General features: G+C 44.0%; 1 protein-coding gene, 1 long non-coding RNA gene and 1 pseudogene across 3 annotated transcripts; all 3 read right to left on the bottom strand.

Annotated features, from left to right (window-relative positions):
- On the bottom strand, positions 34,416-85,568 carry NGF (nerve growth factor). 2 transcript variants are annotated; one of them, XM_021089996.1, is made up of 3 exons: positions 85,470-85,568; positions 41,678-41,801; positions 34,416-35,310 (listed from the first exon to the last, which is right to left on the bottom strand). In XM_021089996.1, the coding sequence occupies exon 3, from the start codon at positions 35,296-35,298 to the stop codon at positions 34,573-34,575; it is 726 nt and encodes a 241-aa protein (XP_020945655.1). In that variant the 5' UTR covers positions 35,299-35,310; positions 41,678-41,801; positions 85,470-85,568; the 3' UTR covers positions 34,416-34,572. The 2 variants fall into 2 exon arrangements, with proteins under 2 accessions (XP_020945655.1, XP_020945656.1); XM_021089997.1 differs by lacking the exon at positions 85,470-85,568 and adding an exon at positions 85,298-85,451.
- LOC110260471 lies at positions 105,351-109,231 on the bottom strand. Its single transcript, XR_002343781.1, has 2 exons — positions 107,021-109,231; positions 105,351-106,408 (listed from the first exon to the last, which is right to left on the bottom strand). It is a non-coding gene; the product is annotated as an uncharacterized LOC110260471 (long non-coding RNA).
- On the bottom strand, positions 120,390-120,836 carry LOC100738843 (annotated as a pseudogene).

The following is a 144,179-nucleotide window of genomic DNA, read 5'->3' as shown; positions in this document are numbered from 1 at the left end:
AGTTTTGATTTGCATTTCTCTTATAATCAGTGATGTTGAGCATTTTTTCATGTGTTTGCTGGCCATCTGTATATCTTCTTTGGAGAAATGTCTATTCAGGTCTTTTGCCCATTTTTCCATTGATTGATTGGCTTTCTCTTATTCATGATTTATTGCTAAGTGCATGTATGGGCCTTGCTATCTAGTATTTGTATCCTTCAGAGTGTACTCAGTTATGTCAAGCAGAAAGTCCTAGATAAGATAGCTTAAACCAGGAGTCAGCAAACTACAGCCCACAGGTCAAATCTGGCTTGTTGCCTGTGTTGTAAATAAAGTTTTATTGGTACACAGCTATCTCATCCATTTATGTATTGTCTGTGGAAATTTCATGCTTCAATAACAGAGTTAAGTGGTTACTACAGAGCTTACAGTGTTTGCAAAGCATAAATACTTGCTTTCTGTCCTTTTACAGATAAAATTTACCAACTCTTGGCTATCTAATAATGTTATTTGTTATCTTATGTACCAAGAATTTCAGAAATAGTGTGGTTCCAGGATTGATTGAGTGGGTGCAATAACATCATTAAGATCCAGATTCCTTTTATCTTTTGTCTCTACCATAATCAGCATGTCGGTTATCTCCCTGGTCACAAAATGGTTCTCACAGTGCCAGACATGAATGTCTGGAGACAAAAAATAAAAGGACTGGCTCTGTCTCATGGCTCTTTTAAGGAATTAACAGATATGTTCCAAAAGTCCCCCAGAAGACTTCCTCTCATGTTTTATTGGTCAAAATTAAGCATAAATCATGCCTAAACTACCTCCTAAACCTAAACTACTTCCTAATCACACCTACACTATTTGGTTTAGGGAGTAGTGGTATATAGAGACGCCCTGATTGGCCTACACCAAGCAGGATAGTTCTGTGAACATTTAAGAAGAGGGAGATGGCTATTGGGCATGTGGAATCAACAGTGTATGCTTTTACATTCAATGAATATTTGCTGAATGAATTAATTACATTTAAAGATCTAATACTTGAATAATTGATGCTTCTGAGGAGACCAGGAAAAAAATATGTGCAGAAGAAATAATCAAAGATGTAATAAAAGAAAACAGAAGAATTTTTCCTGCTGTGAAAAAATGGACTGGTAAGTGCAAATTACAAAGATTTGTTGTGTTCTAGGAAAAAAAAAAGTGAGAAGAGATTCTTGGCTAGATATTTCTGACTAAAATTTTAAAGTATATAATAAAGAATCCCTCAGATAACAGTATGGAAAAATATCATACTACAGATGAACCAAGATCAAGCTGTTTCCAGATTTGTAGTCCTCCATTATTAATTGCCAGAAAACAGTGAAGCAATGGATGCATATATAAACACCAAAAAACTGTGACTTAAGAGATTTTTCCCAGCCAAGTTGCCTTTCATTTGTGAGGATAAAAGAAAACACTTTTCTGATTTTCAAAGGCTCAGAAAATAAGCCTACCTATGCCTTCTTGAAAAATAATTTCCAAAGAAGTACCCTTAATTGATTTAAAAATGAGGAAAAATTAAGTGATCAATAATGATGAAGTCATAGTGTGAAGACTCTGATATTGGCTGTTTGTCAGATGCCAGGTCAGCAACTGTCAACTAAGGAGCATGACATAATACGCTCCTTCATTCCCCAAGGAGGTGTGTCCCTGGCCTTCTCAGCAGTGTGAGAGTCTTTATAATGAGGGGTGGTACTGTGAATCTAGAGCCATCTAAGGCAGTGTTCCTTAGCCCTGGCTGCACTCTGGAATTACCTGCAGAACTTTTAAAAAATATCAACATTTGATCCTGTCTCTAGAGATTCTGGTTTGTTCTAGGGTCAGACCCAGGCATGGGTATATTTTTAAAGCAATCCAAGTGATTAGAATGTGCAGTCAAGGTTGAGGAACACTCTTCTAGGGGAAGAAAACCTGTATTAGTTTGCAAATAATAACTTGGCTACCATAACAAGTACTACAGACTGAGTGACTTAAACAGCAGGAATTTATTATCTCAAGTCTGGAGACTAGAAGTCTAGCATCAAGGAGTCAGTAGAGTTGGTTTCTTCTGTGGCCTCTCTCCTTAGCTTGTAGGTAGATGGCTGCCTTCTTGCTGCATCCTCACATAGTCCTTCTTTTGTGCACATCTTTGTCCTAATCTCCTTTTCTTATAAGGATACTAGTCTTATTGGATTAGGGCCTACTATAATGAATGATCTCATTTTACCGTAATTATCTCTTTAAAGATCTTATTTCCAAATACAGTCACATTCTAAGGTACGGAAGGCTAGGATTTCAACATATGAGTTTTGGGGGGAAAGTTTCAGCCCATAGCAAAACCTTTAGTTCTTCCTTCTCTTAAGAATGAGGAGGGATACTGAAGAGTCACCAAATCATAGGGAATGTGACTAATATATAGAACTAGTGGTATGGTCTACTCCCTCCTGGGAGTCTGAAACTTGTAATTCCATCTTCATAGTAATACATTTTTGGCCTACTTTTGGCTGTTGAAAGGACTAGAACTGACCGTTGCCTCTGTCTAAAATTTCTGTGGCAAGAAGCTCTAGACACTGGGACTCTTTCTCTTTGTCTAACCCACTGCATTCCTGCCACTTGTCCTCATGCCCTGGGTTCTACTCTGGAGTTTGAGATCAAAGCCTCAGAGTAGAAATGAGCATTAATTGATTAACTCATTTATTATTGAGTGCCGACACTGGGCCAGGCACAGGGGTGGGGAGAGAGGAGGAGGGTAAAGTGGACTAGATATTTGTCCTTATGGATCGATAGGGAAGACAAATAATCATATAAATACATATATAATTACAAAGTGTAAGTGCTGTGAAAGAAAAGCAAAAGAAGCAATGGGAGTGTAAGGGGGGCCCTTCACTGAGGCTTCATTTAAACCGCTTAAGCTGACCATCTCTAGCACAGTGCCTGCCACATTGAAAGCACTCAATCTATACTTTTTTTGAATGATTGCTCCCTCTCCCTTCTCCATTCATTCAACAAATGTGTATTGGGAAGGTTCTTTGTGGGAGGTTTTATTACAGGTGCTGGGGATATAGGAATATCACCTTTAAGGACATGGCCTAAAAACTAATCAGGTAAATAAATTATATACTGCATTTGAAGTTGTTGAGGTCTGTTGAGAAAGGTAATGCAGGAAAGGGGAAGTATTGGAAGGGTGTTGGAATTCAAAATAAGGTGTTTGGTGGAGTTCCCATTGTGGCTCAGCAGGTTGAGGATCTGATGTTGTCTCCATGAGGATGTGGGTTCAATCCCTGGTCTCTCTTAGTGGGTTAAGGATCCAGAATTGCCATAAGTTGCAGCATTGGTCACAGATGCAGCTTGGATCCAATGTTGCTGTGGCATAGGCTACAGCTGCAGCTCCAATTCAGCCCCTGGCCTGGAAACTTCCATATGCTACAGGTATATCTTTAAGAAGAAAAAATGAAATAAAATAAAATAAGGTGGTTGGCAAAGGCTTTGTTTCCTTGAGAAAGTGGCATTTGAGTAGGGCTTAAGGGTGGTGTATGAGCAATAAAAATGATTAATTTGCAAAGGTAAGCAAAGATACATTTAAGGGGAAATCAAGGCCCAGTTTAGGTAAGAAAAAGTGGTACTTTCAGTTCAAATTTCCAAGCCCAGAGAACATTCATCCCAGAATGCATATAGAGTCACTCACTCTAAAACAGAGACACATAAATATCTGTCCTTTAAAAATTAGGAAAAGATAGATTCTGGCACTGACCACTGGTTAGAATTCTTTGTGTCCTTGGCAGAATTCTAGAATGCATTAACAAGCAGGTGATTTATGAGCATTTAGACAAGGAAATAGTTATTGGTTCCTAAATATACCCTATTATATAATATGCTCCAATATCCTTTTTTGTTGTGTGTGTGCAGCATAGATTCCATGGGCAACTAATCTGAAATTCTACCTAGAGTAACACTGACTAGAGCTTCACAATGCACATGAATATATTAAGAGCTCAAAAGTAAGTGAAATAGTTTAATTTTTTAAACTCAAGAACCACTCAAAAAAAAAAAAAAATCTGGCAGAAGGAGTATTCCATAAAACACACTTGCAGATATACTATGTGAGAAGAAAGGATCAAAAGTGGGATTAGAATGTCTAGGAATTAGGCTAGGCCGTAGAGGGCTTTGGGAGCAAGACTGAACTGGAACTGGGCTAGAGTAAGTAAGAATAGCCCTCTGGGAGAACCAGGAGCAGCTAGGATAATTGATGTAGGGGGAGCCAGACTGGCATAAAGGGCCAGAGGGAGGGCAAGCAAGCACTAGAGCAGGCATAGATCTTTTAAGAACAAGTCATTCCAAACTAAATCACTTTGTGATGGGTTTATTCAACTTGCAGACGCAAGTGTGCTATAGACACAGTATATTTTGACTTTAGAAAACATTTGACAGAGTTCCTTATAATACTTGTATGAAAAGAAAGGATGGAAAGAGGTTAACTGATAGCAGAAATGTTTGACTTTTAGCTGGTTAACCCAGTTATTCCTAAAGAATATTAATTGTTGGACTAATGATGCCAAAGTGGAGGCAAGTCCCTTGATGTTTTCTAGCAGGGGCAATACAGAGCAGTGGATAAGATGATACGTTCTGAAACCACACTCCCTGGCCTTAAATCCTGTCTTGGCCATTTATTAGCTGAGTGATCTTGGGCAAGTTACTTAACCTCTCTGTGCCTTAGTTTTCTCATCAATAAAGTAGGGATACTAATCATACTTATCAGAATTGATTTGAAGATTATATGTATTAACTCATGAGAAGTGTTTAGAACAGAGCCTGTGTTGGGAGACATGTTTCTACAATCTTTTCTTAGCCTCTCTGCTTCTATTTTCTATGCTAGAAACTCCATCTTGTCCTGCTTTACCTTTAACCTATATTCCTGCTTGAAAAAACAGTTGCAATGCTCGTAAATAACTTAAACTTAAGAACAAAGACCAAAAGACATAAGTTATTTATGTGGTCAGCTGAATGAGGACATAATGCGTTGGTCTAGGCATGCTGGACCTATGCAGATAGGCCTGCAGTTTGCACAGCATGATACGTCCTGTTAAAATAAGAGGAAGAGGAGCCTCATGGCCCCAGGGGGTTTATGAGGGGTCGTTAGCAGGATATGCATCAGCAAGGAGAACGAAGTGCAAACCTAGGCACAGGTTGCCACAGATAGGCAAGCCCGCTGCAGTCTTCGGAAGCGCAATGGCGATTCTCTAGATACTATGCCTAGACAGCTGACGCCGGATTCCTCAATGCTAATGATTGTTAAATGGCTAAAGGTGAGAGTAATATCTTAACCAGCGACCAGCTATGTGACTTTTAAAATAATAAAAGAACTATATCTTGCACCTACAGCCCCCTCCTCACTTGACATAATCCTAAAAAGCACAATAAAGGCTGGTTTCTTGAGGCGGGGAAATGTCTCTGTGTCATGTTTTTATTTTCTTTTATTTTTTAATTTTTTTATTTTCCCACTGTACAGCAAGGGGATCAAGTTATCCTTACATGTATACATTACAATTACATTTTTTCCCCAACCCTTTGTTCTGTTGCAACATGAGTATCTAGACAAAGTTCTCAATGCTACTCAGCAGGATCTCCTTGTAAATCTATTCTAAGCTGTATCTGATAAGCCCAAGATCCTGATCCCTCCCACTCCCTCCCCCTCCCATCAGGCAGCCACAAGTCTTTTCTCCAAGTCCATGATTTTCTTTTCTGAGGAGATGTTCATTTGTGCTGGATATTAGATTCCAGTTATAAGTGATATCATATGGTGTTTGTCTTTGTCTTTCTGGCTCATTTCACTCAGTATGAGAGTCTCTAGTTCCATCCATGTTGCTGCAAATGGCATTATGCCATTCTTTTTTATGGCTGAGTAGTATTCCATTGTGTATATATACCACCTCTTCCGAATCCAATCATCTGTCGATGGACATTTGGGTTGTTTCCATGTCCTGGCTATTGTGAATAGTGCTGCAATGAACATGCGGGTGCATGTGTCTCTTTTAAGTAGAGTTTTGTCCGGATAGATGCCCAAGAGTGGAAGTTCTATGTGTAGATTTCTAAGGTATCTCCAAACTGTTCTCCACAGTGGCTGTACCAATTTACATTCCCACCAACAGTGGAGGAGGATTCCCTTTTCTCCACAGCCTCTCCAGCACTTGTTATTTGTGGATTTATTAACGATGGCCATTCTGACTGGTGTGAGGTGGTATCTCATGGTAGTTTTGATTTGCATTTCTCTTATAATCAGTGATGTTGAGCATTTTTTCATGTGTTTGTTGGCCATCTGTGTATCTTCCTTGGAGAAATGTCTATTCATGTCTTTTGCCCATTTTTCCATTGGTTGATTGGCTTTTTTGCTGTTGGGTTGTATAAGTTGTTTATATATTCTAGAGATTAAGCCCTTGTCGGTTGCATCATTTGAAACTGTTTTCTCCCATTCTGAAAGTTGTCTTTTTGTTTTCTTTTGGGTTTCCTTTGCTGTGCAAAAGCATTTCAGTTTGATGAGGTCCCATGGGTTTATTTTTGCTCTAATTTCTATTGCTTTGGGAGACTGACCTGAGAAAATATTCATGATGTTGATGTCAGAGAGTGTTTTGCCTCTCTTTTCTTCTAGGAGTTTGATGGTGTCCTGTCGTATATTTAAGTCTTTCAGCCATTTTGAGTTTATTTGTGTGCATGGTGTGAGGGTGTGTTCTAGTTTCATTGCTTTGCATGCAGCTGTCCAGGTTTCCCAGCAATATTTGCTGAAAAGATCGTCTTTTTCCCATTTTATGTTCTTGCCTCCCTTGTCAAAGATTAATTGACCATAGGTGTCAGGGTTTATTTCCAGGTTCTCTATTCTGTTCCATTGGTCTGTCTGTCTGTTTTGATACCTGTACCACACTGTTTTGATGACTGTGGCTTTGTAGTATTTCTTGAAGTCTGGGAGAGTTATGCCTCCTGCTTGGTTTTTGTTTCTCAGGATTGCTTTGGCGATTCTGGGTCTTTTGTTGTTCCATATAAATGTTTGGATTGTTTGTTTTAGTTCTGTGAAAAATGTCATGGGTAATTTGATAGGGATTGCACTGAATCTGTAGATCGCTTTCGGCTTCTGTGTCATGTTTTATGTTAACTTTTTCTTAAGTTTCACAGCACCCATCCTTTAGCTCTCACCTGCTGAGCTGGTCTCCGCAAGCCTGGCCCATGGTAAATACTCAATAAATGTTGTTAACTTTTATATATTCTGTCCTGGGCTCTATTGTATATGTAACTTTTAAAAAAATCTTAGGCTCGAAGTTCCCGTCGTGGCACAGTGGTTAATGAATCCGACTAGGAACCATGAGGTTGCGGGTTCGGTCCTTGCCCTTGCTCAGTGGGTTGACGATCCGGCGTTGCCGTGAGCTGTGGTGTAGGTTGCAGACACGGCTCGGATCCCGTGTTGCTGTGGCTCTGGTGTAGGCCAGTGGCTACAGCTCCAATTAGACCCCTAGCCTGGGAACCTCCATATGCTGTGGGAGCGGACCAAAGAAATAGCAAAAAGACACACACACACAAAAAAAAAACAAAACTTAGGCTCAGATGAATATATAGAAGTCACTTTACTTCTGAAGCTGGAAGAAACAGATGTTAGATAACAAAGTTTTGTGTTAGATAACAAATTTTAGATTCAAAAAAATTTCCATAGGCTACTATGAAAAACAGTATGGAAGTTCCTTCAAAAATTAAAAATAGAGTTACTGTATAATCCAACAGTCCAACTCCTGGGCATATAGCTGGAGAAGACTTTAATTTGAAAAGATATATGCACCCTAATGTGGATTTCAGCACTATTTACAATAACCTAGACATGGAAGCAACCTAAATGTCCATTGACAGATGAATGAAGAAGATGTGATGCAAGCAACAACAACAACAACAACAAAAAGACAAAAGACAAAAAAAAAAAAGAAGATGTGATGCATATATTCAATGAAATATTACTCAGCCATATAAAAGAATGAAACAATGCCATTTGCAGCAACATGGATGGAACTAGAGGTTATCATAATAAGTGAACTAAGTGAGAAAGAGGAAGACAAGTATTACATGATATCACTTATATGTGGAATCTAAGAAAATGATTCAAATGAGCTTATTTCCAAAACAGAAACAGACTCAAAAACATAGAAAACAAACTTAGAGTTACCAAAGAGGGAAGGGTTGCTCGGTATAAATTGAGAGTTTGGGATTAACAAACACAAACTACTATATATACTAGATAAACAAGTTCCTACTGTGTTGCACAGGGAGCTATATTCAATATCTTGTAATAACCTATAATGGAAAAAAAACCTGAAAAAAAAAAGAGTTCCCGTTGAGGCTCAGTGGTTAACAAACCTGACTAGTATCCATGAGAACCTGGGTTTGATCTCTGGGGTTGTTCAGTGGGTTAAAGATCAGGTGTTGCTGTGACCTGTGGTGTAGGTTGCAGACCAGGCTCAGATCTGGCATTGTTGTGGTTGTGGCTGCGGCCAGCAGCTGCAGCTCCAATTTGACCCCTAGCCTGGGAACCTCCATATCTCCATATGCTGCAAGTATGGCTCTAAAAAGACCAAAAAAAAAAAAAAAAAAAAAAAAAAGGAGAAGAAGAAGAAAAGAAAAGAATCTGAAAAAATGTGTATAACTGAACACCTTTCTATACACCAGAAACTAATATAACATTGTAAATGAACTATACTTCAATTATTTAAAAAAAAGATTTTAACAGGCTAAATGAAGTACTCAAAATGTGAAGATAAAAATTTCAGAAGTAAAGGTCAACATCAGCTCTATGCTTCAAAAATCATTAAAGTCCAGGATGGGGTAAAAGTGATTTAAAGCCCAGTTAATGCAAACACACACACACACACACACACACACACACACACACACACACACACACACACACACACACACAAACCATAGAATGCTATAATTGTCTCATTTTTTTTAAAGAACAAAGGATAAGAGAGGTAATGATTTCAGTGTCATCTGTACTCTGCAGACTACATCCAGAGGATTTTTTTTTTTAATTTTTTTTTTTTTTGTCTTTTTGCTATTTCTTTGGGCCGCTCCCGCGGCACATGGAGGTACCCAGGCCAGGAGCTGAATCGGAGCTGTAGCCACCGGCCTACGCCAGAGCCACAGCAACGCGGGATCCGAGCCGCGTCTGCAACCCACACCACAGCTCACGGCAATGCCAGATCGTCAACCCACTGAGCAAGGTCAGGGACCAAACCCGCAACCTCATGGTTCCTAGTTGGATTCGTTAACCACTGCGCCACGACGGGAACTCCCATCCAGAGGATTTTATTCCTATCTGAGAGCTCCTTGCCTGCCTGCAAGACATCTTCAAGCAGGAGCTTGTCCAGTGGGGCTGCCCCAACAGGGAAGAACTCCACAACCCCATAGGGGCTGGCCAGTTTCAAAAAAATGGGGACTATTTAGCCCAAAGAAAGGAAGACTCGGAGGAGGCTGGAAAACCATTTTAACATATTTGAATGTCTGCCATGGAAGAGGGGTTTGATTTATCCTTTAAGGCTTCACAGATCTGATGGTTTGAGTTAACAGGGAAGCAGTTTGGGGTGGGACGTGGAGGAGAACTAATAAATAAGGACTCTGAACTGCCCCTCGAGGTGGCAAATGCCTGTCATTGGAAGATGCCCCTACAGAGGCGGGAGGGCCCCCCACCCTGGAGGCCCTGGTCATGGAGGAAATTCCTGCACAAGGAGAAATGTCCCGCTAGGTGGCCTCTAAGGTCCCTGCTGATTCTGAGATTCTCCATTCTGGGAACAGGGTCTGGTACGCCTGGGAGAATTTTAATGAAGAAAAACACTTTATGAGTTTCTGTCTGGAGGGAAATGCACTGGGACATGTGAGAGCTGGTTTGTTGGTTTCTGGAAAGACGGCCGTGCAGGAGGCTGCTGCCTACCTTCACATCTCAGCCCCTTCTCCCGGAACTCATCTCTTTCCACATCAGGGAGAATGCCTTGGAGACAAAACCATTTTTGGAAAAAATAAAATAAAAGAGAAACAAGGCAAGTTGTGTGTGCTGTAGAAAGGGAGCGTTTGTTTTATATTCTTTTCCTTTGGTTGTGTTCTAAGTAGCTTGGCGGCAGACCTAGTGGAGATGGGGTCTATGCTCTGGAGTGTGAGTTTCTAAGTGTTATAGGCACAGATGTTTTGGAAATCTAAACAGGCTGTCTGAAGTGCTTTTTAAAGTGAAGAAGTGTTTTTAAGAATGTGGCAATCCACTTGAATTGAATATTTTAAAATATCCCATGCTTGTATAAAAGACTGTTTTAGCTCCATAGCCTGAACATCATCACTGCTTCATGGAGATGATCAGAACTTCTGTGCTGGAGTTCCCGTCATGGTGCAGTGGAACAAATCTGACTCGGATCCATGAGGATGCAGGTTCAATCCCTGGCCAATCCTAATTGCTCTGTGGGTTCAGGATCTGGCATTGCCATGAGCTATGGTGTAGGTTGCAGCCATGGCTTGGATCTGGTGTTGCTATGCCTGTGGTGTAGGTCAGTGGCTACAGCTTCTGATTCAGCCCCTAACCTGGGAACCTCCATATGCCAAGGGAGCAGCCCTAAAAAACAAAACAAAACAAAAACAAACAAACAAACAAAAAAACAGGACTTCTGTGCTGTTGCAATTTAGGGACAGAGAACTGATTCTACAGCAAAGAAGGAATGGCTCCCAGCAACCCATTCTTTTAACTTTTTTCTGCCTTCTCATTGCTGGGTGGATTTAATAAGACTATTGTATGTCTGGTCCTTCAGGAAGGGTCCAGGTCTTCAGGAAGCTTAGAGTCCAAATCGGGCAATAATTTTACCCCCTGAAGTGTTTTGAGAATAACTGTAAAGCAATTAGCAGATGAATTGTTCTGGCAATGGCCATGATGGAGGCAAGCAATGCTCACCACTGTACAGGCCAATGCAGTGCAATTTTTTTTTTTTTTTAAAGAACAGCTTATGTTATGGCAACATCTTAGGAAACACAGTTATAGAGAGGGGTGGTTCCAGAGGCTGTCACATAAATCTCAAAGTGCCATAGCTAAGGCAACTGCTCTACTTGGCCTCCGTTCTCCAGGAGGCAAATTAAAAGGGAGTATCAAGGAGGAACTTGGTATGAACTTGGCAGCAGAACGTGTGTATCTTCCATTTGGCTTTGAGCTGGGGTGGAGAGTTCAGACACCTGCATTGGGTAACCCTGGTTAATTCATTCTCTTCAGTTGAGTTGATGTATATATTGTCATTTCAAAATTCATTTTTTGAGTCTCTATCTTTTATAACCTAACATCTGCTAAGTGTGTGGTACCTGACTGCAGGAGAGAGAGCTTATTCCTGTGGAGGAGACAGATTTTTTTTTTTCTTTTTGTCTTTTTGCCATTTTCTTGAGCTGCTCCCATGGCATATGAAGGTTCCCAGGCTAGGGGTCGAATCAGAGCTGTAGCCGCCGGCCCACACCACAGCCACAGCAACACCAGATCCGAGCCACGTCTGTGACCCACACCAAAGCTCAGGGCAACGCTGGATCCCCAACCCATTGAGCAAGGCCAGGGATCGAACTCGCAACCTCACGGTTCCTAGTCAGATTTATTAACTACTGAGCCATGACTGGAACTCCAAGGAGGAGACAGATTTTTAAACAAAAATATGCTAGGTATAAAGAAATAACCAAGGCACCCTATTTTCCAGCCATAGGACAAAAGGAATTCTCTAGGACTGCTTTGCTTGTTGAGTATGGAACTTAAGAGTGTCTTTAGTTTTACGACTTCTGGTATATAGTGATTTTTTTTAAAATAGGACCCAAAAGAGGGGGAAAAATGACAGGAAGTGGTAAACACTGTTTATGAAGAATGTGTCTCTTCTTTTTCTGGTAATAATTACACATCTGAAAGGATTATGTCATTATTTGCCCAATTCCCATGAAGCTCACTAATGACAATGCTTTCAACATAGTGAAAATTATGTAAATAGTAGGGAATTGGACATAAGACTCACCCTCTTAACCCTGAAGCCTTCCTTGCTGTGTCCCTTGTTTGAAGGACAAGGGTTGCAGAAAGACGGTAGGGTTTGGATGTATAATTGTTATATTTTGTTAAAGATTGCAACATTATACAGTCATTGTCCCTCTTCTGTCAGGATTTTTCCCCTCATGACTTTCATTTCTTTAGAAAGTGTTGGGGCCATAGTCCTTAGTTTTAGGCTGAACACACATCCTTCTCTTAGAGCCTGATGGTCTGTGTTCTAGAGGATACCATCCACTTGACTGCTGACTAGCATCTTATCCAGAGTCTTTAGCAGGGAACCCAGATTATCTGGTTCTTTCCCCCTGCATGTTTTTCTTTAAGTTAATGACCTATACCTGCTACTTCAATTTCTTGGCTTCAAGGTATCTGTCTGCATAATGAGAATTGACGATCAAAGTGAGAAGAGGGTTTTGGAGTTAACGTCTTTCTCTGAGACCCTTTGAGTTTTAGTTGTCTTATTGGTAAAATAGATTTAAGGAATTTAAGGGATCTAATTTAGAAATGGCAAAGGAATGTGAAAATACACAGTGTTATTATCAAACATGCCCCTAGGATATTGTGATGGCAAGAAGTTTCTTAGGTCACATTACCTGGAAAACTTAGCATCATCTTTCACTCCTTCTCCTTCTTTATCACCTCTACCTAGTTTTCTAGCAAACCGTCCAGATTTGCCTCTGCAGCCCTTGGTATTTTCTTCCCACTGTCGCCACTCTAGTCCAGGATCTTGTCCCACCACATGTCCCATTCCATTTGCCTCTGGCCTTTGTGTAGGCAGCTGGAGCAAAGGTCCTGCCCCACTGTGCAGAAAACTACTGCACTGCTTTCTCCTGATCCCATCAATCCCTCCTCTTCTTTCTGGCCTCTGATGCCTACCATCAACCTTTCTTCCTTTTTTTTTTTTCTTTTTAGGGCTGCACCTGTGGCATATGGAGGTTCCCAGGCTAGGGGTCTAATTGGAGCTGTAGCCGCCGGCCTACGCCACAGCCACAGCAACTCGGAATCTGAGCCAACTCTGCGACCTACACCACAGCCCACGGCAACGCTGGATCCTTAACCCACTGAGCGAGGCCAGTGATCGAGCCCACATCCTCATGGATCCCAGTCAGGTACATTAACTGCTGAGCCACAAAGGGAACTCCCCATCAACATTTCTTTAGAACCCTTCTGGCTACCCTCAGTTCTCCCAATTCATTAACATGTATTCCTTGCTCTTAAAGGGAAAGTGTATTTACCACTACAGGAATCTGACTTCAACTGTCTGCTTTTGTATTCCTTTAACCCTTTCCAAAAACACTGATTTTTTTCCCCCTTTGCCAGGCATTGTGCTCTGTGCTGATGAATCAGGTCTAGAAGATGTAGTCCTTAGTCTCAGGGCAATATTATGGGGTGTGAAAGATCTGGGTTTGAATCTTGGTTATGACATTTACCAGCTGGGTGATCTTGGAGAAGATGCATAATCTTTGAACCTCAGGTTTCTTATCTGGTGTTGTAAGGAGTAAAGGCAATAATGTGCCTGACTGATCCATTTTGTTCCCCGTCTTCTTTAAATGTTGTTGCTGTTGTGCCAGGTCAGCCAGCTCCTGGAATTCATTCATTGTGAACAGCTAATGCAGGAAAGAAGGACCTGGTGGCCCCACCTGTGATGGACAGGAGGACTGTGTTTGACAGAACAGGTGAACTACTCCCTGGTGACATCATGAAATAACAGAAGAATCTGTTGGGAAATACCAGTTCATTCTTGCATTGGTTTCTGTTGTAGCTGGTATGGTTGGAGAGGCACAGATACACTTCAGGGTGTGGCCATTCTTCTCATCACCTGAGAACTTGGGGCTACCTGTCTTCCTTTCTTCCCCTGCCATCTCCACCTATATTTACAGTGTGTTTCCCATATTTACACTTTGTACTTCTGTTTCTGCTCTGAAACAGCAGATTCTACCTGTATTACAGTATAACTCTTTTGTTTCCTAAGGTTTCATCAGCTCCTAGAAGACAGGGAATATTTTACTAGTATATATGTCTACTGCAATATTACAGAAGTAGGTGCTCCAAAAGTATGTTATGTAAACTTAGACTAAACTCTGTGATTCCTCATTGATTATCTAATCAAATTCAGTTCCAAACTCAGCCCACAGTCAAAATCCTCCTTCAACTTCACCTTCCACTGTTCTCCAGTTGCTTTAGAAAACACAGCCTCTGCATGGTCCTGGGAAAACAATGCTAATTGCTTTCTCGTGACAGAGTAGAAATGTTCACAGGCTTTGGAGACAAGGACATCTATGTTTGAAGGCCAGCTCTGTATTTATTAGAGGTGTATTTTGGGGAGAATAAACTTCAAAGTCAATCTGAGAACCAGCCTCATCATTAATACATGGATGATAAAATGTAGAACTTCCTACAGGGTTCTACAGACCTAAGAAATGACATATAAAATTTTCTTCCCTTCCCATTTTTCTCTGCTGTTCTCACCTTTCCTGGAGGTGCTATTTTTCTCTCTTTACCTCATACCTACTCACTTCCCTACTTTTTTTTTTGGTGGGGGCAAGAATAGCAACTTTATTCAGAAAGCCAGCAGGCTGAGAAGATGGTGGGCTAGTATCCCAAAGAAGCATCTTACTGGAGTTAGAATTCAGGATTCTTTTATACTGAAAGGAGAGGGGCGGTGGCTGGTTGTTGCAAACTTCTTGATTCTGGAATCCTTTGTTCTTGCAGCTTTTTCGTAGGTCGGGTCACGATGTTCCTATAAAACTCCCACAAGACAAATGTTATTTTATGTTCTGTAACTTTTCATCTCCATGTGAATGTAAAAGTGTTATACCTTTAAAGGTGAGAGCCTTGAGAATGGGTTATTCTGTACATTTCAGGCTACAGGCAACATTTATTTACAAAGGTACAAAGCTAGCATGACTAAGCACAGGCAACAGAGCACAAGGGTTAGAGCTAAAGGACTAGTCCCAGGGATTATGGAGTCAAGTTTGTTCTCTGTTACAGCCACTCCATACAATAGCACAAGCAATAAGAAGGAATAAACAGGCAACCACACAGATGAATCTCAAACATTACGCTGAACAAAAGAAGATCACCGCAAAAGTGCACGTGCTCGACGATTCTGAAACTGACAGCACTTGTGACTTGAACCTAGCCTAAACTCAGATTGGGATCCATGGTTTTTAAGTTAGAATCACTCACCCGGTGTATGGACTTACTGAGGTTTAGGTTCTTTGTGCCTCAGCGCAGAAAGAATTCAGTGAGCGACAAAGTGGTAGGCAAGAAATAGATTTATTAAAATAGGACACTTGTGAGAGATGCAAGTGGGCAGGCAAGGAGGCTCTGCCTCACTTCCCCACTTTTAATGGTGTCTTGATGTTCTGCTTCTGCCACATTTTCCCTTATTATCCAATTCATACGATTTCTCACTCTTGCATTAATTCATCATTCATTTAGCACTTTCTTCATTTAGTCCTGATTATATAGTGGCTACATTGTTGTCTAGTTGTTCATGTATTTATGATATGGTAGACTGCTATTTCTGGTTCTCCTCCTGTGGGGACAGTAGGATTGCACTTCCCTACCTCTTGTGAGTCACCCCATGTGACTTGCTCTATCCGATCAGGTCAAGCAGAATTGACAAGTGTCACATGTAAAGAGAAGCTGAAAAGTTAGTGCGTAACTCTCCCTCTTCTCTTCCTACTGTTGTGGTGGCCTGTGATATTTGACAAAGTCAACTTTCTGTCAGCCTGGATCCCTGAGGATGACGTGGAGCAGAGTTCCACCTCCATGACTTACATGAGAACTTAAGCGTGATTATTTTAAGTATCTGGAAGTAGCAAAACTGACACCGGTGTCTTGTTTCCCCAGAAAGGCTAAGCATAAGGACTGAGTGTTCATTTATCCCTCTATATCTCATGGGACCTCAAGGAACATAGCACACCTACCAGGCTCCCAGTGTTTGTTAAGTGAACATATTTTAATCCAATCATAGCACCTTGGGATTGAGGATAACTGAGGTCACCTACAGTCAACATTCATTTGTATAAATTAAGTTATAGAAGTAACTTTTCTACCTGGTGTTGAGTGTGCTTAAACAATTCCAGTGACAGTAGGCTTATTCCATTCAAGGCAGATTTTGGGGAATGGGGGGAATTATGCTATAAAGTTCAGCCTTATACTGATCTAAGATTGATCTCAGAGTTGCATCCTGTTCTTGGTCTGAACTACCTGTCAAGCTGTAAGGAAAATATTGGCCCATGAGCCCTGCTCCTCGCCGTGTTGGTCCAAAGGAGAGGGGTGGCTCTTACCTGGGAGAATTTTCGTCAGTGAATTCTATGACCCAGGCTGAATTTTCCTTCCTGTTCAAGAAAAGCCTCAAAAGCCCCCAGGTCGCTTGAAGAACAGCTTAGGAACATATCGCTGTGGCAGAGCCTTCACATGAAGGAAGATCTTTTCTTTGGCCATCCTCAAGTTGCACAACATATTGGTAGGGGTTTGAGGAAGTCAGGAGCACTCTGTGATCATGATCTGTGAGGGAAAATAGTCACTGTGTGGAATTCCACTGATTTCCCCCTCAGATATGATAAAGCAACCTCAACTGTTGGCCACAAAGTTATGCAGAGTTGCTCACCTCACCAGCGCTGACCTCAGCTGTGATGTGTCTGGCCACAGATCCTACATTTTCTCCAGGGAAAGTTCCATGATTAAAAAGCTTCAGAAGGGCCCACTGGCAAGGATGCTGCTGAATGGATCTGAGTAGAAATTTGGGGGATAGTGATTTATTTCTTTGAGTTGCATCTCCAGGCTCTGCAGCCAGTGGTGGGCTCTGCAGAGGAGCGATGCGTTACTCCCCCAAGAGCACTCACAGCCCCAGAGCTATTCCAGCCTCAGAGGAGTTTAGAAAGTTGAAAGCTCAGCAGAGGAAATAATATCACAAATGAAATGGTTTTGAACCATAACAAAATGAGTTTTCCTTGGAAACTGTTTTGTTTCTTTAAAGAAAAAACAAAACCTCTCAGACTGCAGAAAAACACGACCCAGAGACTGAGGCAATTTGGGGAGCTTACGCACTGCTTCCCGCCTTGCCCTGTGCCCTTCTCCATGTTTGTCGGGTCAGATTTGTGAGAAGCAGCTTCTTTGACAACTAGACAGTCCCCAGGAGAGCCTGTGACTTTCCAAGGCCAAGAGACTGAGTTTTCTTTAGGAGGTTAGAAAGAAGAGACTAGAACAGTGTAATAAACTCACTCAGTTCCTCCCCAAAACATCAGTTCAACCAGTCTACCTTCCAGGCACTGGAGGTGTGACGAGGAATAAGACTTAGGCCCTGTCTTCAAGGTGGGAGAAATACCCATTCAATAAATAATTATAAATTTTGAGATATGCATTACACATACATAAAAAATATAAACTGCCTAGTTTGTGTAAAGCAGCTTTCTTAGGAACAATTAACATTTGTTAAATGCCACTATGTATCAGGAATTCAGTATTTCTCACCATAACCCAATGGAGGTGGAGATGCCATTACTGTTCTCTCTTTATTGGTGAAGGAATTGAGGCTTAAAGTATCTAAGCAACATGCTCAGGCTCATACAGGACGTAAGAGGTGACACCGTGACTAGTGCCAGATATGTTTCTATTACCAATGGATTTATCCTTGGAGTTATATACACACTTTATTTTATTTACCCCTCCCCACAGACCTGGTAGGTAGAAATAAATGTCCTTGATTTACTAAATGAAGACGCAGAGACAGAGAGATTAAGTAATAATGTGCCCACAGTCTCACTCTAGTGAGTAGCAGAGCCAGGGGTTGACCCGGGTTTGTTTCCAGGAGTGAGCTCTGGAGGACGGTCCTAGGCAGCTGCTCAGGACAGTACCATACTATCAGATGTAGCAATTAAAAACCAAATAAAAACGTTTTTTGGGTGAACCTTGCCTTTCTCACCCTCCTCTGTTTTCTATCCCTGTCTTGCCCAACCTTTAACCTATTGACTCATTTAAAGAATTTATTATGGTAAAATATACGTAACATGAAATTTACCATTTAACCATTTTAAGTGAACAGTTAAGTGGCATTAAGGACATTCACATTATTGTGCAACAGAATCAACTTGCTTTTAACTTGACTGCCAAGGACCCTGGTTTCTACCTTTTTTCATATTCCTGAAAATGCAGAACTGCATTTAGCAGCTCCCTCGGTCTTCCCTGTGTAGGCAAATCATGGGAAGGATTGCACTGTGGAAGTCACTGTGAAATGCCATCCCCTGCTCAGTAGAAAGTGGGTACTGTTAAATTTCCTGTGCTCTTGGATCTCCAGCATTTTGCCTGTCTATTACATGCTGCTTCTCTCCGGAATGGACCCCCCCACCATGTGGACCCACATGCCATTCAATGTGTAAGACCCCTCCCTCCCTTTATGTGAAAAGATAATCATGCCAAAACTCTTTCATGGTTATAGAAGCTGGGAAAACAAAAATAATTTAAAATAACACAATATAGCATATCTATTGTTCAAATTTCTCTGACAAAATTGCAGGTTGATAAGCCTAAGTTAATATTATCATTAAAAATTTCCTGGAGTTCCCGTCGTGGTGCAGTGGTTAACGAATCCAACTAGGAACCATGAGGTTGCGGGTTCGATCCCTGCCCTTGCTCAGTGGGTTAACAGTCCGGCGTTGCCGTGAGCTGTGGTGTAGGTCGCAGACTCGGCTCGGATCCCGAGTTGCTGTGGCTCTGGTGTAGGCCGGAGTCAACAGCTCCGATTGGACCCCTAGCCTGGGAACCTCCATATGCCGCAGGAGCGGCCCAACAAATGGCAAAAAAAAAAAAAAAAAAAAAAAATTTCCTAAGGCCTCTTGCTGGGAAGCCATCCTATGGGCCTGTGTTTCCTGCTCACTCAGCTTCCTAGTAGTTCAGCCTAGTGTTGGGATGAAGTAGAAGGGAGAGGAGAGGTTAACTTCTGTCAGTTTTGGTGTTCCACTAGGATGCCTTTGCCAACTGGTATTTCTCTGTTGAGGTTGGAGGTTGACTTCCCAACGAGCATAATGTGTTCACATCTTTCCATTGGGCTGTATGTAACAAGGAGGGTCACGCTACAAAGACATTCTGTATCTAAGTAGAACTTCCTTTAGAACCTAGAGGTCAGAAAGGTTGGTAATGTGGAGGGAGCCTAATTTAGAGAATCTGTTCACCCAGAAAATCTTATCTAAGCACTGACTGTTGTACCAAGTTCTGTCTGAGATGCTGGAGTAACTAAGATGAATCAGATGATTCCTACCCAGTAACTTATAATCCAGGTGGAGGTCTCAGTTCTTCTGTGTATGGATGACCTTGCCTTCCAGATGCAATGCAGAGAGATTCCCTACTCTCTGGTACCCCACAGCCACATTTCATAAGATGCTCTGAGCTACCTCTCCTGTGCATGGAGAAAAGCCTAGATCCTTCTGTTTCATCCACACCTTGAGGCCCACTTCCTGCTCTGTCTCTGCATTTACTTGGGACCTGATCTCCTCCTGGATCTTCTTTTCAGGCCCAGGCTTGATGCAGGCTCAGGTTCTTTATCTTGATACTCAAGCATTCTCCTGTGGTCATTGTTTCACACGCATACATCCCGAATCTTTCTGCTCTTCTCTGCCCCTGGTCACTCCTCTTTATAACCTAGCCTGCCTCCTTACCTGGATCAGCCTAGCTATTACCCACCTACCCAACCCCTTCTCCAGGGGAGAGTTAGATAGCTGCACAGCCAATTCTTGAATTACAAATTAGTTTCTGCTGCCTGGCTGAAGTCGAAACTGCTTCCTTCCTCCTATTAGTAGCTGTGTGCCCAGAGAGTACCATTGTCAGCCCATTTTAGCACAAGTCCAAGAAAAGTATCACCAAAAGAGAGGTAGCCATGTCTCTATGTCTGTAGCTACCTGCTATATATCTTCTTTGATGCTTCTTCAAGAAACACAGAAGCACTTTCTTTATCTCATTTGGGATTTGGGTTACCTTGTGAGGCTACTGTACTCCCTATGGGTAATAAACTAAATGTAATTGGCGTATATCTCCCCCCCCCCACTTAACACCTACTAACACCCCACAGAACCATTGTTCTGTAGAACACACTTTCAGAAAAATGGAGCCAACTCCAGCTGTCTTTCTGTGATTGTTATTAAGGTGTAGATTTGGGTCAAATAAATCAAGGTAACACCATATGTAAATCATCAAATGTATATGGACCAACCAGTCATTGATGTCAAATGCGTTAAAATTCTCTTTGACTCTTCATGATTGCAAATGATCCTCCATATGACTGTCCAAGTGATCTTTCTACAGTACAGATTGGAGCTTTAGAGGCTCACCATTGCCTATGGGACAAAATCTAAATTCTGGAGAACAATGTTCAAAGCTCATCAGGAGTGACTCCTACCTGCCTTTCCAGCCTCATCTCTCTCCTGATTCCTATGCACATCTTGGACTCTGCCAAAGACACTTTCCTATAGTTACCCACTATTTCATTCTTTCTCTGCCTGGGACTGCCTTTGTCCTTGTGGTGTGCTCCAAACCTCAGCTTAAATGCCCCTCCTGTAAAAGGTCCCCTTTGCCTCTGTAGGCAGAGCTGAGAGCATTCCCTCACATCGTGTTACCATTTATCGTATTCATATCTATTCCATTACTCACTAATTGGATCATGGCTGTATTTCCCACTTGACTGTGAGCCCTCAGAGAGCAAATACTCTTTTCTTAGTCATATTTTTATCCTCAGTGTCTAGCACATGGTAGGAACTTAATATGTGTTTGTTGAAAGAATGATGACTAAATCAAAAAACAATAAAAGTAGAGGATGTTACTGTTTGGTTAAAATTTGTAGCTAGTGTTCAATAGTCCTGGAATGAAGGAAAATGGGCTTAAAATTGCATCAACAGTTGATTTTTTACCAACAAGGAAAAGTCTTGAGCAAATGAAAAGCATTCCTGAGCAATGCGATCCTTAGGGAATGGTGAAATAATTTAAAGAAAGGTTATCAGGGAAGCACCTAGTGTTTTCTCATGAAAGACTTCGTTTCTCACCCACATCAAATCTTCACTAGGACCCATAGTTTCCCCCTCTTTACTTTCCTATGCTTTTCAGTAGGTTCAAAAATCCCCTATTAAACAAGAAAATCAGACAAAAACCCTCTACTCGTGCCCAAAGTTCTATCTCTCAGATCCATGATAGCCCCAACTGAGGTCATCATACACACATAATGTATTTTGATTTCCTCAAGGCATTGACAGCATAGCTCATGAAAGCCTTGAAGACAGGATGGAAAAGGTGGATTAAAAGTTATCTGACAATTAAGTTTCAAGAAAACTAGTTGCAGATCATCAAGACTTAATCTGGAGGCAGGTCTTGATAACAAGCCAAGCAGCTCTCTTTCATAGCTTCATCTTCCTGCAAGCTCCCTCTTCTGTGTTCTGTTCTAGCCATGCTGGCCTCTTTTCAACTTCCAGTACTTTCTGGGCTCTCTTCTCTACCAGACCTTTTGCATCAGGCATTGTCTCTGCCAGGAAACTTTGCTTTCAACGGCACCTGGTTGATCCCGCTCATCACTCACCTCACACGTGACTTTCTCTTCCCCGAGTCAGATCCATCTGTTGTGGTGCTCATGATCCCACATACTTCTATTTGTAACACTCATCATGGCTGCAATTTCAATAATTTGTAGGCTATCTTTCTTCGTCACTAGACTATAAAGTGATTTTTCTTTTCCCATGTCTCATATTTCTCACCAGTGTATCCCAGCTCCTATATAGCCCTTGGCTTGGATGAACAAATTTATGAATAAAAAAGTTAAACTCCAAGTTAAGCAAATACAGGACTTGGAAGTCCGGGGGAGTCTGCCTGGGGTCCAAAGTTGATAGGAGCAAGCAGATAAACAAAGTGAAGGAGTTAGTGATTGAACAAAGTGAGTTTGCAGTGACTTCCTTGCACTAAGGTCAGATTTGTTGGTCTTTCTTTAAAAGCTCCAGGTTGGTTTGATCTTTCCTCATAGATGAGAGGATTTTTCAGTATGTTGGATTATGAAATTAAAATTAATAGAGAACCCAAGAGCAGTGATCATTCAAATTATTGAGTCTGTTATTGGGTCTCATGCTGTAACCTCTAGGGGGAGCTCAAGCTTCCCCCCCCCCCCCCCTGCTCACAAGGTGCCCAGAGATAGAAGGGGTGGGGATCTTGGTGGGAGAAATAATGCAGTTATAAATGGAGCTGGGCTGAGCAAGTGCTCTTGTGTTCTTTTCTTTTTCTTCCCTGTTGTATTTGCCATCACATGGACTTGTTTGAGTGGGTTCACAAAAGTCCTACCAAGGTCAGAGGTGCTCCTGTTCAAATTGCCAGGGTGGGAGACATTATAGGGATTTGGGGGTCAATGTTATAATTAGGAGAAAAGACCAAGCATTTGCCAGGTTCATTCTTGGTGCCTTTATTCCTTAGGCTCTTATTATGGTGGGAAGCAGCCGGTGGAAGGTGTAGCTAACACATCAGTGAGCCAGGCAATGTGCTAGGCTCTGAAATGTCATGATGAGTGAGACATAGTTCCTGCCCACAGAGACTTTAAGTCTCACCATTCAGTAAGCCACATGCCTGTGTTTAAGCAAAATAATCACTGGCAAAAATGGGAGATGGTGGAGTCCTGGTTTAATAATAGTAAGAAAACAACAAAACAAAACAGAAAACCAAGCAGTTATAATTTACCGTAAACTCAAAAGGAAAAAAACCTAGAGTGATGTGGCAGTTGAAAAAGTTTTTGTAATTTTAGACTCCATTAATAGAAATACACCATGTGGATCAAAGGAGTTAATAGTCCCATTGTAATTAGTGCTGGTCAGTCCACAACTAGAGTATTGTGTTTCCTTCTGGACACCACATTTAAAGAGGAACATGGACAAATTAGAGTGTGTCCAGAGAGGGCTGACCAGGATAGTAATGGGGCTGGAAACCCTGTCATACAGGGATGATTGAAGGACCTGGGAATGTTTATTCTGGGAAATAAAAGACTTAGGTAGGGCACACAGTAGCTATTTTTGAAAATTTGTCATATGGAAAAAGGCATGGGCCAATTCCATGTGTTGTTCTGGAGAACACATCCTAGGAATAATACTTGGGTAAATGGGTGAAAATGTTGGGGAAAGATTTTTAGTTCAATATGAGGAGAAACTTTCTAGCATCTAGGCTGTCCAACAGTGGACTGAGCATTCTCTTCTCTCAGCACTTCACTTTCTTGTCTTCTTTTCTGCCTCCCCTTCTCAGGGTCAGAACTGGTTTGCAGTTCTTTTCTTCTCTATCAGTCTCAAAGCTCTGATCCTTCTCAGTCACCCTAACGGAATAAATCCCTAGAATTTGCTTCTGTGTGAGTGAAACTAGTTCCTGACAACTAACGCTATGCTAAGCACTTCACGGAGGTGATATTGAGTTCTTAACACGAAGGTATGGGGTAGACGTAATTATCACTTATATATAATTGTCTATTTTACAGAGAAACAGAGTTTAGACAACTTGCTCAAAGTCACATACCTAATGCTATGGACTGAATGGTGTGCCCCTAAAAATTATACGTTCAAGCCCTAACCTTCAATGTGACTATATTCAGAAATGGGCCTCCCAGGAAATGGTTAAACAAGGTCATAAGGGTGGGGCTCTGATCCCATAGGATTAGTATCCTTATGAGAAACCTTCCTCCCCCTCTACCACTCACTCCGTCTTTCTCACTATGTGAGGACACAGTAAGAAAGTAGCCATCTGCAAGCCAGTAAGAAATCCCTTGGCTGGCACCTTGATTTTGGATTTCTAAGCCTCCAGAACTGCGACAAAATACATTTCTGTCATTTAAAGCCAGTCTATGGTATTTTGTTATGATAGCCTGAACTAACTAATACAGTCAGTGGGAGAGCCATGATTTGAACCCAGGTATTCTGCTTCCATAGCCTATTCTCCTAACCACCCTGCTATGCTTGCCTCTCCCACCAAAACATGAATTCTTAGAAAAGCAAAAGAAACCAGATAGATTAGGAATTTGGATCAATGTGGACTAATGGAGTAGGTCCCCCCCTGTGCCCCCCCAACCGTGGCCTGGTGAATAAGGGGCAGAAGTGTAGGGCAGAGATAAACATACAGCTTGTGTGGCTGATGCTCAGTGTGTTCTCCTGACCTATCACTATTTGCTACCTGAGTGCATAGTGTCTTTGTTAAGAGAAAACAGTACTCAGATCCACACCGTAGTCCAGATGGTCTGCACATGTCACCAGGCTGAGACCCCTCTTCATTCAGTGGCACAGTCAGGATTCTGATTTAAACATTGCCCTTCTTTTTTCTGACACTTTCCCCTCATTCCACTGGGGGAGATCTGGGTATTCCATTTTCATTGCATCTTTATTGCTTTATGTAGGACAAAGCCTTTTATAATGAATAAGAAAATTGAAAAGCTTTTTCCTCCTAAAAGCCTCTCTGACTCACCAAATACACACAAACCACAACCCAATAAAGTCATGATTAAAGTCTATGTAGAATAAATCTCTCAATGAGTAGAGTTTTGAGTTCCGTTACCGCAAGTCATCCAAACCCTTTGATGTATGTTGGGCCCTCTTGCTCATAGCTCTCTGTCCTATCATCGCTCTCCCCAGCCATGAATCTTATGCCTGTGTGATTTCTCAGTGGAGAAGAAATCTTGTCTAACAGGAGGCACAGAGGGAAGGCTTCCTGGAACATGTGAAGAAAAATCAGGAAAATGACCCAAGTGAAAGGTAAATCCAGAAGAAGAAAATCAGCAGCAAATGGATAGCTTTCCCAGCTGGAATCCTTGCCTGTACTGGATCCAGAGGCTGCCGGAATAAGTGAGCAAGACCGATTTAGAGGGAGTTTGGCCCATGTTTTCATCTCCTGGCTCTTGTTCTGTATAAATCATGTTGTAACAACAACAACAACAACACCCAAAAACCAACCAACCAAACTTCGAACAATCTCTGAAACAAAATAGTTTCCAGTGATAAATTTATATTTACCACCTGAAGCTGCAAATCCATGGAAGCAAATGCCTAGATAAAAACCAAAGGACTTCACCGAATTATCCAAATATGTGATTTCTGGCATATGCATTATACATTCATATAATTTTATTGTTTCCAGCAGCTATTATTCAGAGGGAACTAAGTGTCCATCTGTTCTGATAAACTTTAGGTAGCTTGAATTCTTCATAATTTTTTCCAGCAAAGCTTCTCTTAAGTCAATTGAAAGCCTCATTTTTTTTTTCTGTGTGTCAGTGATATTTTACTCAGAAGAGTAATATCTGTACCTAATGGATAAAAGAGAGATGTAATGGCAGCAGCAATTGTTGTGGATCCAGAAAGAGAGAGAGTTAAGGAATGGAACTGGTTATTTTTAAATGACATTCTTCAAATATAACAAATTGTAAATAAACTGTATATTGCCCTTTAAGGGTAAGAGCTAGAGGTGGAAACTCCACATATGGCCTTCAAGAGATCTGGCTTGAGGTTTTCAAATGCTTTAAATGACTCCTGATGTGGTTTGGCTATGAAATTCATTTACTTAAAGCTGAAGGAAGACAAACTCTGAGACTGATGGGAGCTACTTGTTTTACACATTTAAGTGTGACATTTTTCATTTTCACAGCCATTGCCAATAGTTATATCACGTGTTATATAAACTGTCCTGGGTGCAGGAAAAACAGCTCCTCTGGGACATTTTAGGACAGTCTGCAATGTCTGACGCTGATGAGAGTGACTTTTCATCCCTCTGTTATCAAGATGAAGAAACTGAGGGTCAGAGAGGAGAGGGAGCTTGCTCAGATTTATCTTGAGAGGGAAAGGCTCACTATCAGGCCTCTGTTGTGGTGCTTTGCTTGTCACTAACACTTTTTCACAAGTAGGACCAGCCTGGTGCTGTGTGGCTAGTGCCTTTCTCTCTTTCTGTCTCAATGCCAAATACACCTTCAAGGCCTGACTCATGCAACCCTGCACCCTCCCCAGGTTTCCCTTTGGGCTGATTTTCCTCCTCCTTGAGACTTGGTTGTAGACTCCATCACATGGGGACTGCCCTTCTCTGACTTCTCCCCATCAAGGAAGGATGACTGAACTTTGTGGGACAGCAACCCAGGAGCATAAGGCAGATGTTGGATTCCCAGCAGCTGGGGGCAGAGCAAGGACTGTCATACCCAAGGCCAATTTGGACTCTAAGAACCAAAGAGATGAGTCTGGTCAAAGTTCCCAAGTGAGAACTATGGTCTAGACCAAGGGGAAGCCATATGTGATCTGTGAACTTGCTAGGTAAGAGTGTGGTCCCTGGATGTAGGTTGGTACAAGCACTAGGGAAAACAGTGTGGAGGTGCCTCAGAAAACTAAAAATAGATCCAGAAATTCTACTCCTGGACATATATCCAGACAAAACTATAATTCAAAAGACACATGCACGCCCCTGTATTCACTGTAGCACTATTCACAATAGCCAAGACATGGAAACAAATGTCCCTTGACAGATGGAAGGATTAAGAAGATGAGGTACATATATAAAATGGAATACTACTCAGACATAAAAAGAACAAAATCATGCCATTCACAGCAACATGGATGCAACTAGAGATTCTCATACTAAATGAAGTAAGTCAGACACAGACAAATACCATATGGTATCACTTATATGTGGAATCTAAAATATGGCACAGTCTCACTGTGGCGCAACAGGATCAGCAGTGTCTTGGGAATGCTGGGACGCCCAGCACAGTGGGTTAAAGATCCGGTGTTACCACAGCTGTGGCTTAGGTTGCAACTGCAGCTCGGATCTGATCCCTGGCCTGGGAAATCCATACGCTGTGGGGCGGCCAAAATAGGAAAAAAAATGCCACAGATAAATCTATCTACAAAACAGAAACAGACTCACAGACATAGAGAACAGACCTGTGGTTGCCAAGGGGGAGGGAGAGGGATGGACTGGGAGTTTGGGGTTAGTAGATGCAAGCTATTACATTTAGAATGGATAAGCAATGAGGTCCTACTGTATAGCAAAGGGAACTCCATCAAATCTTCTGGGATAGACTGTGATGGAAAATAATGTAAAAAAGAATGTGTGTGTGTATATATATATATGATATGTATATATATCGTGTGTGTGTGTGTGTGTATATATATATATATATGTATATATATATATGACTGAGTCACTTTGTTGTACAACAGAAATTGGCACAGTACTGTAAATCCACTATACTCTGATAAAAAATAAAATAAAAACAGTGTGGTCCTGGAGCAGCATGGTGGACATCACCTGGGGGCTTGTTAGAAATTCAGGATCTCAGCCTCCCACACCCTACATATTGAATTAGATCTCCAGGTGACTGAGGTGAACATGAAACTTTGAGATACACTTCCATGGAGAACCCAGGGCAGGATCAGGGTCAGGGGCACAGAGCCAAGGGCTTAGAGCTCAGTAGGGATGATAAGGGAATAGAGAAGAGATCAAGAACAAGCAAGTAGAGGCCAAGGTGAGGGGACAGGGTGATTGCCGCGGATACCGGGGGTGTTGGAGCCTGCCTCCGTGTGCTGTGGGAGTGTGGTATGTAGGTATATCTAGACTAAAAGCTGAAAGACCAGAATCATCTATCCAACCTCCAAATCAGATGTAGGGGCCTGGAGGACAAGGTGCCCCCCTTATCCTCTGTCTACTCAGGACCTCTGTGGCACCTGCATGTCATAGATGTACAGTTGGTCCCTGCTGAACTGAATAGGATCCCTCAGCCTCTCCTGTCAGTCATATAGCTTGGATTTGGAGAGTGACCACTGATTCTGCATTTCCCTCAGGAGTTTCCTGGTGAGATGAAGACAGTTTGGTATTTCCTGCAGCAGAAATCACCCTGCTGGATCAGAGAGGAACCAGCATCATGTCCCTTGAGAGTCCAGGCAGCTCCCTAGAAAACCCAGGCACCCATCTCGGTGTCAACCCATCAAGGTGCCATTTCTACAGAAAAGGAAAATGGACCTACTGAGTCTTGCTGTAATTGCTGAAAAGTTCCTGTCTAGATGCCAAGTCCAGAGCCTTGCTGTGTACTTGGGAATCGTTACTGCCAGCCTCTGCAGAACCTCAGGAATGAAGTCTGCTCGCAGCAGCCTTCTCCTGGCAAGAGTTAACGCTAGGTGCAGCTGAAAGAATGTGAAGGCTGGAGAGCCAGCTTGGGGATTGCTATTGCAATCAGAAGACGGCCCAAGTCCGAGTTCCAAAGTCCTTTGAAGGGATGCCAGCTTGGACACATGTTTCCAATTATCATATGCAATCTCGAGACAGTGTGCAAGTTGCACTTTCATTATGTCAAAGTGAAAGGAATGGCGAGAGCGAGATAAAGGAGAAGAGGCCGCCAGGCCGGAGACTGCCCTTAGCTGTGGCACCAAATGTCAGCCAGGGCGTCGTGCTGGCCTCCAAACCAAGTCCCTGGAGCCAGGGGTGTACAGTGCCCACTCTGAGGGCCCCTCTTTTTCCTACTTATTTTGAGAGTCAAGGGAACCCAACTGATAAGGCTGAAGGAAACCCCATATTCAGAAGCTATTGGACCAGCTTGTCAGCATTTGGTCGAATGCAAAGACTGTATGGCTTGCATGCAGGGACCTTGAGGCCACCCACAGAATTTCACACGCTTATTCTGAGTTTACCCAAGGTCTGTATTTGTAGGAGAAGCTGGTTCTTTTGCCAGTTTGCAGCTCAGAAGGAGGTGAGAGAATAGGGGTGGCTCTTCCCTCTCCCAGAGCTGGGCGTCCTCCTGTTTGGGTTTTACCTTGTTTGTAAATTTGGATGAAGTCTCCGCACAAACAATAATTTCACTCAACTTCTTTTTCAGAAGCTATTTCCTTCAGGAAGTCTTCCCTGATTTATTCTTTCTACCTGATTGCTTCTTCTCACTGCGGCCTTCGCTTAGAAGGCTTATTGGCACTCATTCATCTGCTGCTCTGTTTTTAAGTCAGTGTGTGTATGCATGTGAATGTGGAATGTTCACTTCCCGGCTGCTTCTAAACTCTCAGGGGCTCTTGTGTGTGTGTGTCTGTGTGCGTGTGTGCACACATGCGCATTGTGTCTATATGTGGCATCTGTGTATATAGAGCTGTATATTTACATATGTTTTATACACAATAATTTACCATGTGCCAAGCACTGGACTAAGTGCCCTACAACTCAACAAAGTAGGTACTATTATCATCCACATTTTCCATGTAAGAAAACCGAAATGCAGAAAGAGAAGGTAATTTGTCTGATATCACTCAGCCCAGCTAGTGGTGAGGCCAGGGTTTGACAGTAGATCATGCTCTTCATCACGACACCAACCTCGGAAAACCACGAGGGTGACTCCCAGGCAGTGGCATTCAGAAGGACCTGGCCTTGGCCCTTGCCTTCAGCTTAGACTATTAACCCATTGACTGCTGACACAGGGAAGGCACAGAGGGGGTGGGGATGGTGATGATGGTGGAGAAAAAGATGGGCTCTAACTTCCGTCTTAATTGCCCTAAGACACTGGTTGAGTGCATGCCACATGCAAGATTCAGCCGAGTGCTGAGGGGACACAGAGCACTTCGTTGATTTTAAGGAGCAGCTCTGGGGAGTTCCCATTGCGGCTCAGTGGTAGCAAATCTGACTAGTATCCATGAGGACTTGGGTTCGATTCCTGGCCTCACTCAGTGGGCTAAGGATCCAGCATTGCTGTGAGCTGTGGTGTAGGGTCGAAGACACACTTCAGATGCCACATTGCTGTTACTGTGGCTGTGGTGTAGGCCAGAAGCTGCAGCTCCAATTTGAGCCCTAGCCTGGGAACCTCCATATGCCACAGATGTGGCCCTTAAAAAAAAAATAAAGGAGCAGCTCGGGGTTGGAGGGATTCTCTTCAGACTGCTGCTGCAGGAGGGCCTGCTCAACTTTCTTTTGGCCCTGGTGCCCCTGAGCCATCTCCATAAATCCAGGTGAACTTTGAGGAGGTCAGATCTTTCCAGTTGCAGACCCAAGTGAATTGAAGCAAAACAGAGCCCACGTGCTTGACACGTGGAAACTCTCACAGCCAATGGTTTATAAGCTGGCCAAGGCTGGGGGAGTAAACACATCCCAGAGAGCCAGAAAGCAGTTCTCTGGCAGTGATATTCACAAACCGAAAGCACAGGCTTCGGGGGCTCTCCCTAAGGTGGTCTTGGTTTTAGAAACTGGAGGCTAATCCACATGAACTGCTTGGTACCCTGCTGCTACAGAGCAAGCTCTTAGTAAATACTAACAGTCATTACCAGCATTGCTTGTCACGGAAGGAGCCGGTAGTACATCTCTAAAGCTGTCCATTCTCGAAAACTCCTTGCCTTGTTAAAAGCTATCAGCCTCATTCCAACACCTTTCAAGGTTTCTCAGCCAACTCTGCTTTTCAGAACTAAAATTTACTATACACTTCATCGGTGCCGGGCACTTAAAACATATATATTGCTATTATTATCCCCATTTCACAGGTGAAGACATTGAAACTCAGAGAAATGAAGCAACTTGCCTAAGATCACACAGTCTAGTAGGAGTACTTTGCTTGTCTGATTCCAAAGCCCTGTGCTCTTAACCATTACACTAGAACCTTCGGAATTTAAATGGCCTTCCTGAGCCCAGATTCAAGTGGAACCTGGCTAAAGAGCTGCTGTTCTTGCTCTTGCCCTTCAGAGCCTGGCTCTGCCACGCCTCTATTCCATGATGTCCACTAACCCAGTTTCCTTTACCCAGTCTATACATCGGCCAACAAGCAACTGTCTACTGAGCACCAGCACAGTTGTCACTCTCCTACAATTGTTAAGTTTAGAGTGAATTACTTTGCGTCACACTCGCATAGGACATGACTGTGTACTTTCAAATACATGATTTTGCTTCATACTCACAACTCTGGGATCTAGGAATGATTGTTTTCCTTTCACAGCTGCAGGAACTGAGGTCAAAGAGGAGCTTGCCAAAGCTGCACAGATAGGAATGAGGGAGCTGGGCCTGAAAGCTAGCTGTGCTGACACCAAGCCCAGTGTTCCGACCATGGCACTGGGCTGCTTCCTCAGCCTCAGGGCCCCGGGGGCTCCTGCTGCTCCTGTCAGGCCTGTGAAAGGGAGGCTGAGGTCACTGCTGAGGGGGCTCTGTGTTCTCCGTGGCTCACTCTCCCACTCAGGTCTGCTCTTCTGCCCTGCTGTCCCCTTTCTCCAAGGGGAGGTGACGCATGGCCCAGGGCAGGGGTGGGGGACACTCTGCTTCTGTCCTCTTCACTCTAGGTCTGGGCAGACCCTCATGCAGGGTACGTTGAGGGGAAAATGGGAGACTTAGGAGGAACATTCCTGTGTTTCGTGGGCATGGAAATAGCTGTTTGGTTTTCTGTTAGGAGGGAATGCAGCTTCTTGGGGAGGCTGGCACTGGTCAAGGGAGGGGGAGGTCACAGGGACCGACCTGAAGTATAAACTAGGATCAGCCACCATACTGCTCGTCTCCCAGAACTGGAAGTTTTGCCTCAAGCTGAGGGGAGCACGAGCCCCTCTAGGAGGGCTGGGCCGGGTCAGGCTGCGGACCAGCCAGGGCCTGCACACCTTTCCTGGGTGGGAGTGCTGGAGGGCAGCCTGCTAAAGGAAGCTGCTGAGGGGGAGGGATCTGGGCTTTTGGGGCCCCGGGGCAGGAAGACCTGAGTAAGGCAAGTGAAGGAAACGTTTGTGGGATTTGCAGTTGCAGCTCCTCAGCAGCACAAAATGGGCAGTTTCGAACTGGTTTTTCAAGTTCAAGGGTCCGGGGCCCTAGTGAGCCTGGCAGGCCTTGTGGGGAAGCCTGGGTGGGTCTGGAAGCCAGGGCTCCCGGCTGGGGGAAGGGTACAAGCTATAGAAGCCACCAGTCTCCTGGTTGTTTTTGGACTGTTGTGACTCTGTTCAGCCAAACTGATATCCTCTTGTGTTGTGTGAAAACTTAGACTCTCACGCTGCGACTCCGGAGCTCGGCCTAGAGCACATGTTGCCTTTGGGGAGGCCGTGGTGTTAGTGGGGACTGGGGGACCTCCTCTTACCCTACCCTCAGCCTCAGCCCTTCCTCAGCAGCTAGAGGCCACCGCCTTTCCTCTAAGTGGGCAGGGGTGGGGCTGGAGGTCCAAGTCACATTTTAGATGCCCCTGTGTCCTGCAGGGCTGGCAGTGGCTTTCCAGACTCTGCACGGTGATGTAGCTGCTCACAAACATAGCCTCCCCTTCCCTGTGGAAACTTCCTGAATGCCTCCCTCAGCAGCCCTCTCTCTAGATCCAGGACCTAGCAGGCCTGTCCAGCCCTCGAAAGAAGGGCCCCCAGAAACATTTGTAGGAGGGGGCCGGGAAGGCTGAGGCCACTGGCACTGGAGCCCAGGGAAAAATCGACAGACACAGGTCAGTGGGAGGGCTTGCTCCCTGCAGCCTTTATCTGATCAAGTATCTCAGCACAGAATGTTCCATTTGGTGTTTCTTGTACATAAATCTTTACTCCAGTTGCAGTAGCTTTAATAGGAAAAACAGGGCCCATTTCATCATGTTTTTGCCCTAATCAAAGGTCTCTCATGCCAGAGCTATCTCTGTTTCTAATTTTCCCTATTTGGATTGGGTTGTGGGGTGGCAGAGTGGTGGGACAGGGAGAGTTACAGGAGGAATACCACCATTTGCTTTTTTTTTTTTTTTTTTTTTTTTAAACAGAGGGGCAATTTGGACCTGTCCTTACAAAAACTAGAGTAGGCATTTTCCCCTGGGGGGAATGGAATGGGTGGGAAAGTGAAATCTCCGTTTTCATATAACTGTTCTGTCTGAGGGAGAAAATTTGTGTTTTGGGGACAATACAAACAAACAAAAACCCACAAGGAAGTTGTAGGGGAAGGTGGCAGCTTGAGGTTGGGTAGCGTCCTGCTCTAGCCTGTACCTTGGAGCCCTTGTCACCTCCAGCTCTCTAAGACACTCCCCACATAGTCAGTGTTGATGAGCATCCCACCAGCTTCAAAAAGAAGGAAACTATCCAGGGTATTGGATTTCTTGGAGGCCTGGGAACACTGATGCTGGTCAAGGTGACACACCTTCCTCCTCTTTCTGCTCTGTGCTCCCCATCCTCACTCCCCTCTGCTCCCCTGACCCTCTCTCCTTCTCGTGTTTAGTGTCCCCTGGCAGGGGGAGCAGAAAGTCCTGTTCCCTTCTCGCTCGGCCCACCTCTCCTCTGCCCCTTCCCCGGCTGTTTGTGTTGGTTCTCACTCATCTGTGTCTTTTCTCCCCATCATCTTCTCTGCAGGTCCTTTGACCCCATCCACCTTTGGTCACTGGTGGAAATCACCCAACTAGGAATAAAAAAGTACTTTTCGGGCTGGTTTCTGGCTCCTCTGATTCTTTTTTTTTTTTTTTTTTTTTTTTTTTGGTCTTTTTAGGGCCGTCCCCACAGCATATGGAAGTTCCCAGGCTAGGGGTTGAACTGGGGCTGTAGCTGCCGGCCTGCACCACAGCCATAGCAACGCCAGATCTGACCTACACCATAGCTCATGGCAACACTGGATCCTTAACCCACTGAGCAGGGCCAGGGATCAAACCTGCATCCTCATGGATGCTAGTCAGATTCATTTCCACTGTGCCACTGTGGCAACTCCTGGCTCTGATTCTAGGCCGATGCTGGGGCCATTGAAAGTCGCTGTGGGACTGAGAATGGGTGGCAAGAGTGTTGGAGGCCTTTATGTTTTCTCGGTAATGGAGTCCTTCTGCAGGAAGCCGCCAGGGGATAAATCGAGGCCAGCCATTAGAGCTAAGGCAGTCTTTACATGAAATCAGATCTACCGTGACAGGCCCCATGAGATGATTTTGTTACAACTCTTGCAGAGCGCTTTTCAGCCAAAAGCAGACCTCCCCCTAAAAAGCGAGCCAGCCTCACAGGTCTTCAGTGCGAGTCTCCTCCTGTCTATCTAGTGAGCCGGATAGATAGGACCCAGCCTGGGCTTCTCTGAGGTTGGGGGCAGCCCTGTGCCCAGCAGGGATCTGCCTTCTGATGAAGCTCCACAAACTTCCCCAGTGAGGCAATCAAGGCTGAAGAATCTAGGCTGTGGGGCAGGTAATCCAAGGATTAGGTAGCTTTGGCTCTGGAATGCGGAGCAAAGTTGCAGTCCCACAGACTTCCCTTCCCTTCCTAATCACGCCGGGCTTAGGCTAATATCGGAGCCTGGTTAGCCTTCCCTGAAGTGGCAGGGCTGGCTGCGGGCGCCGGGAGGGTGAGGGCTCCAGGAGGGCCTGAGAGGGAGCCGGGCCTGCTGTGGACCCGTCTCCCTGCAGCTTCCGTCCCAAGACTGGCAGATGGTCATGCTGGGCAAAATGAGGGAGGGCTGGCACACAGGCTGCTTCCAAAAATTTAATAAATAATGATTTTTAAAACTGTATAAACTATAAATTACCATGCAGTCCTTATAATTTAAAATAATTTACAGGCTGAGGTAGGGAGGGGCGCAGGAGAGTGTGGGTGGGGAGCTGGGGGAGGTGGGGGCTGGCTTGCAGGTCAGGCTCTTCTCCCCGCCTTCCTGCTGAGCACGCACACGCAGGCCGTGTCGATTCGGATAAACCGCCAGGCAGCCTGCTTGCCGTCCATGGTCAGCGCCTTGACAAAGGTGTGGGTTGTGGTACAATACGAGTTCCAGTGCTTTGAGTCGATGCCCCGGCACCCGCTGTCCACGGGATTGGGGTCCCGGCACTTGGTCTCAAAAAAGTACTGTTTAAACACGCTGTTGTTGATATTCACCTCTCCCAACACCATCACCTCCTTGCCCTTGATGTCCGTGGCAGTGGTCTTGTCCCCCACCCACACGCTGACGCTGTCGCACACCGAGAACTCCCCCCGGTGGAAAACGGGGTGGGATGACGACCGCTTGCTCCTGTGAGTCCTGTTGAAGGAGGCGGCGCCGCTGGCCTCCAAGTCCGGATCCTGAGTGTCTGCGGCCACAGGCGGGGGCTGGGTGCTAAACAGCACTCGGGGTGAACGCAGTCGCCGCTTTTTAAAAAGTTTGGGGTCCACAGTGATGTTGCGGGTCTGCCCTGCCACCCTGGCGGCTATCGCCCCAGCCGGGGCACTGTGGGCTCTGCGGAGGGCTGTGTCAAGGGAATGCTGAAGTTTAGTCCAGTGGGCTTGGGGGATGGCGTGTCCTGCTGGGACATTGCTCTCGGTGTGCGGTTCTGCCTGTACGCCGATCAGAAGAGCTGTGATCAGAGTGTAGAACAACATGGACATTACGCTATGCACCTGGAATGACACAGAAATGAGGGTTATTCCATGGAGCGCTGCAGGTTGGGCAGAGGTAGTTTCTGGGTTCCTCGGAGTTGCCCTCCCAAGAGGATGACGAGGAGGCTTCTCCTGGTGGTGAAGGGCAAGGGGACCGGGAATTGACCATTCAAACCAGGACACTTCTGAGAGTGAAAGGTACTGCTACAACAGTTGCACTGGGACACCAGGCTTAAATAGGGCTGGCTCAGACAACCTGTTTGTCCGGGCTCAGACTCCATATAGGGGGTGGGCCTTTCCGGGAAGGGACAGAGCCCCTGAAATTCTGCCCCATAGTGTGGTATGAGTTCAGCAGTGCTGTTTACAGAACCCCTTGTGTTCTCTACCTGCCAGCAAGGCAGCCGTGGTCAGGTGATAAGTGTGCACAAGTGTGCACCGGGCTGGCTGGAGGGCAGTTTGATACCTCCCAGCAGTGTCCTGCCCAACAGCTTGGGAAGGGAGAGGGCAGGCTGCTGGGGACTTGTCTTGAAGCCTCAGCACTGAAAACACCCTCTTCAGACAGCAGCACTGGGCCAGCTCTGAGATCTGGTGACTGAAAATCCACAAAGCACTGTTTGGCCAAAACAGTGTACGGCTCTGGGATCACCTCTAGCCAGTCCATCTATTCAGCCACTCGTGTGCACATATAGATGCAGTACTGATAATGGTTCCTCTTTGCGGGGGTGATGTTTTCAAACACGCTCACTTCTAGTTTCTTGTTAGTCTGGGAGTTAGGTTAGGGTTTATCATCTCTCAATCGCAAATAAGAAAAGTGAGCCACAGAAAATTAACTAAGGGCCTATAGTCGCAAAACTTGGACCAAAAATAGAATCCAAACTTGACCCCTCACTAAGCCAGTCACCCTTCCATCCTTCCTTCCTTACCCCTCTTTCTCTTTCATTTTTAAGTGTGTCTTTTAAAAAAATTATTTAATCTTCTTAGATGAGAATGGGTCAAATGGCATAAATCATCTGTCCCCACAAGGCAGCACAAGCCCCTCTTGAGCATGTGCCAGACAGGGCTCTGCACTGCACTGTACTTGCCCACTAGTGTCCACCTCCAGGTCAACTAGCTGTGAAGTTAGCTCTGTTCTTGAGCTCACTTCCGGTGAGCTCCTGTGTACACCTGTGCACATCTATCACATGTCACCCCCTCTAGGAAGTTTCCCCGATCTTCCTGGTAGGGTTAGAGGTGTCCCCTAGAGAGGGTGTTAAACTTCTGATTTGATCCCTCCCCATTTCTCTCCCCACAGATCATTCTGCTCCCTGCCTACTCTTCTGGGCTGGCATGGGTACCACTGTCTCCTTGAGACCTTCTCAGATCACCCCAGCCACACTTTAGAAGTGTGTGTGTGTGTGTGTGTGTGTGTGTGTGTGTGTGTGTTCTCTCCACTAAATCAGTGTAATGAAAAGAACCCTGCACTGGATCTGGGGTTAAGAAACCTTCTTTGGATACCTAACCCCTCAACGTGTTAGCAGAGGAAAGTCACTTCATCTTCCTGAGCACTGATTTCCCCATGGAAAAAGCAGGCAATAAACACTCTTTCACAGGGTTGTTGTTAGGATTGAATAGGTGCTCACATACCTATTTCATTCCAATGTCCTGTGGTCAGGACTTTGCTTTTTTCAGTTATTGCCACTCATTCACTCCTGGAGTGCACTCCAGCCATGTCTCTTCAGAGCACATAGTTTTATGTCTGTCAGGCTTCTTTTCAAGCCTAACGAATCATGCTTGTCTCCCCACTTGCCACAAGGTCCCAGAGGTCAGAGCCTGTCTCATCCACCTGCCCAGCTAGTCACTCCACCCTTTGTCTTCCCTGACGCTTTGTGCACAACCCTGTTACTTCTCCTCGTGCTATGAATAGTCATTTAATGCGTCTCTGTCCCTGAGAGCACTTCAGAAGCGGTGCCTTTTGAATTTACCTATTTCTGGGGCCATTTGCAGTGCCAGGCTGGTAGTAAGTCCTCAAAATCGGAGAATGAATAAGATTGTGAATGGGGATGGCCAGAGCAACTCTGCATCTGCCTCCTTCCCACTGTGATGCCTGGTTTTCTCTTGGCTTTTGTGCGCATGACCACATGCTGCATTTCTAATCTGTTTTAAAGTGATGCGTTCTCCCCAGTAATGGGCTTTTATTCAGCTGGAAATAGACAGCTCTTTGGTGAGATACCAAGAATAAAACCAGCAAATTCTTTTCTCTTGGGTTACTTTGAAAAAAATGTTTGTGTTTGCTCCAGTTCTCCAGCCAGCCATGAAGAGGAGGCGGTGACACATCTGGCTTTTTGACCATCCCTGGTTCTGCTGGCTAATGGTCTGGCAGATGAATGTCCATTTGATTAGTCAGTTGGCAGCTAATTAAAGCCCTTTTGCTTCTTCTCCTTTTCTTGTTTCACTTCTTTCTGCTTCTCAGTACACATGATCTCTCACCAGGTAGGTGAAGGGAGAATAAATGAAACAGAAATTCATCCTCTTATATTATGTTAGTAAACTTAGTCTTTGGATAGGGAAATGAAAAAAAGCCTGCAGTGTAGGATTTTGATGGTAATAAAGGACACACTGCTCCCTATTTCCCGTTTCCAGAGGTGCCACCTCATTCTACAGTCTCTCTGGTGAGCTCACCCTCTTCGAAGGGGTCAACTGAAATTTCTGTGCAGTGGATGCCCACGCCAGCAGCTCTGCTCCAACACCTCTTTTGAAAGCCAGTTCTGAACCCCCAGCTTTCTGATGGGCAACTCCCCATGGATGTTGACGTTTTAAATGCAAGACATCCAAAACAAAGATCTTTATCCTCACAATCCTCACTAGGATCACCACCCTTGCCTTCTTCCTCTTTCCTCAACAGCAGCTGCCCCACTGGGGGCCACTAGATGATTCATTAAGTAGTTCCACAGAATCATCTCTTGTGAGCATCTCTCGCCATCCTCCCAAAAGTGTTTCTCTGCATCTTCCTTTTTCATTCCTTCATTCACCAGCTCCAAGCCTCAGTTCATCACTGGAGTCTGCTCTTTCCTCTGTGCCCTTCATCCAGCCCCTTTTGTTCCACTTCAGTAGCATCTCTTGAGACTGTACTTCCTATTCTCGCTTCTGTGTTCCTGGTGCAGGTCATGGAACAATCTCCCAGTGGATGTCCTGGACCATCATTGCTCTTCTTCCAAAGCCTGCCATCCCTGGCTGCCCCATTTAACTTCCTAAAGCACTGCTCTGATCACATCACCCTGCTCAAAGGATCCGCTGGCAAGCGCTTGTCTAGTGAGCCACTAGGACTGCTCAGCCTGGAAGACAGACCCTGCCCTTCTTCTACTCCCTTCACATATTTTGCATTCCAGGCAAACAGCTCCTCAAGGCTGTGTTATCCCTAGTCGGGCTTGTTACCGCTGAGCCACAATGGGAACTTCCCCTGTTGGCTTTTAACACCCAACTTAAATGCCACCTCCACTGGGGAGCATTTCCTATTTTCAAAGAGACCACCTCTCGCCCTCCTCCACCTCTTAATGCTCCCTTAGGGCAGTGTATTCTCCTCTTCTCCCACCTAGAGGGCCAGGTCCCTGGTGGCAGAAGCAAACCCGTTCATCTTATTCATGTGCAGGTGACCTAGCTCTTGCAGGGAGCTCCACCTCTAAGAGTCAGTGAGTGCGTGGACAAGTCTTTTTTCTGTGCCACTTTATTTCTCCATTCAAGTGTTGATGTTTAAGGTATCTTTCAGCTCTGACGCTCTGAGTTTAAGCAATGATCAAGTTTTCTGTTCTGCCTACACAATTGACTACACAAAGTTCTTAAAGTCTAATGCTGCTCTTCAATGCACTGTCCAGGTACCACGTGGTATCTGTGGCCTTTAGTCCCTGTGGAGATTTGCATCATGGAGAAACTGTTTCTCTAAGATTTGAAAATGTTGCAAATATATCTCTCATTTGGGTCTTAGATTAAAAGGTTGTTTTTTTTTTTTTTTTTTTAAATAAACTGACCTACTCATAATGGTGTGCCCCATCACCTTTTTAAATAAAAAAGTCTTTCTTATCTAAGAAAGAAAGAAAAGATAAGAAAAGAAAAAGTGAGCATGTTTTCTAATCTAGTGATTTAAAACACAAAGCAGAGTTTACAAAAGAACATTCTCTCCTTGGTTGATGTGAACCAGGGGAGCAGTTTTATTTATTTATTTTTTTAAAAACAGCCTTTGAAGCCTTTCTACTGAAGAGATGACGGTCCTCACTGGGGCTTCACTAAACAGAGCCCTGTGAGTGGAATGATTAGCTGGGGAAGATGCAATTAGGGGCTTGCATGGAAGAAACATGTTCTGTTTAATGTGTGAATGTTCTGTATTTCTGTTTAATGTGTGAATGTTCTGTATTTGTCCTTCTCCCACCAGAATGGAGGGTGAATGACTAAGAGTGGGGGACCCGTTGGGAGCCTTTTATCCATCTGCTCATGGTCCACCCAGCTTTCTTGCCCTCTCCCTGGCTGGTGGTACATTCTGTGGCTTTCCAGTGGTTTACACACTCCAGTGCTATGAGAAATTTCCTGTACCAGGTGAACAATTTCACACAGGTTCTGGCCCCCCCTGAACAGGTGATGAAGCTGTTGTGCAGAGCTAAGCAACTGGTCCACCTCCATGGCCAGGGTGGCCAATGGTGCTTGGAGGCCCATCAACTGACCATGCCTTTGGAGGTGCATTGAGAGAGTAAGAGAATCCCTGCCTTAAAGGGAGGGGTGCCGAGAGAGAGCTGTTAGTGATTCTCAAGCTAGAGATTAGATCAGTGAACCAGGGTCACTAAGCATTAGCAAGAGAGGAAATCCTTGTGGCTGAGGAAATCCAGCCGCCACCTCCTCCTCCATCTCACTCGCCACATTGCAAACATGGATCAGGAGTCATTTCTTGTTTTACACTTGGCCTCCGCTTGAAATGTAAACTGGCTGCTGTCTTCAGCTGTAAAGACTAGGACACACTTGGGTGTTGGGACTGTGTGGAATGAGAGAGGAATTCTGTGGCCCCTCAGCCTCCCAGGGAGGTATCCCTGAGGCCACAACAGAGAAAGGCATTGACAGAATAAAATCCAGTTCTCTGCTAGCATCTCCCAGGCTGGATTTATTAGGAGGAAGCATGAACCGGAGGCACATCAGAGTTGATCAAGTCCAGAGCTTCAGTGCGTTAGAATCACCTGGAGGCCTTGTTAAACCAGATGGGGGGCACCCCCAGAGTTTCTGATTCAGTTTCTGGAGTCAGGCCTGAGAATATGCATTTTCCACAAATACTGATGCTGCTGGTTTGGGGACCACATTTTGAGAAACCCTCATCCAATCCACTCTTTGCACCTGACATGAGAGAAATGAATCTTAGAGACACTCAGAGGCCTGGGGTTGTGCAGCTAGTGAGTGGCAGACTCTGCATGTGGGCGCTTGGCATTGCTCAGCCTCTGCTGCTCCAGAGCAGAGAGGCCTGAGGCTGTACACACACTGTAATTGATGGGTCCTAGGCTGCATTTACTCGACCACCAACATCAAAACTAAAATTCCATTCAACAGGCGATAAGTTTTACCCTCCTGAAGCCGTAAATCCAGATACCAGGGAACAGTTGGCTATTTAATTGTTTTTATATCTTGTTTATCAGGTTTCTAGGCATCATGAAGACTTGATCCCAAAGCACTTAAAATACCCATGGTAGAAATTTGCAGCCAGAAAGCACTAGCAGGTATGGGCACCTGTGGATTTATTATCTACTCCAGAATCTACTGGCCTGAATTCTTAGAGACACATCTTAAAATGAATGAGCAGAGATCATAATTGCATTATCATTTATTGGGCATAATTGTCCAATAAATTAACCAACACGACCACCCAGCAGGAGGGTCTTATTCTTCCCAATTTATAGAGGAGGAAACAGAGACACAGTAAGAGTAAATAACTTGACCACAGACAGAAGCCTGGTGGAAGTGGAGCTCAGAGCCAGACCTCTGTCTCCACATCTGGAGTTCTCCCCACCCTCACTCCATGGCCAAGGGCATGAAGAGTGATCACGGACCTTCGCTCTCATGAGGTCACCTGTTCCGACAGACCAGGAGCTGTGTGAAGGGTCTGACCGATGCTGTCTGTCTACTTGAGACCTTGTGTTCTGTTAACCTTAGGGGTGATTGGCTCAGACTCTTGACATGACCAGGGCCAGCCTGAGTGCTTGGGCGATACCCTCACCAGACGGGCTAGGAGGGTCACGTGTGCTGGGTCACTAGGAGCTACCTGGGCCCCTGCTGACTGGCAGCCTGAGCTGTTGCCCCACCCTCAATCTGGGGTGTCTTTCCAGCCTTCCCGAAAGCTCTAGAACTAGGAACCTTGGTGAGGTAGATGCCCCCAAGCGCTTACCTCAGTGTGGCCAGGACAGAAAGCTGCTCCCTTGGAAAAGCCGTTATTGGGCCCGGACACTGCGCTGAGCTTGGGTCCAGCATGCCATCCAGCCCCCTGGACTGCAGGACCCCAGGCCAGGACTCTGCGGGAGGAGAGAGCTGGCATTAGATGAGCATTTCGCCACCTTCTCTAGCAGATGGGGAGCTGGGCCCCAAACAGGAGGGGGAAGGGTGTACCAACAGGATGTTCCCCTTTGCCCTCAGGGCTGGGACCTTGCCAGCATCAGGACTGAAGAAGCCAGAGCCCAGCTACCGAAATTGCCAGGGGCCTGACCTCTCACTCTTATGCCAGAGCTCTTGGTTTCTGCCTGGACACAGTCAATGGCTGATCTTATGCCCCGTGAAGGTGCTTCTAGTCCCACATCAGAGTCCAGCTCCAGCAGGTCTCCAATCCAGCATCAAAATGGAATTATTCTGTAAATTATACATGTGGACATAGCAGACCCAATTCTGGACCAGTATAACTAAGGTAAATCATACAGAAGAAAAAGTCCTGACAACTGAGAATAAGATGGTACTTTGATGAAAATCCAGAACGACTCATGGTGGCCAACAAGACACTTGCTAGATAACAGAGAGCTTTTACAGAATTGGGATGTGAATCTCAGAGAACTATGCCAAAAGTCACATTTTAGGAATCAGGAACTAAGGAGCTGATGCAATGAGAAAAAAAATCTGTTCAAATTTTGGTTGTATTCCCTAGAAGCAATGGTAGGTTTTTATTCTCCTTTTACTTCTATAAACCTTGTACATGGAGATGCTTCATTCACTCATTCAACAACATTTTCTAAGCACATATTTCTAATGTGTGCCAAGTACTATTCTAGGTACTAGGGATCCAGCAGTGTATAAGACTGACAAGATCTCTCCTCATAGGAAGTTTATGGGCTTGTGTAAATACACAGCATATCTTCAGATTCTTTACATTGCCTGAAGATAAGCAGGGGATGATGACTGTGGGTGATTGCAGGGTGTAGTGAGGCGCCATGTAGACAGGGTGCCCAGTGGAGAGTTCTCTGAGGACGTGCCCTTCAAATTGAGATTTGAAGGATGAGAAGGAATAAGAGAAGGCAGAAGGAATGGCAAGTGCAAACCTCCTGAGGTAGAAACAAGTTGAAGATGCTGAGCATGCAGGAAAGAGACCTTGAAATGAGGTGGTGAGGTGGAAAGATGTAGGAAGGAACTGTGTGTGCAGGAATATCATGAGGAACTATGGACAAAGAAAGGGGAGTGGAAGGCATCAAGCTGGAGGGTGAAAGGACATTTTTTATGAATGAATTCACTGTTAGTCTATTGCAGAGCTTGTTATAGGGTAGGGTAGCTCCTCCCTCAAAAAAAGTTCTAGAATAACATCTTTATTCTTCCTGTCTATACCCCCTTTCTCCACCATGTCTTTTCCTAGTATGGACCCCTCCTCATCTTCCTGTGATACTCACTCTCATCTTGTGCTACAGGAGCAGATGTCAGTGCAGCCACCATGGCCCCCAAGTCCCTGATCACATAGAAGGGCTGGAGGACAAGGAAGTAGAAGGGGTCTGGAGTGGTTTTCTTGCTGCTAGAAATCATGACATTAAGGACTGGGATGTTACCATTCGTCTTTCTGACCTCTCTGCTCAAAATACCCTTTTGCTTCAGACATACCAGAAAAACCTTCCAATACTCAATTGGCATTCAGGCTTAGAGATGAACACTTACTCAAATACCCTTAAAGAGTTAGATTCTGTAGAAAAGCCCATTTTGACCCTCCCTCAGGGTTGGATTGAGCATAGGAGGTGGGGGATGGCATGGTAGGAGGTGGGCATTCTGGGGTCTGGTTGCATCACTCTTGGGAAGAGGATCTGATCAGGTCCACAGGCCCTTTAGCTGGGTATTTGGCTAAACCCAACTGATTGCTAGACTGGAGCCTGCAGAGCTGTGTCCTGGTCCAGTTAACTCTCATTCATGGGTAAGTCACTGAGTATCTTTAAGCATCTCTGAACCCCCTTCTCCACAGGATAAGGAACTGGCATGATGACAGCTGAAGTCCCTTCCAGCTCTGCTTGCCCGTGATTCTATGAATGTTTATGTTTCCTAGGCTATATCCCTACTGAGTGCTTAAGGAATGCTTTCCCTGGTCTAAATACCAGAATTCATTTATTTCATTAATAAAATCTAAACTTACAGGTGCTACACTGGCCACAGTGCTAGATGCTGGGGACACAAAAAAAGAAAGAGACATAACACAACTTCCAAAAGTAGATAAGCTAGAGGTGAGGAAAGCAAACACATGAACAACATTTAAAATACAATGAAAAGCAAAGAGGGGGGTAGTTCCCATCGTGGCGCAGTGGAAACGAATCTGACTAGGAACCATGATGTTGTGGGTTCGATCCCTGGCCTCACTCAGTGGGTTAAGGATCCGGCGTTGCTGTGAGCTGTGGTTGCAGACGAAACTCGGATCCTGCATTGCTGCCTCTGTGGTGTAGGCCAGCAGCTGTAGCTCCAATTCAGCCCCTAGCCTGGGAACTTCCATGTGCCATGGGTGCAGCCCTAAAATGACAAAAGACCAATAATAATAATAATAATAAAGTACAATGTGTTAAGTATGATGATTATCTGACATGGCATGGAAGACATAGTGAGGGAGGAATTATTTTTATCTGGCCAGATTAGCCAGAGACATATATGTTACTTCATAGAGGAAGTAACACTGAATAGGTTTCTTAAGGATGAATAGGAGTGCATTAGGGAAGAAGGGAAGGAAAGGCATCCCAGAGCCCCAGAGTTCATGAACTGGCTAGAGCTACGACATGGCCTAAGTGGAGGACTTGGGGGAGAGTGAGAGGAGTGTGTGATGGGCCTTACACAGAAGCAGGTAAATTAAGGGTTGGCAGGGCTCACTGCTGTGACCTCCTGCTGACTGTACCTTCCTGTGTGACATAAAAAGCCTCCACTTTAATCTATAGAATAACCAGAGAAGTAAGAGTGACTCTCTTTGAAAATATTGTATATATTCCACTATAAGCAAGGATGGCCTCCATCCAACTGATTGGAAGGTGAGAGAAGGTTGATCTAAACCAAACATTCCACAACTCCTAGGCAGATCTGCCTTCTTGGGGGATCAGCTCTAGACCAACCACAATAGGTTCCCTGGCCGTTTATATGCAACCTCTGGGCCAAGCCACCTTTGCATGCAGGAACCCCTGCCACCCACATCTAGATGCCTGATTGCAGTATTCAAGACCCTGTCTTGCATCTCCTATGCCTTTGGCCTCCTCTTGTTCAGTGTAGGTACAGGTAATTTGCAACTGGAGAGAGTGATTTCCTGTCCAGAATACTGAAACACTAAGTGATTTTCCTAGGTTTGTTGTCATTTTGTTTAGTTTCATGCCAGTGAAGGCTGGGACTCTAAAATTAATTCCAGTTTAAATATTACCAATTTTTAATGCAAAGATATTAGGAACAAACAACCCAAATGCCTATTTTTAAAACCCTGTCTGTTCTCATGCAGTAGTCACTTAATCAGACGGCTTTCACACTTTTATAAATGCATGGAAATAAATCCTAGCTCATCTCAGGACCATGTTCTCTTCCTTCTTATAAGGGCATAAAGGAAGAGTATTATTGAAGTCTGGTGTACCCCTTCTAGACTCAGACAACACTGGCCTGTTCTGGGTCTCAGGCATGTTTCTCAAAGTGAGGTCTATTATAGTATTAGAACTATCTCAAAGCTTGTTAGAAATGCAAAGTCTTAGGCTCTACCATAGGTCTAGCAATGCTGAGTGAAACCCCAAAATCTGAATTTTAACAAGCTTTCAGGTGATTCTGATGCAGACCTGAGTTTGAGAAGCACTGTTTTGGAGGGTCCCACTCTGGCTCCCTCCTCCAACTGCAGCCTCCCCCTGGGTTGAGGGATTCAGGACTGCGAGGAGTGACAACCCAGAGTCAGCCTACTGCAGTGGGCTGCCTGCTCGACTTTAACTTTCCATATTACAGTCAACATTATGTCTAGTCTATGCTCCAGAGCCTGGACCAAACAGCCTTGAGTCAACTAAAGCTAAAGTTTCTTCTGCAGACCCTCTGAGGTTAAGCCTGTTTGTACGGCCCTTTCCCTTGACACTTGTCTCAGCATCTCCTTTACTTTCATAAGGTCTCAATGATGTTTTGGTCAGTTTCAAAGTACGGACTCCCAAGATGACCATAAAGAAAAGCCAGGGCTGAGAATCACAGGTGTGCAGGATGAATGGAAACTTGACACTGGCTTTGATAAGCTAGCAATTAAGAAAAACCTAATTAAGAAATTAATGTAACTCATAAAATATAAAGTGCAGGTGTGGTCAACCAGAAGGTGAGAGAATATAGCTTGCAGATTCTCTGGGGGATATTGTCCCTGTCTCCCCTGTCTGACAGCCCCCCACCCCAATTATTTAGGTATGATTGACATTTGTGAATTGGAAGGCTTTCTTTTTACTCTTTGTGTGCCACTTAAGATATTCTTTGGTGTTTGAGCTAAGGTTAGCTTATTATTAAGCCCAGGGATGTTTTTGATATCAAAAATTGGGGGAATGCCTGACCAAAAAGACTTTTTGGATCACTTCTCACATGTGCATGGGACGTAATGGCTGGTCCTAAGAGCGGCTTGCCTCACATCAAAGATGCTAGAGCAGCTGGTGGGGTCTGCAGCCTCCTTGCTCCTACACTCCACCTGCTGGAATTCTGTGAGTTGGGAAAACTCACCAAGAAGGCTGGGCATTAAGAACATGTTGTTGAGGGCAGAATAATAATTGGTAATGGTGTTGCCGTGATTTTCATTGCTGTAACTGTTCCCCTTAATTCTCCCCTCTTTCTTTTAGTTCTTACTCTGAGCCTATACACAAAGAAAATTTGAAATCCTTTGCATTGAAAGTCTGTTTTCCTAATTTTTAGCCTAATCAGACTTTTCTAGTATGGAACATGACCATGAGGTTTGCTGACTAGGAGCTCTATTTTTGGGGGGGGAGGGGGTATTCAATTTTGGCCATATCGAGATGATTTGGCATGTGTTAACTATTTAGTGGTTTTGGCACATCCGATAGGAAAATAGTGCATCTGGCAACAAGGACTTAGGAAGACATTAAGGTTCAGCAAAACCGTTCTTTTTTGACTGAAAGTTTCGATGCTGACAATTCTAAAGTGCCTTGCTTCTTTCCCCTAAAAGAGGAACAGTCCTGTGGCTCTATTGGAGTTTCTGGGATAAATTACCATCCTTCCTAGCATTTCCACAGAGAGTCAGGCAGCCCAAAGAAGAAACTATCAGAGTGGGTTGACCTTGAGTTTCAGAATCAAGAGCATTTGCTGTGAATGTGTGTGACGGACCACAGTCTTCATGGTGTTTACCCGACTGGATTTGTGAGCCGTGGATTCACGATCTGTGCAATGCCGACGCCACAGAGGGGTTTTCGTAACATGGGTAATTACACCGACATGAATGTGGTAGAAGATAAGACATCTAAACACACAGCAGCTTCCCATTATGGAGTTGAGGGCAGTACATTTTTGCAAGAATGTGCTACTAAATAACAGTCCTTGTAGTATAGCCCATCAGCTTTGTAATACTAATGATACATCTATAATCTACATTGGAGTTCCAAAAACAATCCAATAGTTTTTCAAACTTCTCTGCAACCCTAAGAAAACATCGCCTCAGTTCCAACTGGCTGATCCTTAAACCACAAGAAAAAGATCCATTTCAGCTCTGCACTGGGCCCTTCCCGGCTGCCATTCCCTTACTTGGGACTAAGAACAGACAGAAGTACTGGGGAAAAGGGGACTCACAGCTTGGTTGGAATCAAAGTTTACCTCCAATAATACCGGTGCCTACTGAAGCCTCCAGCCCACCGTAGACTGAGGTGACCACCTGGGATGGAATACATGAACGAAAACAAAATGCTGCCAGTAAATGCTAACTCCGATCCAAGGCTTTCTTCTATTTGCTTTATAGGATTAAATGTCCTCAGCTGTTCTTGAACTAGCCTTTTCCTCTCAGTGTGTGGTATATTTTCCCAGCAGCAGGTCAAGCAATGTTACAACACATACGTCTGTAATGCAATTCAGATGTAACTTCAGAAATTAAGACAAGCTAAAGATCCATAGCCCGGAAAAAGACCTGGGAAAAATCCTGGCTAAACAGACACCCAGTGTTCTAGGACTTTTAAAAAGGAACATGACCATGTTCCTCATTCAATTAAAGAGGGGTAGGGGACAAGTATGGGGATCGAATGTAAAGATCCCATTAAAAGGCCACCCTTACCCACTAAAGTGTCTGTGAGATGATGACACTGTTTCTGTTTGAGCAGCTGGACTTCAATTTCAATGCAAAACCGCACCCCAACCACCCTGCATGCAAGAAAACATGGATCACACGTAGCCAGCACCAGACACATCCTGGGGACACTGAGTCCCAAGGGCATGTCAGACGCCATCCCACTCCACACCCCCTGAGTGACAGCCCCCCTGCTCTTCTACGCTGACATTTCCTGGCTTGTCTGCTGACTTCACACCCAGAAAATCTGACTCAAGACATTAAAGAGATAACTCAGCCTAACTTGGCCCAGGCATGTAGCACATGCAAATCCTAGGTAACCCGAGGCTAAGATAAGAGCTGGAAATGAGGAATTTATTTCCATGTGTGTGTGTTTCAGGGGGGACTTTAGGCTGCTTTAGCTGCTTCCTGTGTGTGGCTTTAACTATCCCAGCCCCAAGTGGGCACCGTATCATATACGCCTGATGGGGAATGTCACAATATCATTGGGCTGGTTAACCGGAATGAGGGACTATTTGACGGGCATTTACTTAAAAGCTTACTCTAAGGAGCTTCACCTAAGCTCCTCCATTAACTCAGGAGAAAGGTCAGGGGAGATGAAAACTGCTGTCCTCCTAAAAGTCACTCAATTCTCATACAATTATGTTTCAGAACATTCTCAATCTTCTAGTGTTTCTTCTTTTAGGCTTTATTTGACCATGATATCATGGACAAAAGCAAAAGTTTGTACTGGGGAGCTAATAGGAGACCCACAGAGTGCATAGTATCCAGGGACCCAGAACATTATGGGTGATTAGAAGTTCCAAAGTTAGGGGCAGACAATTTTCCCCACTTGGTCATCACACACACACACACACACACAGAAAGAGACAGACAGCAGGCTCTCAGCCACTCATCCTGTTGCTTCTAAAGGGGTAAGTTTAGACGTTTAAGGTTCAAAGAAATAGAAACTATTTATTTTAGAATCTCAGTTGTTGTTTTATGGAAATATAGGCCATTAGAGCTGTAAAGAGAAGCCCACTAGTAAGTCAGCACTTCCCTTGACTGCCTGGTCAACCAAGGCCTTGAGGCTTGGGGCTGCTTGCTTTTCAGCCCCACCACTTAGCAGCCGTGTGACCTTTAGCGAGTGACTTAACCTCTCTGCACCTCGGTGTCTCCTCTCAAAAGTTGAAATAATTATACCTTCCACCTTGGGTTGTTAAGAGGCTTAAATAGATAAGCATTTAGCCCAGTGCCTGGCACCTAGCTGGTGCCAAGTAAATGTTAGCTATTCTTAATCATACCATTAAAGACATCCAGCTATAATCAGGCAGGGGGGTTCTGGCAGGCTGGGTGCAGAACAGAAAGCGATGCTCCCTGTCCATCCCATGTCCCCATCTGTCTGGCCCTGTCAGGAAGAAATCCTATTTGTGTCACAGCCGTTGTTTCTGTTCTGATCTTTTTGGAATGGCTGGCCAGGCACATGCTCAGTAGCCCCGTCTGAGGAAGCATAGAACATAGTCTGCAGCTGCAGGACGATTATCTGCAATCATTTGCCGACAAAGATGCTGAGTAACGAACTGAGACGTTTGTTTTTGAAACGATCCACTTTCTTCAGCCTTGTCGCAGTCAGAGGCAGGAAGCTGCTCCAGCTATAACTAAAACTTGCCAGGCCCTGTAGAGTTAATAGCATCTTTGCTTAGGGTGATTGTTGCCTTCCAGGAAAAGATGATCATAAGAAGAATACAGCACAGAGGTATCTTCACCGTCAAATTTATGCTGTTATCCAGGGACTGGGGACAAATGAAGGCATTTGCTGGATCATTCCTGAGGGTCTTAGGTGTTTGTTTTCTCCATGGGACTATCCCAGAGTAGGCACTTAATGAATGTTTATTGAACAGAATTGAAAACTCTTCTCACAGCTGCACGGGTTTATTCAAAGTAAATCATTATTTTATATTATATGGGTAAATAACAAGTGGTCCTAATTTATATTCCTGGATCATTTGGTAAACCCCCCTTTCACTTTGGCAATGCGGTATTTTATTTAAGCTGCATACCCCATGGTTAGGCTGACAGGTGCACTGCTGAGGAACTAAGTATCTTAGCTCTCAGCAGACCTTCATTCCACCTTCATTCCAAACACTAAAAAGCATATACAGGTGCTGGGCAAAACAAACTCCTTATTTCCAGCTTGCCTAATTTTCTTGTCCAGAATTTCTTTGGAGAAAGCTATGCTCAGATCCAGCCGCTGGTTATGTTGTGCAATCCACTGGGATGGCAATCACCTCATTGTTTAGTTACAACCCATGAAAAGATGAAAAAAAGAAAGAAAAAAGCAGAGCACACACATACAGAATGAGGGTGGAGGCTGCACAATGATAATGAAAACCATTTGTTAGCATTTCACTCCTTGCTTTGTGAATCAGCCGAGTTCCTGGCATGAGGCCTCTGTCTGTGAAAGGGAGCTGCACCTCCAAGGCCTTCTAGGGACTCATCCTGCCATGTCCAGTCTGGAGTGTCACCCTTTGTCCCCAGGAAGGTGAGCGCTTAACTGGCTGCCCCAGCTCCCACTGGGCCACAGCCTCCAGGCCTGGCTTCAGCCCTCATCTTCTGTTCCACGGCACCTACCCATCCGTGTGATGACTGTGTGTGGCCTCAGTGACTTTTAAGCTTTGCCTAAACCAGATTTGATTCACTTTGTGGGGCTCGTCCCTTTGCCTGCATGGCATCCACCCATCTATGTCTAGGACTTGTGGCCCCAGCTTTCTTTTTACCTGTTTCTTCTTTTCATAGATCTGATTTCTCTATTTCCAAAATATAGATTCAAAACATTTTTTAGGATAAAGACCAAAAATAAATAAAAAGTAAAGATAAAACAAATAAAAAACTGTCAATAGACAAAACCTAAAAAATGTGCAGCCAGTAAAACAGTGTATATCTGCCTAAGCATGTTTGTTTTCCTTGTCCTCAAGAGAGGAGGCACCTTGAAAGGCACTCGATGCTGTCGTGACAGGCAGAGGCCAGCAGCACATCCTCTGCACACCTGTGATCACAAAGTCCTAGTACCTTGTGCCCACCTCCCTCTGCCCATTTCTCAGATCTGTCACAGCATTTATACAAGTCAGGCCTCTTATTCATGGCAACAATATCCCCAGCAACCGCCACCTCCACCACCATCGCCATCCGCATCACCACCATTACCTCCCCCATCACATGACCACCACCATCCTGTTATCACCCTTCCCCACCACCAGCATCACCACTCCCACGATTTTACCATCACTGTTACCACCCCCACTCTCAGTACCACTGTCACCGTGGCTACCATCACCACTATCATCACTGCCACCAAAGGATTAGAGCGCTTTCTGGAGTCAGGCAGGGAAGTCTGACCAATGTTCCCCAAGGCCTCCTCTTGGGCTGTCAAATAGAATCAACAGAGCCAGAAGTGGGCCATGCCTGGGAGTCTTCTAAATAGTTAAGTGAATTATTTAGGTCCATGCAACTTCCAACTGAGTGGCGAACAGTACTGGGTCTAGAGCTCAATATTTCTGCTTTTTGTCTGTATAGTCCATCATATTATTTTCCAGCACCCATTTTGGAAACTGTTTTTGGTTTTTTTTTTCTATTTTTCTCCTGAGTGGTGGTGTTAACTTTGTATTTCCAATAATGTAGATAATAACATTATTCACTTTAGTCTGTGATAAAATTATCTCAAAAGAGGAGTATCTGTGGCTGTTCAAGGACATTATATATAGACTCATACACACTTCCAAAGGTAAATAAGGATTTATGAACGTCAGTCCTCCACCTGGGCCCAGTTCTTCCATTTGCCTGTGCAGTGTTGCCGACCATCTTTGAGTTTTTCTTCACAGTCTGAAGACAAGCGGACTTTGTGTTTAGGCCCCTGCAGGAGGTAAAGCTCCCCCAGCTCCTCCCCTCAGCCTCAAAGCAGGCAGCCTGGGACTGGTCGGATTCCATGCAGTGATAGGCTCCCACTTGAAAGAGGAGAGTTCCCTGGGAGTTAAGGGCCACCAGTGTCCCAGGAGAGGCTAGCTCCTTAGCAGGAGTCTTATCTCAGGTACCTGTTCAGACACAGGAAGTTTGAGTTTGGGCTTGGGAGGGGGGAGGGCAGGAGTGGGATAGAAATCCCCCAAAGAGCTCCCTTAGACCTCTTCCTTTGGCTGCCTGAGAAGCATTGATAAGGATGGAATTACCTATATTTTAGGTGTAAAATTAAATGTAATGTAATATGATGCATTAAAATATGATAAGTACTTCACTAGCATAAACCATGGGTTAAAAGTGAATACAACTACTACCACTCATAATAAGTAACATTTATTGTGTATGATGTGCCAGACGCTCTACTAAGGGGTTTCTAGAGATTATCTTTTTAAATACTTATTAAAAATCTTCTGAGATCAGTTTAGAGATAAGAAAACTTTCACTGGGGGAGTTCCCGTCATGGCTTATTGGTAACAAACCCAACAAGTATCCATGAGGGTGTGGGTTCAATTCCCGGCCTTGCTCATTGGGTTTAGGATCTGGCAGTTTCATGAGCTGTGGTGTAGGTCGAAGATTCAGCTCAGATCCAAGTTTTTTTTTGGTCTTTTTAGAGTCGCACCCATGGCCTATGGAAGTTCCCAGGCTAGGGGTCGAATTGGAGCTATAACTGCCAGCCTACACCACAGCCACAGCAACGGGGGATATGAGCCACATCTGTGACCTACACCACAGCTCATGGCAACACCAGATCCTTAACCTACTGAACAAGGCCAGGGATCTAATCCATGTCCTCATGGATACTAGTTGGGTTCGTTACCACTGAGCCACAATAGGAACTCTCTGTTTTCTATTCTTGAATTTACCTAATCACTTCAAAAATCTAATGGTGATTTTTTTCTAATTTACACAGTATCTTGACTTCTGCACCACTTTTCTGTCATGAGACTCTCCTTGTTGACAACCTTGAGGGAGCCCAGAGACACTGAAATGCCCCCTCACTGAAGTACCCTAACCACCAAGAAACAGATTCTGGATGGACCCACTACTCTGGCAGAAATGTCAGCACAGAAGATAGATGCTTAGAATGTGCAGTTGTATCTTACCAAGCAATTTATAGACATGGGAATGTGTCTATTCCATGTACTTTCATGCATTTTCTGGATAAGATTTACTCTTATTGTGAGACCATGAAAAACCAAAAAACAAAAAACCACAGGCAAGACAGGAACCACTCACTCTCTGGGCTGGGATGTGATTCTCTGTTGGTTGGCTTTTTGGGTGTGAAGACCAAGCCAGAGAATGATGGAGCCAAGTGGAGTCTGTTAATATTTCCATTCATGGACATGCAATAGAAAACCATCTCATACATTTACAGGAAAACATCACATATAATATCTTTGTTGCGCTTAATCAGAACCAGAGTAAAATTCCAGTCACCAAGAATAGAAACTTACCCTAATGATTTCATTTTTTAGTCCAAAATATACAGTGTTTTCTCTGCCTGCTCTGTTTGTCACTTTCTAAAACAAGAAATTACCAAGCTGTGACTTTGGTTTGAGGGACAGAGGGTAAAGCAGTAAACACTGAACAGAAATGCAGAGGGATCGAATGTCAAGGGTCCTTGGTGGGTGAGCATCCAGAAGTGGATTCAATTTGTGGATTGTTGACTACTTCCCAGAACTATGTGAATCACTCAATCAGGGTTCAATTGTCCAGGCTTCATGCCCTCAGCAATGAGTACTTCATATACATAATAGGAGTGAATCAAAGGCAAAGAAGAAGAGGTTGAGTTACCATCAGTGTTTTTGTTTGCTGGTCTTTTAAGGAAGACATGATTGTTTTCATTGTTAGCAAGTGAAACAGTCTTTTCCTAGAAGAATGAGAATCTCACACTATGAAAAACAGGACACCTACCATGGGTGCTGCCAAAATAAATAAATAAAGGCACCTTCCCAATGGGGGGAGGGTGTGTGTAGAAAAACAGGACACCCAGGCAAAAGAGAAGCACTTCCTTCTGATTTGCCATATTGAATTGAGTAAATGGTTTAATATCAGGAATCAAGCTTCTATGTGTGCAGCAGATTAATGGTTTTTATTTTAAGCTTGGGGGTGAAAATCTGGCAGTTTCTTTAGCCCACCAGCCTATGTTTTTTGAAAGAGACAGAGTTGCTATCCTCTAATTTCTCAAGAATAGTGTGAGCAGGACAGGTGCAAATCATAAGAAGGCTCTCTAGGAGTTCCCATCGTGGCTCAGTGGTCGACAAATCCGACTAGGAACCATGAGGTTGTGGGTTCAGTCCCTGTCCTTGCTCAGTGGGTTAAGGATCCAGCGTTGCTGTGAGTGGTGGTGTAGGTTGCAGATGCAGCTCGGATCTGGCCTTGCTGTGGCTCAGCTATAGGCTGGCAGCTACAGCTCCAATTAGACCTCTAGCCTGGGAACCTCCCTATACCACAGGTGCGGCCCTAGAAAAGACAATAAATGAATAAATAAATAAATAAAAGAATAAGAAGGTTCTCCACAAGTGAGCAAAAGCTGTCACATACAGGCTAACAGTGACATTTTGGCAGACATATCAGAAGGGCACGCACTGGCCATGAATTATGTGGCTTGGCCTTGTCCCCACTGGGCACCCTGGGGGAATCTGAGCAATGCTGGCGCTGAGGATGGCCCTGGCTCTGGTGCTGGCTCTGCTGCTTCCAATTAGGGACCAGCCTGGGGCCAGGCCCAGGTCAGGAACAGAGGGAGAAACGTCTCTCCCATTTCCCACCAGCTTGGAGCTGGAAGAGTGTTTGTGGCATGAATGAATGTGTTCTGAACAGATGGAATCAGACCAGCCCAACACCTGCAGGAACTACGACAAACTCAAGTGACCCTGCCCTTAAGGAAATCTGATGTCCTCACAGAGGGAAACAGAAGAGATGGCATGAGAAAAGTGGAAGTATAGTAAGAAGCATGTGAGAGGAGGAGGGGCGTGGGAGGAAGAACAAGAGCAGTGAAAGCGAGGGGCGAGAGGGCAAGAAAAGGATGGAGGGGAGTGGACTAAGCAAAAAGAGGTGAAGAGAGGGACCCCAAGGGCAAAAGAGCAGTAGCAGGAAAGGAGCGTGGCCGGAGAGGGGAACCAAGAGGGAGGGAGAAGGAAATGGAAGGAAGAGACCCAGATGGAGAAAAGGCTTTGAAGATGGCCTTGGCCTCAGCTCTAGTAAGGGGGAAGAAATCCCCTCACAAATCATAACCAGACACACTCCTCAGCCTGTGCTGGTGAGATGTGATTCCTGGATTTCCCTCAAGAAATAGCCTAAGCAAAAGGTAATCAGAGCCACTTATAATTAGCAACTCCCCCCAAAGAACCCAGATTTCACTGAACTGGCTTCTGGTGACCATACAAGATAATCCTGATGATGTTTCAATTAGCAGTCTATTAGAATATGATTTTTCCTGGAAAAATTCCAAATTTTAGCCCAAACCCAGTAATAGCATTGCCTTGGCAGAATGACACAGTGATTTCATTCCATAGGTTAGGATAAGGCCATATCCCTGGAGTACACAACGTCTTCAGCACAAAAGTCCCTCATCATAGAGCCGCCATGCTGGGTGTGCCAGACTGGCCCATGAAATAAACGTGATTAAATGACCTCACCTCACTATTATCAGATTCAGAGAAAATGCCTTGGAAGGGAAATTGTGAGCGAAATGGACAAAAGGACAACATCAGGGGAATTGGGGCTTCCTACTGATGCATAGATCCAGCTGGAGTTGGTTATAGTGTAAACTTTGTTTAATCAAATCCTCTGTCATTAATAAAACCCCTAACCAAATCCAAACACAGATAAATGATGATGTACTTGAATTTCACATTGGCCTTGCATCACTGCTGCTCCAGGTGCCATCCATAAATCTGGGATGCAGGCTGCTGGGGCTGGGGCTGCAGAGAGGCTGTGCTGGAGATGTGCTTCCACCATTCCACTCATGCCATTGCCGTTTCCCTGTGCCTGCTGCTCAGCCAGTCGGTAGATGAGCTGAGGGAAACCACAGGCCCTGCCCAGGACCCAGAGTCCTTCTCTTCTCAATGTGGCAAACCAGGGAGGGAGGGCATCTGGAAACCACCCCAGAATAAAAACGTCTGGGTGAGTTGGGGACGTCACAATTTCCAGAAAGCTTTCACAGGGAGGGGAGAAGAGCTCTCCTCCATTGTTCCAGGAGGCAGAGTCGGGATGAAAGCGCAGAAATGGAGGACAAGCGGGTCCTACTTCATCATGAGGCTGCCAGCGATATTCAGCCAAGGGAACGTGCTGCCTGCTGAAGGAGAATTCCCTGACGTGAGCCAGGTTCAATTTGGGCTGAATGAATATCATGGTCTCTAATTATAAGAGTATTAAACTGGTGTAAATTAAAAGCAATTAGAACAAACAAGAGAGGGAGGGAAGGAGAAGTGGAGGGAGGAAGGGAGGGTGGGAGAGCAGGAAAGGAGAGAAAAAGAGCAAATGAATTACAATGTAAATAGTGCAGGTGAGTCTTCCTGGAGTCCCACCAAACAAGCCCGGGAGGTGGAGATGTGTTCCTTCACAGTGTCAGTTCCCATAAGCCTCATTCTATGAGCCTGTGGGGATTTAGTGTTAGAGAGTCATATGTTTTAAACAATATGGCCCGTTAGCAAGCCGACTACTTCATCTGGTGCTCCACTGAAGAAAGAGCCGCAGTCTGTTTCCAAAGTGGAAGGAAACTAGCTTGTTGGATTTATTGAGGCATTGTTACTCTTCAACATGGGGCCTTCCTAGGGGGGTTTTGAGGGTAAATTTGGCCACACTTCACTACTCATACACTGGCTTTAGAACATAGCCCTGCATGAAATCAGCCAGGCTACCCTTGATTAGAATGCTAGAGGGTAGATAGCTGGCTTTTTTTTTTTTTTTTTTTTTGGTCTTTTTAGGGCCGTACCCACAGCATATGGAGGTTCCCAGGCTAGGGGTCGAATTGGAGCTACAGCTACCAGCCTACACCGCAGCTCACAGCAATGCTGGATCCTTAACCCACTGAGCAAGGCCAGGGATCAAACCTGCGTCCTCATGGATACTAGTCAGATTTATTTCCACTGAGCCACAACAGGAACTCCAGCTTGCCTTTAATAGAAGGTGAATGACATGGAGGAGTCTGGGGTGTACCGAAGAGGTCATGGTAGCCCCCAGACATTTCTTTGCACTTGACTCCTTGCCAGGCTGACTAGAATTACTCATCTGACTGTCTTAGTTGAGGCTAGTGCCATATATGTTCATTTAGGAAACCTAATCTTGATCATTTTATAATAAAATGAATTTTAGATAGATGCATATATTAAAGATAGATATGAGAAAAAAAGACTGAAAGGAAATATAACAAATGTTAGCAGTAGTCAAGTTAAAGGATTATGAGTATGTTTTATTGTTTATACTTTCCTGTATTTTCTAAATATTTTGCAATGAGCTTAGAACAGATTTTACAATCACAATAATGTATTTTTAAAACAATTGACAGTTGTATATATTTTTTTGGTCTTTTTAGGGCCACACTTGGGGCATATAGAAGTGCACAGGTTAGGGGTCGAATTGGAGCTGCAGCTACCAGCCTACACCACAGCCACAGAAATGCCAAATCTGAACTGCATCTGTGACTTACAGGCAATGCCAGATCCTTAACCCACTGAGCGAGGCCAGGGATGGAACCCACAACCTCGTGATTCCTAGTCAGATTTGTTTCTGCTGCACCAAGACAGGAACTCCAACAATTGTATATTTAAAACTGTAGAAATGTCCATAGAGTTCACCTATTAATCCCACTTTTGAGACTTAATCTCACAGAAATAATCTTGAGGGAAAAAGTTACACTCATGACTTTTTTTCCCTAAATGATTTATAATTGCAAAACCAGAAGCCAAGTTTCTTTTTCTTTTTCTTTTTCTTTCTTTTTTCTTTTTTTGTCTTTTTGTCTTTTTGCCTTTTCTAGGGCTGCACCCGCGGCATATGGAGGTTCCCAGGCTAGGGGTCCAATCGGAGCTGTAGCTGCCGGCCTACACCACAGCCACAGCAACACCAGATCCGAGCCGCGTCTGCAATCTACACCACAGCTCATGGCAACGCCAGATCCTTAACCCACTTAGCAAGGCCATGGATTGAACTTGCCACCTCATGATTCTTAGTCGGATTCATTAACCACTGAGCCATGATGGGAACTCCGCCAAGTGTCTTTAATAATGGAATAGTACATTAGTTACTTGGTGAAAAATCTTTTTCTAGAACTTCTGTGTAGTCATTAAATATGAACACTGTGAACACAATAAGAAGACAGGGAAATGCTTGTAATCTAGTGTGGGATGGGGGAGAAAACAGGTTAGGAAAGGCCATGTATGAAATCATTGCAGCCAAGAGAAATGACATGTGCTCAGGAACCCAGCCTGGAAGTAAATATCTAAAATGAAAACAGTTGTATTGAGGGTTAAAACTTTGGGTGATCTCCTTCCTTTCTCCCCCATTTTCCAAATGGTTTGTAATGTTGTTATAATGCCTTTATAATGAAAATAAGGTCCCATAAACCTTTCCATATGTTCTGTAAACCCTTCAGGTTTAGGCAATACCAGACTTGTTCCTGTGCTAGTGTTCCCCTCAAGGTGCCTAGCCTGGGCTTCTGCATTCTGCAGTGGAGCAGTCAGTATAGCTGGCTAAGTCACCAGGTTTATTCTGTGGCTTTGGGTGGCTGCAGGTTGGGGATGGGCTCAGTCTGTGAGCAGCCTCTTTGTTCACTCGAGTTACAGTTTGATTGCATTGAGCGGAGAATATGAAACTGATGAATGGCTCTGATGTATATGGACATGCTCTCTATACTTGCAAGTTCTTGGGCATGAATGCAAAGGGTTGGGACTCCTTCATCTATTGTGACTTAGGCAGTTCCGTCCTTCAAAGCTCACATACGGTTTGGATATAATGTCGGCTCCTGATTATCTGTTCCATAGAAGGAAAAAATTGGAAACAAACCACCAAGCTATTTGTAGTGCATATTGTTTGGTTGTGTTCACCCCAGGCTTTGTGGGAAGGTGGGAGAAAAACAGTAGGAGGCGTGGGAGGAGGGAACCACTAACATTTAATACATGCCCAGGAACAACACTGGGGCTTGTTAGCATGGGGCCCACTTACACATCCCAGACAGTCAAGAAAACTAAGACTCTGAGAGGTTAGGTAAATTGTCCCAGGCCACACAGGCTAGGAAAAAAGGAATTATCTAGCTCCAAAGCACAGTAAGCATTGGTTTCCATGCTCTGGTCACCTACTAACGGATAATCCACAAAATGAAAAAAATAGTCTGGAACTGACGTTAATCACCAGGGGTTCTTTCCTCTTCAGTTGTTCTCAAGCAGGGGTGATTATGACCCCCAGACCCACCCCAGGGAATACTTGGCAATGTCTGGAGACATTTTTGGCGTCATAGTAGAGTAGACGTTTGCTACTGGCATCTCACAGGTAAAGGCCATAGATGCTGCTAAACATCCCATAATGCACAGAACCCTTACCGCAATACAGAATCATCTGGGCTGAAATGTTAGTGTTGAGATTGAGAAACTTTGCCATTTCATACTAGAACCCAATGTAACTTACCCCCACTACATTCACTTCCTTGTTCACTTATGAAACTAAGTTTCTGTGGTTCTAAACAATTCTCAGATATATAAAGCATCTGAGGTGCTAGCTGTTTACTGATCATTTGATTAGGAACCACTCAGCATAGGTAAATCAAATAAATGTGCATAAAATCTGGATTACAAGGCCAAGTTCAAATCTGAAATTTAAGAAAGGAGTTTACAGTGGAATTGCCAGCAAGAAATTAACAACTGTCCAAGTGTTACCAATTGTGGCTAACCCTAATCGGTATTAAATTCTACAATGAGTCGCTAAGTGTTCTCTTGAGTCTCAGGAGTCCCATATGTAAAATCAGAAACTTGGCAGTTCTCCGGTAGCAAGGTTGAATCATTAAGTTTTAACACTTAAGCTGTGTCTATAAGCTTAAGAGAGAAAATTGCTTTGATTTGCTGTGGCTCCCCTATTTGGAGGGCAGTATACATTAATTTTGTTACTTCTATGGCATTAAGGCAGCCCTTGGATAACTAGAGCAAATGAATTATTAAATTCTTTTGTGGTTCACCATAATTTTGCAGGCATAGGATTGTACCAATATTTGAGAAAGACTCTTAGAAATGCTGCAAAACTAAAAAGGACTCAGGATCATCTAGTTTAGTCTTTAATCAACCACCAGATGACTATATGTCCAACTCTATGCTCCATATCAGAGAGAATACTAGGCAAAGAAAGTATGAGCTTTGCCCTCAAGTTATATACAGTACAGGAGAGGAGATGAGACAAGTGCACAGGAAATCCTGCAAAGTGCAACAGAGTCCTGCTTTAGCCTTTTGCAATGGCTTAAGACTTGGATGCACTGTTTTTAAAAATTTGGATGAGTCTTTTCTTAATATTCCCAATGGGCTTGTACTTTTATTTTGTAAATGTCTTTTGCCCTGAACTGCTCAACTGGGCTTGATAAATTCTCAGCAGACTGCTGGCCCTGGAGCCTTAGATGATCTGGGACAGCTGCTGTATGTTTTTCTGTAAATTGGCACTTGCTTTGTTTTTGGTGGGTTTCCTTACATACCTTCCAATTTTAAGGATCACTTAGGGGCACCAAACCACTAAAAAGGTAAAAACAAAAATGCTTGTTAGGTTTTTTTACCTCTTTTAAAAGCTTCTCTTTTTTTAACTTTAATATATCTTTCAATTGTACAGTTGGTTTTCCTTTTCTAATCAACTTTTGAAACAAGTCTTCCAGATCCCAAAGGGTTTTTAGGAAAAGACAAGGCAGTTTAAAAATAATTGATGGTGAATGGGGGAGTTGAGTAACATTCTATTGCCATTGGGAGAAAACACAAGCAGACAGTGACACATTTTGTGAATTATTTATGTTTAAACATTTGAGCCTGAGGATACAGTTGAAGGCAGAGCTAAATCCATTTCTGCAAGTAGCTTTGCCTTTAAGATAAATGTGTAAAATGATTCCTAATATATTGTCCTAGCCCCATGTATAGCCCCAAATTTGGTATCTGGACTCCTTCCAAAGGAGTGGGTTATTGGGAATGGGCCTCATTTTAGCATATCCTCATCTATGCCAGGGCCTGGGGACATGGGGCCTGAGGATGACATTGCAGGAAGACCCCAGGTCATACTGCAAACAAATGGATGCAAGTCCCAGTGGAGTGACAAAGTTGTCAAGTCCCGCAGAAGCATAGCAAAATCAGACAGGAGCAAAAAATCTCAGGAGTTCCTGTTGTGGTGCAGTGGAAACAAATCCGACTAGGAACAATGGGGTTTCAGCCTCATTCAGTGGATTAAGTATCCCGAGTTGCCGTGAGCTGTGGTGTAGGTCGCACACGCAGCTCCGATCTGGCATTGATGCAGCTGTGGCGTAGGCCGGCAGCTGTAGCTCCAATTAGACCCCTAGCCTGGGAACCTCCATATGCTGTGGGTGTGGCCCTAAAAAGCAAAAACAAACAAAAGCGAAAAATCTTGTCTGACGCACCAAGGTTTGTCTCCCGAGTGCTGTGGAGGATGTACGCTATGCCCTTCCCCTTCCAAGACAGACCTTTGACCCTTATGGCTCACAGCCAGTCAGCCCTCTGGCCACATTTGCTTCTGCCGCTTTTCCCAGAGCCTCTGGCTCTGGATGCTGGCTCTGCTGTGACTGCACCTCTCTGTTTCCTCCAGCACACAAAGCTCCATTTGTGCTGCTTCTTCTCCCCAGAGTTACCGCCTAAGTGCTAATGAAACACTGGGACCATCTCTCAGAAAAATTCACAAACCCTCTTGGCACAGTGTCCCTTGTAGACGATACGAACTGGATATAAGTCACATAATTTGTGGTTAGTGCTTAGCAGTTGTTCAATTTAATTCATTACACGTGTGAGGAGCACCTGTTCCATGCAGGTGCACCATGCTGGGAATTTCTATAATTACAGAGGGGAATAAGACTGGTCTAGTTGGAGTCATAAAATCAGCACACAAACAACTAATCTGAAACACAGAATGAAAGTACATTGTTAATTCACTCATTTAGCAAATATATATTGAGTACCTATTACCTGCCAAGGCGCTATTCTAGATATGGGAAAACAGTGGTGGACATGGCAGAAATGTTGCCTGCTTTAAGGGCGCTGAAATTCTAGTGGGGCTGAACAGAAAACAAAGGACAAATAGCCCACAAAATGTCAATTGGCGATAAGTGCTAAGAAGAACAAAGCAGGGCCAGGGTTTGGGCATTATAAGTTGGGGAAGCGCTCATTTGTGACAGGAAGGCCTTTCTGATGAAGCGATGTGTAATGAGATCTGAATGAAGTGGGGGAGAGAGCTATGCAGAAATGTGGGAGAAACATTCTAGGCAGAGAGGATGACCAGTGTAAAGGTCCTGAGGCAGGAACAGGAATGTTTGGCTGAAAAAGGCAAACATTCCCCGGGGGGCTGGGACAGAGTGATCCCTGGAAAGAGCGGCGGAAGATGAGATCTGAGAGGCACCTGGGGCCAGCTCTTATAGGACCTTATGGGCCTTCATGAGGGCTTTGGAGTTTACCCTGAAGGAGAGAAGAAGCCATTAAAAGGCTTTGAGCAGGAAAGTGACCTGCCTTGATATATTCTAAAAGGGGCACTCTGGCTGAGCCTGCACAGTGGGGACCAAGAGGAGAATGGAGATCAGTGAAGCAGCCCCTGTAGTAGTTGGACAGGAGGTGGCCATGGTCAGCGCTAGGATAGCAGTGTAGGGGAAGTGGGGGGACACTGTCGAGAGAATGTGTTCAAGGAAGAGAGTGACCAGGAATCCCTAATGGGTTGTGATGTGGAGGAGTGAGGAAGAGGAGAATCAGGAATAACTCCGAGGTTTTAGCATCCAGCAGGATGGAACTGTGATTTACGGAGCTGGAGAACACCTGAAAGGAGCAGGTTTCAGGGCAGAATCAAGAGTTCAGGTATAGACATGGTAACTTTGAGATCTCTGTTGGACACACAAGTGGATTCTTTGAGTAGCCAGTTGATACAGAAATTTGGAGTTAAGGCGAGAGGTCAAGAGCTGTAAATGTAAATTTTGGAAATCTTAAGACTTGGAGCTTGTCTGAGATAAGGGGCCTGGAGAACTAACTCACTGAGGTTTATTATGTGATTGCATTTCTGACCCTCATTTTTCCGTAGATGAAATTAAGCAAGTTTACCCACTCTGAGACCCCGTCATTCCCTCCTATGCCTTCCCTGGTCAGTCTCTGGAAGCTTTTCCAAAGCAGAGACTCTGTCTTAATTAATTTCCTATCCCTTATACTGCCCAGCGTGCACCTGGCACATCAGAGGCTACAAATCATTATTGAGTTGGATTGAGCAAACCATTTATCAGATACCTGCTACACAGCCAGGGCTGTGCTGCGTGCTGAGTGATATTAGGAGTAGTATCAGGCACCAGTGGAGAGTCAGTATCATTATACATCGACCAATAGCGAAACCAAGAGGCCACTGTCAGAGTCAAAGGAGAAGCACAAACAGGAAATGGTTAGGAGGCGAGGGTCTGGTATGGTCTTTGTTACTCTGTGACGTCGGGTAAATCATCACACATCTGGGCTGGCTCCTTATCTATAAAATGATCTGGACCTATTGTCTCTAAAATTCCTTCCAGTCTTAAATACCTGCCTCACCGTGTTACACATTATTTATGGGAGTAACTGGGACTGGGATGAGATCTAAGACCTGATGGAGGCTGGAAAACTTGAGTTGGGCCCTAGATATTTGTTTCACACTCATCTATCTCAGGTAAATTCAGAAAGGAGGACAACTGATGCCCTCTCATTGCCTACCTATTTTTTGGTAGATCTTGGTGTCATCTTTAAAAGAAAATATATGTAAATATATATCTACATAAATATTTATATAAATATAAATTATATATATATATTTATCCAACATCCTGTATGTCTCAGGTATTGTGGTAATTACTTTAAGTGGCATACTTCACTTAATGCTTATTATAGCTTTATGAGTAGAGTTGTTTTTTCACAGAGAAGGAAACCAAGGCACCCTATATATATATAAATATATATACACACACACCTACATACATGCTTTGGTAAATCTCAAAAATCAACCAACCAATCAACAAACTCACTCTAAGACTATTTTACTCCGATTACATCTTTTTTTGTGTGTGTGTCTTTTTGCCATTTCTTGGGCCGCTCCTGTGGCATATGGAGGTTCTCAGGCTAGGGGTCAAATCGGAGCTGTAGCCACCGGCCTACGCCAGAGCCACAGCAGCGCAGGATCCGAGCCGCGTCTGTGACCTACACCACAGCTCACAGCAATGCCGGATCCTTAACCCACTGAGCAAGGCCAGGGATTGAACCCGCAACCTCATGGTTCCTAGTCGGATTCGTTAACCACTGCACCATGACGGGAACTCCATCAGATTACATCTTTTAACCTAAAAAATCTCAAAGGAAGTCAATATAATTTAGAGTAAACTTTTAAACTGTAGAGCAATTGAAATAATTTATGGACTAACCAGCATTTTAAGATGTTTTTCTCAAATGACATTGCATTTAAAAAAAAAAAAAAAGGATTTCCCATAACCTCAGGATATATATACACGCACATATATATGTATGAATACACACACACACACACACACACACACACACACACACACATTTTACTTTACATTATATATACTTGTTTGTTTTTCAGGACTGCACCTGAGATATATGGAAGTTCCCAGGCTAGGGGTCCAGTTGGAGCTGCAACTGCTGGCCTAGGCCACAGCCACAGCAATGCGGAATCCAGCACGTGCAACCTATACTACAGCTCATGGCAAGGCAAGATCCTTAACCACTGAGCAAGGCCAGGGATGGAACCCTCATCCTCATGGATACTAGTTGGGTTCGTAACCCACTGAGCCACAGTGGGAACGCCCTCAGGATATGTTTAAAACAAGTGGAATGTCATTTGAGGATTGAGTGTAATTTTCTTGAACAAGTATGCACAATTCCAGATATATCATGCTTTTTATTACCATTCCACTACTCAGAGAACTAATGTTAACATTTTGGGTGCATCCTCTAGAATTGTCTTTGGTGTTCACATTTTTATACCACTTTATCTATCTAGAAGTGCTTTATTTTGACACGGGCTTGGCCTCTCACAGTGTGTGATGGAGAATGGCAGGTGTTTTTTTTTGTTTGTTTTTTTCCCAGTTGGTCAAAGTGGAGTTTTACACAAAGGTGAAGAGGTGGAATCATGGCTCCTGTAATTTTCTTATATGATGGTGCTTGCGTGGAGCCACATCTGTTTGTAGGGCAGCTCTGACGGTTGGGCATCTGATTTCAATAAGCCCAGAGTGGCTCCATCCCACAGCGCATTAGCAGGCAGGCATAACTGCTCTGTCTCCACACTCCACAAACCAATGGAAAGTTGGTCTTGTGGAGTCCATGGTCCGGCTTGACAACAGAAGACAGTAGTTGCTGTTGGAGCCTGTCCAATCCCTGTGGAGGTCAAGTTTTGAGCCACAGCCTTTCAGAGCTTGGAAGCCAGGCTGGTATTGTTCTTTATCATTAGTTGTGTTGTCTCAATTAGAAAAAAAAAAAAATCTATGAAGTCTGGATACAGAATTCTCAAGTCTGGAATTCCTCCCACTTGTGGAAAACAAGACTCACTCAAGGAAACAATGCCACTGTGTTTGTCACCCACATACTTTGGGATCTGACCATAGAGACTAGTTTGCACTTTATCTGAGCTCTCTTCACCTGGGACTGATAAAGACCTTCCACCGAGTGGAGCCGTAGTCAGGAGACCCCAGTCAAGCGACTCTGTGACAGCAGAGTAAACACTTGGTGCTGTCTAATGGGAAACGCATCCCTGTGGCTGGCAGGAGTCCCATATCACTGAAATGTTTGGGTAGTTATTGGCAATAAGATGTTTTATTTAACAGTATTTATACAATGCGCATAATAACATAAACTAGTTAATTGTTTCATTGTTAATAAGGAAAACATCCCTTGATCTTCAGACCATGCACGTTTCACTAGAGTAAACGGATAAGTTATCTGTGCTGCTCTAGGAGACGTTAAGTGGGCAGCATCGGTCTTCACCTTTCCCTCTCACAAAGGCTGCTTCTCCCCTGGTCCCCAAAGTACGCATCTTCCCCCTTCTCTGGGCTTTCCCTCCTCTCTCCTGGCCTCCCTTCCAGACCTCCAGGAGGCTTCCTGGGATAGGCTGCAGCCTTTGTGTGAGTTAGCGGATGGATGCTCAATAAAGGACATAATCTGCATGACTGCAATGAAGAATGGGGACTTCCCTCAGTCCCTCTGCTGATGGCTGGCCAGGGCTCCCCTCTGGACTTCCTCACTGACTCACGGGACCTGGACTGGGACTTTGGGATTGCCAGAAGGGTCAGTAGGTACCCTCAGACTCAAAGGCAATATCAGGAGAGGGACAGAGAGGGGTTATAGCTTCTCTGTAGGGCACCGGGGTTGTCTTAACGCCCACCTGCTTGTTGCCTGCTTTAGTGGGAGGGCTCAGCCCATGCCAGCCTCTTTGGGCACATCTTCTGGGTCCTCCAGCCACCCTCTCCCTCTCGTTCATCATCTCCTCCATGCTATAAGTATGGAGCACTGACAAATAGCAATCACTTCAGCGTTGCCTTGTCCCTACCACCCTGGTGGCCCACCTGCTGGTCTCCCAGCCATATTCCCTGTGGGGAGCCTTTGTCCCTCAGCGTAGCCCCGGCCATTCTGCTTGTGCTTTTTGACAATCTGAGGAGTGAATTCAAGACTCGGTGTTAGCAATACTGCCCTGACCACTTTTGGGTTTTGCTTTTAAGGGAAGCCTTCTGGAGACTCAGTGTCGACCTAAGTGGTGGTGCCTGGAGTGGGCTATGGGCAGATAATGTTGGGTGGCTGCACAGGACCCCCTAAATCAGTCCCTGCATATTAATTCAGGCCTGGCTCTCACTGAGTATCCCAGCTGGAAGGCTTGCCGGCTGATGTCACCCAGCCTTGGAATCTGATGAGAGGTTAAGCTAGTAAATGGTTGAGCTTCCATAGCACAGAGGGTGCCTTCCCCTGTGTGGGCCAAGTGTGGTCTCCCATGGGCTCCCATCTGGGAGCTGGGAGACCATCAGAGGGAATCATCTTGAGCATCCAGCTTCTTTTCCCAACCAGACCCCATGGCCAGTCTTTTCCTCCAAGATTCTCCATCTCACAGCCCTACCCAACTGCCTCATTGGCACCAAACAGTCCACAGCCACTGTTTGCTCCCCAATATTCTGCATACACAGCAGACACCACGTGCGTGCACGTGTGCACACACACAGGCCCTGCAAACAAAGGTACTTCCACTGCAGAACCCCACGTTTGTGATGGCTACTCACCTTGCTTCCTTCTAGTCTTTGTAAGAACTCAAAACCCACTTTTCTCTTGGCAGACCTCTTTAGAAAACTGGGAGAACATTGGGGGTGCAAGGTAGTAGAATCAGTTTTTTGAAAACTCCACCAAATCGTATATATTGTGAACTCTGACCTGTACTCACCTGATGTTTCTTCCTGTGCTTAAAAACAGACTGGAAAAAATAGCAGCGGTGCCATCTCCTAATCTTGTGCCCTGGGCTAGGCTTTCAGTCCCTGCTTCTTGTGCCCTGAGCAGCCCGAGTTGTATTAAGGAAGAACAATGTCAGCCTAGCAGCCTCAGCCAGGCCCCGAATTCCTGAGGGGTCAAAGCCTGACTTGAGATCTGCCTGGCCAAGAGTCTCTACAGCACTGGGCAGGCGTGGGTGGTTGATAAATATCATTAGATGGCAAGGGGGTGACGAAGACCACAAGAACGGGCTCTTTCTTAGAAGCCAGATGGCCCAGGGTCTGACATAAACAGCCCCAAGGCCCAAGTTGACAGTGCCTTTCTGGAAAGAGGCCCTTGGTAGAGTCTCTGCAGGAAGAGGACGCACATTGGCCTTAAAGGGCAGGATCTATGCTGCTCACAGCTAGGAAGCAGGTGGAACATAGATGAAGTCCACGGTGTGTTAGTAAAAATAGTTCTCTAAGTGGGGGCGGCGGCAGGGGGCGGGGGACCCTGATTTGTAGCATCTGCTGCTTTCTGGGGTGTAGGTACTCTCACTGTGGCCAATTTCAAGCTACCAGCGTGACCTCACTGAGTGTGCAGTTGGGGAGAGAAGCTCGCGGTGGTGCAGGTACGAGCCTATCCAAGGCCGCTCCAGCACACGCTGTAGGAAACCTCTCCCCAGATGAGGAATGAGGGCTTCCATCTATCTTGGGAGCATCTCTTCTCCTCCTCCTGCCTACCTTTCAGATTTCAAATGAATCATGCCTTCCTTCAGGAGCCTCCCCTGCCCTCCTAGGACTCCCTGTAATGGCATGAGGATCTCTCACGTGGGGCACTTCTCCTCGTGGAGACCACCTGTTCCTCTGTGTGATGCTCGACTACTGCCTTCCTGCCTAGTCTGCAAGCCCCAGAAAGGAAGAACTTTGTACAGTTCTTATCGACTTTGTATCACGGGTGCCTGGCACAGCTCTTGGCACAAAGTTGGTGCTTATAAAACAAATGGTGAAAGACCAAAAAAGAAATGAACTGAGACCTAAGCTGGGCTTGGTTGCTAACCCTGATTTTAGACCAGACACTTTACCTGCTAGCTTTTTGGCCTTTGTTCCTTCTTTTAAAAATGTTATATATATATCTAAAGACTCTGTGATTTCTCATGATTCTTTCAATGCTAGGATTCTATGAATATTTGAGTCAGAAAGGTAGTGCAAATTTTGAATGCTGGCAGCTGCTTCAGCAGTGTCTCCACTTTTTCATGTGCTGTGTGTGTGAATGTGTGCATGTGTGTGGTTGTAGGTGCCTATGGTATGTACATTTGTGTGTGCATGTGCACGTGTATGTGTGGTGTGGAGGGTAGACAGGGGCAGATGGCAGAAGCATGAGCAAGAGGAAAAGAAAATCTCATAATGAAATGTTTTCATTTCCTTTTCATGTCCAAGGTCACTGGGTCATAGTAGGATCCATCTGACAGCCAGCCCTGTGGTGTTAGATTCATCCCAGTGATTCTTTTCCCCCCAAAGCTAAAAACTTTACTGGAATTAAAATAAAATCCAAACTGTCAATCAGTCCATAAGCCCCTTGTGGGCAGGTCCAAGTCTTCAACATCCGTATATCCTGCTAAACCCAGAACAGTGCCGTGTGCACAGTGAAAACCCAGTGAATCTGCTGAAGAGTTAGCTTTAAGACAGGCCTCACCTTAGCATAGTCACCAATTTTGTTGGGACCAAAATATTCTTCCATTTGTATATGTTTACTTAGGAACACGTGGGGAGAAACATCCTCGGAACATTTTATACATTTTTGTAGCCTTGATCATAAATGAGGCAACCTACAATTTATTTCTCCTGAGTCCGAAGAACCTGGAGGACCCTTGTCTCTGGGATTTCTTTTCTATTCCAGGCCAGCACTTTCTGGCAAGGCCAATGGCAGAAGTTCATTTTTGGGCCCCTTTTCCTTTTGCTGATGGCTGCATAAATTTATCTCAGGGGCCATGGCTCCCTTGTTTTCGTGACTATCCCAGGAATGAGAGGTGAGAGCTAGGTGGGCCACCTCTAGGTCCTTCTTAAAAAAGGAAAGGAGCTGTCCCCTGTCTGTGCATAGCATGACATTGCCTTTCCACATGACAAAGCCATGTGGTGGCAGTGAGGAGCAGATCCCAGAAAACTGTGGGAGTGGTTTTTAGCTGTGGATGTACATGCTCTGTGACAGGTACAGACCCTTGCAGGTAGGGGAGGGCTGTTCCAGCCGAAATCTGGAAATAGTGCTTAGGAACCCAGTTTGCACCTGTTTATATAGAAGCTTGACCAGAGCAAAGAGCTGATAAAGGAACTGGCGTGGGAAAGACAGGTTGTGACAACAACCTCCATAACAAGAACGCTAAACATTTTGACCCTTATGTGCCTGGTGCTATGTTAACCATTCTCTAAGCATTACTATATTTAATCATCACTACAACCTTACTCCATTTGGCAGATGGCTTAACTGAGGCTTACCCAACAATTTAACAGTAATCACAGTGATACCATGACACGGAACTTCTGCCTCCCTAATCTAGGGATTTCGTCCCAGTGTTTTGTTTTGTTTTGTTTTTCTTCTTTTTAGTTCCCAGGCTAGGGGTAGAATTTGCGCTGCAGCTGCTAGCCACAGCAGCTGCTAGCCACAGCAACATCAGATCCGAGCCATGTCTGTGACCTACACTGCAGCTCCTGACAATGCTGAATCCTTAACCCACTGAACAAGACCTGAGATGGAACCCTCATCCTCATGGATACTAGCTGGATTCTTAACCCACTGAGCCACAACAGGAACTCCTTGTCCTAGTGTTTTAAATTCCATTCCCTTTCCTTCTCACTTTACAAAAACCTTAAGCTCCAAAAGATTTCCATGAGTCATTAACTGATGTCTGAAATTTTACTTCCCAAGATTTTGATAGTATAATGTGAATAGCTGCTGTTTGTTGAACAGCTTTTAGGTGCCAAGTACTGTGCTGTTATATATATTCTCATAAGACGAGGTATTCTTATTATTCCAGTTTTACAGCTCAGGAAACTGGGAATCAAAAAGGTTTTAGAACATATGTAAAGTCACACAGATAGTAGGAAGGAAGGACCAAGGCCAGCCTTTCGCTTGCTCTGTTGTCTGTGAGTGCTTCATTGCTTTCTGACCGAGGGAGATTGATGGCTGCTGAGAGCATTTGCCCCTGGGATAAACATCCATCCGAGCCTTTGTCAGGCATGTATTTCTTAGTATGAATGAAGGGTCAGAGATCACCTTTTGATGGAGTAGAAGTTTGAGAGCATCAAACCTCTGTAAACCAAGTAGAAGACCTCAGGATGGAAGAGGCCCCAGTGACAAATCAGCAGGCAGATTTTATGACCAGAAAGTCAAAGCTGAGTGTCAGCGGCTTTCTGAGGAAGCAGGGAAGAGGTGGTCAGCTCAGGCGTGTTTTATGACTTCCGAGGATGTGTGCAAGACTCACTCATCACCTTAGTCTTACGAGGCACATGGGGCCCAGGCAGCTCTGAGACCACGTCTGTGGGGAAATCCATATTTCTATGGACTGAGTCAGGGCTAAATTAGACATCAGGGTAAGGCAGCACATCTGAATTTCATCACCATTATATCATCTTTAGACCGTGTAAATGTTCATAATGATATTTTTGGTAGCTTGGAGTAAGCTGTCTACAGCTGAGGTATATTACTTTAAACCTACATTAAGAGACCAATAAAAGTGTTGGCCAGCTAATACCCTATAGTCATACACTCAGAAGTATCCAGGCAGCAAAACGAACCAGAGTTATGGGTAAGTGGCCTGAGGTGGCCCTGAGGGCACAGACCCTGACCATACTTGTCACTTGCAGGAGCTGTTGGGAGAAGTGGAGCTGTGTATATAGGAACAGGCTTTCCCCTCCCATGGAGGCTCCATCATTTACATGCTCTGGAATCCTGAGGCCTTAGAAAAATAATCCATGATCTAAACCCACCCTCCTCAAGAACTGGACATGAACATCCTTACTGTGAGGTGGCACAGGGGGTTGACCTCGGGCAGGGGGACACCCACTCATCACCTGGCATGTTGTCACATGCGGTCTTATGGAAATTGCCCTTTTTAAATGAAGCATGAGACCAGTGTTTGACAATGGGTCAGAGTGCTTGAAGTCAAGACTATCCTGGAACCACGATTTTCATAATTATCTTATGTAGCACTGACTCGATGTGGCCAGCATGCCTTCAGGACACAGTCTCTGCCTGGCTGTGTGAAAGGTCTTATTCTACCCCTCACTGATTTTCTAGTGCCCAGGGTTCAACTTGGCATCTTCTAACTTGGCTCTTGGAAAACCAATAGCAGAAGAAACCCCACTTCCTTCTCCAGGACCTCTCAGTCAGCCCTTCAGGAAGAGCTACCCAGAGAGTTTCCCCAGGAGAGGGCTGCTCTTCCCTCCCAGCCCCCTCCCTCCTGCTATACTGAGCTCTTCTTCTGATCCCAACCAACTTGAGCTTAGAGTTCTCCTTCCTGCTGCTGCTTTTCTCCCACCCGCCTCTTTCCTGACTCTTTTCTTCAGTCACACATCGGAACTCCTGAGCCCTCCATCTTCGCTTTCCATCCTATTGGATATTAAAGTCCACAGCTGGCTCTAATCTACAAGAGGTGCCCTCAGGTACATTCTTGCTTCTGACGAGGCCAAGCCTCTAAAGCCCTGCTCCATTTGGGGTCAGCTTAGCTTAGCAGGGACTCCACAGACTTGCAAATCAACCCATGCCACACCTCCTCCAGGAAGCCTTCCCCCACATGCTGGATTCCACTGATCATCTCCTTTCCTAACCTTCTATAGTAATCCCATTTGTGCCATACCATCCACCATTCATTCATTCAACAAATACTTTTTGAGCCCCTATATGTGATGAAATACTTGATGAACACAATAAAGTCCCTACCCACTTTCTTACATTCCTATGCAAGAGAAGGATAATAAATAAGAAAAGAAATAATAGAAGTACTGTGAAATAAATAAAGGTAAGGCATCAAGAGTCTACTGGCGGAGTTCCCGTCATGGCGCAGTGGTTAACGAATCCGACTAGGAACCATGAGGTTGTGGGTTCGGTCCCTGCCCTTGCTCAGTGGGTTAACGATCTGGCGTTGCCGTGAGCTGTGGTGTAGGTTGCAGACGCGGCTCGGATCCCGCGTTGCTGTGGCTCTGGCGTAGGCCGGTGGCTACAGCTCCGATTGGACCCCTAGCCTGGGAACCTCCATATGCCGCGGGAGCGGCCCAAGAAATGCCAAAAAAAAAAAAAAGAGTCTACTGGCTGCAGGCTTTGGTGGAATGGGGATGTGTTAAACTAGGATGATTAAGAGGTGACATCTGATGAACAAAAGCTAACCATGTGAAGAAGATCTGTGGGTAGAAGTGTCCCAGATAGAGGAAATAGCAAGAACAAAGGCCTAAGATAGTAGCAGGAGTGGTGTGTTGAAGACAACGCAAGAAGATCAGCAGGCAAGTGATACAAGATGCTGGAGGGAGGGTTGGGGTCCAGGTCACAGGAAGGCATCCTCCACCTCAACCTTACTGAGATTTTGAGCCAGATAAGTCTTTGTTGTTGAGGGCTGTCTTGTGCATTGCAGGATGTTTAGCTTCATCCTGGACTCTTACCAACTAGATGCCGGTATCACCCCCAACTCCCTCCGCTTGTGACGATCGAAAATGTTTGCTATTTTTGATGTTGCCAATTGTCTCCTGGGTTAAGAACCACTGAAATAAGGCCATGGCAAGGATATGGATTTTCTTCTATGTGTAATGGGTGGTGGAGAGCTGGGAAATAACCTGACATGATTTCCACTTTTAAAATGTAATTTAAAAATGTAACTGCTCTTGGGTTAAAAGGTTATAGGGGAACAAGAGGAGGCGGGGAGTCCAGGAGGAGGTCCCTGTGGTTAGTCTGGCTGAGTGGTTTGGACTAAGAGGCAGTAGTGGGATAGTGTGAAGTTGGTGGGTTCAGAGTTTATTTTGAAACCAACAATACTTGCTGAAGACTGGATATAAAAGGTAATGAGGAAGGTTGAATTGAGGATGATTTCTAGATTTGGGGTCTGAGCAACTGTCAGAATAATGATGTCATTATCTAAAATGGGAAAGACAAGATAAGACTCAGAGAAGAGAAGTTCAGGGGTCAAAAGTAGTTTAGATGTCCATTAGATCTCCAAGTGGACATGACAGTAAAAGAGAAGAGCCTGGAGCCCAGGAGAGAGGTCCAGATTGGAAATAGACCTCTAGAAGTTGTAGATCATACTTATTGCCTGGGGAAAGAAAGGCCTCTTGACTGAGCTCCAGGGTACCCCAATATTTAGATGTCAGGAGAAGGAAAAGCCAGCAAAGGAGACAGAGAGGAGGGCCAGTAAGGGAGAAGGGACATTATCAGAGCTTCATGGCCCTGCAGCTACATCCATTGGTGGACTGTCCTCAGCCACGTCACCACCTAAGCAGGGAGCCCCTCGGGCACTCATTTGTGATCAGCGCCAAGGACCACTACAAAACTGGGTTTTGGACAACCCAAGGACCTAGCAGGAGTCACTTTGTTTAATCTTCACACTAAGAAGTAGATGCTATTAGTCCCATTTTATAGCTGAGGAAACGGCAAGTCCGAGAGCTACGGTAACTTGCCCTCAATCACATGTGTTTTCAGCCCCACTCCTGAGCCTGGAGCCTTGGAGAGTCTGATTCCATGTTCACACTTTTTCAATGGTGCCCTTGGCCTCAGCCTCCCAGGGGCCCACTCAGTGCCGTCTGCAGCCTCTGTTCCCATCGTGGCAGGAACAACTCGTTTCTGCCCAGGCTTATGTGGAGTCCTTTCACGTCTGCTACTGCCCTTGAGAGGGGCAAGCAAAGCTGGGATTGCTCATGCAAGGCAAGTGACTGTCCAGGTCCCTGACCCCAGTAAGGGCAGAGCCAGCCCTGGCCCCCGGAGTCTCACACTCCTTGCCTAGGGCACTCCCATCTTACCTCTTCTACCTCCGGCCAACATGTTTCCCCAACTGGCAACCATATTCAAGGCAGCAGCCCTAGCCAGTGTCCAGGGGCAGAATTATTATTCTCGTTTTACAGACTAAGAAACAGAGGCTCAGACAGGCCCTGTGAGTTGTCCCAGTTGCACAGCTAGGAAGAAGCTAAGCCAGAAATAAATCTTCAATCTCCTGGCTCTCAGTATTACTGAGTTGAAATAAATAATCTATATCTGACAACCAATTTTCTTTCTTACATAACAACTTTCCCAATCCATAAAAGACATAGCGTCAGACAGTTTTGTGGAATTTTTCCCAAGCACAAGTATTGACAGTCAGAATTCTATAATAAGTCCATAATCATTTAAGAAGTGGAAATGACTAGAAGCTGGACATTCTGTGTACTGGGCCCACTTAAAACTACTTCTTGTTTTTTTGCTTATTCATAAACATGCTTTAAAAATAACCTTTGTAACGTATTTGTTGCTTTGCTAAGCCCTCCACTTTCTGGGATGTCCCACTCTTTCTTAGAAAAATTCAAAACAATACTTAAAGGCCCCATTCCCAAAATATTTTCCAGGATACAAAGATGCTGACACATGGGCATGAAATCTGGAGTCAGGCTTTGGTCTCTGACCTCCTCGAAAAAGAAACTGAAAACATTTCTAAGTTTTCACACTTTCCCTGTAAAAGGACAGACACAATAGCTTTGAACCCAGATGAAAAGAAAGGTAATGCATTTCATGCATAGGGAACTTCTTGGTAGTGTGTTGCATTCTGGGACAATTGATTCCGTTTGTCACTGCAAGTTTCAGAAAGAGTGGAAATAATATGTTTTGTTTTGTTTTGTTTTTTTCACTTTTGGGCACAGAAAAAGTAAGTCAGCATTTGCTTTTTCCTAAAAACAAAACAAAACAAAAAACCCAGGTGCAACAGTGATGGATTTAAACAGCCTCTTGAATGCTTTGCTTTGGTCCAGTCAAGCTTCCGGTGCTGGGTTCAATATAACCCACCTGCTTAAGGAGCAAAGGACTGGGAATGATGTGACAAATGTCTTTTTTCTGCTATAAATGTTATTTAAAATATATAACTGGCCCGGTGACATTAATTTTACAGGGAACAGAGGAATGAGTAGTGGAGAGGCGAGAAGGAGAGATGAAAATTATACAAGAACCACGTCTGCTTTTGCCCCTTAGGCGCCCCTGTCCTGCAACCTCAAATAGAGATGTCTTAACTGCTTAGAAAGGAGCGTTAAATCTTTGGTCTGGACAGGAATTCAGCATTTGAGGAGATGTCACTAATAATCCTCTTTGAGTGGGAGTGGTGGAAATGGGGCCCAGGGGGAGGGCATTTTACAAGGAGAGAGTCGGAATGAGCCCCAGGGGAGCACGGCAAACTGGAGGGAGAAAGGTGAAGCTTCCGCCTAAACAAAGAGGCAGCAGTTTGTCATCGCCGATCTGTCCTCGGGGCTGCATTAGCCAGGCTCTCAAGAAAATTGGGACATGTCGCCTTTGTGGCCCCGATGTAGAACCTTGGTGTGGGGTCACTCTTCCATGTACCCTCCTCTGGAAAGGGGAGGTCTGGGGTCAGTGACAGCTTGTGGGCTGGGTTGAGGGCGGGAGTCAGGATTGGGGTTTGGTTTACCTGAAGTTGTCAGCTCCAGGGACGGCACCAAGGGCCTTTAAGCTCCTTATACTGGGAGAGAAACTGAAACCCTCTGCATTGGGGCAGCCTGGAGCCTCGCTCACAAGAAAATGTCAGGCTCTCTACTCTGGGCAGGAACTTCTTAAGAATTTGACAATGTCAACATTTTAATGGTATCTTAGCCCTGTTGTCCTTAAAAAAATATACTGAGAAGGAAGGATGTGATTTGTGGGAACAGAAGCTCCTTCCAGAGTCACTGCACCACCACATTAGGACCAAAACATCTGTCCTGGTCACAAGGCTAGCAAAGGCCGTGATTTCCCTCTGATGGTTTCCAGTGACAGGGCATGTCTTGGGCCCCTTGGACAATTTATGGTCATGTCTAGGGAAGAGGATCACAGAAAGATGGCTCTGCAAACATGAAATGGGAGAAAAATGGTAGAGAAAGGCTGGGGACAAAGACAAAACATAATTGCTGTCGTTTCTCTGCCTAGTTGGCCAGAGAAACAGCCAACCTCAGGGATTAAAGGGGACTTGTAGTTTTGATGAGGTTGATTAGTCACAAAGAAAATCAAGAAGGAAGAGGAGAGGGGAGGGGAAGAAGAAGACAGATGATGACAGTGGCTCTCACTTCCTGAGGCCGCCTTGGCAGCAGGCACAGTACCAGGCACTTTATACATCTTTGTCACTTAATTTACATAATAGTTCTATGAGAAAGCAATCAGTCTGACCTTCAAGATGGGGACACTGATGCTTAGAGAACTTAAGTTACCCAAGATCACACAACTAGGAATCATAGAGCTGGGACTTAACCCCAAGTTTGTCTGGCTTCAGAGCTATGCCCTTTCCTAAACCATGCTGTCGTCTGGGCCAGCAGCTTTTAAACTTTTTAAACCATGACTCATAGTGAAAAAATACATTTTCCATCATGATCCAGTTTGCACATATGTATGTGTAAATGTATATACAGCTAAGACCAAAGTTTCATGAATACTTTCCCTTGCTATATGCAATGCACATTGATTTGTAAAAATTTTACTCTTTCCTTTTTTTTCCTATTTTCTTTTGAAGAGAGCAAGAGAGAGTTGTACCACTTTAATTGATTTCACATCCCCCTAATGGGTCTCAACCTACAGTTTGAAAACCATTTTCCTTTCCTCTACACCACGGGAGTTGACCTGAAATGTTTTCAACTACTTGCTTGATCTCGTTGGATGCTGCGCCTCATCTTTGCTTCTGAGGCAGGCTGCTAATTATGCACCCTAGACCATCCCTCTGGTGAGGGGACATCATTAATCAAATATTTCAGAAATTACAAATATCAGACAAAGCCTTTCGCTTGGAAAAGAGTCAGTCTAGGAAACCATCCAGAAAACATAACCGCTGATCTCAGGCACTGACTAGTAATATTTTAAGCAGTTGATGCATGCTTTCTCAAAAGAAACTATTTTCTCTGCTTTCAGAACCTAAAGGACACATCTGCTCTGACGGGGCAATGCACAGTCACCATCTAACAATAAATGCCCCAGGAAAAGAACAACGCAAGTGGTTGGCTCTTATCATTCCACCATCAAGTGTAGTGCTGTCTTTCTCAATCTGGGGTGAGTACACCCAGAATCTGAAATTTCTGTGCTTTGCAGGGAAGTGCATATGTCTTCACCCTGGTTTAGGATTTGGGGGTGATTTTGTTTCAGCAGCTGGGGGGCAGGGACAGGGTTGGCTCAATCAGCTTTAGATCATGGAAAGTGAGGTCCAGATCAGGTGGCTCCAGCACAAGTCAGCCCGGAGGAGCCGCGGACTCGGTGACTTCACTCCAAGCAATGTGCATGCTAATTGAGAAAACATGTTCCTGTGATGGCCTCATGCAGAAATCCAGATTTACGAATTTTTTTTTATTCCTAAGAATTCCTTGAATATTTGCCGTGCGTGTCTATACAGCCTCCCGGAGTACTTTTCCTTCTTACCCAGTAGAGTTGTGTTTTTCAGCTGTGGCCCAGGTCAGGTTTTGAAAGGGTGGGATTCTGACAGAGCAAGTGGGCACACGGTCTCAGGCCTCGGAGAGAAGCAGGAAGGCGGCAGGAGGGGAGAAAAACAGCTTACACATACTCTCCCTCTTCTGGGGCAGGAAAAGCAACAGGAGCCCAAGTCCTTGGAAAGCAACTGTTTACAAAACTCAGTGAGGGGCCCTTCCTCATGCCTCTGGCCCTTAACGCCCTCTGGGCTGGCTAAAGCCCACCCGCCCAGCCATCGGACAGGGCTCAGGCTCACTGGGCACCAGCTCCATTCCAGGCTCTGGGATGAGTCAGTGCTCTCCAGCCCTCCCTCCCTCATTCACCCTCACAACTGACTTCCAAGAGCAGTATAATGAGCCCCTTTTAGAGAAGAGCAAACTGAGGTTTGGAGGGATTGAGTAATGTGGTTACAGAGTCAACAAGAGGCAGAGCTTGGATCTGAAGCTAGGTCTCTTTTGTGCCAGGGTTGCTTGTCTACAGTCCTACCCACCTGCAGGACATCCCCTCCCCAGGAGCCTCCCTAGAGGGCACCTTGCCCCAAACCTCTCTGAGAGCCACACAGCTAAGCCTTCTACAGCTAGTCTCTGTTTTGATATTGCTCGTAACTGCTCCAAGAGTGTTACGAGCAGGAAGGCAGCAGGAGGAGAGACAAACTAGATGCAAAAACAAACGAACAGACAAACAAACAACAAAAAACCCCCCAGCAGACAGGTTTTGCTTGGTCCACATGGATGTTTCGAAAAGTGAAGAAACTATATAATCGAACTCAAAATTCTGACTCTTTCGGAAAAGTTGGAAAATCTGCCCACATGGTCCTACAGACCTGCAAAGCAATAGATGGCCTTTCCCCTCTTGATGGGACAGACCCTCTCTAGTTTGTTTTCTGCAGCCACCACCAGCCTATGGCCTTACCTCATTTACGTTATCCGATGAGGCATTTCCACTTTGACTCTTGAGCAAGCTCCTTGGACAAGACCATGATTTATACTTATTATGACTCTCCAAGTGCCCAGGCCTCTAGTTAGCATATTAATTAAGATGCTAGGAGTTCCCCTCATGGCTTAGCGGTTAACGAACTTGACTAGGATCCATGAGGTTGTAGGTTCAATCCCTGGCCTCACTCAGTAGGTTAAGGATCCAGCGTTGCCGTGAGCTGTGGTATAGGTTGCAGATGTGGCTCAGATACTGCATTGCTATGGCTGTGGTATAGGCTACAGCTCTAATTCAACCCCCTAGCCTGGGAACCTCAATATGTTGCGGGTACAGCCCTAAAATAGCAAAAAAAAAAAAAAAAGATGCTAATTGGGAGAAGAAAGATCAATCCAGCAGCCTGAGGTCAGGGGGCTGAGGACTGGTCCCTCTTTAACCAAAGGTTATATGCAATTCAGCAACTGCTGTTCAGCCACTGACCCTTGGGGTGAGAGAGAGCACAAACACCTGGCTGCCGTAGAAAAATTCACTTCTTCCTCTTCTATCTCTAGTAAACTTGATAAGGTACATAAAATCCTAAGGAAACGAGCTGTTGGAGGAGGACAAGTTGTTATGTGGGGTAAGGAACCAAAACACTCTTAAAGCTGCCAGTACAAATGGCCATTCTCAAGAAATGCCTTATTTAGAGAGCATTACATAACATTTCTGAAATACAAGTCTGAGACGAAGTTTGCCTCTGAAAGAAAATTACAGGAAAATGTCCATGAGTTCCCTTTTGCTTGGATATAATGAGGCCAAAGTAATTCAGAAGATGAAATGTTTGGTTAAAATTCTATCAAAATGAGGACATTAAATAGAGAAGGTCAAAATACAGGTGGGTAAGTTCCTAGAGGAGCTTCAGTACGACCAGGAAGATTTCTTCTCTCCGTGTAACAAAGCTTTACATATACAGAGACATAAAAAATGCAAAGATGAGGTTGTCCAACCTGAACTAAAAAGCATAAAGGGAGGAATTCCGCAGACCCCTCTGGGCACCGAGGGAGAACACGAGGGATGGGAACTTGTGTTTGTTGAGCGCCTGCTGTGCACCAGGCCTGTGATGTTCCACCAGTATCCTCCCACTTGATGCGTACAACAGCCCGACAGAGCGGGTATCACTGTTATCTCTGTTTTATGGAAGAAAAACACTGGCTACAAAAGAAGCCTTCCTGCATCTCTGTTCTCCTGGTGCTCATCTCCTTCCTCCCTGCTCGCCTAGTCCAGCGTCCTTCGGGCAGTTAGAGCCCACCTTGAACCTTGTGGTTTCCTCCTTCCTTAGAAACCACAATCCAAAGGAACCTGCCTCTCTTGCATCTCCCGAACAACATGGGGGTTTAGCTTTTGGTTACTGACAAGAATGAGGTGGTCCCCCGTATGTTAACCTCTAAGCCAGGTCTACTCAGGTCCAAACATGGGATGGCACGTCCCCAGAATACACAAGTGAGAAATGCAAGTCACTTTAACTACCACTCTGATCCACAGTGATTGGGGCGGGGGCACCAAGTCTTCAACCGCATCTCTGATCCACAGCCATGGGACTTGGGGGGGGGCATTGAGACAGGACCCCCTCCCCCCAACCTGGCTGAGCTCTCATGGCTCCCAGCAGACAGTGCTCCCTGGAACTTACTTGGGAACGTGAACACTATGCAGCCAGATGTTATATTCCACCAACCTTGGCTACCAAAAAAGCAGCCAGAGGAAATGGGAAGATCAGCCCATCTGTACCAAAGAGCAAATACTTTGTGGTTATTGGGAGACAATCCCAGTAGTCGTGGATTGTAGCTGCCCTCGATGTGGAAAGGCTTCTGTGGGAAGCTTGGGCTGTTCGTTCCCACTGACTTCAGAGCCAGATCGTTCCACTTGCAGAGCTTTCCACCTGCAGAGCCACCCCAGGCAGTGCCAAAACATCTCCATCTGCTTACTCCGGTGGGGAATTTTCAGGGAAACCCTGACTGTCTGACTGACTAATACTACTCCTAATAAAAAGACTTCCGCGTGTAAAAGAGGTTGGCCAATTCAGAAAGCATTGTTGCTAGTCCCACTTGACAGATTGCATCATCAGACCTGTCTCAACTTCATTTGGGAATCTCCTTAAGTCTCTTATGTCCTTTTTTTTTTTTTTTTTGGCCTCATTAGGAATCAATTCTAAACTCTGCCAGCTCTACTGTTTTGGTAGTTTTCTCTCTTCTACTGCTTGGGAGTGAGTAGCAAGCAATAACATCCTCCAAAGACATTATTCATTTTAGCTCTTTGCACTATGAATAACCAAATGGTCCTATTTTTTAATTCTCTGGTGAGATTTTGGTAAGGATAAGTGAACTGTTCTACGTGAGAATAAACCCAGTCTTACAAGCACCATCCCTCCAGTGCAGCATTACTAGCCTACTTTTTCAATCGAATGTCACATTATTAATTCTCATTTATTCTCACAGCTTGGGCACAGTTGTATTAATTTGATACCAACGTGTGCCCATGTTGTATTAAGTGTTGTCGATGCTGGGGAGGGTTCTGCTTCCTCGTTCTCTCATTCAGGGAAGGGACCTCCTGGTGCCAGAGTGTGATCCACTTAGTGAAGGAGAGAAGGATTTCCTCCCAATGCTGTGGACACCCGGGGCAGGCAGTCTGCCTGTGTTTTTAATAGCATATGGCAGAGAAGGAAGCCGCCATGCTCTAATACCGCCTGTCCCTTCTCCCTCCTCTTTCTGGTTTTCTTTTCATATGGTTCAGTTGTAGTCACGTTCCACTGACCAAAGCAAAGGACAATGCCTGGCAGAGCCACAGCACTGAGGTTCCTGCAACTGGCTTCCTGGAGCCTGATACGCTGGCTCCTGGAGGATGAAGCCCAGGGCTGGACACCTGAAGCCCAAATTTAATGATTAAATAATAGATGACCAGACTATAGGGCTGAAAGGCCTGTATTGGTAATTTCCAAGGGAGTTCTCAACTGGGAGCAGTATTATCCTTCTAATAAGCATTTAGCCACATATGGGGGGAGGGGATTTGGGGTAATCACCGTGACTTCTGGCATTTAATAGGCAGGTAGGGGCACTAAACTTCCTGCATTATGTAAATAGGTCACCCTTCACCAAGAATCGTCCCCAGGTGCCAACAGCCCCTTTGAGAAACACTGTTAATCCACTACCCTTGTCCTATAGAATGGGAAAGTAGTCTGAGAAGTTTAGTGACTCGCTCAAGGTCACAAAGCTACTTCCCCTCCTGTCTCATAACTCAGGAGACGACCACAGGAAGCTTACCCGAAATATGGGAGCAAAATAGCAAGAGATCATTTCAAGGGGATTCCCACTGTATTGTATTCTGAGACCAACAACCTATAGAAACTCCTCCAAAACATGTAAAGTAACCCAGAGAAGAGTAATGAAAAAATCATGAGCATAGGCCCTTTTTATTATACATTTTCATTATTATGGCCTTGGCTAAATTTTGTGGCAAAATGTCTATCCTCTCAGCTTAAATAGTGACACTTTCATCCTTTGCACACCTGAAAGGTCAGTGACTTCAAAGCCTCAGTTTCTCTAGCTGCATTTCTGCTTCAGGGCCATCCGAGTTTTCCTGCTATTTAGAGTTAGGATGTTAACTGGTTCCCCACTGTCAGGAAGCAAGGTCTCTGGCAATGAGTTGGAGAAGGGTCTTTCATTTCCATTTACTTGCTAGAGGCTGCCATATGCTGTGAAACTGGTCCATCACAAGAGATGATTTGTCAGGATGAGCTAAGCCTGATTCCTAACAGTTTAGCTGATGGTTTGCAAGATCAGAGGTGCTAGTCAAAGGAGGAGCAACCCTCTGTGAATATGGATTGTTTGCTCAGTGATATCCAGATTTTGATATGAATCCTCAGCCAGCCTTCCACTGCCTGCTGAGAACAGCAAGTGGTTTCTCCGCGGCTCCAAGGCAGTTGCCACTGAAACAAGGCATGCCACGAATGTGCAGCACTCGTGCTCAGCACTCATTTAAAAGTTGTGCCATTTTCCCATCAGTTTAATCTCAGTAATGATGAGAAACTTCCCTCAGGCTCCAGCCCTGCCCTGCCATGCCCTACCCTCCCTGCTGATGTCGGCAGCTGGGGGCCCCTTCCTGGCCATCACACAAATTTCTCCATGGAGGAGGAGAGTGTGAAGCCTCATCCCCTGCTCCCTCCAGCCCCCTGGGTGGGGGAGACATGTGGTGGGCAACAGGAGAAGCTGAGAACCTCACTCCTTGACAAAGGTTAAGGATATCGAAAGAGTCACCAGTATGAGGATAGCTGCCTGAGTGGACCCAGCTTGCCATTTCTCTAGTGGGTCTGGGCCTGGGTTGCTTTGGGGTAGGATGGCTGCCGGGGCAGGCATGGCACAAGCAGCTGGCTATAAAATCCTCTGAGGTACTCCTATAGCTCTATCAAAACATGAGTCCCCATGCCTCAGAGATTTGTGGTGCCTCCTAACATTTTCCCCATCAAGACTGCCCTTTTTCCCACCTGCCTAAAAATGTTGGGAAAATCATGGTGGGGGGGGTTGGCAGCATGTGATGGTAATCCCAACCCCCTTCAATGACCCAAGTATGAGCCACATTCAAGGCCAGCAGGGCCAGTCCCAGCCCCCAGACCATTCACACTCCCCACCCCTAGTCCTCAGTTGCTGCTGAACCTCTGGGAACAGATCCCATAATGGACTGACATTTGGGCCGGCCAGGCTGACGTATGACTTCTGCAGAAGAGACCCATGCAGATCCAATGTAGCCTTTCTTCATTGGCTCTTCAGAAGGGGAAAGTTTCAGACGTTCAAACTGTAGACACTGCACAGGAAGGGCTGGCAGGGTCCAATGGCTGCTGCCCTCCTCTGCGCTGAGAGGAAGAAGTAGTCCCCTCCGGCCGCAGACTTAACTGACAACTTCAAGTTTGAAGACCCGGAATAGAAGATACTGGTGGGCCCGCCACTGCCATTCTGAATTTGAGAAAGCAGCTGACCATACATGTGAGTGGGGGAGGAGGTGTCTGGCGCTGGCAGTGGGTGTGCCCAGAGGATGGAGCCAGGACAATTAATCAAGTGCCTTTTCTCCAGGATTTCCATTGGCCTCAGATGACGGAGGGGGCAGAGATACCCAGGAGAGTCCTATTTTGGTTTCCCGCTGGGAACGTGCACTAAGTTTTTCTTAATACCCATAGCACCCAAAGGCTTTACTGTAATACCCTTTAATGCATGAAACACCCATAAATTATCCGACAAACTGTTACAACTTCCAACCTGGAACAACTTGGAAAAACCAGCCTAGCAAGCAAGCTCTTTTTTAATCTCTCAAATCACAAGAGAAGAGAAAAGTTCAAGCAGAAAACACCTTCCATGAGAATCTCAGTTGTTGTTGTTTGGAAAGAAAAAGGAGAGTTGTAATCAGAGTGAAGCCGCTTGTTTACGATGGCTCAAAGATGCCGCTCGCGACCCGGAGTCCTGTCTCTCCCTCCCCTAGGTCTTTGCCGTCTGGACCCAAGGCACTGCCGCCCCACCCCTCCATACTAGCTTCTCCCGCACCTGGCAGCAGACAGCTGGAGGTGAGGCGTGTAACCCACGTAGCAGGACCTTGCATGGAGTCCCTTGGCGAGCAGGCTTCCTCTAACAACCCCTGGGGCCCTCTCTGGGGATTCCCAGTTCTCCAGCGACCGGCGAAGGAACCCGGAGACCCTTGCTTCATGCCCTGCACCAGGTCCAGGGCCCCCTGCCCGCTCATCCCCTTCCCTGGGGGCAGCGTAGCACTCGAGGGACTAGGCACACACCCCAGCCCGCGCGCGCCCTGCACTCGCACTCCGCCGTGCAGATCACCACTCCTGCGGCCCCGGCGCGCTCGCAGCCCGCGCATCCCTCTCGCCACACTCGTTCGCTCTCTCTCACTTGAGTGCCGTCCCCCTTCTAGCCCTCGAGCTAGTCCTTGGCACCGCCGTACAGCGATTTCAAGCGCCAGAGTGGCCTCCCGCACTTCGGGCCATCGGGAGGTTGGGAACTCCACGACCTGAGAGAGCCCTGCTCCCCACGACTCGCCCACCCGCCGAGGCTCCCGCACCCACTTGGGACGCTCCTCTCACGGCCGCAGTTCAGCCCATGGGAGCCTCCGGGGCACCCAGAGATCTGGCCACACTGGGATCCACGCATACTCTCCCCGGGAGCCCAGCCACGCCGGACCGCGCCGGTGCCCGAGCTGCGCCCCTCTCGGGCTGGGCTCAGGGCAGCCTGACTCACCGCTGCGCTCCCCTCTGGCTCCCAGCGCTCTCTGCTGTGCCGGAGCGCCGAGCTGCTCTAACACAGGCTTCTTGAATTCTTAGCCCCTCCTCCCGGACTCCTGAGTCACCCACTCCAAATCCTTTCCCCCACTCCAACCCTCCGCAGCCCCAGCCCCGCACCTGCTCCAGCCAGGCGGAGGTGCCCGCCAGTAGGGGTCCTGGGGACCAGAGAGCGATCTTTCCCGGGAGGGCGGGCTTGACCCAGCCAGGGTTGGGGGTCAAACCTCCAGAGGTCAAAAGGAAATGCATCGGCATTGGAGGGGCCGCTTGCAAAGCCCTACTGGCTGGGGATTTTTCTGGGGCACCAGGCGGGGGTGCTGGCCTCGGACGCCAAAGGGCCAACTGGCTGGGGGTGGGCGGAGTCGCCGGGAGCTCCCCGCACCTCCCCTCCCTTCCCTCCTGCGAAGCCGGCAGCCCGCGCCTTGCTTCCAGCTCCTCTGGGGTCTGCCTGGTGCCATCCTTCGTGCCCTGGGCTTGGGCTGCTCCAGCTCCTGGGAGCCAAGAGAGAAAAGCCCAGAGACCTTTTTTCCCAGGACGCCTCCTGTCACCCTGGGAGAAAAGAGTACCCAGGGGAGCTCCAGGAGATGCAGGTTCCTGACTCCTCTGACACAGGGAGAGCTGTGGCTCCTACAGCAGAACCAGCTAGAAGGCCCTGGGGCAGGGCACTTAGGCATTAGGACCTAGAATCAGAGCCTTACCTTCAGGCCCTGATTATAGAAGCTTCCTTTCCGGGGTGCCTGATCCTTCTGAAATTGTAAGCAGATTTGTCTACTGTGTGATGTGTGGTTTTTCTGGGTGGAGGGTTCCCAACTTTCATCAGTTTTGCAAAAGTTCTGTGACTCTAAACTGACCCAGGCAGAGAGCCTTCTGCCCCACCCCAAGCCCTACCCAAATTCTTTTTCTCCGCCATCCGTACTTTCAGTTAGGCAGGATCTCGTAGCTGGCCCACCAAGATTTCTTGGGTTCCATGGATTCAGAGCTTGACCAGGGAGTTTGTCTGACCCATAGCCCAGAAATATCCCTAAAGTCAGATTTCCACCAAATGTGCATCATTAATTGTAATAATGTTCTGGGGGATTCATGGAGCTTTGAAAATTCACACCCCCGTCCCCTGGTATTGAGCTTGTATGTAGGTGTCTTCACTTCTTCCTTGAGCAAATTGCATACAGAACCCCTCCTCTGTGCCTGATGCCACACGGGAGGAAGGCTTGGAGAAGAGAGTTAGAGAGATAGGTGGTGGGGGGAGGCAGGCAGAGACTCCCTTTGTGGGTGAAGCTCTGACAGCACAATTAAGGTGAAGGTCACTCTCAGGCACTGGGATTTAGTGAGGCACAGGAGTTCCTGCTTTAAGTCCAAGGGTGGCCCTTGTCCCCCAGTGGAGGGCACTTGAGCCACGTGAGGCCCCGCTTAGGCACTTGACACAGACTAACCTGAGGTTTCCGCTTCTTTCTGGTTTTACCTTTGCTCCCATACTTTATTCACCCACATATGTATGCTCTGAGAGGGATGAGGTAGGAGAAAAACCCCAGACTCAGAAGAGCGTTTGAGCTTTGATACGACCTCGTTATTTCCCAGCAAAGCCTCTTTCCCTTGAGTTGTTCAGATGCAAACTGGTGGAGGAACACTTTGGAGGTGAGTGTAAGCAGCCGGAGCCACCATGAATGGGCCTTTCTGTAGAAGCAGCATCAGAGTCAGGGTGATCCATTAGGAAATTTATCACCGTCAGTTAAACAAAGGAATTTCCAGACAATAGGACAAATTCATTCATCAATCATGTCATGTATAAACTTGTTTGAAAGCACCAGCCCTAAGCCTTACATAATAGCTGCCCAAGAATTTAGGGATGAAGTTACAAATTTTAGAATAACAGAATTTGGTTGTTGAATACAGAGCTTTTGTAGGTGTCCTTGTGGCATCCCCGAGGACAAAAAGGATTAGGGGCACTTGTTCTTTTTCATGTGGAGTGTAAGAAGCAAATTTAAAAATGATGTAAACCTGGATGCCCCACCCCCCAAATTATTGATCACATTCTGATGGCACATGTTGATTTAATAAGTGCTCCTTTCCTCCCCTGAATAGCTCTGTTTATGTCCTTGAGCTTTAAGGATCTTGAGTCAAGTATAGCATGTAAATAACAAATGCACACTCCAAAGGTTGATTGTTGAGCACCTGCTATGTGCCAGGCCCTGCGAGATATCTAAGGTACCTGATCAGGGAGCTTGTGTTTTTGTGGGGGCTGGATTAGCAGTTCCTAGCCACATCTGTCACCACCTCTCCTGGTCCTAGCACAGGGTCTGTCACACAGTAGGTGTTCAGTGAATGCCTGTTAAATCCAGCAGTGATCAGAACCACGTGTGGCTGTCAGCCAACCCATCTACACTGGATCGGTTTCCAGCAGGTCCAGGTCAGACTGTCCTTGGCACAGAGACATAGCCAGGTGTCTCTTCTCTTGCATCTTCCATTGTCACTCAGGGCCCAAACAGAAACATCTTTCTCCTGGGTCATTGGAACAAGGACCTTAAGGCCTGGACCAGCTACATTTATAGGAATGAAAACAGCTGAGAGGGCAGCAGGCAGGAGGAATGGTGTGGACAAGCAGAGGATAAGAATGTTTTTCTGGACTTGATTTTCTCAAAAGAGCTTTTTATCCAAGATATCAAAATAACTAGCAGCTGATACATTTGCTGCCTTGGAGGACAGATTGTGGCATGCACAGTAATTGTTGTTATTTCTGAGGATTCAACCACTGAGTGCCTCATCAACGGCAGCACTCAGCCTAGTGCAAAGCTCCAGCCTCTCCTTTGCTTCATTCCAGAAGGCCAGGACAAAGTGCACAAGCTATTTAAAACATCAGGAGGCTCAGCAGCGAGCTGCCAGTACTGATGGAATCGCCAGATCTGCTTGCCATACGTGTGAACCAGAAATATTGACACATTGTCCCAGTTGCTGGCGGAAGTGATAACTTCAGCTCAAAGATTTTTTTTTGTTTTGTTTTGTTTCCTTCTAATCAGAGTCGAGAAAAACTTCAGAAAAGGAAATGTTTTATCATGCTTAGTGAGATGACATGGTTGCAGAATCACAGAGAAGATCATTCTAGCCACCTCATTCATGGAGGAGGACACAAGGGTTCGGGAAGGACAAGGGCTCAGCCAAGTACAAACAGCCAGGGTCAGGACCAGAACTCAGGCCTCTTGACTTCTGAGCAGGTCTTCTTGTTACCACAGTTTCTGAAAGAGGCTGAGGGAAAGACCTCCCATCTCTGGCCTAAGCAGGGAAGCTGGTAAAGGAGCCCAGAAAGGCCAGGTGCAGACAACACTGCCATCAGGGGTCTCCCCCTTCTCTCTGGGGGACCACCCCTGCCTACTCACGGGGCCTCTCTCTGTCTTTTCTCCCTCTCTGATATCTTCTGTTCTCCCTCTCTACAGGTTCCCTCCCTTTGGCTTGTGAGCACTCACTTGCCTTTTTCTCTTACAGAAACCTCTGGCCTTCCTCCTGCTTGACCACTGAATTTCTCAGCTTCCTTTCACTACCAGATTCCTCAGCAAAGTCATCTACACCCACTGGTTCCTTGGCTCCCTTTAACTTCCCGCAATCTGGTTCCCATCTCTTCCCCGTATCCCTACTGAACTCTTGTCTTCTTCAAGGTCACCAGTTGCAAGAAGCACACCTCCACCAACATAATAATGGCAGCATTTATTGAGGGCATTCCTTGTTTTAGGCCCTGGGCAAGGCATCCTGTGGCCCCATCAGTAGGTATCATCTGTTTGTAAATGAAGAAGCTGAGGACCTAAGAGATAAATCTCTTGCTCAGCATACGTCAGTGACTGAGCAGAGATGTGACCCAAATCTGTGATGCTCTTGCTGTTGAACACCGGGTCTCTTCCTCCTTTCAGCCAAGTTCAGCAGCCTTTGCCAGTCCTCAGCCTCCTCTAGGATGACCTCCATTATCTAAGACTTGCTTTCCGAGGCTTCTGTGACCGTGCTGGCCTGGCTTGCCATCCACCTCTCCGATTTTTTCGTCTGCCCTTGAAACGCATGAGCCTCCCGTGGCTCAGACCAGGACTTGACATTCTCCCCCATGCGCACTCTTCCGGGTGTTCCCTCCTCTTTTTATGATTTCACCCCCACGTCAACCCTGACCTCTCACACATGCCCCTCAGTCACCCACATTTTGAATGTCCCTATGTGCCAGGAGCTCCCTGGGTTCCCTTCAGACCACGTGCACAGGCACTAGCAAGGGCTCTGCTGCCACCACCCCACCCCAACACCTCCACCTGAAGTCCTTAACTCCTCCTGCTCAGCCCTGCAGAGCTCATTCTTGGTACCAGAAAATCCTAGCTGGGCGCAGAGCAGTTCAGCTTTTCTCCAGCGGGGGCACCACAGCCCAGGAAAGCCACTAGCTGGGGACAGGGAAGAGTTCACTCCTCTCAGATGGTGCAACCTTGGGAGAAAGCTCTCTCCTCTTTGAGCCATAAGAAGTATAATTACTTGTAATTATATAATTAGACATTAAATAATTAATATCTGAGCACCTGCTATGGGCCAGTCCTGTTCTAGGTGCCAGGGATTCAGCAAGTGAATGGAACAACCTCTAGTCACCTGGAACTAAGTAATCAAGTTAAGTTGTTTAACCCATTTAATAAATAAGTATTTAAAAACATTTTATACCAGGTCTGTCAAGAATAAAATTGTGATTTTGTTGAGCTTGATTTGGAAAGGAAAGTGAGACAGGTATAGAAACCGGCCAGGGTAAAACAAGTGGTCTCCTTAGGTGTAGCATCAAGCAAGCCTCCTAGCAGACTGGAGTCTCTCTACTCTCCTGATGCAAACAGCTGTGAACCTCCAGCTGCTCAGACTGGTCCAGCTCCATCCCCACAAAGGCCTCCATCGACCCTGTGGCCAGCACGCGGACAGCGCAGTTCTTGTCCTCATGGGTGCTGTGTTCAGACACCTCTGAGGCTCTCCCACTTCTCTCCCTCCAGGGTGAGTCCTCAGTGCTCCTCAGAAGCCCCACAGCACTTCTGCTACCCCAGAGCCTTCACTTTGGTCCTCACTCTGCAGCCCCTATGGGGCCTGACCTCAAGTGTTCCTATTGGGGCCACTGTAGAGCTGCCCCGAGGCAGGGTCCCCAGTGATCAAATTCTGGCTGCAGAGCAGCATGGCTGTCCTTTCCTGTCCATGGTGCCATGTTGACAATCAGGCTTCTGTGGTGCTGAGTCACAGGCAGGACCCTCACATTTGTAACGCTCCTGTGGAGGAGTCTGGGCTGGGTGGCTTCTGCTGCATCCTGGGTGGCTTTCTGTCACCTCAGTGGCCCAACTCAGCACTTATTACAGTCCTGTTCTGGGGTAGGATCTGTGTTAGGTACAAGCAAACAAGGATCAAGAAGGAGTGTTTCCTGCCATATGGAAACTTACTTTCCAGCAAGGAAGTAGTGGAAGCTCAGGGGATGGAGCGTTTGACCAACTTGGAGCTTCAGAGCCTCTTTGTTGTGCCCGTTGCACTAGCACACATTCTATATTCCTTAAAGCCCTGTGTCCTCTGGCCCCTCATGCCCTTCATCTTCCCCTCTTGCAACTTCCTTTTCTTTTCTACAGCTCCAGCCTCGGTGACTATTTTTATTTCATTTAATAAGCTGCGCTGGCACCTCTGGGCTCTATACTCCTTTTTTTCAGTTCCTCCAAAACTACCACCCCTCTCCTCCAGCTCCACCTTGCTCATTTCTCTTCCTTTGGGGCTCATCTTTCAGAATCTTAGATGACATTTCTAATGCGGTATCATTGATCCCCCAAGTCAAGACTGGGTGCCCTTTCTAGGAACTTCTGTAACACTCTGTATTGCATAGAGCAAATGCTTAATAAGTATATGTCAATGAGTTATTGCTCAAGCTAAGCTTTGAGGCATGAGTAGGAGCCAGGGAAGAATGTTGGAAAGAGCAACATTTTGGAGGCAACCATTAGAACTAAGGTGTGCAAGTGTGAAATGGCATGGTGCATGCAGGAAGCTGCAGCCAGTTCAGAAGTAATGGGATATGAAGTGTCAAGAAATGAAGCTGGAGAGTCCCAGGTGAGGTCAGGGAGAGTGTGGATAATGGAGGGTTGGGCCTGTGCAGGGAGACCACCTGGGGTCTATAGTCATTCTCAGGAAAAGTGGTCGTTCCTCAGTGTCATCTCTCATGAGAGTGGGGGAATCTGGGGTATTTATCCTCCAACTTCCTTTCAAAATTGGTTGAAAGCTACTTTGGAGGAGGGAAGAATAATCCCCACCACTATTCGTCTGCCTCCTGTACCTGTTGAACACACACCTGCAGCCATAGAAAGCCCCCAGGTGCTTGTAGAAAGAGGTCATCATCATGCACCTCAATAGTGAGATCTGAAGGGATACGGGAGTTCCCATGATAGCTCAGCAGTTAACAAACCCAGCTAGAATCCACAAGGATGTGGATTCGATCCCTGGCCTTGTTTAGTGGGTCAGAGATCCAGTGTTGCCAGGAGCTGTGGTGTAAGTTGCAGATGTGGCTTGAATCTGGCGAGCTGTGACTGTGGCGTAGGCAGGCAGCTATATCTCCAGTTTGACCCCTACCCTGAGAACCTCCATATGCCATGGGTGCAGCCCTAAAAAGACCAAAAAAAAAAAAATTGTAGGGATATGGATGGTGGCCCTGGTACCTTATGCTGCACATTCTTAGCCTGAAGCTCTAAAGTCTTCCATTCTCTACTCCCAGTTTGCTCTTCTTGAATTGAAACATAAAGGTCACATCCAAGTGAACAATGATGATGACGGCCTAAGCAGGTCACCAGGAGCTAAGCATAGAGAGGAGACGAATTCAAAATAAATGTAAAAGGTGTGTTAGGACATAAGCATGGTTGGATGAAGGATGGGGGGCAAAGGGGTCTCCTGGATGTCCCTGGCTTCCTGGTTTGCCTGACCAGTTAATGTCAGTGCCCACTGTGGAGATGGGCATCAATGGTGGAGCCTGTGGTTGGGCTAGGATACAGAGGTCTTCAGTTTAGGATTTGGGGGGACCTGTGGTCCAGAGTCTGCAGATTAGGAAAGATGGAGTGTCAGACTGCAGGCTGGCAGTCTGAACACTCCATACAGGCTGAAAGAGCCAGTGGCGTTATCTCCAAGTCTCTACTGAGGACTCCCTTCTCCTCAATGCCATTCTCTCATTCTTCCACCATATTGGCACCAAACCAACTCTGGGGCATCGCCCGAGCCCAGGGAAACAGGCCACTTGCTCCAGTGGTCTCTGGTTCTCTCCTGTGTTTCTATCGCACTCACCCCCGCCTTTGGGACGGCCAAGTGAGGGAAAATGAAGACCTTGACCAATGATCGCCTGGTCCACCCTTCCTTTCTTCTGCCTGTTCTGCTCCACAGGGCTGAAAGGGAGCACTTTTTCCTCTTCCTTTCCTCAGTCAGACCTCCTCTTATGTCACACCATGAGCTGTCCCCACCTTAGGCCTATAGCGAAACTCTTGGATCGAGAGCTCTAAGCCTAGGTCTTGGTATTTTAATAGGACCTTAAGGAATTCAGAACCTACCCTACCCCCCCACACACTTTTATTTTGACGCTGAGAATACTTAGCTTTCAAAACCATTGTCTTGCTGTAGGCTCAAAAATCCTACTCTGGAGTTCCGTCGTGGACAGTGGTAACGAATCCGATAGGAACATGAGGTGCGGGTTCGGTCCTGCCTGTCAGTGGAATGACGGCGTGCGGAGCTGTGGTGTAGGTGCAGATGCGGTCGGATCTGCGTTGCGTGGCTGTGGTGTGGCAGTGGCTACAGCTCCGATTCGACCCTAGCTGGAACTCCAATGCGTGGAGCGGCCAAAGAAATAGCAAAAAAAGACAAAAAAAAAAAAAAAAAAAAAAAAGTCTACTGGATATGGAAAGCTGAGTATCGACTCTTTCTCTTTGCAACCTGGCTACAGCAATCCCAAAGATCTCCTACGAAAACCACATGCCTCTGTAAGAATGGGGGCGGTCAAATACTGGGAACGCAAAGAGAGTATACATACACATCCTTACTACATTTATACAATAGGCGGTTGTCTGCTATCCTCACTCAACTCTGAAATCCTAGGTACTGAGGTTCCTGTCATGGCGCAGCAGAAACAAATCTGCCTAGGAACCATGAGGTTTCAAGTTCGATCCCTGGCTTTGCTCAGTGAGTTAAGGGATCCGGCATTGCCATGACCTGTGGTATAGGTCACAGATGCAGCTCGGATCCCGAGTTGCTGTGGCTGTGGTGGGCAGCTGTAGCTCCGATTTGACCCTTAGCCTGGGAACTTCCATATGTCATGGGTTCGGCTCCAAAAATAAATAGATAAATAAATAAAATCCTAGGAACTATAAATCTCAGTCCCCATCATAACGCCAAGAGTATAATAAGTTCTCAGCTAAAGCATATTATTGAATGAATCCATTGAAACTCAGAGAGTTTGAATAACCAGTCTGAGGTCACACAGCTAGCAAATAGCGAACCTAGTCTGTGGGTCTACAAAGCTCCTACCCTCAGCACTGCACCTCAGTAACATTTGGAAAAATTCTTAAGGAACCAAGACTTAGGTATTTAAAATCTTTTTTTTTTTTTTTGTCAGCATGGTAGAAACTAAGAAGACTGTAAACCACTCAGGTGTTTACTGGCTCATTTCATATTTTAATTCCACCAAGACCTTGGCCGTGCTCCCTTCATACCGCTCAGCCTTGCTCTTTATTTCTCATCAGTAAGCGGCAGTTTGGGACCAGCAGGGAGTTCCTGGGATAAGTTTCCGGTCCTGATGGTGGTCTGCTAGAATACTGAGATGTGGCTGATGGGGGACACACATCACCCCTGCAGGTAGGCCTTTTTGACAAGGGTCTTGGTGCCAGGACTTCACTTCTGTCAAACTGTGAGCCTAGAAAAACTTGTCTTCTTCTGGGGGACCAGTAATCACCCTTGGGTCTCAGTTCTACTCTCAGGAAATGGCCTGGCACAGTCACTGGTCCCGAGCTGAAACGGATTAAAATCCGTTGGTTCTCTCAGGGTGTCTGCATTTCAGTGGGCGGCAACGCTGACTCAAAACTTGGCAGAGCTAACCTGTAAACTGGGTGAAGGGGATATTTGGGAGAACACAAGGTCTATGGGGAGGGGGCTGAAATCTTGTCTTGTTTGTTCATGGACAGATTGCTTATGCATCCAGGGGTTATGCTTTCTCTAGTGTCTGGGCAAATGCCCTTTGCACTTTTCTGGGACATTTTCCCTGCTCTCCGTCCCCTTGCTAAGCTGACCCTGCCTTGTCTCTGAGGCCTCAGTGTAGGTGTGACTTCGGAGGCAGCCTGACTCCCCAAGCGGGGGAGAGGGTCCTCCTCCGTGACCATCACCCCCTCTGACTGGGCCTCTGCAACATCTGCACTGGATGACAAAGGCCTGTCTGTTTGTCGATCCCTTTTCTCTCCCTCCAACAAGCTTCTCTCGGGGGGTGGCAGGGGCCATGCCATCCCCTAGCCCCTAATACCACCTGCACACACTAGGTGCCCCATTTTTCATGGCTGCTTAAATGCATTTACATACACGCCGCTCATGTTCTCAACTGTCTGTTTGCCTTTCCGTGAATGTAAGTGAAACACACATAATCACAGTGTCTTTCTTGGCTTATACCTTTCTTCAAGAGAAGCAAAAAAAAAAAAAAAAAAGAAGAAGCAGTAGCAGCAGCAGCCCAGGCTTTAGAATCCGAAAGATGTGGGGGTTCATAATTCCAGCTCCTTCCTATTAAGACCAACACCTATACATTAAAATGATGCTTGCCTGTAAGGCACAGGAGAGGCTTTGTTTAGTGGGTGCTCAGCACAGACTTGAATGCACCCCCCTATCCACTGCACCCCCGTGCATACACGCCCCATGCACACACTCCCCCACCCCCCACCCTGCCCCATGTGCCCTGTCACGGGCTGAGCTGGATGTTGGAGCAGTGGGTGGGCAGACCAAGGGAGGTTTGAGTGACCACCACGAGTTTAGAGAAAGAGGAGCTGACAGACGCTGGGGAGCGAGGCTGCAGATCCCAGCTCTTCTTCTCCAGGCTTCCTGCTTCTCTGGGCGGTCCTCAGAACGTCCTCAGGCTGTCTTCCTCCCTCATCCCCAAAGCCTGCAGAGCTTTCTTTTTTTCCAGGGTGGAGATTCATTTAGCGGCATTCTAATTTTAAAAGTTCCCTGTGTGCAGGGCTGACTTTGATCTTCAGCAGGAGTTTAATTCTTCTTATTAGCATCACATTATACAATCTCTGACAGATTAATCACAGCTATTGTTGTACTGTTTATTCTACACACTGGATAATTTTACTTTCAAAATGTTATTTTAATTAAGAAGGAAGTACATGAGGGGAAAGCATTTTCCTGACAGACAGGCTTCTGCAGCCTCACCGAGCAGGTGTATGCCTTGCTGCCTGCAATGCAGTGTCTCCGGCATGGAGTTCAAGTGCCAGAGCCAGGGAGGAAGTTAGTCCTGGACTTTTAGGATGTCACGAGGGAACTGGGAAGACCTTGGTTGAAGCTGAGTTATATATTTTTCCAAGAAACTTTCTTCTTTGTCTTCTTTGGAAAGTAGCGTGTCTTTGGATTGTGTAGCATAAAGAAAGTGATTGACGTCTGATAGAAGACTGTTTGGCATAGAGGTTGGGCCTGTGAACTTCAAAATTCCTTTATCCTAGGATGGAGTCCAGGCTGCCTCAACCACTTACTACGTTTGTGACCTTGAGCAAGTTACCTAACCTCTCTGAGTATCAGGTTCCTCAGAGGAGGAAGATCCCCTCTGGAGGCAGAAGATCAGGAAGGCACATGGAAACACTGGGAGGTTTAATCAAGACAATGGAGAGGAGGCGCTTTGGGATGTTTCTTGGCACAGAATGCGTGCTCAGCGAAGGGGACATTATTTGATTCCAGAGACACATTTCCTTCTACTCAGATGAAGCCAGGGTGATGTGGGGAGAGGCAGACTTCGCCACTGACAGTTTTTCAGAGAGCCCACCCTGATTTGGAAAGAGTAACCACTTTGAAACCACAGAATCCAGAAACACATTTCAACCTTCCCATTCACCCTCAAGTTCTGGACCCAGAGCCAGATACCAAGCCGGTTGGAGCAGGCAAGTTCATTTTTTTAAAAAAGAAAAGCATTTTGTGGTGAGGGGAAAAAATGCTTGCACAAGAGGCCCAAGAGGAGAAGCTCTAATTTGTGATGTCCTTCTGGATTGAGATGAAATAAGGAGCTACTCTTCTACCAAGGTCTTCAGATGGGGCAAAGAGCTGGTTTAAACTCCGCATCTGATGTGTGCTGTGGTGCAGATAAATCCCTGTTAAGCCATGTAGCATCAATGCCAGTATCATACTGTCAGACCCGATTGGTGTGATTAAGGTAATGAGAAGGCCTCCTTGGTCCTTTTGGAAATGAGTCTGTGAGATCACAGAGGAATGGCAGTTGCTGGAGGACTTTTATCCCCATGGTAGAACCTAGGAGCCAGTAGGGCTCAGATGACAATGCTGCTGAAATGAAAAAGAAAGAAAGAAAAAAACGCTAAAATCTCTACAGGGTAAAACCACCATTCCCGCCTGGAATTCTGAATTAGGTCCCAGCAGAGTAAAGTTCAAGGGGTAACCACAATTCTTTTGATAAATTAGGACCTTGTCATTTGAAATATTGAACCCTCTGAGATCAGATATTTAGCTTTTTCTGTCTCTGTATCAGTGGCTGATCTGAGTACATTCAGTACCTGGCAGAAACTGAATTGAGTAAAATTATGCTAAGAAATGGGCCATTGTTTGGGATCTTTCATTACTGAGCGATCTTTATTGTAGTGGGACTTAAATACTGTTCTTTAATAATAGCTGGGATCGGTTAGGGTGGAATAAGGGTATTGATGGGGGTAAAAACTAAGGACAGCACATATGGCATTGTCATTATTGGAATTTAGACTACAGTTAATATATGTAACAGGCCGTGTATCCAGAAGCAGCACACAATGTCACATTGTTCCAAGTGTGGCTTTAGTGAGCTTTCCCAACTCCTTGCACGTGTTCAGGGAAAGACAAAACTGGTTTGCGTTGGAAGAAAGGGAAGTTTACCCAGGACATCAAGTGCAGTATTTGTAGATCGTTCAACAGAGGAATGAGGCACAGATTATGCCTTTTTATGGGGACATCTCTTTTCCAATGAAAGCAAAAATCACTGGAAACACTGTCTTAGTTAACGTTTTTATAGGCTTTGATATACTTTCTGGCACTTTTATGTAGTACAGATATTCATTTAAGCTTCAGAAGGAAAAGTTAACATGATTTCAGTTTATCCTGCACATTTTTCCAATACTGGGCTCTTGATAAACATTGCCAATGGCTTTGAGAATTGCTATTGGGCCTCTAAAGCCGTGCATCTCTTTTGCAATGTTTCTTTCCTTGGGTTATTCTTTACTTTCTTCTGAAGAGGAGATTCTGGTTGAAACCCCCTCGTTGTCTTTCACCTCTGCCATGCGTGAGAAAGGACTGATCACCAACTACCTAAAAAGGTGGTTTGGCTTCCCTAGACCCCTGAGTGGGTCTAAGACAAAAGTCACTAAAAATAGCCATTCGCCAAGATTTGCAAAAGTTGGAGAGGAGTTTCAGTGTTGATGGTTTCAAATAGCTGTTTTAAAAGGTACAACTAATAATAAAAATCTAATAAAAATTATAGTCAGGCACTTTGTAAATTTAAAGCCTGACATAAAAATGCAGAATCCAGTGATTCTAGTCAGTGTGCCAGGATGTGATGTGCCAGGATACGAAGAGGAGTGTTGGCGCTGTCTGTTTTTAGCTGTGCCCGACCCATGGGGAGCAGAGCAAAGAAAGCTTTGCAAGAGTGGCACAAAGCTGGCAGGGCAGGAAAACATCAAACAAGAGCGAGGGAAGAAGGACTTGAATGTGCTTTCTGCTTGGTAAGTGTCAGACACACTCACACACAAAGCTGAACAGGATACATTTTTTTTTCCAGTTCCTTTTAATAATTTTTCTCCTCTGGTTCAGTCTTTGGCTCATGACCAGTAAAGTCAAGGTTAGTGTGTTGGAAGGATTTGCAACCTTGAAGAAAGATGCTCCTGAGTCCTCATGCTCAGGATGGGTCAGGAGCAGTGGTCCTTTTTTACATGGCTCCCTTTCTCCTCCCTGCATCCCCTCCAAGGCCCATGCACAGCCAGGAGCCCCCTACTTGGGCTGGACAAGAAGCAGGGGAAAAGCAATGACCAGGGAGTTAGGAGTCCTTCTCTTTGGATCTCAGCTTGACTGTAATTTTTGACATGACCTTGGGCAAGGTCATTTGCCTCTCTGAACCTTGGTTTCTTCAAATGAAGTAAGAGGCTTGGACTAGATGATTTCAGGGGTGTCTTTAAGTTGCTAAAATAAATCAATCCACATTAAACAACCTCATTTTGAAAGAAGCTGCCTGAAAAGGGCAATGCTTATCCAAGAGGAATGACTCTTTAATGGTGAAATTTCAGGCATTCTGTCTGCCAAATGAATAGCAGAGTTCTTTTTTTGAAGTGTGCGCACACGTGCTTGCGTGTGTGCATGTGTGAGCGTATTGCATGAGGGGCTTTGGAAAGTTAAGAGCTTTTTGGTCCTTCTAGTTGCCCATACCATAAACCTTGGGGTCATTTTCAATTCCTTTATTTTTCCTGCAGTACCCAATCCATTAGCAAATCCTAGTGGCTCAACTTAATGTGTCTGGAATCTGATCCCTTTTCATTATTTCCAGTAGTACTGACGATCAATAGATATCATCTGCATCGCTCACCTAGGTTATGACAATACTCTCTTAACTGCTTTCTCTGCTTCCATCCTTGTCCCTGAATACCAGCTGCTGCCAGAGTGATCCTGCCAAAATGCCTTTTCCCCAAACCCCATCTTGGAATCTGTGTTAGTCAGATGGGCTAGATTATGCTGAGGTGATGAGCAACACCAAAATCTACATGGCTTAACCTAGCAAAACTTATTTCTCTTTTAAAGTTTCTGTCTGCAAGTGACCACATCACCTCTGCTCCCATTTTGTTGTCTGAGCAAAGCACATGGCCACACATAGCTTCAAAGGGTCAAGGAAGAGAAATCATTTTGTGGGGCCAGAAGGGGAGACGGGAGATATTTAGCAGAACGCACAATGGCTGCCATAGCTCCCATCTCACTCAGAACTATCCCACGTCCTCATCACACCCTCCCCGGCCCTGTGTGGTATAACTTCCAACCCCATTACCTATGTCTCATCTCCTACTTTCCTCCTCCCTCCAGCTCAGCAGCTTCACTCTCCACATGGGCTCCCTGTGATACTGTGACTTATAATAAATATATATTTGGTCCTCGACCCATTTCTGGGACAGAGCTCATAAAACCCTTGGAATTGCCCCTGATGAGAGCCATAAAGGTGTCTCTGGTTTTGTTAATGAGATGACTTTTGGACCACATCTAAGATAGAAACTAGTTACCAGGAGAACCAACCTTGAGATTACAATATGGGGACTTTCAGTCCCAGCCTCTCACCTCTGCAGAGGGGAAAGGGGCTGGAGGTTGAATCACTTGCCAATGGCCAGCGATTTAATCAGTCATGTTTATATAACGAAGCCTCCATGAAAACCCAAAGGATGGACTCAGAGAACTTCTGGGTGCGAACATGTAGAGATTGGGGAGGGTGTGGAAGCTCCTTTATGCCTTGCCCTGTGTATCTCTCCCTTTTGGCTGTTCCTGAGTTATATGCTTTTATGATAAACTAGTAATCCAGTAGGCAAAATGTTTCTCAGAGTTTTGTGAGTTGTTCTAGCAAATTAATCAAAACCAAGGAAGGGGACCTTGGAATCTCCAGTCTATAGGCGGTTGGTCAGAAGAAGGGTAGGTGATACCCTGGATTTGTGACTTCTGAAGTGGGGGTGGGGGTAGTTTTGTAGGACTGAACCCTTAACCTGTGTATTCTGTGTCTATCTCTGCATAGTTAGTGTCAGAATTGAGTTGAATTCTAGGACACCCAGCTGATGCCAGAGAGTTGCTTGGTGGTGTGGAAAGCCCCTGCCCTCCCACACTGACACTGGGTGTAGAACCTTTATTCCTCTGCAGGGCCTTTGAACTTGCTCTCTGCTCCTAGAATGCTCCCCTGTAATTAAAATACAAACCACCCTCTCCCCCCACCACACGCCCAGCACTTCCCATCACTCCCCTGTCTTTTTTTCTACTGAACTTATCACCTTTTAATATAACATGTAACAGACATTTATTTTGTGGCAGAGTATGATCATTACAAACATGATCTCTTTATTACCTTGGTTCAAATCCATGACTCCTCTACTTCCTAGCTGGTGACCTTGGGATGGTTACTTGACTTCTCTGTTCCTCACTTTCCTTATCTATAAATTGTGGTTAAGAATAGTGTCTAGGAGTTCCTGTCATGGCTCAGTGGTTAATGAACCCGACTAGTATCCATGAGGACACGGGTTCGATCCCTGGCTTTGCTCAGTGGGTTAAGGATCCAGTGTTGCCATGAGCTGTGGTGTAGGTCACAGACGTGACTGAGATCCCGCATTGCTGGGGTGTAGGCCGGCAGCTGCAGCCCTGATGTGACCCCTACCCTAGGAGCCTCCATATGCTGTGGGTTCGGCCCTAAAAAGACAAAAAGACCAAAAAAAAAAAAAAGAAAGAAAAAAAAGAAAAAAGAATAGTGTCTACCTCCTAGGGTGGTGGTGAGGATGAAATATGAGAGCACTTACCACAGGAACTGGCACAGAGCTATAGCATTTGTTATTCTTACTTGTTGTCTGATTTGCTGCCCTAGGCTGTCAGCTCCATAGGGCCATGATTTTTGTCCTTTTTCAGCCCTGGCCCCAGAGCAGTGTTGCATGAGTGAGTGAGCGAGTGAGTGAGTGAGTGACTCCTTGAACGAGTGGAGCATTGGGCAAGCTGGCCAGCACCCACTCTGCCCTGGTCTTAAGGTCCACAGCCTTCAGCATGGGGAGGCCTATAGAGGAGCCAGTTCCCCCTGCCAGGCCAGACTGCACAGGTTCCCTGCCTCCACCCCTGATCAGGACTTTCCCAGACGTAATGATGTGTGATAGGTGGCATGGATTCATTTTATAGGGAAGTATCTTGCCGCTCTTTGAATCTGAGTATAAAAACGAATCTCAGTATAACTTAGGGCTGATTTTGCCCTAAGTTCCCTTATGGCTCAGTGGGTTAAGGATCCGGCATTTTCACTGCTGTGGCTCAGGTTTGATCTCTGGCCTGGGAACTATTGCATGTCACAGACATGGCCAAAAAAAAAAAAAAAAAAAAGAATCTCAAGGTGCAGAAGAAGACAGAGTTGCTCTATCATGGCAAACACTTCATCAGTGGTCAGCATCAACTGTGGCCTTGAACCCTGCGCTCTGCTCCCATGGTGCTGGGCGCACCCATCCTACTGCCACCTGGCCACTTGCCATTGTTGTGATTTGTCTCCAGTGTGTCTGGGGAGCTCTGAAGGTCCGGCGGCCATCACTGGGCCAGGTACCCAGTAGGTGCTTAATACAGGGTTGTTCAATGAATGAGCCACCAGATTCAGAAACCCACTGAGTAGAAGCCCAACTTTTCGGATCCTCTCCAGGATGTGGTGGAGTTTTGATTCCCCTGAAGTGGGGGAAATTACAAAGAGAGCTATCAGAGCCTCCTTCTCCTCTTGTAATTGGACAAATTAATTTAGCAGCACAAACTGGAAATGTCTTAATAAGGAGCACCTGGATTCCTGGGACGTTGTAGCGCTTTCCGGTCCAACTTATCAGACCTTCCCAGCTGCCTGAGGGAACTCAGGGCAAAGTCAGCAATTTCCTCATCTGTCCCATCTAGGAGGCACCGGAGCTTTCTGCGGTGGGACTGGCTTAGGATTACAAAGCAAAGTGCAGATAGTGAGAGAAAATTCCTGGCATTGAGGACTCGTGAGAGTGGGTGATATTCTGAAATACTTTACGTGTGGCAGTCTTTGAGGAGTGGAGTGGGGAGGGGAGACCCAGGGAGAGTATCACGTGTCATAATTCCTAGTTCCTGACTTGATTCCGTTTGCCAGCATCTGATTCAGTGCAAGCCCAGTGGGGATTCTCTTTCCCCTTTGCTTCTACTCTCAACCTCCAGGCCCAAGGGTAAAAAGTCACTGGGATGGGAGCTTGTTCATGATTGACAGGAGGTAAGAAGGGAGACTCACTGGCTCCTTTCTTTTCCACCTTGGAACCTGCTTAGGGAAAATGATGGTGGATGTGTTTGCTGGGATGGCTACGTGACTCTCCTTTACTGGCTGGGTCCCGCTACCCTCACCCCACTCCATGCCTATTCTGGCCCGCGTTCTCTTACTGGGAAAATAGAGAAAGCTGTGCTGTGACTTGTTGGGGGCTGGGTCCTGGGAACAGTTGTGCCGCAGGTAAAGCTCACCTGTACTCATACTTTTCTATCTCCTTTCCAACCCCTTAGCTTCTAAAGCTTGCTGGACCCAGGCAAGTTCCTGATTTTGTTTTTAAGTATCAGTTTTCTCATCTGTAGAAGGCTGTTATTAATAATAGTATGCCTGTCCATAGAGTTGCCATGATGGTTCCCACAACAAATGCCTAATATCATCAACACCATCTCTCAGGAAAGGCTGACATCTCTAAGGTGTATGTTCCTAGATTTAAGCTAGCATTTCCCAGACCAGTTGCCTTTGAACTTGAGGAACCAAGCTGTGTGTCGGCTGGGGAGAGAGCTTGGGAATCAGGAGAGCACATGGGCATGCTCCTGGGGGTGAGAATCAAGTGCCCCTTGAAGCTCACTAGGGAAGGGAGTTACCTGCTGCTTCCAGAAAAGACGCTCTTCTGAGAGAAGAGCGAGGGAGGGTGAACTAAGACTAATAGGCACTTGTAAATCCTTTGCAGTCTTCCCCTCTTCCATCTTTTATGCTTGAAAAAGAGCCTCTTATTACGCAAAGGCTGAAAATATGTCCCCTTGCCCTTATTGCCCTACATTCTAATGTTTATATCATGATCATATCCATAAATCCTAGATTTTTCAGCTGGAAGAGACCGTTCTTAAAAGACTGCCATGCATGCCCCTGGCTGAAGGAAACCACTGAGTTCCCAGCCTATTCAAGAGAAAATTCCTAATAAGCACAACTTCAGTTCTAGTACTGATTAAATATCAGCTTTTATCAACAGTTCAAATAAAATTTCCAAATCAACAAATCAGAACAATCCATGCACAATCTATGCCTACTTTGGCATCTGTCCTTATGGCCCTGCAGTGGGGTGGGAGCTGCCAGTGAGATCTGTTTAACTTAGCCAGAATGTCATGCTAATTGGTAGCCTGGAGATGCACAGAGGCCTGACCTTTGATCTGATGGAAAGAGTATTGAAACAGAATTTTGTTTGTTGGCTCTGGGACCATTGGCTCCTGGAGTCTTTCTGCTGTCAATCACTACAGGGCCATTTGTTTATGGAATTTGTTGTTCAGGGAGGAACACAGCCTGGGGAAGTGAATTTAAAGAGATTTAGTCCTGCAAGGATGGACTCATACGGAGAAAGATTGTTGGGAAAATATTTTTTAAAGTTCGTCTACAGATACTGCTCTGTCGGTCTGCAGATTTTGTAGTAAGGGGTGTTGGTATGTGTTTAAAGATCCTACCAAGGCCACAACCCCAACTTATAGAGAAAATAAGGAAGATTTTTCACCCCATAGATGCACTTAGCAATGCTCCTTTTAAGTGCCCCAAATTTGGAAATACATCCCACTGATCTCGAATTCAGTTTAATACATACTATTTCAGGAATAAATGCACAGTGAAGTGAAGCACATCTGTGATATTTAATTAGAAAACATTTCTATAGGATAAACTAGCTCTTTTGCACAGCCCCATGAACTGAGTTTCAGAACTTAAGATACATAAGCTATGAATTTGCATTCTAATAAACTCCCTTTTTAACTCATGATTTGGGATAAAACATTTCACAGCTTAGTAGAATTTCAGTGTACAAGTCACAGTTTTTTTTTGTTTGTTTGTTTTTTTTTTTGCCTTTTAGGGCTGTACCTGGGGCATATGGAAATTCCCAGGCTAGGGGTTGAATCGGAGCTGTAGCCACCAGCATACACCACAGCCACAGCAATATCAGATCCGAGTCTCGTCTGGGACTTACACCTCAGCTCATGGCAGTACCAGGTCCTTAACCCACTGACTGAGGCCAGGGATCAAACCTGAGTCCTCACAGGTAATAGAAAGATTGGTAACCCACTAAGCCACAAGGGAAACTCCCTTACAGTCTTTTATTTGCTGGCTTTTTTCTGATCCCTTGCTGAATCACTCTTTTCTTGGTCCTGAGGGTCTGTTTTTGAGTTCCAGTCTGGTCCCCACCCAGGCTCCCCTAACCTGCTGTTAGGCATGTGCTCTTTGCATCTTCAGTACCCCTACTCCCATCTCATTCTGTGTTCTTTGGGTGGGGCTAGGCCCACAGAATCAGGGTGAAGCATGTGGCCATGGCTAAAGGCAGTCAGCATGTTCTCTGGCCGCAGAGACTGGTTCCGGAGAGGCATGTGGTTCCGTCAGAGCCAATGGGATGTAATGGGGCTTTGCTGGGATTTCTGGGATAGAAGGAGATGCCGCCATCTAAGCTGGCTTTCCAACCTGAACCCGCCAGCCAATTTTGTTTCACTGGGGCATGAACTTTTCTGAGGATGGAAGCTTGAGAAAGTAAGGAGAGCTGAGATGCTGGGAGAGAGAAACAAGCTAATAATGACAGCTCTGAACCCCTGTAGCCAGCCATGCCTGAAGCTAGGTGTGTCTGCCAGCTGGGGCTGCAATAACAAAATACCATAGACTGAGTGGCTTAACAAGAGAATTTATTTGTCACAGTTCTAGAAGCTAGAAGTCCAAGGTCAAGGTCCCAGCATGGTCAGGTCCCAGTGAGAGCTCTCTTCCTGGATTTCATATGGCTGCCTTGCTGTATCTGCACATGGCGGGGGGAGAGAGAGAACTCTCTCATCTCTTACAAAGGCATTGTTCTCATTATGAGGACCCCACCCTCATGACATCATCTCAACCTAATTATCCCCAAAGGCCTTACCTCCAAATACCATTACAAGGAGCACTAGGGTTTCTACTTTTGAATTGGGGGGGAATACAAACGTTAAGTCTCTAACAGCCAGCCCCTAGACTTGTAAGTTGTGCAGACCTATAAATTAATGTTTTGCCTTACACAAATTTAGTCTGGGCTCTTAGTCACTAGTAGATGAGCCGTAATTGATAAAGAAATACATCTTGGAGACAGACATATTCATGTCCCACCCATTAAGAGTTTCCATTTGCTCCAGGATAAAAGCTATTCCTTTCTTCTCCACCCCACTCTCTTTCACCTCCTCCCAAGCACAGGTGTGCCCCATATTGGAACATTCTGTATCAGCGATTTGGATCCTAAGTTGCTTTGTATACATGCTTCCTGGTTGGAAGTTAACTCGACAATCACTCTGATAGAAAGGCTATGAAAAGATTTAGACTAAGCTCTGTTTTCGTTTTCCTCCAGCTTTTCCTAATCTGTAACTTCCACAATAAATCTTCATAGATTTTGAATTTGTTTGGGGCCATAAATGGTTCCATAGCATCAGTCTCATAAAAGTTACCATTACCATACTGTCTGGAATAAAACATCTGGGCAACCAGAGGGCATTTTGATGATCTAGAAAGTAGCAGTGGACAACCATGATTTTGGCCAAAATATTCCAACTTTGCAGGTTTGTTTGTATATATTGGTTAGTGGTTAAAATTGTGGCAAGTGCATAGATGGCTGCTTCCACTGCAGTACTGGTTTCTGGAAATCATTGCCAATCTTGTTTCCAGGGAGGATGGGGAAGCTGGGAGGCCTCCAATCGTGGATTTGGTGTAAGCTGAAAAGAAGAGATGGTAGGTGTTGGAAAAAATGGCTTTTGAAGTCAGATAGACCTGGGTTCCGATCCCAACTCCACTGTGGAACCCTCAACAAGTCATTTAACGTCTCTGAGTCTTAGTTTTTTCATCTGTAAATTGGGAGTAGTAATAGTACTTACCCCATAAAGCTGTTGTGAGGATTTAAAAGTTCCTAAAATATAGCCTGGCAGATAAACATGCCATAGTTTCCTCCTTCCTTCCACCATAATGCAATAGAACAAACAAAGGGCCTTGTTCAAGCCCTGGCTCTATTTCCAATCACTATGATACTGTGGTAGCAAAAATATATCATTATTGCTATTTTATAGGTGAGGAAAGTAAGGTTTAGAGACATGGACAGAGTCACATGCTATTTAAGTGGAATTGGGGATTGAATCCAGCTTGAAAATCAAGACAAATTTCACCCATCCATCCACCCTCTCATCTATCCATCCATCCATCCATCCATCCATCCATCCATCCATCTATCCATCCATCCATCCATTTATTGAGCATATTTAGTTAAGTATCTCCTCTGCATCAGGCAGCATGACAAGTACTTAAGTGACAACAATGAACAAACTAGTCCCTACCTTCAGGGAGCCTGATGGTCTGTGGAGTCGTCATTTCCGCCTCACCAGGTAATTTTGAAACCCACATGATAGAAGAGATAGAAAAGTGATTTGTTAAATATAAAGCCCAGTAAATTGTGAAATACTATTATTATTCTCTGTTCAAACATACTGCCTATAAAATAAGGTTTCCCCTAATGCTGATTTAAAGTTGAAAAAATACCTAACATACAGGTGAAGGGGATTAGGAAAGTTAAAAGTTAAAGTTTAAACCCTCAGACTCTGAAAAAAAACCTCGGGGCTGAACCCAGCTATGACCCCAGGCAATTTATAAAGAGGTCCCAGCATTTGAACCCCAGTGCCTGGGCTTCTCTTTCAGTGTCTGCCTTGGGGTCTGGTGGCAGCAGTGCCTGGAATCTGACTTGCATCTCACCACCTGACGTTCACATGGATGCTTCCTTTGGACTGTGCTGCTTTTGGCCTCTGGCATCTGCCTGGTTCCTGTCGCTGAGATCTCTTCAGCTTTCCTCCCTTGCCCAGCCCTGGCACTCAGAACCAGGGACTGACTCACTGGCACTCTGCTTGTCCTCTAAGGCAGTTTAACATTAGAAAGGAAATTGCATTTTTTAAAAAGTATCTTCCATCTGGCCACTACTCATTGCATCGGCATCTGATGGACTGCCACTGGGCTGCCTCAGTAGAGGAAGTCCTGGACTTTAAGACGCCTGGCTTGGGTGGTAGCTTATGGGCACTGAGCTCCCACTGAGCATCAAAGGATGCGTGGGAATAATTTGGGGGACCAGAGGACCACAAGGCATGCCTCTGTCTGGTTGGGGTGTGGCCCCAGGGTCACTGTGGTTGTGTTGTCAAGCTCATGCCCTATGGATCAAGAAGTGAGCCATTACATCTGCCAGGTTTTCCGTTTCTGACAGCTGGACGCTTCAAGTCTCCTGTGCTAGCCCCAAAGAGGACTTGGTGCCATCCACATTCTGCTGGGCCTCCAGCAGGCCCATTCCCTGGGAGCACCTCTCCGAAGGGAAGGAGAATGGATGGGTGTGAGACTGTGGTACTTCCTGACAGCGGGGGACCCAGAGCCCAGGGCCTGGGCGCTGCCTTTCTCCTTTCACTTGACCGTGTGCCTTGACCATGGAGGGCTCTGTAGCCTTTCCCTGGGTCCAGCTGCTGCCGTGCTTCCTCAGCGCACACTGTTGCTACCTGCAGAGCACACTAGCCCATCCTGCCTTTAGGCCAGCCTTCGAGGAGCTCTTCCAAGTTGGTGCAAACCCCATCATCCCAGGCCCCTGCGTGCGGGGCGACTCCTGGTGTTCCAGGAAAGCCCTCAGCTAGAACCTGTGCAGCCTTTTAAATCTATGGCTGGGAAAAAGAAAAATGAACATTCCCAGTATTTTCCCATCCCCATTCCCTCTTCTACCAAGAAGACCTTAAATGAAGAGGGGAGGGGAGCTTCATACCAGAGGCAAGTTTGCAGTGAGAATCTCTGAGTCTATTTTCGTCCAGAACCATCTGGACACAAATCAAGAATCTAATTTTTCCCACTACTTTCTCTTTTTTTCCCCCTTTGTACTTTAGCTGACTCTGAGAGCACGGAGTCTGAAACCCAGTCTGGACCACAGAATTCCACTAAAACATAAAGAATAAACAGAAAGAAAATGTCACAGAGTTCCACGGATGATTGCCCCCACCTCCAGTGCCCGTGGCAGCCAGAGCCCTGGAGCCCCTCCTTTGAGGAGCTTCAGGAGGCCCCAGACAGCACAGAGACTCACAGCAGCTGGCTCCTTCCTGGTGCCGCCTTGCACCTGAGGCTGTGGCTGAAGGGTGCTGTGAGCGCTCTCCCTAGAGGGGAACCCAAGTCCAGTCACATGATAGTCACCAGCCAACCCCCACTAAGCCTGCCTGTGGGGTGAGTTCAGCCTGCTCACTTGCTGCAGGGAGCCCAGGAACCCACCCAGCTGAGCAGCAGTGCTAAAGTGACAGAGACCCTTGATGGAGACCTGAAGTAGCACCACGTTACTTCCCTGGTCTGGAGAATTTCCATGTTTGAAGCCGAGGTCAGCCACAGGTTTCAAAACAGTGGATTTCCTTAACATTCTAAAGGAAGGGTTTCATACCAGTGAGGTTTGGGTGGAGCCGGAGATTTTCTTTTAAAATCATCTGTGCCAGACAACTTTGGCTTGAAAACGAAGTACCTAAAGTTCTAGGCTGAACTTCTTGTATAAAAATAAACATTGAAGGGGGGGAAACTGGGGGTTCAGGATTGGCATATGCACTCTGTGGTCTATTGAATGACTGACCAGTGGGGACCTGCTGTACAGCACAGGGAACTCTACCCAATATTCCGTGATAGTCTATATAGGAAAAGAATCTTAAAAGGAATGGATGTGTGTACATGTGTAACTGAATCACTTTGTTGTACAGCAGCAATTATCACAACATTGTAAATCAACTCTACTTCAATAAAACTTTAAAAAATGAAAACAAAAAACACTGACTCCAAGGTCTGAACCTTGGGAACTTAGCTTTATGCTCTGTTGGTTCATCTTGCAAAACCAGACAGATGAAAGTGGGGGCTTTATTTTTTGTTTGTTTTTAGGAAACTGTCATGAAAACAGCAGAGGCTGGCACAGCCTGGCACTCCAGTTTTCTCCTCCCTGGATGTCTGGGTTTTCCTGGTACCCCTGCCAGCATGGGACGATGCTGTGGGATCCCGGAGCTCAGGGATCTGTCTTGGGCAGGACACCTGGGCAGGATCCATCTTGGGCAGGACGCCTTCTTCCTCCAGAGTGAGGAATATGAGGGAGCTCCTCATCAGATTGAGCCTCTTGGAAGGGGCGAGGAGCCAGCTGGACGCCTGATGGGCCTCCAGTTGCCAGCAAGACAGATGTATCAAGTCAGGTTTATAGGAGCAGTTTTCCCAGACTGCTTTGTCCAAACTTCTGTCCATCCTGCTATAACCTCTGCAGTCAGATGGATGAAAACCAGACCAGTCCAGCCTTGGACCAGAGCTATATAGATAAGAACTCAAAGAAGAAACCAAAGGAGTGTCCTTTTTCCACTTGGGCAGAAAAGCCAGGGGCTGAAGGAATGGGAGGGGAGTGGCCTCTGCATGAGATTGGAGGTGACAACAAATGAACACAGGGCCCCTTGCTCAGAGGAGCTTCACTAGCATGTCCCATGGCGTACTGGACCCGAGACCTTCTGGATATAGAAACGACCATAAAAAGAAATCGGACGGATTCCCATGCAGAAAAAGTGACCTCTCCTCTGAATTCCGTGCTCGGAAAAATACTTATTTAGAGGAAGACAAAAAAAAGTCTACACACAGCAAAACCTGGCTTGTTTAGATGGTATGGCCAAAGACTATGGCAGAAGCTGAGTCTGGAGAATGAGTCTTTAGAGCCCACTGCTGGGTGGGATGTTGTCTCTTCTGAGTACCCCCCCTCCCCCAGCCCTGAAAGCATGACACGGAGACCACGGGTGTGGAGAAATCTCTCATTCCAACTAATTGTGTTGAAAAACATGTTGAGTCATGGTGGATCGTTCCTCTAGGCTGCAGACAGCCTGGATGGGATCTTTGAAACCAGAGTGGCCCAAGGCCAGCTTTGGTCTCCACCACAAATGGCAGGCGAGGGGAGTAGGAGATACTTGCTCACAGGGCAGTCACAAGTGGAGAAAGTTGCTCTAAGAAATAAGTATTAGATCAGGCAAATTTAACAGAGTGGATCATAGAGGCTCCTATAATAGAAAAGTAGTATCAAATGATATTTCAACTCCAGAATTTTATAACTACTATAACTGGCCTTAAACTTGAAGAAACCTGTAATTAAGAATATTAAGAAATTGCATATGTCATTCATTTGCCCTTTGTTCTTTATTTTGTTTTCTTTAATTTGCTATCTTTCCAATTTATGTTTAAAAGGCAGTTATCAGGAGTTCCCACTGTAGCTCAGTGGGTTAAGAAACTGACATAGTGTCTGGAGGATTCGGGTTTGATCCCTGGCCTCATTCAGTGGGTTAAGGATCTGGTGTCCCATATTTTTGTAGCTGTGGTGTAGGTCAGCAGCTGCAACTCCCCTATTCAGCCCTTAGCCTGAGATTTCCATATGCTGCAGGTGCGCCTGTGGGGGAAGAAAAAAAAGAAAGAAAGAAAGAAAGAAAGAAAAAAGGCAGTTGTCAGATTTGTTATTAGTTAGGATAAAGGAAACTTTTCCCTACAGAACTTTTAAGGTTTTTTTTTAATTTTTGAAATTATTTTAAACTTCTAGAAAACATTGCAAAAATAGTGGAGCGTTTTCTTCACCTAGCTTCTCCTAATGTTACTGTCTTGTCTAACAGCCGGACATTGAGCTAAACTAAGAAATGAGCATTGGTACAGTACTATGAGCCAAACTACAGACTAGATTCCACTCTAGTCATTTTTCTGGATCAGCATCCAATCCAGGTTCCCTTATTGCATTTAGTTTTCATGACCTCCTCTAATCTGAGACTGCTCCTAAATCTATCCTTGACTTTTACAACCTTAAAATCCTTTTTAAAACTTCTCATTTTGAGATAATTATAGATTCACATGTAGTTGTAAGAAATAATAAAGAGATGCATATACATGTCACCCAGTTTCCCCCAATAATAGCATTTTCATAACAAGACCATAAAAATCACATCCAGGAAATTGGCATTGTAATCCGTGCTCTTTGTTCAGTTCTCACCAGTTTTATATGGACTTGTGTGTATCTCTCTGTGTGTGTTTGTGTGTGTTTAGTTCTGTTCAACTTTATATGTAATGTGGCTTTGTGAGACCACCACCAAGGAAGGTTCCATCACAAGGATGCCTCGCAGTACCCAAGGAGGAAGCTGCAGTTACCTCCCTTCCTCTCCCACCTCCTAATCCCTGGCAACAATGAATCTTTCCTCTATCTCTATAGTTTTGCCATTTCAAGGATACTGTATAAATTAAATAAGACTGTTACTGTATGTGACCTCTCAATATTGCTTTTTTTTTTTTTTTTTTTTTTTTTTTCCACTCAGCTCAGCAAAATTCCCTTGAGGGCCATCGAAGCTGTGTTTATCAGTTGTTCACTTTTCTTGCTGAATGTACCTGGTTTATTTAAACATCTACCGAGAGACGTTTGAACAACCTCAAGTCTTTTGGAGACTACTGGTCAGTTTTTTTGTAAAAAGTTTGTGGTAGGCATTTTTGGCATGAATAGCATAGAAACGAGCCCTTTTGAGTTCATCCTATCAGGAAGTACATGAAGTCAATATACCTTATTACTGGTGATTGTTCACCTTACTTAATGGGTTAAGAGGGGTCTACCCTCTTTTTCTACTGCAAAGCCAGTGTTTTCCCCTTTGTAATGAATACATATCTTGGGAGAGAGAGAGCGTTCCCTAATAGAACTTTGGTGAGGATGGAAGGTGCATTCCTACCTTCCTTCGTTTACCTTACTCCGCAAGCCTGTGCCTAAAGCTCTAGAACACATGGCCCGGAACAGAGCCAGAGCTTGTCATGAGGTAGCAGTGGCTGGAGAAGGCATTACCTGAAGAAGAAACCAAACACGATTCTTAAGCATGCTCTGCAATGGCAAAACTGGATGAGAAAAGCCCAACCAGCAATGCTGACATCTGTGTAAAGACCACATTTTTGGTGGTTTCTTCTGATAGGGCTTGGCAGGAGCCTGAAAGGCAGATGTCCCTGTGGAAGTAAATAAGGCCAAATGTGTGCAGGAGTGACCTCACTCAGATTACAAGGGAACAGTGGTGACTAGAGTCACCTGCCTAGCCTGCGACCCATGTGTTCCTCTTTGTCTCCTGTTGTAATGGAGGAGGGGTTCCCCCTATCTAAGGCCAGTCACCCCTCCACCTGTGCTTTGGCTCCTATCCCCTCCTGCATTCTTGGGACTGTAATACTATCAATTTTACCATCTTTCTCTGTTTCATTCAATTACCCATCATCCCAGCTTGAAGCAGTGATAGTTCAACATGTTTACATCTCTCCAATCTTAAAGGTTTTAAGAACATAATAAAGTAGGTTAAGCAAGTAAGTCATGAAGGAAGGAAATGTCCTGAAAATCTCAAGGGTCCCAAAGCTCCAAGGACATCTCCATCCCTGTTACAAGTGACTGGTTCAATGGCCATGTGACCCTGTTCTGATCAAAGTGATGCCAGGAGAGGTTTGCTGGGGAAGCTTCGTCTTGCCCTTAAATGAAAGACACTTAAGATCAGTCTTAGTTGGGAACAAGGAAGCATGTAGCCCTGACTTCTATAACAACTATCCTACATCCATGATGTGTTGTGAACCAGGCTTTAGATGAAATAGCCAATGTGGCTGGCATAATGGAGAGATGGAAAACAACTAGGCCTTCTAAGATGCTGATGCTTCTCAGGAAAAAGTGGGAGATAGCATGGTTTTAGGAAAACCAAGTTTAAGTTCTACCTCTGGCTCCCACTAATTACTTCACCTCTTTCTTCCTCAGTTTCCCCATAAAATGAGAATAATAATAGTAAGATCTTATAGGCCAGGCACTGTTCTAATTCCCTATATCAATCATTGAGTATTTACATAACCCTGTGAAATGGACCGTTTTATCATCCACAAGTATAGAAGAGAGGACAAAAGTTTAGAGAGGTTAACTTTCTAGCACAAAGTCACAATGCTAGCAAAAAGCAGAGCCAAAATTCCAACCAGGTTTTCTGTCCAACTCCAAGTTCAGACTACATATTTGGGAGGAGGTGTGATTTGAGTTTGGGTCCCTACTATCTAACACAAGGCTGGCACAGAGTAGGTGTTTAACAAATATTTGTTGCATGAGTGTGGACTCTTTATATACTTTCTGCCAGCATAAAAATTGAGATAGTCCTTTACTAAGTAGAGAGTGCTGAGAGCTGATGGGAAAGTATATAAAAACTCCAACTACAGACAAGCTCTGATTTTTTGCTAGGGGAATTGAACATCATCAGGATACAAGTTAGGGACACACTGTGTGTCCCTGGAGACATGTGGGACCAAAACCAAAAGCTCTGCTTTTGGCCACCAGGCTGGGGAAGTGTACGTGGCACTCTGGTGTGTGGGACTCTCTTTACACCCGTATGAAGAGCTGATGAGGGAGTAAAATTATTTGTTATTTGCACAGAAGGAGACTCCATCATGATGGCAAAAACACATCTCCATTGTGAGGAAGATCTTGTGAAATAGCATGATTATCTCCCATTGAGAAAAGGTGGAGTATTCAAAACATTGTTTAGGTTTAGCATTTGAGTATGTGTAGTGTAGGATGCCAGGAAATTGCAGACAGCCTTGTAATGCTCTGCACAACTTGACCACACAAATGCTGTAATTCTTGAATATGAATGTCTCATATCAGATAAGGCAATCAAGCCAATGCTGATGATTCTGATGTAATAGCCGTGGAGGAGAGGACCTCATGAAAAGCAGGCCTGTTTCTCATCAGTGGAACTGATGAGGAGCACGAGATGCCAGAACCTAGTCCCACCCTGGGTTACTGCAGTTGATGCTACATCCATTCTGTTTATATGATGCACCAAGACCCAATCCCATTCCTTTGGTTCTCCCTGGACAAGAGCTTTGGCAAAGACCCACAAGCATATGAACTTTTGTCCAAGTGATCCATTAGCACCTCATTTGTCACCCATCCCTAAGGATCATGATAATATCCTGTCCTGGGATCAGGGCTGGGAGAGTAAGGAAATAGGCATTTGGAGCTATTTCCTCCTTTGTCTACTGACCCAAGAAAGAGGTCCTTTTTCCTTTCTATTAATGCTCTGATTTTAAGACATATCTGATTTGATTGGGTTGGGCTGATGGGTTAGAGACGCTAAGAAGCTGTCTTTATTTCTTTGAATAAATTAGGAGCCATATTCAAATTTAACGATTCCACCATGAAGGATGAAATTGACAAAAGCTAAACACGTGGCTAAATACAGTTTTTGGAAAAGATACCCAAGCAATCAGACTCTAATAGTGCAGGACTCTCTCCACAAGTTAGGGAGCGCCTGTCATGGTTGGTTCTTCATATCAGATAGGGCTTTATACTGTTAAATAATTGTAGACTGAAAGCTATTTTCATAGTTTTCAGTCATGTTTTTGTATTCTGCCTGTTTCACCCTCTTTTACTCACTCAATGGCGGAGTACTCAGCAAGTTCTGTCTTTAAAATCTTTTATCCAGCTGCTTGACTTATCAGTTTTATCACCCTTGCCTCCCAAAGAGGTTTAGATTAACCTTCCAGATGTTTCACTGAAGGATTTACTATTGGACTTGTTTACCGGGTAAAAGTTTTTAATTGATACTATTTAATTTAGATGCTTCTTGTCGTTAAACCTCGCCACCAACTCTCTCTGCTTCATAAGCTTAACATGAATTTTCCTTATTCCCTCACAATATTGAAAACACATATCCTACCATCACTGGTCAGGTTATTCTGTTTGGCTTATTTTTTCCCCAGCATACGCAGATCTGGAGAAATGCCATACGACTTTGAAAGATGATGCTATCATTACTATAGTCATGGTGAAATAAGAAAGCTGATGACAGTAACTGTTACAGTAGATTTGCTCTGCATCTCTCATAAAATCTTTGCCTGATCCTTCTTAGATAAACTATTCAACGTGGGCTTCCTACAGATCTGGGTCCAAATCCTGGTCATTCTACTTAACAAGCTCTATGACCTTGGGGAGTTTTTTAAGGGCTCTGCCTTAGTCAGGATTGGCCAAGCTATGCTGTGGTAACAAGCAATCTCAACATTTCAGTGGCTTAAAAGCAGAAAGCTTTATTTCTTGCTCAAGCAAAGTCTGACACAGGTTTGGCAGCTCTCCAGCACAGCTGTTCTCCTCATGATGGCTCAGCCTTAACTCTCCACATCCATGCCAGTTGCCATGATCACCACGCAGAGGAAAGATTGGTGGAGGGTTAAGCACTAGGAATGAAATGTGCCCATCCAGAAGTAACTCATATCACTTCTGCTCACACTTCATTGACCACAATTGATATGATCACAAGTGCTGTCAACACAGCAGAGAAGAATGTGCCCAAAAAGAGAGAAGAATTGGACATTGGTGAATGATAGTAACGCCATGTTCTCTAACTCTCATTCTCCTCCTCAGTTAAGTGAGGATAATACCTACTACTGTGCACCGTTGTGATAACTCAGTAGGATAATGTATACAAAATGCTTAGGATTCATACTGCAAAGACTTGATACCTGCTAGCTTCTAATATACACATTTCGGGAAACATTACAGAATGAACAGAAATTCACTCTATTTTGCATGAAGGGAAAACAAAAGGCATAATATTATGACCTCAACACAATATTCCTAATAAGAGAAGCATCATGCATAACTACTATTTGAGCCACTTGAGTTCAGGATAGAATTCTTTCATCATGCCAAGAGAAGAGTGAGAGGACATACATCAAAATACTAGCATTAGTTTGCTCTAATTGTGAAATCACGAGTTATTTAGTTATTTAGTTAATTTGATTTGTCTGAATTTTCTACCATGAGCACAGATTATTAATAATAACAGCTATTACATTCCAGGCACTCATTTTAACTTTTGTAATGTATTATGATACAGACACCATTATTATCCCAGTTTACAGTTAGGGAAAGTAGGGCACAGAGAGGCTAAGTAATTCACCCAAATATTGAATGTTAGAATCAGGATTTGTTCTTGAATCGGAAAATAACAAATATTATTTTTAATAGTGTAACATATTCATTACCTTGATATTAAGTGCATAGCATTTGCCAGGTACTGTACTAGGCCCTGGGGAGGCAGGGGGGACACCAAGATGAGGAAAATATAGCCTCAAAGACCCCACCATCTCGTTGGGGAGGTAACCCACAAATACATACATACTAGAAGTTTATAATTCAAGTCAGCAAATTAGAGACAATTATTCAAGGGCAGGGACATGGTCTTTTTCTTATTCAGGATCTGGCATAGAAGAGCTGCTTGATACACATTTGCTGAATGAGTAAATTAATAAATAGAATTTCAGAGCATCTAATTTTACTGATGAGAACATGCAGGTCCGGAGAGGTTACTTGGCTTATGAGAATAGAGCAGCTGTTTAGTGGGTGATGCTGAGACCGACTGTCAGCCTCCTGCTTTTTTCCCCAGAGGGTCGCACCAGCTTCTCCAGAGTAGAGACAAAGTCTCGGATGGAGCAGGCTGAGCAAGCTTCTGCTTTGCCATTTCTGAGTTAGTGGTGTTGCCCCGATTCATTTTGCATCATCAGCCCTGAAATGTCTTTCATCAAGGTCACCCTGGACCTTCATGTTGCTTCATGCTGTGGACACTTCATGTTATTTTACCTTTCAGCAGCATTCAACACAGTTACTTCCTCTGTGAAATCCTTCTTCTGTGAAATCCTTTTTCCTCCAGGCTTTTCTGACAGCACAATGACCTGTTTTCCTCTTACTTCATTGATCACTTTGTCTGATCTCCTTTGCTGAATTCTCCTTTTCGAGCTGACACTAAACGCTTAAGTTCCTCAGGGGTTAATCTTTTCTCTATCAATACAGTCCCTCTGCATAATTCCAGCCAGTCACGTGGTTCAACGGCCATCTGATACATGCGACATGTAAATTTATACCTTCATCCCCGATCTTTCTCCTCAGCTCCAGATATCTATATCCACACGCTTACTTGACATTTTCACCCGGATACTACCCCCCTCAAACTAACTTCCCAAACTCAAATCTATTTTTCCTCCATTCTTCCACATCTCAGTAAATGCCATCAGAAACCTCCCAGTTGGTAAAGATGATAACTAGGAGTCATTTTTAGTATTCCCTTCTCTGAACTGTCACATCCACTCTACCAATAAATACTACCTTCTGCCTCCAAAATATATCCCCAAATATATCCACTTCTTTCCTTTCCACTGCTGTCATCCTAATTCTTGCTTGGGCAACTTCAATAACTCTTAACTGGCTACCTGCTTCTATTCTTGTCCCTATTCTAACTCATTCTCCACAAAACAATGAGAATGATCCTTTTAAAATGTAAATCAGATCTTGTTCCATTTCGCTTAGAATGAGATCCAACTCCTTACAGGGAAAATCTGGCATTTGCCAACCTCTCTGGCTTTCCACACGACTCCCTCCCCAGTTCCTGTCCCCAGACACCCTGAGCTCCTTCTTGCTGAAGTGCCTTTTCATATGCTTTTCTTTCATCTGGAACATTCTTCTAGTGGTGTGCTGGGAAGGGCTCCTAGAGGCTAGCCAGAGCCAAATATGCACCTTTCTTCCCGGCTCTGCATTTGGTGACGTCATATGATATCTGGAAACTGGCTGTGGTGTGTTTACACTATGAAAATAAGCAAAACTACAAATTACAGCTCTCTTTTTTTTTTTCTTTTTTTGAGAGCCAGTTAATCAGAACACCACTGCCCTTCCCCCAGCTTCAGAATTTAACTCAAATGTTACTTTTTATTCTTTCTTTTTTCTTTTTGGCCATGCCTACGACATGTGTAATTTCCCAGGCCAGTGCCACAGCAGTGACCTGAACCACAGCAGTGACAACACTGGATCCTTACCCACTGCTCCACCAGAGGAACTCCCAAATGTACTTTTTAAGTGATGGTTTCCAGACCACCTTCTATCCAAATAGTATTCTCTTCCACTTCCTAGTCAATACCTAGCACATCACCCTGCTAATTTCTTTCCTAACACTAAACCTATCAAAATTGCCCATATTTGTTTACTTGATTGTCTTGTCCATCAAAATGTAAGCTTTGGGAAGGCAGGGAAAATATCTGTTTTGTTCTCCACTCTATCTTCAGTACATAGTAGGTGCTCAATGAATCCATGTTGAATTTTGAATAATAAGCTCCTGTCTTGCTGCCATCAGTTATCTTCACCCTGATCCTGGCCTGCTCCCTCTGGATTCTCCCTCAATTTCTCCCCTCAAGCTACTTATTTAACCTCCAAAAAAGTCATCATTGTCTATGGTACAGAAAACATAGATCTCATCATTTTCTGCCCCTCATCTACCAACATGTATTCTTACTATTTTTTCCTTTCTTCCAACCCTAGAAAATAGTCTCAACATTTATTAACTACCTTCTGGGCAAAGGTAGGTACCATACTTCCCTGGTCATCAAGGATAGGTTAGGCTGGTGAGGAACAGTGGGTAGGGTAGCCCCTTCCTGCCTCCTGTCTGTTCTTGGGTACTGTTCTTTCTTAGCTATCCTTTTTCTCTTCTATAATTCCTTTTTTTTTTTCTTTCAATTGGCCCCCTTGTAACCACAAGCAAGTCAAGCCTATTCTATAAAACAATCAAAGAAATTCCTTGACCTCCTGCCCTGTCTAGCCTCTGTCCTTTCTCCTTCCCTCCCCAGTCAACCTTTGTAAGACCTGTCAATACTTGCTGTTTCCATGTGCTTATCTCCCAGCCTTTCCTCAACCCACTAAAATCTGGCTTCTTCTGATACATCTTGAAAGAAACTTCTTCCAATCCCTAGGCCACTCTGCTCCTAATGTTGTTGATTAGCACTTCTAGGAACTCTCCTTTGGTTTGTGTGACACATGGCTTCCTTAGTTCCTCTTCTGCCACGCTGATCACTCTTTATACCACTTAGTGAGCATGTGAATTAAGAACTGTTATTGCATTACTATGCTACAAATGAGGAAGATAAAGCCCATGCAATTATTTCTTGCCCAAGAAAATGGCAGAACTTATATTCCGGCAGTTTGACTTTAGAGCTTGGTCAGTATACCATATTGCTTCCTTTTTCTTCTCACCCAACATCCTCTCCCTAAGCAAACTCACTTATGATCTTGGTTTCATTTTTATTTATTGCCTCAGTTACTCAAAAATCTGTATGGTCAGGGCAACCTTTTCTCTTGAATTCCAAATCAGTGTATAAAACCTATTGATGTACAGATCTACCCCACTCCCCACAGACACCTCAACTCAGTGTATGCTCCAAACTGATTCTTTTTGTTGAATTCCATCATGCCACTTTTCATATATTCACTAATTTAACCAGTATCTATTGAATAGCTGTTACCTGCCAGGCTCCACCAGTAAGCATTAGGGATACAATGGTGAATTAAAGAAGCAAAGAACCTACAATCTAACTGGGACAAAAAAAAAAAAAAAACACAAATAAGTAATCACAATGCAATACATTAATTGCTAATATAAGCATAAGTATAGTTTTCTATCAAAGCCTTAGAAGGATATCTAATCCACTCTTGATCAAGTTGTTAAATTGTATGTCACAAAAAGTGCGGTTTAGACGTAGAGTAATTTGATAAGGCATTTGACAAATTTCCCATTACATCTTTTTTTTTTTCACAAGAGAACAAATCCACTTTTATTTATTTACTTTTCAATAAGTTTAAATCCTTGAAGGATACAGCATCACATGGATTCTATGTCCAATGGCCTTGGCAGGAAGGTTGCTTTGGAATTTGGCACAAACCATGCCACTATTGCCATGAGCATGAGTTACCTTTCCCCACATTACTCTGGTTTTTTTAGGTTTTCCACCAGGAATCACTGTGTTATCTGCTTTGTACACATAAGCACATCTCTTGCCTAGATAAAATTGTTTCATCTCGGGCATAAACACCTTCAGTTTTAATAAGAGCTGTGTGCTCCCTCTGGTTCCGGAGACCCCGCTTATAACCAGCAAAAATGGCCTTGGACCATAACCTTCCCGACATACCTGTTATTTTTGAAGTCCTGGTCCTAGCAGGCCTCCACAGGCTCCAAGATGGCTGAAAACCCATTACATCTTTTTGAGTCAGACAGAAATTAGGCAGAGATAAGTTAAAGGATTAAGTAGGTGGTTTTCATTAATGAATTTGTACAAACTTGGGGAGGGAAAGGGGTTTTTTTTTTTTTGTTTTTTTTTCCCACTGTATGAAAGGAGTTTTTAATGGCATGTCAAGGACTTCCATACTGAGCCCCGTGCCATGGAATGTTTTAATCAGTGGCTTAAATACAGACATAATGGATGTGTTTGGTAGCTTTTCAATTGAAAATAAGCTTGAAGAGAGAATTAATATGTTTGTTGACAGAATTGGCAAAAAATAACTCTGAAAGAATGAATAGGAAGAAAAAAAACAAGATGGGATTTAAGTGCAAAGTTCTACACATTAGTTCTAATATCAAATGAACAAATACTAAATGGAATAGACATGACTTAACTTTTTATAGAAAAAATATGACACTTTGAAGTACAAATTACTTATAAGGCAAGAATGTAACATGGTTGCCACAATTAGCAAGCCACTGGTAAGACCATGTTAGAGAAAGGAAGAAGAAAGGAGAATGTGTAGGTTCCTCTGTATCATTATGTTAATCAGGCCACATGAGGAGTTTTAAGAACTATGCAAAAGACCTATAAGTGATAACATACAGTATTTGTCTTTCTCTGACTTATTTCACTAGGCATAATACTCTGTAGGTCCATTTACATTGTTGCAAGTGGCAGAACTCAATTCAATTCTTTTTTATGGCTGAGAAATAGCCCATTATATATTTTATATATCATCTCTCTCTCTCTATCTATCTAATCACATCTTTATCCATTCATCTTCCGATGGACATTTGGTTTACAGTGTACAGTGATTCCCTTTTCTCCATATCTTTGTATTTGTTATTTGAAGATTTTGATGTTAGCCATTGTGACGTGTGAGGTAATATCTCATTTTGGTTTTGATCTGCATTTCTTTAATAATTAGTGGTGTTGAGTATCTTTTCATGTGCCTGGTGGCTATGTGTATATCTTCTTTGGAAAAATGTTTATTTAATTCTTCTGGGTTTTTTTGTTTTTTTGGGTTTTTTTTGCCCATGCAATAACAATGCCAGATCTTTGAGCCACTAAACCATGAGGGAACTTTATTTTCTGCCCCTTTTTTTTTTTTTTTTTTTTTTTGGCTTTTTGCCATTTCTTGGGCCACTCCCACGGCATATGGAGCTTCCCAGGCTAGGGGTCAAATCGGAGCTGTAGCCGCTGGCCTACACCACAGCCACAGCAACAGCAACGCGGGATCCGAGCTGCATCTGCGACCTACACCACAGCTCACGGCAACGCTGGATTCTTAACCCACTGAGCAAGTCCAGGGATCAAACCCACAACCTCATGGTTCCTAGTTGGATTCGTTAACCACTGTGCCACGGCAAGAACTCCATTTTCTGCCTATTTTTAAGTTGGGTTGTTTGTTTTATTGATGTTGAGTTGAAGTCGCTTATATATTGGATATTAATCCCTGATCAGCCATATCATGTGCAAATATTTTCTCCCTTCAATAGGTTGTCTTTTTGTTTTATTGATGTTTTCCTTTGCTGTGCAAAAGCTTTTAATTAAGTCCTATTTGAGTCCTTTTGCTTCTGTTTCCTTTGCCTTGGGAGACAGATCCCAAAATATATTGCTATGATTTATATCAAAGTGTGTCTGCATATGTTCTCTTTTCTAGGAGTTTCAGGGTTTCAGGCCTTACATTTAGGTCTTTAATACATTTCAGTTTATTTTTATATATGGTGTGAGAAAATGTTCTACTTTCATTGTTTTATATATAACTGTTTAGTTTTCCTAATCTATGGGAAAATGAACAAATTGAATGTTGCTCACCTGAAACTAATATAATATTGTAAATCAACTATACTTCAGTAACAAAAGAACTACTCAAAAGAGAAAAGCTGACAAATGGATGTGAATTGAGAGGTAGTTGTCATGATAGTGAGGAATGGCTGAAGGAAATAAGAAATTTTCATTTGGAGAAGACAAAAGAGGAAATGTAAGAATTGTCTCCTGAAGACATCCCTGTAGGTCTAAAGGCTATAAACAAGGTGGAAGTTAGATGAAAGAAAACTTTGGTCAATAAAATAAATATTTTTTAATGCTTAGGATGAATGACAATGAAATGGGCTACCTTTCTGAAGAGCTGAATGTCTTATCACTGAAAGTTACTAACAGACCAGAGAATGGTGGGTGCCTGCTTCATTTAGGTAGTCAGGCTAATAATATCTAAATATCCTTTTTTTTTTTTAGGGCCATACCTGTGGCATATGGACATATGGATGTTCCCAGGCTAGGGGCCGAATCAGAGCTGCAGCTGCCAGCCTACACCACAGCCACAGCAACTCAGGATCCAAGCCGCATCTTCGACCTACACCACAGCTCACAGTAATGCCTGATCCTTAACCCACTGAGTGAGGCCAGCGATTGAACCCATGTCCTCATATATCTTTAGTTTGTTACCACTGGGCCACAATAGGAACTCCCTAAATATCCTTCTAACTCCACATATTCTTGATTCCTTTGGGAGAATCTGAGATGAAGAGGGAGGGTCACAAATGACATAGTCTGCAAACAGGGGAAAACCGACTTTGTGTACATGTACTTTGTAATACATGTTCTTTGCCCAACCGTTTGTGTACACAATTAGCAAGCACTGTCTTATCTTTAAATGCAAAGCACATGATACAGATTAAATGTGCACAAATACATTTCTGCCCAAGCAGCCAATTAATAAAATAAATGATGGTGGATTCAAATGCCTAAATATATATATATGTATATATATTTATGTTTCTTTTTAATTTTTTTATTTCTCTAATGCATCATTTTTTTTCTATTGTTTAAATAAGAGACTAGTTCAATTTCAGCTCAAGAACACTTTTATAACTCACCATGAAAGATGGGGTGATTTTTTTTTTTTTAATTGTTTGGTCTTTGTGAAGAGAAAAAGGAAATTAAATATACAGAACACTGTTTAAACAACATCAAGGCTATGATTCAAGAAAACAAAAGGCAGGAAATTCAAAGTTGAGGTGTGATATGTTATCCTTCATTCCAGCTGCTATGTCCATTCATAGTGACAGCTGAAAGGAAAATTGAAACACTGTGTAGGCACAGTTTTAAAATATATTTACTTAAAAGAAAACACGGCAAAGATCTTTCATCCTATTTATGGGAGAAAGGATTAAACACTGACTCATCAAAGTGTCTTAAAAACATTTTACAAGTTCAGAAAATATTTGCTAATTCCTGTTTTACTTACCATATGTAAATCAGCTGTGTGATTCAGAGGCAGATTTTCTAGAAATTGATTGAGTTAAGTGAATTTGGTAGGTTTCTCCTTGATTTCTAAGGGATCGTGTCAAAATGAAGCATCTGAAACTAGTCCTGTTGAAAGGGACCACATAGATGGAGTGCAAGAGAAATCAGAGACATAAAACATAAAACAATAACACTTTCCCTTCACCTGGGAGAAGGTAACCAAGGTGTGGGTGTGCTCACCTGCTCTCCACAGGATGATGATGTTTCCATTGTACAACTCAAATCAGCTGCTCCTTTGACTCAAGATCTTGCTGTTACTAATGTGGCAAGATCTCCCCAACTTGCTTGTCAGAGTGATGGGAGAGCATGTCTTTTAGAAGCTATAGTCAGAAATGACATGGAAGATTAAGAATATGATGGGTTTGAAGAGAAAGCGAATTGAGAATCCTGAAACTTCTGTGGACGCCATGCCCAAAGCAAAGACACACCTGTAAGGACACACTGAGTAGTCCAGTCATAAAAGTGGATCTGCCTTGGTCGGTCTCAAGCTTTCGTGTCATTCTTCCAACCTCCTTGGCCTGGTACTCAAGGCTACTCACAGTCTATCCCAACCAGTCTTTGAGGCTTCCCTTCCTCATTCTGCCAATCCTATGCTGCACACCCTCACTGAATTTTGCTTATGTTGCCAGTTCCACCAGGGGTGTCCTTCCATCCCCTCACCATCCAGCTCCAATGGCTCATTTTTGGGGTCCAGCTCAGATGTCCTCTCCACCTGTTCTCCATAAAGCAGGCGGCATCCTGTCCTATTGTTCCTGCATTCCTTATTGTCCTCACATGGTGAATTTTAGGCTCCTGGAGGAAAAGAAGTATGTCTTTTCCATTATTTATTTATTCTCACCATATCATGTATGTTTTTATATCTTCAATAGTCAGTAGAGGTGCCTGGTGCATAGGGGCATACCATACACTTTAGTTGAATTAATGATACCAATAAAAGAAGCACCTAGTAACAAGCAAAATGTTGGTATTATGTTAAATGGTTTTATTTTCAATCATTCAACTAAGTTCCTTAAGACAATACTTTCTGGAATCTTTTCAGATATCAATATATCTATTGAAATAACGTCATATGATTAAATTAAATTAAATTAGTTTATTTATAGTTGTACAACCATCATCACAACCTAATTTTAGAACATTTCCATCCCAAATCTCAAAAGAGAAGCTCTTGGGAGGACTTGGGATAATTCAGTGACATTGCCATGGGGAAGCATTCTAAGGGCAGCATAGGGCCATGGACTCGGAGGTGCACCCCCAGATGCCCACACCAAGGATGCTTGCAAGCCGCTGGATGCAGTCAGCAGGGAGCCTTGAGTGATCAGCACCTCACGGTTGCCTCTACTGCAGAGAGTGGCCTTGCACAAGGTCACACCCTTCCTGGGGCAACCCTCAGCCAGTGACTAAGGGAGATGAGAATATCAAAGAGTGACTATTGTGGGCCACTCTGCTGGGCAACACTCATCCCAGGGGACTCCACTAGTTGGCCAGGACTTTGTTGGGTCTGTGCTGCAGTTTGACCAGTCTCTTTTCCCAACCCTGCTTTTTCCCCTTCCTTTCACAGGTATCACAGCATTTGCTCCCTGGATTCTGTCTCAGCAATTGCTTCTAGTGAACAAAACCTTGCAAAATACAGAGACACAGTAAGTGTCTTTTTCTTACTAGCCAGGAGAGGGTTGTTTCAAGGAATATCAATTTAGGTTGAAATTGAAGTAGCTCTAACCATTTATGTATCATAATCACACAAGCTTATGTTGCAAACAGGTTGGGGTAAAAAATCTTGGCATTATATCATTGTGCAGCACAATCAGATAGAAGTAAGTGTTAAAACAGCATTCTGTGCTGGTTGCAAGATAAGTCCATAATTCAGAGCTCACGCTGGGAATCAACCACACTGCTGACCAGCAGGGTGACTTTGGACATGTCACTTAAACTTTTGGGCTTTCAGTTTCCTGATGTGTAAAAAGGATAAACAATAGTATTCACTCTGAAGGGTTATTTTGAAGATTGAATGGAATAATGGGTTTATCACAGGGCCAGGCACAGTGTAGACCAGCAATGATGGGTTACTAGAGCTGCTGTTGCTGCTGCCACCACAACTGTCACCAGTTCTGCTCCTCTAAGCATAAGGACCTTGATTCCTGAGGTCACCTTGTGGAGCTGTCATATCCTCCCCGTCAGTTCCATCATGCCCAAAAGTTCCCTTGTAGCCCTTTGCAATCAGCCTCCTCCCACCCTTAGCCCCTGGCAATACCGATCTTATTTCTGTCCCCATGACAGAAATCTAGAATTCATGTAAGTCTGGAATTTTGTTAGGCTTTTATAGTCAACAAAATGCTTTTGAGATTTGTCTATGTAGGTATCAGTAGTTGTTTCTTTCTATTGCTGAGTAGTATTCCATTTATAGACCTGCCACTATCTGTTTATTCACTCACTGGTAGTGGATATTAAGTTGTTTCCATTTTGGCAATTATGATAAAGGTGTCATAAATATTTGCCTCTAAGTCTTTGTGTGAACATGTTTTCATTTCTCTTGAAAAGATACCTAGGAGTGGAAGTGCTGGGTTGTATAGTGAGTGGTGTGTAACTTCACAGGAAACTGAGAAAAGTTCTTCAGAGGTTGTACTTTTTGTTGTTGTTGTTTTATATGCTTGAGGCTGTATCATTCTGTATATCTATCACCATTTTATGAGAGTTCCAGCTGCTCTACAAACCTGTCAACACTTGGTATTGTCAGATATTTTTAGTTTGTTTTGTCTAAAAAAAATTAGCCTTTTTGATATGTATCTTTATAGCTATACCTCATTTTGGTTTTAATTTGAATTTCCCTGATGACTAGTGGTATCGAGAATCTTTTTGTGGGCCTTCATATGCCATTTACATATCTACTTTGGTGACTGTTGAAATCTTTTTCCCAAATTTCATTGGGTTGTTTTTTCTTTTATTGAGTTGTAAAAATTCCTTATATATTTCAATGAAAGTTATTTATTAGATAAATGTTTTGCAGGTATTTTCTCTCAGACTTGTTTTTCATTTTCTTAAAAATTTCTTTGATGAGCTTAAGTTTTATTGATTTTAATTTCTAAAAAATTTAATTTTATTTACTTATTTGGCTGCGGCAAGTAGCATCTTGATGTGGGATCTCAGTTCAGACCAGAGATTAAACCCAGGCCACTGTGCCAAGTCCTAACTCCTAGACCACCAGAGAACTCCCATAGAAGTTTTATCATGATGATGTCCAATTTATTTTATCTTATTTTTTTGTCTTTTTGCCTTTTCTAGGGCCACTCCCGTGGCATATGGAGGTTCCCAGGCTAGGGGTCTAATCGGAGCTGTAGCTGCCAGCCTATGCCAGAGCCACAGCAACGCGGGATCCAAGCCGCGTCTGCAACCTATACCACAGCTCACAGCAACGCCGGATAGTCAACCCACTGAGCAAGGGCAGGGATCGAACCCGCAACCCCATGGTTCCTAGTCGGATTCGTTAACCACTGTGCCACAATGGGAACTCCCCCAATTTATTAATGTTTTTGTGTCAACTGTGCTTTGTCCAAAAAAGCTTTGGCTCACCCAAGGTCATGAAGATTTTCTCCTGTTTTTCCTTACAGATGGTTTTATAGTTTTAACTGTTATGTTTAGATAGAAGATTGATTTAAAGTCTTTTTTTTTTCAGAAAATCACCAGAAGCAAATTTTTTAAAAAAATATCATATATGTATATATGTATAGGGAGAGATGTACATTTTTCTCTTTCTCTACTCTATCCCTATATCCTTCCTGAAAAAACTCAGATTGTATTTTTAGTGTCCTGTGCTTGGTTGTGGCTGCTGCCATGTTCAAAAAATTTTTCATTAAACTCTTTTTCAAAATTTGCTGCTTTGAAAGGCCCCTAGGGTTATATAGGTCTGGGTCTACACAATTATTATCTGCTATGAGCAAAACTGAATAGGTGGGAGGAAATAATTATATACCCCCTGGTGCCGTAAGCCATAAAGTCGACTTTTTGTATGGTGGAAAGTTCATTTCTACCAAACTATAAGGATATGATTGTTCTACACCATTTATTCAAGTGTGTATATTTGTTTCCCTTGATATTGCTGTTGCTAATCGATTGACCTGTATGTATCAGACCAGTAGTTCTTACCTGAGCTCCTTTTGGGCCACCCAGGGACTGTGTAGGAATGACTAGAGACATCATTGTTTGTCATAAGCATAGGATACTGCTGGCATCTAATGGGTAGGGACCAGGGGAGCTGTTAATCATTCTGAAAAGGCCACATAAGTCTCCCAAGAAAGAATTACACAGCTCAAAATATCTCTCATTCTTGATAGTGTTCACTAATTCGTGTTGTCTCTTTCTACTTCCTCATCAATCTGTGTACAATAAAGTAACCCACTGTTCCATGTTCAAGTCTGATCATTTGGCAGCACTAACACTGGGAAAGTCCCAGGTAAACTAGTCCCAGGCAAAACTACATAAGCTTCAGGCTTATCAATCTTATTGATATGTTCAGAAATCAGCTATTAGTTTCATAACCTTTCCTCTATTATTTGTCTTTTTTTTTTTTTTTTTTTTTGTCTTTTTGCCTTTTCTAGGGCCGCTTCCCACGGCCTATGGAGGTTCCCAGGCTAGGGGTCTAATCAGAGCTGTAGCCAACGGCCTATGCCAGAGCCACAGCAACGCGGGATCCGAGCCGCGTCTGCAACCTACACCACAGCTCATGGCAATTCCGGATCCTTAACCCACTGAGCAAGGCCAGGGACCGAACTCAAAACCTCATGGTTCCTAGTTGGATTCGTTAACCACTGTGCCACAACGGGAACTCCTCTATTATTTGTCCATTTCAAATTTTGTTTGTTTCCACACATCTTTAATATTTCTTCCTTCAGTTTGCTTCAAGTTTAATTTGCTTTTATTTTTCTTGCTTCTTGAGGTAGAGGTTTAGATAATTGATTTATGGATTTCTTATTCATATAATCATTAAATGCTATAAATTTTCCCCAAGCCTTATTTTAACAGCATCCCACAAATTTTGCTATGTTGTGCTTTTATTTTTGTTTCAGTTCAAAATACTCCCTAGTTTTCCATGAGATTTCTTTTTGACACATAGTGTGTTTTTAACTATGTGGTTTAATTGCCCAATATTTGGGGATTTTCCAGCTAACTTTCTATTATTAATTTGTAGTTTGATTAGGAAACAGTGAAAGTATATACTTTGTTTTTTTCTGGATTTTCAGCCTCTTGAATTTACTGAGACCATTTTAGGGCCCAGAATATGGTCTAGGTGAATGTTCTACGTGCACCTGAAAGTGTTCATTCTGCTCTAGTTGAGTGGTGTGTTACATAAACATCAATTAAGTTGTTTTGCCTACTTGTTCTTTTTTTTTTTTTTTTTTTTTTTTTTAATTTTATTTTCCCACTGTACAGCAAGGGGGTCAGGTTATCCTTACATGTATACATTACAATTACAGTTTTTCCCCCACCATTTCTTCTGTTGCAACATGAGTATCTAGACATAGTTCTCAATGCTATTCAGCGGGATCTCCTTGTAAATCTATTCTAAGTTGTGTCTGATAAGCCCAAGCTCCCGATCCCTCCCACTCCCTCCCCCTCCCATCAGGCAACCACAAGTCTCTTCTCCAAGTCCATGATTGATTTTCTTTTCTGAGGAGATGTTCATTTGTGCTGGATATTAGATTCCAGTTATAAGTGATGTCATATGGTATTTGTCTTTGTCTTTCTGGCTCATTTCACTCAGTATGAGATTCTCTAGTTCCATCCATGTTGCTGCAAATGGCATGATGTCATCCTTTTTTATGGCTGAGTAGTATTCCATCGTGTATATATACCACATCTTCCGAATCCAATCCTCTGTCGATGGACATTTGGATTGTTTCCATGTCCTGGCTATTGTGAATAGTGCTGCAATGAACATGCGGGTGCATGTGTCTCTTTTAAGTAGAGCTTTGTCCGGATAGATGCCCAAGAGTGGGATTGCAGGGTCATATGGAAGTTCTATGTATAGATTTCTAAGGTATCTCCAAACTGTTCTCCATAGTGGCTGTACCAGTTTACATTCCCACCAGCAGTGCAGGAGGGTTCCCTTTTCTCCACAGCCCCTCCAGCACTTGTTATTTGTGGATTTATGAATGATGGCCATTCTGACTGGTGTGAGGTGGTATCTCATGGTAGTTTTGATTTGCATTTCTCTTATAATCAGCGATGTTGAGCATTTTTTCATGTGTTTGTTGGCCATCTGTATATCTTCCTTGGAGAAATGTCTATTCAGGTCTTTTGCCCATTTTTCCATTGATTGATTGGTTTTTTTGCTGTTGAGTTGTATAAGTTGCTTGTATATTCTAGAGATTAAGCCCTTGTCAGTTGCATCATTTGAAACTATTTTCTCCCATTCTGTAAGTTGTCTTTTTGTTTTCTTTTGGGTTTCCTTTGCTGTGCAAAAGCTTTTCAGTTTGATGAGGTCCCATGGGTTTATTTTTGCTCTAATTTCTATTGCTTTGGGAGACTGACCTGAGAAAATATTCATGATGTTGATGTCAGAGAGTGTTTTGCCTATGTTTTCTTCTAGGAGTTTGATGGTGTCCTGTCGTATATTTAAGTCTTTCAGCCATTTGGAGTTTATTTTTGTGCATGGTGTGAGGGTGTGTTCTAGTTTCATTGCTTTGCATACAGCTGTCCAGGTTTCCCAGCAATACTTGCTGAATAGACTTTCCTTTTCCCATTTGATGTTCTTGCCTCCCTTGTCAAAGATTAATTGACCATAGGTGTCAGGGTTAATTTCCAGATTCTCTATTCTGTTCCATTGGTCTGTCTGTCTGTTTTGATACCAGTACCACACTGTTTTGATGACTGTGGCTTTGTAGTATTTCTTGAAGTCTGGGAGAGTGATGCCTCCTGCTTGGTTTTTGTTTCTCAGGATTGCTTTGGCGATTCTGGGTCTTTTGTTGTTCCATATAAATGTTTGGATTGTTTGTTCTAGTTCTGTGAAAAATGTCATGGGTAATTTGATAGGGATTGCATTGAATCTGTAGATTGCTTTGGGTAGGATGGCCATTTTCACAATATTGATTTTTCCAATCCAGGAACATGGAATATCTTTCCATTTTTTTACATCTTCTTTGATTTCTTTGATTAAGGTTTTATAGTTCTCGGCATATAGGTCCTTTACCTCTTTGGTTAGGTGTATTCCGAGGTATTTGATTTTGTGAGGTACAATTTTAAAAGGTATCGTATTTTTGTATTCCTTTTCTAATGCTTCATTGCTGGTATACAGAAATGCAACTGACTTCTGAATGTTAATCTTATATCCTGCCACTTTGCTGAATTTATTAATCAGTTCAAGGAGTTTTGGGGTTGAGTCCTTAGGGTTTTCTAGGTATAGAATCATGTCATCTGCATACAGTGACAGTTTGATCTCTTCTCTTCCTATATGGATGCCTTTGATTTCTTTTGTTTGTCTAATTGCTGTGGCTAAGACTTCCAAAACGATGTTGAAGAGCAGTGGTGAGAGTGGGCATCCCTGTCTTGTTCCAGATTTGAGTGAGAAGGCTTTCAGTTTTTCCCCATTGAGGATTATATTTGCTGTGGGTTTATCATAAATGGCTTTGATTATATTCAGGAATGTTCCCTCTATACCCACTTTGGCGAGGGTCTTGATCATGAATGGATGTTGAACTTTGTCAAATGCTTTTTCTGCATCTATTGAGATGATCATATGATTTTTGACCTTTTTTTTGTTAATGTGGTGTATGATGTTGATTGATTTGCGTATGTTGAACCATCCTTGTGAACCTGGGATGAACCCAACCTGGTCATGGTGTATAATTTTTTTGATATGTTGTTGGATTCGGTTGGCTAAAATTTTGTTGAGAATTTTTGCATCTATATTCATCAATGATATTGGGCGATAGTTTTCTTTTTTGGTGGTATCTCTGCCTGGTTTTGGAATGAGGGTGATGGTGGCCTCATAGAATGTCTTTGGGAGTATTCCTTCTTCTTCAACCTTTTGAAAGAGTTTAAGGAGGATGGGCACCAATTCCTCTTTATATGTTTGATAGAATTCACCTGTGAAGCCATCTGGTCCTGGGCTTTTATTTGTAGGGAGTGATTTTATGACCTCTTCAATTTCATTTCTGGTGATTGGTCTGTTCAGTTGGTCTGTTTCTGCTTGATTCAGTTTTGGCAGGCTGTAAGATTCTAGAAAATTGTCCATTTCTTCCAGATTGTCAAACTTATTGCCATATAGTTGTTCATAGTATTCTCTTATGGTTTTTTGTATTTCTGCTGTATCCGTTGTGATTTCTCCTTTTTCATTTATAATTTTGGTGATTTGGGTTCTTTCTCTCCTCTTTTTAGTGAGTCTGGCCAGGGGTTTATCAATTTTGTTCACCTTTTCAAAGAACCAGCTCTTGGTTTTATTAATTTTCTCTATTGTTTTTTGAGTCTCTATTTTATTGATTTCTTCTTTGATCTTTACAATTTCCTTCCTTCTGCTGACTTTAGGACTTCTTTGTTCTTCTTTTTCTAATTCATTTAGGTGGAGGGTTAAGTTGTCAATTTGGGATCTTTCTTCTTTTTTGAGAAAGGCCTGTATTGCTATAAATTTCCCTCTGAGCACTGCTTTCGCAGCATCCCATAGATTTTGAGAGGTTGTGTCTTCATTATCATTTGTTTCAAGATAGTTTTTAATTTCCTTCTTGATTTCCTCATTGACCCATTGGTTTTTTAGTAGCATGTTGTTTAGTCTCCATGGAGTAGGTTTTTTCTCTTTCCTTTTCCCATGGTTGATTTCTAATTTCATGGCATTGTGGTCAGAGAAGATACTTGAGATAATTTCTATGCTCCTAAATTTATTGAGATTCGCTTTATGTCCCAATATGTGGTCGATTCTTGAGAATGTTCCATGAGCATTTGAGAAGAATGTGTATTCTGATTTTTTTGGATGTAGTGTCCTGAAGATATCAATTAAGTCTAACTTTTCTATTGTTTCCTTTAGGATCTCTGTTGCTTTATTGGTTTTCTGTCTAGAGGATCTGTCCATTGATGTGAGGGGGGTATTTAGGTCTCCTACTATGATTGTATTCTCATCAATATCTCCCTTTATGTCTGTTAATATTTGTTGTATGTATCTGGGTGCTCCTATGTTTGGGGCATATATGTTGATGATAGTAACATCCTCTCCTTGGATGGATCCCTTAATCATTAAATAGTGTCCTTCTTTGTCTTTCTTTATGTCTTTTGTTTTAAAGTCTATTTTGTCTGATATGAGCGTTGCAACTCCTGCTTTTCTGTCATGTCTATTGGCATGAAATACTTTTCCCCAGCCTTTCACTTTCAATCTATATGTATCTTTTGTCCTAAGGTGAGTTTCTTGTAGGCAGCATATTGAAGGTTTTTGCCGTTTTATCCACTCAGCCATTCTGTGTCTTTTGATTGGGGCATTCAGTCCATTGACATTTAAGGTGATAATTGATAGATGATTATTTATTGCCATTTGATCCTCGTGTTCCAGTTGATTCTATGGTTCTCCATTCTTCCTTTCTTTTTTTTTTTTTTTTTTTTTTTTTTTTTTTTTTTTGGTTGGATGGTCTCCTGTTATTATCTGCTTGAATGTATTTTTTTTTCATTTTTTGCAAATGCAATATTTGGTTTTGGCTTGTGGTTGCCCTGTTTTTTAAGTATGCTAACCCCTTCCCATAATTGTGTGTTTTAGCCTGATGGTCCTGTAAGTTCAAACACTTCATTATTATATTAAAATTAAGAAGAGAGACATACATACAAACAAAAAGGATTATTTACCTCCTAACATCCCTTGCCCACATTTTATGGTTTTGATGACTCTTTTATTTTTTTCTTTTTAATTTTATTTTGTTTGAAGCATGTTCATGATTAAATCTGTATGCTGGCTTATTTGAATGACTGCTCTCTGATTGTATCTTCCTCTGTCCTAGTTCTTCCTCTTCTTCTTCTTCTTTTTTTTTTTTTTTCTTTTCTTTTTTCTTCCCTTTCCTTCCTTTCTTTTTGGTTTAGAGAAGCCCTTTCAATATTTCCTTTAACCTGGGTTTTGTGTTGCTGTATTCTTTAAGTTTTTGTTTGTTGGGAAAAATTTTTATTTCCCCTTCTATTTTAAATGATATTCTTGCTGGATAAAGTATTCTAGGTTGCATATTTTTTCCTTTGAGCACTTTAAATATCTCTTGCCATTCCCTCCTGGCCTGTAGTGTTTCTGTAGAGAAATCAGCTGATATTCTTATGGGGGTTCCCTTGTAGGTAACATTCTGTTTTTCTCTTGCTGCCTTTAGGATCCTCTCTTTATCACTAACTTTTGCCATTTTTATTATGATGTGTCTTGGTGTGGGTCTGTTTGGGTTCAGTTTGTTTGGGGCCCTCTGTGCTTCTTGTATCTTGAATCCAGTATCCTTTAGATTTGGGAAGTTTCCAGCGATAATTTCTTCAAATATATTTTCCATTCCCTTATCTTTTTCTACTCCTTCTGGAATTCCTATTATGCGTAGATTGGCTCGTTTTATATTATCCCATAGGTCTCTTATATTGCTTTCCAGTTTTTTGATTCGGTTTTCTGTCTGTTGACCAGATTGAGTGATTTCCATTATTCTATCTTCCATATCACTGATTCGTTCTTCTGCATTATTCATTCTGGTTTTTACTGCCCCTAGTTCAGTTTGCATCTCTGCAAATGAATGTTCTAGTTTTTCTTGGCTCCTCCTTATATTTTCTAGCTCCTTTCTGAGGGTATCTGCATTGCTGTTCATATCTTCTCTTAATTCCTTCAGTATTTTCACTATTTCTCTTTTGAACTCCAGGTCTGTCAGACTGCAGAGATCAGTTTCATTGTTGACTGTTTTAGGTGAGTTCTCCTGTTGGTTTGACTGGGGTGGTTTCTCAGCTTCTTCATCTTGCTTGTTGTCTTCTTTCTCCTGAGGGAGTTGTACTCTCCGTTATCGGGTAGTGTTTGCCTTGTCACTGCCGTGGAATATTTCCTGAGGGCTGTCGTTGTTGGTCAATCTTTTTTTTGAGGCAGTGTGGCTTTTCTGGAGTGTTGATGGGACTAACAGTGTTTCTTTGAAGCAAAGGAGGACTTCCTGAGGGCAGACAGGACTGGGAGGTCCACCCCACGATGGTAGCAGATTTCACTTGGTTCTCAGCACCCCTGGGGTCTTGGGCGGGTAGCAGGGCCCTTGGAGACTCAAGAGGTTCCTCCCCAGGGCAGCCCGATTCAGAAAGACCGTCTGAGATCTTTTCCCGATTCCGCCAGGCTTGTTGCAGCTTTTCTGGGCTGCAGGGGGTCCTGCCTGGAGCTGGCAGTCCTATGCAGCTGGTCCACTAGGTCTCAGCACCCCTTGGGGTCTTGGGCGAGTAGCAGGGCCTTTGGAGACTCAAGAGGCTCCTCCCCAGAACAGCCCGACTCAGAAAGACCGTCTGAGATCTTTTCCCAATTCGGCCAGGCTTGTTGCAGCTTTTCTGGGCTGCAGGGGGTCCTGCCTGGAGCTGGCAGTCCTATGCAGCTGGTCCACTAGGTCTCAGCACCCCTTGGGGTCTTGGGCGGGTAGCAGGGCCCTTGGAGACTCAAGAGGCTCCTCCCCAGGGCAGCCCGATTCAGAAAGACCGTTTGAGATCTTTTCCCGATTCGGCCATTGCCTACTTGTTCTATCAATTACTGAGGAATATTAAAATCTCCAACTATAATCATGGATTATAATCTATTTCTACTTTTAGTTTTGTCAGTTTTTATTTCATTATTTTTATACCCCTGATATTGGGTATGCATATATTTGGAGCTGTATGTCTTCGTTTTCTTCTGGATTAATTTTTAAAATAAAAGTTGTATATGTTTAAGGTGTACAACATGATGATTTGATAAACATATACACTTGGCCCTTGAACCCCATGAAGTTAGAAATCCAAGAGTTGGAGTGTCCATTGTGGCTCAGCAGGTTAAGAACCTGACAGAGTGTCTTGAGAATACAGATTCAATCCCTGGCCTTGCTTAGTGGGTTAAGGATCCGGCATTGCCACAAGCTGCAGTAGAAGATATAGCTCAGATCCGCCCTTGCTCTGGTGTAGGCAGAAAGCTGCAGCTCTAATTTGACCCCTGGCTCAGGAACTTCTATCTGCCTCAGGTGTGGCCCTAAAAAGAAAAAAAGAAAAAAAAAAAAAAAAAGCAAAACTAGGTACTCCTTTCACTTCCTCAAAGACAAAGGATTAGTAAATGACTTACCCAAAGTCAGGAGGCTGAAACAGTTTGGAGACAATCAGAACTCAAACCCTAGTTCTTTTGATTCCAAATATTTTGATCACAAACTGAACACAAACATTTCCCCATGCTTAGTTAAAGATCTGTAAAATGAAAATCCAATAAATACTATATTTTAAAAAAATCTGGAGTTCCCATCGTGGCGCAGTGGTTAACGAATCCGACTAGGAACCATGAGGTTGCGGGTTCGATCCCTGCCCTTGCTCAGTGGGTTAAGGATCCGGTGTTGCTGTGAGCTGTGGTGTAGGTTGCAGACGCGGCTTGGATCCCGCATTGCTGTGGCTCTGGCATAGGCTGGCAGCTACAGCTCCGATTAGACCCCTAGCCTGGGAAACTCCATATGCCGAGGGAGCGGCCCAAGAAATGGCAAAAAGACAAAAAAAAAAAAATCTTTGTACAGGTAGATTACACTGCTCAAACCTGTGTTGTTCATGGGTCAACTATATAGTGAAATGATTACATAGCCAGTATGTCTTCTTGATAAATCGATATGTATATGTATATATATATATTTTTTTTTGGTCTTTTTAGGGTATATGTATATATATATATATATATATTTTTTTTTTTTGGTCTTTTTAGGGCTGTACCCATGGCATATGGAGGTTCCCAGGCTAGGGGTCGAATCAGAGGTGCAGCCACATCTGTGACCTACTCCACAGCTCACGGCAATGCCGGATCCTTAACCCATTGAACAAGGCAAGGGATCGAACATTTATCCTTATGGATACTAGTCAGATTCGTTTCTGTTGAGCCACGACAGGAACTCTGATAAATTGATATCTTTATTGTTGTAAAATGTCCATCTTTATACCTGCTGTTATTTCTTTTTATGAATCAAATTTCAGATACTATTAAGTCCACTTCAGCTTTCTTTTGTTTGATCTTTGCATTGTACAGTTCTTCCTATCAGTGTCTTTATATGTCAACTGGGTATTTTGTAGGTAACATATACCTGGATTCTGCTCTGGGGTTTTTGCTTGTTTGTTGGGTTTTTAAAAGTCAAATCTGATGATCTCTGCATTTTAATTGGAATATTTAGACCATAACATCTAACTTACTTACATAGCTGGGTTTAAATCTATTATCTTGATATTTGTTTTCTACTTTCCTACCAATTCTTTTTTCTTGTTTTTAAAAAATTAATTATTTTTAATGGTTCAAGTTTACTTCCACTATTGGCTTATGAACTATGCTGCTTTGTTTCATTATTTTAGTGGTTGCTCTAATGCTTATCTTTGAATTATCACAGTCTACCTTCAGATAGTAATATACCTCTTCATTGTTGTTATAAAGATCTTGCCATTATATCCTTTCCTTCCACCTTTTTCCTTTATGCCATTGTCATTATGTTTTATTTATTCATATGTTATAAACACTACATTACATTATTAATTTTGCTTTATATCATCTATTATCTTTTAAACAGATTTTTTTTTAACTTTTCCCAAATTCTTTATTTGAAACATAAATCTGCATTTGGGAGACTCCTTGGGAGTCTGAACTTGTGAACACTGTGTATATGTGTCTGGGAAGGAAAGGGTTGAGAATCATATCTTAAAGATGACCTTATGCTCAAGGTACCCACACAACCATTGAGAACAACTACAGTGCTCACTGTTGGTTCCTCCGTGAGGAGGCAGAAGGCTGACAGGTCTTTTTTTTTTTTTTTTTTCCCCCGCTGTACAGCATGGGGATAAAGTTATTCTTACATGTATACATTTTTCCCCCACCCTTTGTTCTGTTGCAATATGAGTATCTAGACATAGTTCTCAATGCTACTCAGCAGGATCTCCTTGTATATCTATTCTAAGCTGTGTCTGATAACCCCATGCTCCTGGTCCCTCCCACTCCCTCCCATCAGGCAGCCACAAGTCTATTCTCCAAGTCCATGATTTTCTTTTCTGAGGAGATGTTCATTTGTGCTGGATATTAGATTCCAGTTATAAGTGATATCATATGGTATTTGTCTTTGTCTTTCTGACTCATTTCACTCAGTATGAGAGTCTCTAGTTCCATCCATGTTGCTGCAAATGGCATTATGTCATTCTTTTTTATGGCTGAGTAGTATTCCATTGTGTATATATAACACATCTTCAGAATCCAATCATCTGTTGATGGACATTTGGGTTGTTTCCATGTCCTGGCTGTTGTGAACAGTGATGCAATGAACATGCGGGTGCATGTGTCTCTTTTAAGTAGATAAACAGATTTTTTAATCAGAAAATTATCTTTGTAACCTGGTGATTGTTATTTCTTGGTCAAAATTCAATTTTCATCTCTTTTATGTTAAGAACTTTTAAAAACATGATTATAATACACATCTGATGGCAAAAAAATTCTATTTTTTGTAGGATTATTTCATTTTCATTTTAGAAAGATATTTTTGCTGAATATAGAATTCTATATTGAATTTTTTTTTCTTTTTTATTGTGGTAAAATACATATAACATAAAATTTATTATTTTAATTACCATTTAAAGTGTATAATTCAGTGGCATTAAACATTTGGATTTTTATTTTAATGATGTCAGTCCATTGTATTCCCTCCTACTTGTTTTGATGAGAAGTCTACTATCATTCAAATACTAGCTTATCTGTATATAGTTTATTTTTCCTCTCTTGATGCTTTCAGTATTTTCTTTTTATCACTAGTTCTCAGTAATTTGATTATTAGATGCCATAGTGTTATTTCTTTATGTTTATTCTGCTTGGGATTTGTTGGGTTTCCTTACTATGTAAACTCAACTTTTCATAAAATTTGGAAAAATCATTATCTTGTCAAATACTTTATGTTTTCTCTTTCCTCTTCTTTTGGGACTCCATATATATATGTTAGGCCATTGAAATTGTCCCATGGATCATTGAAGCTCTGTTCACTTTTTCTCAGTCTTTTTTCTCTCTGCACGTCATATCTGATAGTTTCTACTGCTATGTCTTCAAGTGATATTTGCTTCTGTAGTGTTTCATCTTCTCAATGGCAACCAACATGTTTTTCCTTTTAGTTATTGTATTTTTACTTATAAATTCATCTGAATCTTTTTTAATGTCTTTAATTTGTCGTCTCTTAATGCTGATGTTTTCCTTTACATTCTTGAGCAGAAGGAGTGTATTAGTCTGCTTGGGATACCATGACAAAATACCCCAGACTGGGTGGATTAAGTAACAGACATTTTTCTCACAGTTCTGGAGGCTGATGAGTCCAAAATCAAGGTGCCTGACAATTTGGTTCATGATGAGAGCCCTTTTCTTGGCTTGCAGATGGCTACCTTCTCATTGTGTCCTCACATGGATAGAGGAAAGAGTGAGACAGAGAAACAGAAAGACAGAGACAAAAGAGAACAAGCTCTCTGGGGTCTCTTCTTATAAGGACACTAATCCTATTGCATCAGGGCCCCACCCTTATGACCTCATTTAACCTTTAATTACCTTCTTGCCTACAAGAAAGTAATTACACCATCTGTAATACACTCTGTAATTACACTCCTCAAGTACAGTTATATTGTGGGTTGGGGCTTCAAAGTATGAATTTGGGGTGGGGGGGTGACACAATTCATTTCACAGAAAGGAGAATATTTATAATACTAGTTTTAATGTCTTCCCTGCTAGTTTCATAAACACTGTCTTTCCTTTTTCTGTTTCTGACTTTTGTAGTTATGGGTCACCTAATTTTGTTTCTTTGTATGTTAGGGACAGTACAGTGGATGCTAGATATTGTGGATTTTATCTTGTTGGATGCTGTATTTTGACGTATTACTTTAAAGAGTGTTTAAATTTTGTTGGTGAGCAATTAAGGTTTTGCAGATTAGTTTGATTTTCTTGCAGTTTGTTTTTAAACTCTTTTAAGGCAGGCCTGGAGTTGTCTTCATTGAACAGCTAATTTAGCCCCAAAATCTAAGGTTTGGCCTTTCTGGAATCTGTATTTTATGCCCCATGTATAATGCATCAAGATTTCTTCATCTTGTCCAAAAAGAATTTGAACAATTCCTGGCCGTGTAAGAGCTCTTGTTCTCTGGGAGTTGTGCTCATGACCTTGGCTTCACCCTCTCAGTGATCTTTACTTTTCCATGAGAAAAGTCCATGTTTCCAGGAGTGGTTTAGCCAAGCTATTTCTTGCACATAGAAGTTATGGAGTCTGAAGGACTCTTTTAATTTTATACTATCTCTGTTCCTTTTAGTCCAAACTAGCATAATTTCTTTAAGAATTTAGTGAGTTTCTTATGTATCACTTTGTAGTTCACTCCATTATACAAAGCCTGTACTTCCAAGTCTCAAAATCATCCTTTCTCTTCCTTGAGTTTCCCTTGAGGCTGCTGAGGGGCAGAATCTTGATGATTCTTAGATGTCATCTTATGCAACAAAAGAATCTGGAGGCACACACCTGAGATATTGAAAAGGGCTATTTTTCTAAAATGGTCTATTAGATACTGCCTATAGTATTTCTGAGCTCTTAGCAAAGGGTTTTATCTACTCTTGGCTTCAATGATTTCTACCTTGAGGCCATTTCTTACTTTGAGAAAATTTTTCTGGCTGGAAAAAAATTGTCCTAAGACCTTTATATTCTCCAAATTTTCTACTTGAAAACTTTCTTTTGATAATTTCTCTCTATCGTACCCCATGCTTTGCAGCTAAAAGAACCTGGGTGGATTCTTCAACATTCTGTTAAGAAATAGTTTTAACTAAACCAATATGCCCATTGTGTACATTTCCAATCTCCCGTAGTTCCAGAGAAGACAGTGTTGCAAAAATTTTCACTGCTATGTCACATGAGTCCCCCTTTTGTCCAGATTTCAATAATATTTTTGTCATTTTCCTTTAGGTTGTCACAATGGCCTCCTTGAGGCTTTCAGACTTCTGCCTGCCACTCTATACCCAAACTTATGCCACATGGTTTAGATTTTGTTACAGTAGTAACCACTTCCAGAACTAAATTATGTATCATTTAATGTTTGATCAGAGAAGTGAAATTACTGAGTGATAATGGAATATGTGATTTATTATGGGAATCTGATCTTATGTAAAATAACGTTGCTAAATAGATTTTCTCCCTCCACTTTTCCAAGTCACCTACAACTACTGAATAATAAACTCAAGGATGACTTCAGTGTTTGGTGCCCCATGCCTAGGTCATCCATCCATGGCACTCTGCTTCCAGGTTATCTGTCTGAAATTACATGGTACCCTTCATAGCACGTTGCTGCCAGAGGGTTCTCTCTCATTGTTGCCTCAGTGCCTTCGCCACGTGTTGACTCCAAATTTGCTCACCTCTTTCAGCTGGTGGCCAGTGGCTGACTCCTAGCTCTAGGTTTGCTTCTGCCTGCAACATTGGTCTTGATGTTTCGTACTTACCATCTTTTCTGGCTAGATTCTCACCCCAATGTCAGACTTCAGTTCCCTTTACATGTCTAACTTCCCAAGACCCACATGGGGTTCATTCCTCATCCTTCTCACACTAAAGGGGACACTAGTGGAGAGTGGGCTATTTTCTGGCTGTTCAGGAGTAATAAGCGGGATAAGTAACTTTCTGATTGGAATTCTAACTGAAAACCAATTATTCCTGCCTAGCTTACAGTAAGAAGTGGACAGTGTTATGCTTCTAGTATACTTTTAAGCATGCCTAATAGTAGCAGCAGCTTAAAGATGTCCCTGTTTGACGATTTGACTGCTATGGCTAAGACTGAAGTGGCACTGATGTGTTGCTTACTTGGCATTTTCTATGAATTTAATAATAGAAATAATAATTACTGTCTATTGAGCACTTTCTATATGATCAACATTATGCTAAACACTTTGTGTACATTGTCTTATTTAATCCTTATAATTACCCAAGAAAATAAGAAATATCTTCATTTTACAGACAAACAATGACAAGGTCTTCTGAAGACCACAAACATTATAAGTATGGGAGTTAGCATTTCAATATAGATTCATCCAGGGCCTCATGGAAGCTAGTCGGGTTCCCACGAAGGGAACTCCCATAGAGTCACTTCTTACATTGGTATCAAGCTCTAAGTTCTTGACTATTTAATATTAATTGGAAATATTACTGTAATTAGGCAAGAGAAAGCAATTAAAGGCATAAGAATTAGAAAGAATTAAAACTGGCTTTATTTTCAGGAAACATAATTATATAATTGGGAAACCTAAAAGAATCAATAGAGAAACTATTAAAATGATAAAAGAATTTTTAAAAAGCAAATCATAGAATTAATATAAATGAATAGTTTTATATTATATATATAAACAAAAAAAAACAATTACATGTACAATGGAATAGAAGTATCCATTTATGGTAACTAATAAGAAAATACTTAGGCAGAAAATTAATAAAAAATGTCCCAAAACTGTAACACTCTCTTGAATGATACAAAAGTAGACATAAACAAATGGAAATATACCATGTTCTTGGATAGGAAGATTCAACTTTATAAAGGTGTCGATTCTCTCTAAATTTATATGTGTCATGCAATCCCAATAAAACATTCTCAGGTTATTTTCTAGATCTAGGCATCTTAGTTATTAAGTTCAGTTAAAGAACAAATAAGCATGAACAGATAGGATAACCTTGAAAGAGCATTGAGTTGCCATGCTGAACACTAAAATATACTATAATAAAGCTTTTATAATTAAAATAGATTTATGTTAATGCATGAATAGACAGGCTAATAAAACAGAAGAAAAACTAAAAAAATTCCGCATGGAAAAGTACACCATAAGTAAGGTAAGACAAGAGATAAACTAGGAAAAATGTTTGCAACTTATATCACAGATTAATGGCTAATATTCATAATATATTAAAATGCTTAGAAATAAAGAAGAAAAAACCAACAACCCTATAGAAAAAAATGGACTAGCGATACAGACTGTTGAACAGAAAAGGTGAAAACAGCTCTTAAGTGTTATGGAATGCACAACTCTACCCATGGGGATATCATTTTTCATTTATCATTTTGGCAAAGATTCAAGTCTGGCAGCAAAGTCTGTTGGCAAGTCTGTGGGGAATTAGGTACTCTCAAAAATTGCTGGTGGAGATAAAGAAGGTTGAACCGTATGGGGGGGAATTTGGCAAGATCCAATGAAATTATCTATGCATTTACCCTTTATCCTGGCAATCTAGCAATCTTTCCCAAAGATACACCTGAAAAACTATGAAAAAATATTTCCTCAAAGCAATCCATGATAGTGCTATTAGTAGCGAAAGACTGCAGCAACCAAAATATCCATCTCTAGGAGACTGAATAAGCCATGCTGTCCATAAATGATGCACTCTGCACCTGTATAAAGGAATGGGGAATCTCTCCATAGATTAATACACTATGATAGCATGATCTCTAGGATTTACAATTAAGTAACAGGAGGCAGGTGAAGAAAGGTGTGTAGAATATTCCACCTTTTATCTGGGAATAGAGGATACACAAACGCACACACATGTACACTCACGTATATATACATATTTGTTCATATTTAAAATTTGAAAGAGGAGTTCCCATCGTGGCGCAGTGGTTAATGAATCCGACTAGGAACCATGAGGTTGCGGGTTCCATCCCTGCCCTTGCTCAGTGGGTTAAGGATCCGGCGTTGCTGTGAGCTGTGGTATAGGTTGCGGACGCGGCTCGGATCCCGCGTTGCTGTGGCTCTGGCGTAGGCCGTTGGCTACAGCTCCGATTTGACCCCTAGCCTGGGAACCTCCATGGGCTGCAGGAGCAGCCCAAGAAATAGCAAAAAGACAAAAAAAAAAAAAATTATAAAAAAAATTATTAAAAAATAAA

This window comes from Sus scrofa, chromosome 4 (assembly GCF_000003025.6).
Source record: "Sus scrofa isolate TJ Tabasco breed Duroc chromosome 4, Sscrofa11.1, whole genome shotgun sequence".
In the NCBI taxonomy this organism is placed as follows: domain Eukaryota; kingdom Metazoa; phylum Chordata; class Mammalia; order Artiodactyla; family Suidae; genus Sus; species Sus scrofa.
This window is presented reverse-complemented; position numbering and strand designations above follow the sequence as displayed.

Excerpts from the sequence above, each read along its gene's own strand:
- NGF (XM_021089996.1), bottom strand. The coding sequence starts at position 35,298 with ATGTCCATGTTGTTCTACACTCTGATCACAGCTCTTCTGATCGGCGTA.